Genomic DNA, 144,179 nt, shown 5'->3' on the forward strand with positions numbered 1-144,179 from the left:
GAGAATCACTGGCAGTATTTGTACAGCTGCTCCAATCTAGTGCACTTGCGTCTTGTCAAGGACTTTTATGCCTACATGGAGGTAGTCCATGATGCTAATGACTGTCTCACTCTTCAGACCATTGTCAGAGGTGTGACTATCAAGATAGATGCTACCCTCATTAGCACTTTTATTAGTGTCCCTCTGGCTCCTTATGAGGGAGTTCCCTATCCAAATTCCGTGGATCCCCCTTCCATGGAAGATACAGTTCTTTGATCCTCATCAACATAATAGGCATCGGAACCCACAGAGCATCAAGATTGGTACATTCAACTCTCCTCATAGACTACTTGCCAAGATTGTTTTGCAGAATCTATGGCCACTAGTCAGACGTAGTCAGCTTGTTCTCAAAAGAGCCAGATTCTTATATGCTCTCATTCAGAGTATACCCTTCTGCCTCTGTAAGTACATTGTGCTTACTATGCTCGAGATGAAAGATGACCATCAGGTGGGTCTCCCTTTTGGTTGCTTAGTCACGAGGATTTGTCAGCAGCTTGTCCCGAATATTCCCGCTTTAGAGTCGATGACAAAACCAGAAGATTCATTCGGCAAGCACACAGTTATGAAGTCTAATGCACAACACATGTGGATCCATAGGAAGCAGAGTCTTTTCCACCAGCTCCTCCGGCCCAGTTCGATCCCTCTGCTGCTTCTTCCTCACAAGCTACTCCTCCTCTTGCTGTTGAGGAGATGTTTTCCAGAATTATGGACCAATTGCAGACTCTCCAACAACAATATATGAATCTTGATGCCAGAGTGGAGCAAGTCAACTTCAATGTCGAGCAATGTCTACGACGATTGGAGCCGAATGATGATGAGTCAGATTGAGTGCTTTGACCACTCATTTTATCAGTTGTTTATGTTGGTTAAACTTCTGTTTCTTTGGACTACTGTTGAGACATTTTACTTTTATTCTTGTTATTTTGAATATTAGTATTTTTAAACTCTGTGTTTTTTTTTAATACTTTGTTTACCCTTTGTCCTTTTGAGACAAAAAGGGAGAGTATTGGACCGGTTTTTGTATTTTTTACCAATCAAGTGATTTTTGTCCTAGAATGGCCAAAGGGAGAGTTTGTTAGTTGTTTGGTTACATTCTGTTGACAAAATCATTACCATATTAGGATACTACTGAAATAGGAACGCTGTAATTCAGAAATTTTTTCAGAGATATTCAAAATATTTTCTCCAATATGGAAAGGGCCTAATTTGACAAGTTTAGTATCACAAGTATCAAGAAAGGCAATTTCCAGATGTCAAGGAACCAAGGCGATTTCCATTGTGATCCTCCGGACGGCCAGAGGAAGCGTCCGGACGCCCACTAGTGTTCGAAGAAGTGTCCGAACATCTCAGCAGACATCAATCATAAAGAGCACATGTTCTCATAGATGTCTGGACAGCCCAACAGACACCTAGACTCAAGAGATCATGTTTGATGAGGAGTCCGAACAACAAATTGAAGGCTGCGAATGGTGAAGACAGCATGCAACGTCTGAACGCTAGGGCTATGCCGACACGCTATTGAATACTTCTGAAGAAAAGCATGTATTTTGAAGTCAGTTGCTACTTGATGTCCAGACATCCTTTGTCCTAGTCCGGATGCCACCTAGTGAAATCCGTATCAGTGTTGATTTAGGGTTTCTGAAGTCTATTTAAAGGGGTTTTTAGGCTATTGTTTTGTAAGAATTCAGTATTGAATTCCAGTGTACTAAGAGAGGGTGTTTAGGTAGAGATTGTAATTTGTTAGCTCTCTTAGAGTTTTTATTTGTGTGATTTGATCAACCATTAAAGTCTAGTTTAGGGAGGAGCCCTAAGTTAAAGGAGTTCATTGAAGAACCCTTCAAATAGGAGGTCTGGTTGGGAGACGCTCACGTATAAGTACATGTTAGAGTTTAAGGTACAACTACTGCATTAGGGGTACATAAGTACGACTGCTTTGTAATTAACTATTTCTTCTGTTAGTAGATTTCCTGGGTTTGGCTACTCCAGAGTGGTTTTTCTCTTGGATAAGAGTTTTCACTTCGTCACCAAAATATCTGTCTCATTTATTTTTTCGCATTTATATTTTGGTGAATTGTTGATCACACACACACACACACACACACACTTAAATTAAGAGTCAGTTTATATTTTTCAGATTTCATCTGATAGCCATAAACAATTTGCTAAAGAGCTCCATTTCAATGGATTCCTTGCAATATTTTATGAATGAGAAGCAAAAGGCAACACATGAATCATGAATATATAATATATAACAGCTAAAACCTCCCCTAACCCCCCCCCAAAACCAAAAAAAAAAAAAAAAAGAAAAGAAAAGAAAAGAAGAAGAAGAAGAAGAAGAAAATCTTCGAATAAGATGGGATTGGTTTTTGTAAGATAAATGACCACACAGCTGCTCAAGGAAAAAAAAGAAATGCATCCACATGACTCATGGACTAGTAACACAAAAAGTAACTCATTGATGAAGTTAGAATTAAGGGAGGCACTGTAACTCATTGGGTCATAAGCAACTCTTTACAATTCGTTTGGTTTGCGAAATAGCCCTCAGAATAAAATGGCTATTCCTTTAGAATATACATTACTTTTTTTGGTAGCACATAATTCCAAAGAATAATTATTCTAATGGGAATAAATATTCCCTTACGAAGAAGAATATCTATTCCTCTCAAAAGTAGAGGAATAGCTATTTCTTTAGGAATAAACTATGTTTACTCCCCCCCTCCCCCCCCCCAAAACAAAAAAAAGCCGCATTATATTTTTCGCCTCGAAACATAATACTAAGACGAAACATGGGTCTTCAACAATTTCATCTAAAGAAGGTGGGTTCGGTCTTGGAGAGATCAAATATGAAGTCATCATTGTCAAAGGGTTATCGAGCCTACAGTTGATGAAGTTGCCATTAGAGCGGTAATTTCTATCCTCAATGGGTATGTTGGCCGGGGAGTAAAGGACGTAAATTTTTGGGAAATACTTCGAGAGAAAGGCAATCCTTGTTTGGTGAGAAGAATGGTTCATTTGGGTTTGCGATTTTAAAATGTGTGATTTGAAAACACAATTTTTAAAAGCACAGCTAAACGTTTGATAAAATCACAGTTTAATTTTTTTAAAAATCATGTGTTTTTTTAAAAAGCAGACTTTCACCTGCGATTTGAAAACGCTGAAAAATCTCCCTTGTAGGTGGCGTGGCTTGCGTAACCAAGCCCTATAGTGGGGTGGCTCCTGTGCTGGGGTTCGCGAGGCCAATCCAAACAGCAGGAATGGCTCGTGTGGCAGTCACTCCCAATAGATGAGGTGGGTGGCATGGCTAACCTCCAGTAATGGGTGGCCAACCACAGTAGCAGAGGTGGAACCACCCTATCAATATCTGTAGGAAGTATTGCCCCAATAGTAGGTAGGGGTGTACAATCGGTTGCGGTTATTTTCTTATAACCGCAACCAGAGTATCCGATTATTCATATTTAAATAACCACAACTGCAATCGATCTACCAGTAGACGGGTTGCAGGTATTACTATTCGCCAGTTATCCAGTTATTAAAAATCGGTTATTATCTGGGTAACTGGTTTTCATAGATTGTTAATTTTTTATTTTATTATTATTTTTTTTAATCCAATATCCAACCATTCAATATTCAATGCTAAATAGTAAATACTATTGGACATGCATAATTTCATTTACTATTCACAATTTATTCATCTCAATGAGCTCACAATTAAGTCCATAGATTAAATAAAATGATTGCAATGAAAATCAAAAGAACAAACAACATTACAAATTTAAAATCAATTTAAAACCAGTTTCTTCTATTAGGAAATAAAAAATATTACAAATCCAAAATAAAAATATATAAAAAAAATCATTCTAAATGGATGGCTGGCCATGGGCCACCAATTCCCATTTTTGTGATAATAGGATTTTTATGTTCTTTTTCTGCGAATCAAATTCGTTTTTTGAACTTTTGCATTTGAATCCATATTCTATTTTTCACTACGAGTGAAACTTGTTTAGGATCAATATAAGAGTTCATTCATTTTTTGGTTGACGTTGCTTGTATGGGCGTTGGGGCATTCATTCATTCGATAGGGATTTTTTTTTTTTTTTTTTTTTTTTTTTTTTTTTTTATATATATATATATATATATATAAACCGGTTACCCAGTTATTAATCGGTTTTTTAAAACCCTATAATCGCTAATCGCAACCCTAATACTCGATTATCCGGTTACAAGTATTTCTAGTTATCCGATCGTTGGTGGTTAACACCTGTCCATTTGTGCACTCCTAACTGGAGGGTGGATGGTTGAGCCATCCTTACACTCTTTCATTATGTGAGCTTTTTTTATAATATGGTTGACATGATGACATGATTTTTTAATACAGTTAGCCCAATTTCATTGTTTTGTTTTGTTTGAGGGCCATAGGTGACATGATTACATGTTTTTTTTGATATACATGGTCATTGGTTTTAGACATAGAATATGCCAACTGGTACTTCAACTGAAGTGTCAAAAATAAAAAAATCAGATTCTTATTTGTTTCAAGGCAAAATCTATGGAGTATTGAACAATTTCCCAATTCTTATTTCAACATCCTCTATTTTCTTTTCTTTTTCTCTTTTTTTTTTTTTTTATTTTTTTTTTATTTTTATTTTTTTTATTTATATATATATATATATATATATATATATATATATATATATATTTTTTTTTAGATAACATACTCAATTTTTTTTTTTTTTTTTTTGAAATGTTCACATAAAAGAAAAAAATAAATTTAAACTAATGACCTCCTAGTCGTAATCCTTGAGCTATCCCTCCCCCAAGAATTAACATCCTCAAAATTAAATAGCGCAAAATATTCCAAATCGATTCGGAGACGCACCATTCTCGTATTACCGAAGAATAAAGAGCCCCACAAAGTTAATTGGAAGACGGAACCGATCCCTGACAATGACATCCGACATAGTTGATGTCAAGTGACGCTGATTCAGCCGAATCCCATGTTCTTTTCTGTTCCCTAGAGTTTCTAAGCACAAGTCGTCTTTACTGTTTACAGTCAATCGGAGCAGCTTTCACGCATAAATATGAGTAGTCCCACGTCGCGCCTCCGAAGTCTCAATGAAGCTTTGAAAAGGAACTGACTTTTGGGATTAGAGGAAGAATTATAAGTAGAAGTAGAAAAGAAGGATCGGATGGTGATGGGGGTGTCTGTGGAATCAAGTGAGCTGTGGGAGGGGGTGCTGGAGCTGACCAAGACGGCGCAGGACAACAACAGCGACGCGCTTTTCTGGGCGGTGCAGCTAAGCGCCAGCCTGAGCGCGGCCGGGGTGGGCCTGCCCTCGGTGGAGCTGGCCCATCTCCTGGTCTCGCACATCTGCTTCGGAAATCACGTGCCCATCACGTGGAAGTTCCTCGACAAGGCCCTGGCCGTCAAGATCGCCCCTCCCATGCTCGTCCTCTCCCTCCTCTCCATCAGGTCCTCTTTTAATAAACTTTTTCTACTACTGATTTTTTTTCTTCTTCTTATTCTTAGAATGTATTTATTGGGTTTCATATGCTTGAACTGTATGGACAGGTGAAGCTACTTGGGATTTTTCGTAGTGAATTTTTTTAAGGTGTTTGAGTAGGTGACTTCGCATGAATTATGTTTCAGTATATATTGTTTTTGTTTTGAAGGATTTTTTCTTTGTTTTTTTCTTTGTATGGTTTATCTTTGATTGTCATTCTTATCATTGTCAATTTTTTTTTTTTTTGGGTGTCTTAGTTAGACGATCTTTAGCATATGATTGTCTTTGGTTTAGTATACCATCCGGTGATTGGTAGGCATTCAATATCATTTGTGACTTTGTGGGAGGAAGTTTGCTGAAGTGCAACTTTTTGCATCCATTAAGGGTTGGTTTTTTTTTTTTTTTTTTTTTTTTTTTTTTTTTTTTTTTTCTGTTGTCACATTGTATGTCGAACACTTTGAACCGGGTCCTTATTTTTTGCCCTAGAAACATTTCTGTTCACTCATTTGGCTATGTGCACTCTTCCACTGATTGAATTATCCGCTGCTTTTCATGTCTGCGACAGGGTCATTCCAAATCGGCAAAACCAGCCTGGAGCATATAGACTATATATGGAACTCCTCAAGCGACATGCATTTTCATTTGCATCTCCAATCTATGGTCCAAATTATCAAAAGTGAGACTCAACTTTTTCTTATTTTGTTGTAGAAAGATGGGTTTATGGTCTCTTTGTCAGTGTTACATTCAAGATTTACTATCAGTGGACCTATGATACATTGCAATCTCTAAGGATAATTAAGTTGGCTTAAAAGCTAAACAAAGAAAACTCGAACACTTCACAATACAAGAGTGCCAAATGAGAAAGATCTTAGTGATTTGTCCTTGTGTTATTAGATTTTGCACTTTTAATTCCTTAGTATGCCAATTAGTTGGCTTGCCTTATGCAGCAGCAGCCGTTTTCTAATGTCAATTGGCATTCTACTAATACAAGTTTTTGATGTAAAAATACCCATCTCAACCTAATATTTAATTATGATATCAGTTATTAAATGTCCCAGAAAGTCTTTTCAGGAAGGCATGCTCAGAATTCTCGGATTTAAGGCATCAATTACCCTACTAACTTCAAATGTAACATTGTGTCGAGGGCTGCTGAATTTTTATTTTTTTCTATTTTTTTTTGCTTTCAGTCCACTTGACAAATTTAGAGGCCAACTCAAAGTGGATCATGATTTTGGGCCAAAGTTTTATTAAAAGAGAGCTCACAAGAAAGAAAAACCCTTTGTTGTACTGATGAAATACTCTGTCTTTGGCTTTCATTTCCCCATACCTAAAGAAAAACTCGAATTCTTATCTTGACCTCTCTGTTAAGTGGTCTTTTTTTTTTTTTTTTTTTTTTTTTTTTTTTTTTTACCACAAGGACTACTTATCAATTTTTTATTTTTTATTTTTTTATGTTAGATACCTTTCTTCTGTAGATTAAATAACTACTGAAATACATTTTGGATGAAATTACAGGATCATGAAATCCATTGATGATGTTCTTCATCTTTCCCAGATATATGGCCTTCAAGTGTGTGAGCCTGGGGTGCTTCTTGTTGAATTTGTCTTTTCAGTTGTATGGCAGTTACTTGATGCATCTTTAGATGATGAAGGGTTGCTGGAACATACCCCAGAAAAGAAGTCTAGATGGCCAACCAGGTCACAAGATATGGATATAGAAGGTCATGATAGCTTTAGTGAGAAGAGAGCAGATCACAATGAAGGGCTGCAGAAAGTAAATACTGCAATGGCTATTGAGATAATTGGAGAGCTTTTGCTAAACAAAGTGACTTCAAGGATTCTATACTTGGCACGTCAAAACATGTAAGAACATATATTCATAAGTGAGAACTGAAAAACAAGCAGATCATTGAGTGGCTTGTCATTTTCAACCCAAATAATACCAAACATCACTGCAGCAATGTGATTAAATAATCTCTGAGTGTCCAATTAGAATTTTGAGAAATTTAATGAATAGAAGGTACTTGAGACATAAATCTTTTCTCCTTGTAGGCCATCACATTGGGGAGGTTTCATTCAGCGAATGCAACTGCTTGCAGCAAATTCAGCGGTCTTGCGGAATTCAAAACACATAACTCCAGAGACCCTTCTGCAGTTGACATCTGACACTCGTAAAGTTCTGTCTCGAGAATGCAAAACAATGTCAGGGAAAGAGTTTCATGCTGTCATGGCTTCTGGGTCTCTGATATCATCTGCTAATCAATTGCATGGGATTGGTTGGTCTGCACTTTGGCTCCCTATTGATCTGTTTCTGGAAGATGCTATGGATGGATCACAAGTGGCAGCAACTAGTGCTGTTGAAATTCTTACTGGTAGAAGTCACTTTTAGTGTTGTAATGCTTAAGTCATTGATTTACCTGGAGTGAATGAGACTTCAGTTCTTCGAAGCAGTGTCATTGAACAAGAATTACTGTTGCAGGTTTAGTAAAGGCTCTGCAGGCTGTTAATGGTACCGCATGGCACAATACATTCTTAGGTTTATGGATTGCAGCTCTACGACTGGTGCAAAGGGTAGGAATTAATTTGTTAGGAAGTACTGTTTACCTTTAACCATTGATTTATTCTATTTTGTTGGAAATAAAACTCTTAAGAATAGATAGACATCTCAAACTAATCAAGTTGCTGCGGGGTGTTGATGCTCTCCATATGGCTTGTATTTGTGTTGCAGAAATTGGAAAAAATAAAACCTGACCATTATCCTACTTTTAGCTGTTGTAAAACATTCGTTAAAACTTGCCCAGGTATTAGAAAATCTCTTTGGTTTTGACTGTAATCCTTATGAAGGAATCAAGGCCTCTAATCTTGGTCTGAAATCTAAATCGTCTAATATATATTGTATGACAAATGCTTGAAATAGGGATAGGGAATGAGATAGAATGCCTGCTTTTATGTATTGAACAAAGGAAATATTGAGAAATGATAACTTTGGCAGTCTGTAAAGAAGTTGCATGAAACACTAATTAAGCTTTAACTTTCTTCTCATCTCCTTCTTTGGCATTTAATTCTTCTTCATTTCCCACCCAGTAGGACACACCTATGATAGTTAGGCATGATGAACACTTGAAGATGAGTATTCAAACCTTTTTTAAATATTTTTTTTTTTGATAAGTAATTGCAATTTATAAAAAAACGCGTAGAGGGGCGCAACCCTTATACACGGGAAGGATACAAGAGAACCCCTAAAAGGGACGAATTTTTTTTTAAAATATTTAGGAGAGATGTCATTATTCACAATGTCTTTATCCACCATAAAGAAGTGCACACTTATCAAGTACATGTTTTCTTTAAGGAATATACATGTGCTGAATGTTTGTGTGATTCTTTCTCTATCTTGCCACCTGACACTCATACATATATAAAATGTTCAGGAAGGAACATGTATAAACTCGATCCCCTGTCTAGACTAGAATGCAGTTGGATCTCAGGAAGCATCATTCTAAAGATCCCCCTATGTTCTATATAACTTCTGTTTCTAGATATTGACATTGATCTGCCTTCATCTTTCTTCTTTTTAGGAGAGGGATCTCTGTGAGGGTCCTGTGCCTCGCCTAGATACTTGCATGTGCATGTTATTGTCTATTACAACACTTACAGTTGCTAATTTTATTGAGGAAGAGGAAAGTGAACTGATTGATGAAACCGAACACAGCCCTACCAATCAAAGCAAAGAAAAACCTGGAAGGCGTCGCAAGGATTTAGTTACCAGCTTGCAGTTAATAGGTGATTATGAGGGGTTGTTGACAGTACCTCAGGCTGTTAGTTTGGTAGCTAATCAGGCTGCTGCCAAAGCAATAATGTACGTTTCAGGCCTTCCAGTTGGTAATGGGTACTACGAATCTGTGAGCATGAATGACATGCCAATGAACTGTTGTAAGTAATTATTACTTTCTGCATCAGTACTTCATTTTGTGAAGGATTTTAGTTTGGTATGCAAAAGATAGGTGTAAATTCAATAAATATTCCTGGATGCACCTGATCTTGATTATTTATCTATATATATAAATATTCCTCGATGGGCCTGTCTCTGCATTTGTTTTGTTGCAAATCAACCTGATTTTTGATTCTGAATTCTTCCCTGGAGGTTCCCTCATATATAAGTTTCATAAACAAAAGATCAGGTTGATTATGCTGAGTTGCATTACTTTGGTTGGACCTTACCAATGATTGTTTCTCATGTTCTGTTTTGTCTTGCAGCTGGAAACATGCGGCATCTGATTGTTGAGGCTTGTATTGCCAGGAATCTACTGGACACATCGGCATATCTCTGGCCAGGTTATGTCAATGTTGCACGGAGCAACCAAGTTCCTCATAGTGTTCCTGCGCAAGCGTCTGGTTGGTCATCATTGATGAAGGGGTCCCCTCTAACTCCATCATTGATAAATGCTTTGGTTGCCACCCCAGCTTCTAGGTATAATATCAGTTGTGTCTCTTATTTCTTTTCGTTTTTCCATTTTGAGACTTGGGGAGGCTTTGAGAAAAGTAGGCTCAGATGTAGCATTTCTTCTTTTGCCGCCTTAAAAAGTATTACCACACAAAAGAGCCGCCATGGTGGTTAAAATCAATCTCCAAGTCCAAAGCCTGCCCTTCTTAGAGAGAAGTCTTCACAGTCACACTTATCAAAAAAAAAAAAAGTCTTCAGTCACCGCAGTATTGACCGCATATGCAATCAGTCTAAAAAAATTCTGTGCCTTTTCCCCTGTTTTTGTTTATTTCTGTTGTGGATAATTCCTGTGTCGTGTACAGTATCTTCTACATAGCTGGTGCCACTGGACACAGGAGTAGGTTTGTAGACTATAGTCATCTAGAAATCCAATGTGAGACTTAGTGACCATGCAAGTTCATCATGAGCTGATCGCATTTGGTTGTGACTAAGGTTTTCACCACACACCTCCTAACCTATAAAAAAAAAAAAATAGCTAGTTACATGATTTGTTGATTGGCGTGAGTTTTTAAGCAAGTTTGAAGAGAGGGCTAGAGGCTGTACTGTAATTGTTGTAATTGTTTGACTGCTTGACAATGTTTTTGAAGGACTTGAAAATTTGACTGCTATATTTGTTTCACAACCCACAAGTTTCGTATATACTAACTAGGTCGTCTGTTTTTTGTTTTATTAAACAATAGGTTTCATAAACGATGACGTTTTCAGTAAACACAGTGTTTAATAAAACGAATGTTATTAAATGTAGTGTTTAATAGGCATGTAACTGTGCAGCGTCAAATACACTCGTCTAACACTGTAACACTAAAGGCTCGGCGAGACCTGGCAACGTTATCGTTTTGGATTCTAGAAAACGCTCCCAAACTCATGTCAGTGTTAGGAAACTCGTTGCCAGTAATGTTAGGAAGTGCCGGTAACCCTAACCGACATCAGTAATGTTAGGAAACTCGTTTTCGGATTGTATTATCGGCCATGGGTAGTTCGGCGTCAATACATTGACCAGTGCTGGTGTGCTCAGCCTGTTGAGCCTGAGAGATAGCTGGTAATGTTGATGGCCCTGAGTGAGTGAGGGTGGGAAACCATGACAACCGGGAAAACTGTACCTGGGCCAAAGGAATTTTTTGGCCAGCCAAGGGGGGGTTTGCCCCTCTTGCATTCTGCTGGCTCCACCCCTGCCATAACCATTACACATACATTCATGTGCATGTGTCTTTTTTTTTTTTTTATAAGTAATAATGCAATTTTATTGAAAAAGCGTAAGACACTCCTATGTACATAGGTAGTATATAATAAAGCTCTTACAAAACCTAGAACCCAAAAACAGCAAAACGACCTATCAAACCCTCCTTGCCAGAAAGCAGTCACAACACCTAAAACCCACGTGAAACCCAAATCCCAAAAAACAGTTGAAGCTCCTGTCAAACACCCAAACCTGCCTCGAAGCACCTTGCTGGAGACATCAGAGAGGCGTGTGCGTAGTGGAAAGGTCTCAAGCACCGTAAATCTAACTCCCAAGCTTTAGAAACTCCCTCGGCCACGTGCACCGGAGTGGCGCCACGCGGCCACTTGCAGCTGCGCCAACGGCGGGGTAGAGCCGGAATACGATGAAGAGTTCCCTGGTGAGGCACATGCACGGGGAGGAGGTCCCAAACACCATAGATCTACATCCCAAGATGCAAAATAACCAATCAGCCACGCACATCAGCGCGGCGGCCATCCACGGAATTGACGTCGACGGTTAAGACTGGAACAAGCCGGTGATGCCTTGGGTGGGGCCCGTGTGCGCAAAAGATGACCCAACCACCGTAGATCTACTCCCAAGGTGTAGAGAAACCCAAAACTAGAAGACCAAAAAGAAGAAGAAAAAAACACTAGAGGACCTAGACTGGATGGGAACTGGATGAGAATGAGGGAGGGAGGAGAGCCTCTCCTTCCTCCTCACTAGATGTTATCAGAGAAGAGACCTAAGGGTTTTTTTGTTGAGAGGGAGACGAGAGAGAGGGGTGATTAAAGTTTACTTATGCATGTGTGTCTTAAGAGTATATGTATATACATATATATGCTGAAGATGGTAACTGTCTAGTTAACTATTATAATTCCTGACTGTAACCTGGTCTTCAGTTGCCCCCTTCTTTTTCCTGAAGCTAGGTCTATCAGATGCTCTTTTTTGTAAATTTACCCAGTGGTAATACAACTGAATTTAAGCTCATGGATTTGATGTAAGCTTAGCAGAACTCGAGAAAATATATGAGATTGCAGTCAATGGTTCTGACGACGAGAAGATATCTGCTGCTACCATTCTCTGTGGGGCATCTCTGGTTCGTGGTTGGAATGTACAGGTAATGTAGTAAAGGCCACAGCGTATGTGTCACTTACTAGTTTTGTGCAAGAGCAGATTACTTATCTTCTTTATTGCTTCAGAGGGTTTTCTCCCCCTTTTCCCCAGCCTATCTCCATTTATTTTAATTCGTTATAATTTCAATTGTTTGCAGGAGCACACCATTTTTTTTATTATGAGATTGCTATTGCCTCCGGTCCCTGCAGATTACTCTGGGAGTGATAGCCATTTGATCAGCTGTGCTTCATTTTTGAATGTCCTTCTTGTTGCAATATCAGCTGTGGACTGTGTTCAGATTTTCTCCTTACATGGCTTGGTGGGTTGCTCTTTAAAATTGTCTACTAACTAAGATATGCGTGTGGAGATTGCATTTGAATTAGTTACTGGAACGGTGTTTGGGAGGAGGCAAGATTCCTTCTTCTGCCCCTGCATGCATGCACACAAAATGAGTGAATATACTTAAACTTAATTGAAACAAAAAGAAAGGATAGCATAGGTGGACCATACAAAGAAATTAATAACTCCAGTTCTTTCATGTTCTCCATGAACTGATATTGTTTGCCATTCATTGCCAGGTTCCATTGCTTGCAGGTGCATTGATGCCCATCTGTGAGGTTTTTGGGTCTTGCATACCCAATGTGTCATGGGCTCTCACAACAGGGGAGGAACTCTCTTGTCATGCAGTGTTCTGCAATGCATTTACACTTCTGCTGAAGTTATGGAGGTTTGATCAGCCACCTGTTGAGCATGTGATGGGAGATGCACCACCAATTGCTTCCCAGCTAAGTCCTGAATACCTCTTATTGGTTCGGAACTCACAATTATCATCCTTTGGAACATTACCTAGGGATCCGATGAAAAGCAGAAGACATTCCAGATTGTTAAGTTCTTCTAGAGAACCTATATTTATGGATTCCTTTCCAAAATTAAAACTCTGGTACCGGCAGCATCAACAATGTATGGCTTCCATCCTCTCTGGTCTTGCACCTGGGACCCCTGTTCATAAGATTGTTGATACACTCCTCGATTTGATGTTCCGAAAAATAAATAGAGGTGGTCAGCCTTTAACTCAAACTTCAGGAAGCAGTAATTCGTCGGGATCTGGGGCTCAAGATGCCTATATTCGACTCAAAGTGCCTGCATGGGATATCCTGGAGGCAACTCCCTTTGTGCTTGACGCTGCTCTTACGGCCTGTGCCCATGGAAGACTCTCTCCCCGTGAACTTGCTACAGGTTTATCCAGTTTTCTTAGAATCTCTAAAATTCAGATTTTATTAATCTTCATGCTTTAAAGGTTATCCATCATAAGAACAAGAATTTTAAAGTAAACAGGCAAAGCACTGACCCTGGATGTGTGAGCAAGTTGATTTTATTATCACAATTTCTTTTTCCTTGGAATTTTTAGTATACATTTATCTACAGAAGTCTGGTCACACTCTTGACAAAATTTGTGGTGAATTTGCTAAAGTTGATGTTTCTGTATATCTTTGCGGTTCAATAAAAAATTTATGATCCCCCCTTTCCCTTAGAAAAAAAAAAGCATGGCCCTTCCCAAAAATAGAAAAGGACTTTTGGGAATGACCGAACTATTGACTTCCTAGTTGTGTCTTTTCTTTGAACTTTTATAAAAAGGTTATGTTCTGTTGTTAGATTGTTAATTGAATTCCTCAAGACTACACACTCTTCATCTCAGGAGTCAAAGATCTTGCTGATTTTCTTCCGGCAACTTTGGCTACCATTCTAAGCTACTTTTCCGCTGAAGTAACACGAGGCATATGGAAGCCAGCTTTTATGAATGGAACTGATTGGCCAAGCCCTGCTGCAAACTTATCCATTGTTGAGCAACAGATTAAGAAAATCTTAGCTGCCACTGGTGTTGATGTCCCAAGCCTTGCCGTAGGTAATTCCTTGTATTCTCTGGATAATGGATTATCATTATTGGTTGTTGAATGTGTTATTTAACAAATAAAAAATCTCAATTCAATCTGCCTCCACTGAAAAAATATACTATCCTAAGTGACTTTTCAGCAAAAGTTGGGACACTGGACTCTGAACCAAATTATATATCATGTATCGTGTAAATCTGTGTTTATATGGAAAACACTTCATCGAAGATTAATAGATTATTGTAATGTAAGTAAACCCTATAATTATTGATGCAGAATGATCTTCTCATGGTGATGATGCAGGAAAATGGAATTCTCTGAGCTTGCATGTAATTTTAACTTGTGTTGGACTAGAAACTTCGGGTTTGACAAATCAATCTGTTGACATTAGAGCTCAACTGTTTTCTTTGCAGGTGGGAGCTCTCCAGCTACGCTTCCTTTACCACTAGCTGCCCTAGTAAGCCTCACAATTACTTATAAATTTGATAAAGCCACCGAACGCTTCCTCCACATGATTGGCCCAGCCTTGAATTCCCTTGCTTCTGGTTGCCCCTGGCCATGCATGCCCATCATAGCCTCTTTGTGGGCCCAGAAGATAAAGCGTTGGAGCGATTTCTTTGTGTTCTCAGCTTCGCATACTGTTTTCCACCATAACAGTGATGCTGTGGTCCAGCTTCTTAAAACCTGCTTCACATCCACTCTTGGGCTAAGTTCTTCCCACATTTACAGCAATGGTGGTGTGGGTGCCCTCCTTGGCCATGGCTCTGGCCCCCAATTCTCTGGTGGGATGACTCCAGTAGCCCCTGGAATTCTTTACTTAAGAGTGCATCGGTCTATCAGAGACGTTATGTTCATGACAGAAGAAATTGTCTCTCTGCTAATGCTTTCTGTTAGAGATATTGCAAGTAGTGGGTTGCCTAAAGATAAAGTGGAGAAATTGAAGAAGACCAAGTATGGTTTGAGATACGGGCAGGTTTCCCTTGCTGCAGCAATGATGCGTGTCAAGCTTGCTGCTTCACTTGGGGCTTCATTGGTTTGGATATCTGGTGGATCAGGTTTGATTCAATCTTTGATCAGAGAAACCCTACCTTCTTGGTTTCTGTCGGTCCATGTGTTAGGGCAGGAAGTTGGAGAATCTGGGGGTATGATTTCTATGCTGGGGGGTTATGCTCTTGCATACTTTGTGCTGCTTTGTGGGGCATTTGCTTGGGGAGTTGACTCGGTATCACCAGCATCGAAACGACGGCCAAAGATTCTTGGGGCCCACTTAGAATTTCTTGCAAGCGCACTAGATGGAAAAATATCTCTTGGTTGTGATTGTGCCACTTGGCAGGCATATGTATCAGGGTTTGTGAGCTTGATGGTGGGTTGCACACCAATGTGGGTGCTGGAGGTGGATGTGGATGTCTTGAAGAGGCTGAGTAAAGGATTAAGGCAGTGGAACGAGGAGGAATTGGCTCTGGCGCTGCTGGGACTTGGAGGGGTTGGTGCAATGGGTGCAGCAGCTGAATTGATTATTGAAAGAGAGTTTTAACCTAACCGTGCCATAAGCATGTCCAAAAAATGCCTGATTGATGTTGTGTGTTTTTGTATCTTTAACACTATAATAGGTAGACAGGCCTCGACGCATGTTCATTAGAATAAATCTAATTAGAACTATAGAGCTTTCTGTACAATCATAGCTCTGTGTAAATCATCTCAAACAGGTAGTAAAGAAGAATAGAGATTTCCTCCTCTACATTGGTTTGAAGAATTTTCATGCTTATTTTGATTATCTTCTCCCGGCAGGTAGGATGGCTCTTATTAAAGCTGTACACGGATCTCTATAAGTTGATCGGCTTTGCTTCGATGAGTAATTAACAGACAGTAACCATTTTAATAGTTTTGAGATGAAAATACAAGTATCTTTTTTAGACAGATGAAACGAAAATATAAGAAAAGCATTCATTTTCTAGTGAACTAACTATATATATAGGCTAGTTTGTTCTCGTGACCAAGGAACTAAAGTTCAAGGCGGTATGTCTCGATCCGTGTAAGCATTAAAAAGGCTGCCTTTGGGACTCATTTATCCTTTCTTTTGGACTTACTGTTGTAATCGAGTGGAGTGGTAAATGTTTAAGTCTTTTCGTTTAATTTTGTTTTGATTCGGGAATCTTGTTCCGAATCCTAAAAGACTCGGGATCCGATCACCATATTTATAGAGATAATATCAAATATGATCTTTTTTTAGGAACGGACTCTACATACAAATACTTGACCGAGGAATTCGGAGATCAAGCCTCTATAAATAGCCTATTCTAATAAGGTAACGAGAACTTTTGGGCTCTCTACGAAAACTCTTTCTCTTCTTGTCATTATCTTCTAATCGATAATTAATTTAGGCATCGGAGCTTCTCCCTCCGACCCGCTTTGACAAGCTTTTTTTTTTTTTTAATCTAATTTGTTACTCTTTTGCAAGGTCAAATCGATCTTATGTTCATCCAACTGAGAAACTATTCTAACCGTAATAAATCATATAATTTTTTTTTTTTAATGTCCTATTTATATTATATCTTATAACCTTATATAGAATTTTAAACAAACTAATCTTGAATGTATATACACACACACATTAATTATACACACATACACACACCTATAACAATATTTACAATTACAAATATTCAAGTTATATCTATCACATTAAAAAGAGAATGCATTTTTATTTATTATTTTAAAATACTTAAGATGTTCTTATTATAAAGTTAAAAATAATACTATAAAAAATAACTAAAAATAAAGTTATATGAGTTTATACGAGCTTATGCGAGTCAAACTGAGTTTATACAAGTTTGGCTCGTTTTAATAGATGAGCTTAAATTTATGTTTAAGCTTGATTCGTTTAATAAACAAATAGAACTGAAATAAAGTTTATACGAGTCGACTTGAACTGTTTATAAATAATTCGGTTCATTTACGCCCTATTTGAATTCCACTCGAGGATATCTAGAATAATTTATTGTTTACACATGTAGAAAAATGCTTTCTTCTGTAGTATGGACCGTGAGACATTTGTTTGTTATTAAATATGACTTGAGAGATGATCAAAATAATTTATGGTGAAATTCTTAAAATCTTAATTTTTTTTTTCTCATTAGAACATTATATTTTGTCATCTCAGTATATAACTCATTAAATAAATATTAAGGATCTATAGCAATAAATACTGAGATAGTAAACAAAAATTATTTAATTAATAAAAAAAATTTTAATTTTAAGAATTTTACCGTGAAATTTTCCAGAAAAATCAATGGGATCCAAATCTGCTGAGAGTCGCCCAAAGTGAGTAGCAAAACGCTGTCGTTTTATGGCCCAAGTACCTGCTAAAATGCTTCATTATTTAAATATAGATATCCTATTAGTTCTCTCTGGATATCTCCGAAGAAATGGAGGCAAAGGTGTTGGAGCTAATGTGCTTACCTCCACCGCCATTATCAACTCACTCTGCTGTCCTCGCAAGGCTTCCAGTACTTCCATACCCGTCTCTTTTCAAGCCCAAATACTCAACCCACTCAGGTTAGTACTCACCGCCACGAACACCTTTTGGCTTTTGCTCCTTAAAAGTTCAGATTTTGCTAATTATACAAGATATATATTTTTTTAATCTTTTTCTGTTGTGTGGATTTGGTAATCAGTTCTGAGGAGGAGCGCGAGTATGGATGAGCCGCTCATGGATGGGCTTCCCAAGGAGTATTATGATGATGTATGTAGCCGTTGATATTGAGCTATGACATGGTTTGCACCTTTGCTTAGTTGGGTGTTTCTCATTTTCTTGCTTTGCTATGTTATTGATAATTTTTCATTGTCTATTTTCGGATATACATTACTTTCGGAGGATTCAGCTGAAACTTGAAAGGGTGTTCAAATTTATCGGCACTAAATAATTAATTCCTAATATTTTTGAACATTGTTATAGTGTACGGTCAAATGGTTAATTGCAGTCCCTATGTATAAATTTGCTAAAGGAATTTATTATAATGGGCCCTATTGGTTTGTTTTTGAGTAGACAACTAAATGGCCACAGATTGTGGTCAACTTAAGAGTCCTGACTACAAGCAAAGATGTGGGTTGGATTACATTGATATCACAAACTGAGCAAGTTACTCCGGATTCATTTGCACTTCACTAAGCAATGTTAAAGAATTTAGTAGGTCTGACAGTGATAATTTTATTTTTAAAATTTATGTTTGCTAAAATACATCATGCTCGGCAATCCAACAACTAAGAAAAATATCACAATAGCTTAAGTTGAGACCATTCTCTTGGTCAATTTAGAAGTGCCTTCCATAACAACCTTAACATAATGCCTTTGCAGCTTAGAAATTGAGTAATCTGAGTTTATAAAAATGTTTATGCAATTACAAATGACATGCAAGTTAAAAGGTGAATCTCTTTTCACGGTCACCCTCTTATGAGTTAAGACAATTTGATACTGAATATAATTCAATTTTTGTATGTCCTTCAAACTCAAGCTTGATGTATCCGATAGTATAGCAGCAACTACTTAGAAGTAAATCAACTAGATCATATCATTTTGTTACTCTTATCATCATATTGTTTAGTCCAATGTTAAGCTTCCTTTCTCTTGATATATTTTGTTCAATTATGAGTAATCCTCAATTTAGGATCATCTGGCCTTGCTTTATAAACTGCATGGATCCTGATTTATGAGTATTTGAATACATTGTTCATTCTGTATATAACAATTTGTAGCCTGAATATAAAACTTAGATTGAAATTTTTGTTATGGTGAGGTCATTGTAATATGTGTAATGTGCACTATTTGGAGTTGGCATTAACCTTCTCGGTGTTAGGAATGGCAAGCCAAGCAGCGTGAAAAGACAAAGGAGTTGCATCGAAGACGTCAAGCTGAAGAGGAAGAAGAGGAAAGAAAGGTCGAGGAGTATCGTGAAATTGGCATGCGCTTGAAGGGGTATCCAGAAGAAGATGTCAAAAAAGCACGGAGACTGGTTTCGAGCTTCATCCTAGCTGCTGAAGAAGTGGAAGAGGTAATCAGAAATTACAATAGCAAAAGCCGTTACCTCATGGATGGCTTTAATCTGTCAAGAGATTTAGGCTTTACAAGTTGATATAAATCCTTCTGTAAAGGAAAAGCCCTTTCTTTTTTCTTTTTTTGGCTGCTTTCTTTTCATTATGAAGAAAAATTTTATGCCTTCTAATTAAAGACACCCATTTCATTGCTGTCCATCCTAATACATCCTTTGTATTGATCGAGTTTCTTGTATGCAGAAAATTGAGGAAGCTGCAGAGAAAGGAGAACTCACTGAACTTGTTCTAATGGTCATATGGAACCGCCGTGATCTTGCTCGACGTGATGTAAGTTGGTCTTTTATTGTCTAATTGTCTTTAATATTTCCTTGATATCTTTTCTTCGAATGCAGTGCTGTTGTAGTTTAATTATCTCCAGACATTCTTAATTTGTGGAGTGACTTTTTATTGTTCACTGTGAGTGTTTGCCATCACTGTTAATTTTCAAATTTGATGGCTGGAGTTATAACATTTCTCTTTATCTGTAGGAGTAGTTATTGCTTTCCAGCATCAGTTTCATAAGTCTCAAAGATTTCTAAATAAAACTGCATTTTTGTGAAGGTTTGACTTTTAGACAATTTTGAAGAAAAAGATTAGTAACATTGATTAGACCTTGAATTTCTATTCATCTGAGAAAAAAGACCTGGAATTTCCAAATCACAATTATGTTCCATAATCCTCATGATGGGAGAGCAAATAAGTGAGAAGTGCTATAGAAGACAGAATAGTAGTCTGGTCTTTTAAAATATAGAAGGTGGTGACATCAGCTATTTCTTATGAGCAAGCCGTCCATATTAAGGGTTCTGATGACCGAAGTTACTCTGTATTGCATTAAATATATGACTGTTTTAAGAAAGAGGGAGTTAAATGTCTTCTTCTAGGAGTTTCTCTCACTTGCAAAAGAACAAGGTATCAAGCAAGTAGAAAAACAAAAGACTATTGAACCTTCAGTGTGAATATTGATATCCAACAAAATCTCTGTAATCATATATGTCTAACAAACAAAATAACTCAAGACAACTTAATTTGTATTTTTGCTTTAAAGCAAAAACTTGGGAACTCCTTTGTTCTTTTCAGTAAGAAAAATGCTACACTTCCAAAAATGTCTCCCAAATTTGCTCATCAAATGATGTTTCACAACCTATGAAATGATGACACATTTCCCAAACTAAGAAATTACATAGGATTGTGACAAATCATTTGGGGACCAAATTTGAGAGAATTTTTGGGAAGTGTAGCATTTCTCTTTCTTATATTGATTCAAAAATTTATCTCATTTTTTCCAGGAAGAAAAGGATGCTATAAGAAGTCTTGATCTGTTATACAGAAGGGTTGAGGTATGCATTATTCTTCATATATAAGTGCTTCCAGGCCTAAAGTTGTGAGTTTCAATATGCAAAGGGCTTTGGACCTTCCTAAACTTCTCAACAACTTGAGAAAATAATTCTACTTCTGCACAATTTTTAGCTGTAATTAAGCTTTTAAAAATTCTAAAAAGCAATTCTTGTTGTAAACTTCCTTAAAAATTTTCTTCTGAACTTTCTAATGCTGAATTTTAAAACCTTGATAATGTCTCTCCTAATAATGCTTCCAAGTATTTTGTATCATCTGAATCTCAAAACATGTTTTCCTCATCTTTCATACTCTCCATGTTCTTCATTCTTTATTCTCATGGCATCCAACATGCAACTGGGAATGTTTGCCTTCATTTTAAAGATATTTTGTCTCTTAAAAAAAGGTAGTTTACTGCATTGCTTAATCTGGTTATGTATGAATTGGTCTTGGTTTAAATAGTAACCTTATTTGTTTGGCTTTTTCTGCAAGATTTTTGTTATACTACTTGGGATTAGTTTGTAGGACTGGCTTGAAATTTGAGATTCTTGAAGTTGAAACCAAATGTTGAACTTCATTAAATGTTGTTTGAAATCATGCTGATTTGAAGTTGAAACCCGTACAGAATTATTCCAGCCTAGCACATATTGTACCATAATTATTCCTTTAGGCCCTTCCTTTTCATTCTGTAGTTTTCTTTCATCCTTACCTTTCTTGGGGGAAAATGAATCACAAGATCTATTCTTCACTTCATATAGACTGAGATTTTGAAAAGGGAGGCTACTCCTGCCATGAGACTGCTCAACGATCTTTTGATTATGCATGATGGGTTTGATGATGAAGGCTGGCTGAAAGAATGCAAAAAACACATGATTGATAGCTTTCCAAGAGAAGATCCATTTAGCATTCTTGTTCCTGCAGGACTTGACATTGATAAGGTAAACTGCAAAAATGAAAATTTTATGGCTCAAGGTTTTAGCTGAATTACATGATAGACAGAACTAGCAAGTATGTTCCTTTTGGAACTCAAGGATCTGTTTTTACATCTTACAATTAGCTGTTCTGTTTTTTTGTTTTTTGGTCCTGAATGTCTGGATCTTAGGTTTAATTCTCTCTATGATGCCTTTTGTTTTAGCTGATACCAAAGAAATCTTTCTTTAAAGGTATACACAAAGAAATTTCTCTCTTTAAATGTGTATGTTGCGAAATCAGGAGTGGCATCAGTGCCTCTTAAGTCAGAGCCAGAACCATCTCTCCATGGAGGGACAAATGCATCAACTATTTCTTTCATGAAAGCATAGGTTGAGATATTATAGGAGTTGGTATTGATTGTCAATAACATGTAGAAAATTCCTAGACAGCTAGAAAAATTGGGGGAAAAAACGAATTTCTCTTCCATTAGGGAGAAAGAAAAACACAGTTCTCCCGACTTCCAAGATAGTAGAATAGTTTCTAACGGGAGATTATTTCCTGTTTCAGGATAAAATTAACCATCCTGGGATTGCTTCATTAAAGTCTAGAGCAGATTATATATGTCAACAAAATTGAATTTGACCACTATATTGTAATGATCAAATTACACTATGTTATATTTAACTTCATAACAGCTGCCTTTTTTTTTGGACAGCATCGAGGGCCATTTCGACCTCCACTTGAGGCTGATGATACACTTTTAAGGGTAGACTTTGTTAGAGAGGTTGATGCATTGCTACAAGAGGTAAAGTCTGAACAAAGTGAAGCACAGAATGCACAAGGGCTTGATCCTGAATCTGTTGCAAGTAGGTTGAAGCAACAGGAGAAACAAAAAACCATTCGCCAAGTAGAAGCTCTGCTAGACCTGGCTATAAATTTGAAATGGTAGCCATCCATACTATGTCCCTTCTGTGGCCAATTCCCCTTGTAGGAGAGAGGCTGGGGTTTTTTGGAATCCCAATTTTGCCATTTGGTTCACCTCTAGTTGGTTCTATGATAAAGACTTTCGACCAAATTAGTTTGATGAAGCATTTGTATCTATATTTTGAACTTTCTACTCCTATTAAGGTTAATATGTAAAAAAGTATGTTTTGCGCACTATTTTGAATTGGAGATGCTCAATTTGGTGCATAACATTCAAAATACATAGATGCTCAATTTGGTGCATATATAGACATAACATTCAAAATGAAAACATACAACTGAACTGCTTCCATAATTGTTATTTTAACATTAACTTAGTACTTCTAGTTCTACTATAACCACTAACACAAAATACTAAAAGCAAAATGATAACGCACAATGCAGCCTTTAACATCTTTCAATTATTTTGACCCGACCCAAACTCTTGCTGTAGTTTATTGTAATGTTTCTTGCATTTTTTTTTTCCAATCATTGCATTAACTTTGTCATTTTGACCCAACTCTAAATCTCGCCGCAGTTTGTCGTAATGTTCCTTGCATTTTTTTTTCAATGAATGCATGGGCTCTGTCATTATTAGCAATCATTTTCTCCTCCATTTCTTTCAGATATTTCGCTAAACCCTTCTCATAAGGTGACATTTCTTTATCAGCCCATACAAAAAAAATCACAATCACCGGCCTTCTGCATGGAAATGACAAAAATGTCATAAACTACTAACGACAAAATATAACACGAAGGTAATTTATGAAATTACCTTGAAGTTAATACATCCGTACTACTTTTTATCGGGATTGGTTGAGGTCTAGGTCCCCAGGAGTACCTTACTCGTGAAGGAACTCCACATTTACAAAACAGAGGATCACTTGATAAGTCGCTAGTTGTAGACATATTTACGCGTGCCTTCTTGAACCCCTTCCTGCCAAGAGAAATTCATCTGCAACATTACTAGAGTAAATGAAAGCATTCATTTAGTTATGCAAAAGAAACATACAACATTAAAACATACAAATGAAAGCACTCATTCAGCTTCTTAATTTTACAAAAGAAACATACAAAACCGACATGTTAAGGTCAGCTCGAAGCATCATATAAATATAAAAATCAAGAACAAATCAAGAACTGGCTAATAAAGAATTCCCCTTTTATTTTACCTAGTCGAAATAGCTTGTAAGATTGATCAAGAAAAAAAGTGGGCAAAATATCATTGGGCAATGTTAGACTAATACGCAAAAGAAAAAAGTTAAATTTTTAGGATGATATTTGTCTTTTTATGGACCCCACTGAAAGTACCAATGCCATTTCGTATGCATCTTAATTCATTTGCCATTTTTTAGGCCGCATTGTTATCCTTTATCTTTTAAGTTTAGCTCAAAGAACCCAGAGAAATTCTATGAAAAAGAGTGTTTACAATCGAACTCTGAATCCCCTATATTTAATTGCAGCTTTGGCATTCTCCCATTCTATTGCTAACTCATTCACTCCCTAGTTCTATCTCTCACCACTCTATTTCTCTTCCCTTTCACCAAAGCCAAAAATAAAACTCCAAGTAACTCACCTTCCTTTAAACAGCCATCTAAGATTTTCAATCAACAGACCCATAAACACAACAATTAGCCTCTATAAAGAAAACCAATTCAATACCCCAAACACCGAATCACAACTTACCTCATAATTTTTCTCAAATCAAGTCCATTAGCCTTAGCTACTAAAGCCACATAACACAAGGATAACAATTGCAATTTACAATCTTCCCTAATAAACCCAATAAGCATTCGACCATTATAATAATTCCAACCTCTTAACACAAATATCACTTCTCTATACAAAAATCAATGAACCTAAACTCAAAACCTCCACAAAACTAAATCCAAGGAACCCATAATTAAATCGCAAGCTTAAGATACTAAAAACATAAACATCCCCAATCAATTGTTCACTCAAAAACCCAAGAGAACCTCAATCCTATAAAACCCATTCTAAATTATTACAAAACACGTCCAAAACAAAACCCCAATTCAATAACTCAACCCAAAACTCAAACAATCAAATCAATCTTTTAATTTTAATCGGCCATACCCAATTCACAAGTCTGAGATGTATCAAACATAAACCGATCAAAACACAATGAACCCATCTGGTTATCCCCAACCGAAGCCCCCAAAAATCAATAGTCAAATGAAAACCTGAAATCAATTTTCATAATCTGTTCACATACAAGAGACCCAATAATCAAGTTCTAGTTTTAACTAGTATAACGAAAACATAGAGAAAAACTAGAGATTTACCTCTCAACAACTCATGACCGAAACCCCTCTTGGCTTCACCATCTTCTTCTTCTTCTTCTTCTTCTTTCAATCTATGTGTCTCTCTCTCAGATCAGCTCTTTCTCACCCTTTCCCTCTACGGTTTCTCTCTCCCTCTTGCCTCACTTCTCTTCTCTCTTTTTTTTTTTTTATTTTTTTTTTTAGAATGTGGTTTTGTGTTCTAGCGTCAGGTGTGTTTTGAAAGCCAAAAAGCCAGAAATCAAGCATTGTCTCAACCCAAAATCAGCCTCCCATTTCATTGGCCAAATCCCATACCCATCCTCCAACAGATTGCGGAAACAACACAAATTCAAGTCGTAATCAAACCTGGGTTGAGGCGGCAGAGGCAGTGGTGAACATGTTGGGCAGTGCTGTGCTGCGCGGACGTTGGTGAGAGATCCGGAAAAGAGATACGAGAGCTGTTTGTGAATTTTCTGATGTTTGAAAAAATGAAGCTTTAACTTTTGTTTTGTTTGAATTTTTCATGTTGTTGTACTGTACTATAGGGTAAAGGGCCGAAAGGAGGGAGTGGAGGGGGTAAAATAGGAAATCAACACGGGTAGTGATTGGCAGGGGACGTTTTTACCGTCCCCTGCCTTCCACTTTTAATTAAAAAGCAATTTTTTTTATTCAAAAAGCCGGTTGGGGGACGGTAAAACGTCCGCCAACCATCACTACCCAATCAACACATGTTGGCTTCTTCAAGAAGCCAGAAATTTCGGTCTTCTTTCAAACCCGTACTGACAGGCATATGGGGAAAAAGGGGGGGGGGGGGGGGGGGGGGGGGGGGGAAGGGGGTGAGGGGAGGGGGAAGGGATTTGTCTATATTGCTCTCAATGGAACTATCGTTCAACAAAACTAAAAGAGTACATGTAAACGACTCCAAGCTTCATATTTAAGAACTCAGTGCTGATATGTCATAACCTCTCTTAATGAAGCTTATTTCGGTGAAACAAAACATGGATCGTAATTTCCTCATCCATTCTAGTAAAGTTTGTCAAATTTACCAATTGGTTGACCAAGATATTCAATCTTATGGGAATTATTTTCTCCATGTTGTGATGCAGTGAACTCAAGCAAGGGTTATTTCTACATTGAGTCACATGTAGGTTCTGCATCGAGAATTGTTACTGCTGCATAGAATATAACCTTTTTCCATATGGTATATAGGTTCTGCACAACCAAAAGTTAAAATGTTAAGGAAATCTATTTTTGCACATAATGAACCATCGGGTGTGAACAAGTGTTGGAAGCGTGTTCACTGGGGAGAGTTCTTTACCCCAATTCATGTCCATAATCGCTTGAAGCAGTTTAAAAACTTAGTTTTTTTATGTTGTAATTTTGAACATACAAGTGAAGGAAGACAAAAATATTTGTGACATCCTTTGCTTAAAATAAAATAAGTACATACAAGTGGTATCAGAAGTCTACGGTCCTCTAATGGCGGATGGAACCAGAGTTTCACAATTGGCGGAGTCGGTGAAGGCAACCCAGGAGCAGTTGAAGTCTACTCAATGCCAGTTTCAAGATGTTCATGAGGCTACATTGGAGTTGCGAAAGGAGCTTCAGAATTCTTAGTCTCAGTTGGAATTACAGTTGGAAGCTCGGTTTGCAGAGGATTTACAGCTGTAGTTCAAATCATTTGAGGAAGAAATCAAGAAAATGGTAAAGTTTAAATCCCCTGTCGTTTATGATAATGAAATGAGTAGAAATAATGATGATTCGTAAATTCTCTGATTGTTCGGGTAGTGGGAGTAAGAATGCCCAACCCCGTCAATTACGATTGGACCTTCCCACTTTTGATGGTGATAATCCATCCAATTGGGTGTACAAGGCCAATCAGTATTTTGAGTATTATCAAGTCCTTGAGAATCGTAAAATTAAAGTGGCTTCCTTTTATTTACAAAGAGATGCTTTGATTTGGTTTCAAGATGGTGAAGATAATGGTCTCTTTCCTTATTGGGAAGTGTTTGTTAGAGAGTTACAAACTCGTTTTGGTCCATCAGCCTATGATGATCCAATGGAGGCTACGATGAGACTTAAGCAATCTACAACTGTCACAGCTTATAAGACTCAGTTTGAGTCTTTGTCTAACCGTTTGAAAGGGGGAGTCTCTTATCAGAATAAAATCAGTTGTTTTTTAAGTGGGTTGAAGGATGAGATTAGGTTGCTTATTCGTATGTTGAATCCTGACAGCCTTAATACAACCTTTACCTTGGCCAAAATTTAAGAAGAATTCATGAATTCTACTAGGAAACCCTATAAGAGTGCAGAAAATTCTTATGGGTATAGTAAATAGGCGGATTTGGGTAATTCTATTGGCTCTAGCCCACTATTGGCAGGTTAGAATAGTTTTCCTAATTCTGTCCAGCCTAAGTCTTTGCCTACTCAAAGAATCGCTAGGGCCCAGATGAAGGAAAGGAGGGAGAAAAGGGTTATGCTATTATTGTGATGAAAAATATAGCCAATCCAATGTTTGTAAAATCCCTAGAATTTTCTTAATTCAAGGTATGGAGTGGAAATCGGATGAACTGAACATGACAGATGATTCTGTTTGTATTGAGGAAGAATGTATAAAGGATTTAGGAGAACACTTACCATAAATTTCCTTGCATACAATTTCTGGTACTCCAACTCCTCACACCATGAGAGTGGTAGGCTTCATCCGTGGTCAAATGGTGGTCATTCTTATCGACTCTGGCAGCACCCACAACTTCTTGGATCTGTCGGTGGTCAAGAAAACTCAGCTGCCTATCTTGTCACACACTAGAATGACAACTAAAGTGGCTAATGGGGATACAATTCAAAGTGATGGACAGTGCAGTGATGTGTCTTTGAAGGTCCAGGGGGTCCTCTTAACTACATAATTTTATATTTTTTTTCCTTAGGAGGCTGTGATGTGGTGTTGGAGGTACAATGGCTTCGGACGTTAGGCCCAATCATTTGAGATTTTTTGTATTTGACCATGAGGTTTACTCTTTTTGGGAAACTTATAATTTTAAAAGGGTTGAATTCAGCTGGTCTCACAGTGGAAGATAACCCTAATTTCTTTAAAACTGCTATTGCTTCAGCTAAGGGGTTAGTGTTGTAATTGTTACCTCAGTTTCAAGCAATGTCTTCAATTGTTATACATGAGGATTTGCAAGCCTTAAATTGCAGAATTTAATATGGTTTTTGAAGAACCAAAGGGGTTACCACCTCAGAGGTCTCATGACCACCAGATTTTTCTTAAGGAGGGTACTAAGCCTATTTGTGTCGGGCCATATCGCTACCCCTATTATCAGAAAACTGAAATTGAGAAGATTGTGAAAGAATTACTGCAATGAGGAGTTATTCAAAATAGCCAAAGTCCTTTTTCTTCCCCAGTTTTATTGGTGAGAAAAGCGGACGATAGTTGGTGAATGTACATGGACTATAGGTCTTTAAATCAGGAAACAATCAAAGACAAGTTTCCTGTACTAGTGATTAACGAGTTATTGGATGAGTTATTTAGAGCTAAGGTGTTCTCTAAGCTGGACTTAAGGTCCGGTTACCATCAAATCAGGGTCAAGATTGAAGATATCCTGAAGACGGCTTTTAGGACACACAAGGGTCATTATGAATTCCTTGTGATGCCTTTTGGCCTTACAAACACTCCAACTTTCCAAGGATTGATGAACTCGGTTTTTAGGCCATTTTTAAGAAGATTTGTTTTGGTCTTTTTTGATGACATCTTGGTTTATAGCCAAGATATGAAGACTCATTTGTTGCATTTGAGAGAAGTGTTGCAGACACTAAAACAACATCAATTATATGCTAAGCAATCCAAGTGTAGGTTTGGAGTTGCTGAAATTGATTACCTTGGGTATTTAATCTCAAAAAAGGGTGTGAGAGCTGATCCTACGAAGATTCAAGCAATGATTAAATGGTCTATTCCTTCGACCATTAAATCTTTGAGGGGATTTCTGGGTTTAACAGGATATTACCGCAAGTTTATTCGCGGTTATGAGATGATAGCAGCCCCTTTAACCCACCTGTTGAAGAAGAATTCATTTCAGTGGTCTACACAAGCTACTGAAGCTTTTACTTAACTTAAACAGGCTGTGACCAATCCGCCAGTATTGAGATTGCCGAATTTTATACTTCCATTTGTCATCGAATGTGATGCAACTGGCACAGGGTTGGGAGCAGTTCTAATGCAGTAAGGGCAGCCTACAGCTAAGGGCAGGGCTCTTTTTTACTTTACTTATGAAAATGAGCTTCTATCATTGATTTCAGCAGTGCAGAGGTGGCGACCCTATTTAGTTGGGCAGGTTTTTAAAGTCAAAACTAATCATCAGTCTTTAAAATTCTTGCTAGAATAGAAGGTGGGCATAGTGTCTCAATAGCGCTGGATTACAAAGCTGCTGGGATATGATTTTACAATTGAGTATAAGAAAGGGGCAAAAAATAAAGTGGCTGATGCCCTTTTTAGGCAGTTTGAAGATTTACTTGAGGATGCCCATTTGAGGTTGTCTTTAATCTCATTTCCTACTCCTACTTGGGTAGAGGAATTGAAGTCCAGTTATATGTCTAATCCTTCTACCAAGGAGCTGTTAATTAAATTACAGCAGGGGCAGGGTTGCCCTAAAGGGTATACCCTTTAGCAGGGACTTATCTTGCACAAGGGCAGATTGCTTATTGTCAAGAATTCTAATTTCAAAGTCCAAGTCTTACAGTACATTCACTCGAATCCCATTGCAGGCCATTTGGGTTATCATAAGACTGTATAGAGGGCCAAATCAGATTTTTTCTGAAAGGGAATGAGGAAGGATATCAAATAGTTGGTTCGGGAGTGCACAGTAAGCCAGGCAAATAAGAGTGAACTTATTCACCCTCTAGGGTTGTTGCACCCTTTACCTGTGCCATTACAGATATGGAATGACATTTCCATGGACTTTATTGAAGGTCTGCCGACTTCAAAAGGGTTTAATGTGTGTTGTGAGTTTTAAAGAGTACTCGGAAGTGCACGAATCGTTTGCAATATAGCGTTTTGCAAGAGTGAGGTCGATCCCACAGGGAATTGTATTGCAAAAATTAATTTCTATTCAAACTAATCCTATTTTAACCTAGTTCCAAATTTAGGGATTTTTAACAAAAGAAAACATAAACAAAATTAATGAAAATAAAGGGGTCTAGGGTTTTGGAATCCACACTCACCAAATCATAGCAACCTATTCTCATGCTCATAACACATATTTGAAGTTTTCACATGCAAAACTTAGGTATGCTCTACTTTGATTCAAAAGTTGTTTAAATCATTCGATGAATCCATACTTGCACAAATCACAAAAGATATCTAGTTTTGATTAAATCATTAAATGTATCCATGGAATGAAACACAACGAATATCCAACATTTTGATAAATGAAAACCTAAGCCATCAATTTAATGAAACTATATCAAATCATCACTTGTATCCGGAAATCACAAGAGATATCCAACAATAATCGAAGTAGAACAATGAGAAATCAAAACCTATAAACTCAAATAGCATAAACAAGCATGGAAACTCAGTTTCTCTTCAATGGTGAGGTTTCATCCTCACCCCTAGACGAAATTTCAGCTACACATAACTAATGAAAGCATAAATAAACAACAATAATCCATTAAAATGAAAGAAACTTACAAAGGATTGAAGTTCTAGGTCAAAATCAAACCCAAAACCCTAAACTACAGTGAGAACGGCACCTAGGGCGCTTCCAAGCGAGCTTTTTTTTTTTTTTTTTTTTTTTTTTTTTTTTTTTTTCTAAAAATAAGAAAAGAATGGTATTTATAGAGTTAGCTAGGATTTCTGAAATTCCAGCTCCGCATAAATTCGATCGATCGATTTTATAATCGATCGATCGTCTTTAGGCAATTTTCGATCGATCGACTTGAGATTCGATCGATCGATCGACTTCCCAGCAATTCTGAATTTCCAGCTTTTTATGTATTTTCACTTGAAAATTACCATTTTTCTCTTAATGTCTTGCAAAAACGCAAAAACACCAAAACTAACCAAAACATCAGAAAATAATAAAGCTAAAGGTTTAACTAATGTAAATTAAGGGGTCTAAATATACACTTTTTGGCACTCATCAATGTGATTATGGTAGTCGTTGATAGACTTACCAAATATGGGCTCATTTCCCTTTCACACCCTTATACAACTTCTGTTGTGGCCCATTTGTTTTTTTACTAATGTTCTGAGGTTGCATGGGCTACCTAAGACTATTGTTTCGGATAGAGACCCCATCTTTACTAGTTCTTTCTAGCAAGAACTTTTTAGGCTGCAAGGAATTACTCTAGCCTATAGCTCAGCTTATCATCCTCAATCGGATGGCCAGTCAGAGGCTTTAAATAAGTGCTTGGAAGGGTACTTAAGGTGCTATGGAGGTTGTAAGCCTAGGGAGTAGAGTTTTTGGCTTCCCTTAGCTGAGTGGTGGTATAATACCAACCATCATGCTTCAACTAGGATGACTCCTTTTGAAGCACTTTATGGGATTCCTCCTCCTACATTGATGTCCTATGTTCCAAGTCTTGCTCACAATTGAAAAATAAATATTTGACTTCTAAATACCAAATGTGTGTTCGTGTGCAACAAAATATTTTAAATGCGGAAAATAAAAGAGACAGGATATTTGTTGACGAAGTAGAAACTCCATGAAGAGAAAAACCACTCTGGGGCAGCCAAACCCAGGAAAACCACTGTTCAAAGACAAAGCAAATTACAAATTACAAAGTACTCGTACTCACAAAACCTATTGCAGTAGTCATACCTTTAACTATAACACGAAACCCATCGTGAACGCTTCCCAACCAAGTCTCCTACTTGAAGGGGTCTTTGATAGAATCCTTTACCTTAGGGCCGACTCCTAAGATAGACTTCACACGAACAAAGAGCACACACCGGCAACGGCTAGAGAGCTAGCGGATATTCAATTTTCCCTAAACACCTTCTTTAAGCACTATGAAATTCTATACTAAATTCTTACAAATAACAAGCCTAGAGCCATCTATTTATAGGCTTACACAAAATCAGACCCTGGCGAGTTGGCGTCCTGACAAAAGTTAGCCTCGTCCGAACGGTCTTCTGCGACCACCTTTCCATAATAGCGCAATTCTTCCCATAATAGGACCACGTCCGGACAGCTTGGCCAAGCGTCTGGACGGTCTTCAAATCCAGAATATTCTGGAACACTGGGTAGTGTCCGGACGTGTTGCCGCGTCGTCCGAACGTCTTGCATAAACTTCCCAAACAGTGTCAACTAAAATCTAACTCTATGTAGAACTTGGAGTAGCTTGACCTTGCGTCCGGACGATATTGCTTTGACGTCCAGATGTCTTCAACACCGAAGCTTCTAGACACTGTAGGGCGTCCGGACGCCTTCAAAGGCCTGTCCGAACGATTGCACAGGAACCAGTTGATCTGACTTGGAAATTGCATGGAATCTTCATGAACATCTTCTAGAAACTTGTGACTAGTAACATGGCTTGAAACGACCATTGCTCATATAACTTGAAGACTCTGAATAAAATAGATAAACCTATTTAAAATGCAACCGTTACATAAAGTGTTTTTGTGAACCAGAATGTTGCTAACATAAAATACTAACAACAATAATGCAGTTAATGACCACTTACAGAACATAAATTAGTTAATCAATACTTTACGAGATACTTTGCATTTGGCTCAGAACTGAATGAAAACACAGGCAAATAAGTACAGAACTGAAAGAGAGTTTCAAATAGGGGACTGGTTTTACCTGCGCCTTTAGCCCTATAGGCAGAAAACTGTGGCTATGCGGAAGAACATTAAGTTGTCTCCAAGATTCTTTGGTCCTTTCAAGATTTTGCAGCGTATTGGTTGGACTTTCCCTTTGAAGCTCGGATACACCCAGTCTTTCACGTTTCTTGCTTGAAATAGAAAGTGGGTCAGCATATCAATCCTCTTTCTACTCTTCCCCCAGTTGATGCAAATGGGGAGATTCAACTAGAGCCGGAACAAATTGTAGAGCACCGGGTTGTCAAGAAGCATGGCCGATCTTTCATGGAGGTGTTGATTAAGTGGCGAGGGGCTCCTTTGGAGGAAAATACTTGGGAAGGCTACTGGAAACTTTGTGAGTTATATCCCCACCTTGTGGGCAAGGTGATGTGAAGGGGAGGGGATTGTAATGGGGGAGCTTTGGATGACAAATGAAGAGGAAGGCATTCGAAAGTTCAAGGAAGAAAGACCTAGAGATCTACGGAAGTGTGTCTTGTCATCTGGCGAGTGTTGGGCTCGAGATGAGCTGGATGAAACATGTTGGGTTTGAACTGCCATTGACGGTTGATGAGTTTATTGTAATTCTATCATTCTTTCAGTTGTAAGCGTGTAGGCTACTCTGTTAGTAGTTTGGGCCAAGTTGTAAGAGTTAGTTCTGGGTTGTTCGATTGGGTTGTTAGCGGTTGAGAATGCAAGCCACTATATAAACCAAGCCCAGGAGTTCTTCTAGGCAATACTGATGAATATTGTAAACAGTTCTTGAGTTTAAGCTTTCTCTAATAAAGCGTGGAGGTCTTGGAACCGTTGAAGGTCCAGCTTGCCTTTCTTCTTCCATTTCTACTCTCTTCCATAATTCTATCATTTCTTTACATTTAGCATTACAGAATATAAACAGAAAATATAAGTACATTACAATATTCTTACTGAGAAATATTGATGAATTTACACAGGGTTTTCTGCAGCTATTGCCTATTAAAGGACATTCTGATCTGATGCGCTTAAGCTTATTATCACATTATTCTATATTAACAGGGTTTAACTTCTAGTTTGCATTTTCGAAGGGGAAGATTTCAGTCACTTATTAGGCTGCTAGCTTCAAATAGAGCACAACTGTGAGACTTCATCTCATAAACAGCCAATCCTGCCATCTGCTCAAGAACGGGTTCACCATTGGTTGAGAAAAACCCTGGGAATGGGAGAGCCGTGTCAACCAATCTGCACCATGACATCCCGTCTGGAGGTTGGGGTAGAATAACATTCTCTGAACGATCAGCTGCATTGAAAGCAATAAATAAATCACCCCTTAGATGTGAAGATTCAGAGCTCAAGGGGCTCTCCACTTTGTCAGCCTTCAATGTCATGGCCAGGAATTTGCAGGATGGGTCTTCCCATCTAGGTGGAGACTGCTCATTTCCATGCCAGTCAATATTTTCTTCTTTCCAGAAGCTTCTCTTCTGAAGTAGGTCACCTCTCCTCATTCTAAATGAACTCAAAAATGAGACGAATTGCGTGGTTTGAATGGCAAAACCCGTCCTTAGAGCATTCCAATCAAACGGCTGTCTGTCGGTATATGAAGGGGAACCGCCAGAAGTTTGGCCACATTCATCTCCCATGTTAAGAACAGGAACACCCACTGAAACAAACAATACAAAGAGAAAATTTCGGATTTGTTTAAGCCGTCTTTGAAGGACAGCGGTGTTACTCGTAGGTCCTTCTTCCCCGCAATTCCAACTTAACTGTGAAGCTAATGTATCATTACTGAAGCTGACTAAGTCCACAAGAGAGAGTCCAAAATTTCTGGCAACAAAATTGAAAGAGAATGATGGGCCTCGGCCATCTGAAAAGATGTCTCCACTCCCACAAAGCCGTGTCGCAAGGTCACTAAGAAGACCCTCACCCCTCCAAAAGTTTCTCACATCATTACAAAATTTTGTATTCATTTCTGCCCATCTCTTCCAATGAGGAAAACGAGTTTCATTGGGTAGCATGTCATGTGGATCCCAGCAATCTGCAATGATCTTAGTCTTTGAGAGTAGTGGGTCAAAAGTTATTGCTTCAACCAGAGGAGGTCGAGACAAGTACTCTCCATGAAACCCTCTCAACAGAGATGAAGCATTTATGAAACAAAATCCATCGACATGAAACTCAGTCACCCAATGTCGAAGACTATCCAAAATCATTTGTTGCACGATAGGATAATTACAACTCAAAGAATTTGTTGCTCCCAAATCTGCAACTCCATTCACACGATAATAGGACAAATCATCAATTCCTTGCAGTGTTCCTTCAGCAGCAGTATGAGTGAAAACAACTTCCAACAAAACCTCTATCCCATTGGCATGCAATTTTTTCACCATCTCTTTCATTGAGTTGATAGCAGATACAGATCCACCAGAAGGCCCATATAGGTTCATGGGCGAAAAGAAATGACAAGGAAAATATGGTCCCTTTTGATCATCGAATGAGAAAATTGGCTCCAGTAAAATGGCATTCAAGCCAAGATCTTTAAAATGCTGCAACTTCTCTGTCAAACCAGAGAAGGTCCCTGCTACATCGGTAGGTAGCTGACTAGACTCGTGCTGAGTAAAGTGTCTCACATTCAACCGATAAATCACTAGCTTTTCCATTGGCAAGTCAGGATGAACATCATCACCCCAGTCAAAAGCAGGTTCCTTGCATAATCTTCCAAGATACTTCAGAGGCAACTTAGATCCATCACTACTAGGAATAGAATTCCCAATGATCTTAGCATATGGATCCAGAAGAATTTTCCCTGCGTCAAATTTATCTTTGTTTCTCTGAAGAAGGGGCCCTTTGCATCGATAACCATAGCTCACAAACGTCCACGCACTTTCAAATGAGGCATGCCAGACATCACCTGATCGATTGATGTATGGATCTAGATCAAGCTCTAAAGTGGGTTTATTGGCTGTTGTGTCATCATACAAACATAAAACCACACTTTCTGCATTTCTTGTAAAAATTGCAAAGTTCATGGAACCATCAGGTGAAAAGGTGAGACCCAAAGGAGAAGGATAACCTCTGTTAAAACCAACTGGCACACAAAAGTTCGTCTTTCTATGACTTCTAATTTCAATTTCTGAGCTACTCGGATCAGAATCTAATGAAGGTTTTAATAGAAATGAAAGATAGAAGGGAAATTGTTTTGCTTCAAACTCCAACTCAAGTACAAACCTGCCAGAAGCTGTATGCTTGAATGGGGTTTCACTGGCGGTGGTTCTACTATCTGGCGCTGAACTTCGAACATCCAGAGGCATGAAAGATGATGAATCAGCTCTATACATACCCCAACTCAATACCAGTCTATCATAACTGCTATGTAGTTGCAAGGATGGAAGTTCAATATACACGGCATATTTGACGTTTTTCTTTCTAACAGAAACTTTCACCTGACCACCAACTTCTGTCCAAAATACGTAAGTTGATGCCTTTTCCAGATCTTCAGCTTCAGTAATTGTAGTGACTTTCTCTTCAGTTTCCTCAATAAGAACTCGTGATGTAGCATAAACTTTTGAATCAAGACGCTGGTAAGAAGTTTTTACGACAGTCTGGGCAATTTCTCCACAAACAAGCTTTCTCTCCAAATTCATTTTTTCGAAGCCATATCTGATTTGGTTTCTACATATATAATGACAGGCTGGTGACAGTTTAGAAGATTCACTGGTTCCACACTTTAGACAGCGGGCCCTAATTGTAGGTGATGGTGGAAGAGTTGCCATCTATTGTCCCAAATGCATATAATCCCAAAACAGAACAGGATAAGATGTTCACAAGTGACGAGGAGACTGTCCTCCTAAATTTGAAACATTTTTCTGTTCAAAATAGTAAGAAATTAGTTTATTATAGTGGCCAACTTCCACAATAGCATGTTATAGCAACAAACACACTAAAGAAATCATGTTTGACTTGAATGACTTAAACTGCAGAACCAAACTTAATCAATATCGTTGGAGAAAAAGAGCCTGACTAGAAAGCCTAAATTAAATGCACTTCACATATAGTTAAAGCGAAACACAAGTTGGTAGAATAGTATCAATTGATCACCAAGATCATTAGAATCGTTTCCAAAATATGTACAGACAAGATATTGATTTTCCTAAGATGTAATTATGCAAAATAATCATTCACAACAATTTATAGACTCATTTTAACTCCTAACATAAAAACACAAAATAATCATTTTAAATTCCACGTAAAATGAAATTAACTGATTCAATGTCCACAAGATGTCCTAACACCATCAGAAACTGATGAGAAAAAACATTTCATTTTACCAAGAATTGGGCCATCATCAGATTTCTGAGGCTAGACAAGTATAGAGAGTACAAAAGAATCCAAACTAAAATATAATGCACGAAAAATTAAATTGAACCATCCCGGCATAGCTTCAACCAAACAAAAGAAAAATAAAATCTGAATACGTGTAATTGAACTAAAATCTCACTTCAAGAACTTAAGGAAGGATCCATGGAAATCAAATAGCTGAAGTAACTTCCCAAGATATGATAATTTGAATTCTGTAGAAAAAATAGGAAGAGAAAAAAAAGAGGCAACCATTGAGAATGACCAAAGGATGTTTGACTGATTATAAATAGAAAATATGATAATACAATCTTTAACGAGTTCATCAACATCCAAGAAAAAAAAGAGAAGCTCGTAAACACTAAAATTGAACTATACCCAATTGAAATATGAAAAAAAATAAATCAGATAAAAGCTAGAGCACAGAACAAATACTTCAAATCGTCAAAACAATGATACCCAGAAGCCCAAAACCAAAACTTTAGCACAAACAAAGTGAGAGTGGCAATGAAACTTACACCATCGGGTTTTCTCAGCCGAAATTTTTCATTGGATAATAGGGGGAGAGAGGGAGAGAGAGAGAGAGAGAAAGAGAGAGAGAATAAAAGTTGAGAGGAAGACAAATAATGCAGGGACAGATTGTGATGTCACCGCAGTACCGCACAACGCAGCTAAGCTGATAGATATGGAAGAACATGGAAGTGCCACTGTTCGTTAATCGTACTTCGCTTTACTTATGAGAAACCACAGATTGCTCAATCCTCACCGTTAGATCTTGAGACTTTGAGAAGGAACAATTTTTCTTTTGGTTCGATTATCGGAGTTCCTGTTTAATAGATACACTTTATTCCCATGGGGTCACATTTTTAGAAATTTTTACATTTATTATTGTTATATAAATATACTATATTCATTGAGCTTTTGATTGTCTTCGAGGGGCAGCTCAATCGGTTGAGAACTGGCCACGCCTAATGAAGCAGATGTTACTAGTTCGAATTCTCTCTCTCCTTCTTGTGTGGATATGAAAAAAAAAAAAAAATGCTTTTGATCATTCATGATTAAAATATAATTTATCCTTTTTCTTTAATAATTCATACTTACAATAACTTTACTATAATGCTTATATTAAGGTGATGATGTTGTCTAGATTTTGTTTGCTATTTATGATGCAAATAAAAGTGTGTCAATTTTGACATATGATGTTTAAATGCCCAAAAGAAAGAGAATGTAATCCTCATTTAAATGACGCTTCAGTGGCAAGTATTGCTTGTTTTTGATATTTTTGAGAATTGTTTTCTTCCCCTCCCCCCCCCCCCCCCCCCCCCCCTTTCTTTGGGTGGGGGAGGGTTTGTTTTTTGTCGGAAACTAATATGTGAAAGGAAATTGATAGTCCTCTTGCATGGTTTATTCTGGTGAACTTGATTGATGTCACATGAAGATTGGACTCCCATCAATTGTTTCTCAAGAAACGCAATGGTAAGTGACATTGATCAAAGATCCCAGGATCAAATATTTAGTAGACTTGTAGTTAGGGGGTGGTAATTCATGTTTGTCGAATTCAAATCATGTTGAAGCATATGTTTAAGATCATATATGTTAATTATAATTCGACCCATTTAATTAAACGGGCCATACCTTTAACCCTAACTCACTAATTTCATATTGGGTTTGTGTTAAGTTTGCGGGTCGTGTAAAAAATTGTTAACTCTAAATGTCTCGTCTCGTGACATGAGTATAAGACTATATATGTTAACTCTAATCTGACCTATTTAATTAAACGGGTTAGATCTCTTAACCCTAACCCTCTAATTTCATGTTCAGTAGGCGGGTTGTGTAAAAACTTACCCGCCCTGCTTCTAGCTTCGAATATTCCCAAATTTTAATTAAAAAAAGAAAAAGAAAAAAGAGAAGGAAATGTAATCTCATCACTTTATGAGCATCCATGAGGGAAGAATATTAGAATCATTGTGCATCTACATGAGTCAACATGACTTGTAGGAAAACAAAGAATCAACATTGGGAGTGGAATGACTACATGAAATCCTTCCTATCATCTCAAAACACCAGCTTCAGGACTGACATCAGAACCATGTTTACTACCATGCTGAGAATTCCTCTTTGTAGGAACAAGTGGATTGTTCTCTTCCTCATCGACGGCTACTAGTCTGTCCAACTCATCGCCCTTGAAGACTGGGTGTATGTAAGCATCCTGAAGATAGGCTTTCAGGTTCAGGTTTGGTTCAGTTGCCCGTTCAAGTGTATCCTTCACCATTGCATCCTGTCATCAAATGTCATATAAAATCTTTTAAAAGAATTATGACCAAGGAAAAACAATAACAAGAGTCGGCTTCCTGTCCATTGTTCCCCAGTAGCTCATAATATGGTGGTTGGCTGTTTTAACTTGTTTATCAGCTTCACTTTAGGGAAGCTTTCTAAGGACACCATTGGCAACCCCCATCTGGTGTATTAGGCTAAATGGCATTCAAAAGAAATCGGGAAAATTGCTAAATTGGTTCCTAGTAGTTGTTGTTTGACCTTATAACAAATAAATCTATGTGATTTCAAAATGAACTTGTAAATCCTTGTATAGTATGCCTTTGAAACAAAATGATCCCTCTATATGAATTCCGGTCATTTTTCCGACATAATATTTATGAAATTACAAATTAAAAAAAAAAGAAAAAAAAGGAAAAAAAAGAATAAAAATTGGTTTGGGGTTGGGATGGTTGGCCACCCGCAGAGGTCTATTCTGAGGGTGGTCTAACCTCGCTAAAAAGCCATTTGGGGTGGTTCAGCCACCCTCTCTGGTCAATTTTAGAAGTGACCAAACCATCCCCCATAATCATCTAGGGCGGCCACCTTAGAGGCTAGTTTTAAGGGTGATAGAACCACCCCAAAGGCTTTTGGGGGTGGTTTAGCCATACCTTCTCATCGATTATAGGGATGTGTGAAACTACTCTCATGGATATAGGGGTGGTTCAGACACCACATCGGTTGGTTCGGGGTGGCCGACCACCTTCAGAACCAAACCATAACTTAGGGTTGTTCGGCGCCCCCCATCGATCGATTTTAAGAGTGGTTGAACCACTTCCATACCAAACTGGCCGAATCACCCTCAAAAGGCTCTTAGAGGTTGTTGACCACCACCAGAACTGGCTAGAGAGGGTGGCCGGCCACCCCAAAGGGCCTATGGGGGTGGATCGGTCACCCCTAAACCAATTTTTATATATATATATATATATTTTTTTTTTTCATAAAGACCTCGTCATAAAAATAACTGAAATTTGAATATTGGGATCATTTTTTTACGGAAGCACACCACATGGATTTACAAGTTCATTTTGAAACCACATGGATTTATTTGTTATAAGGTCTGTCTACATGGACGAATTTAGCAATTTTCCCTAAGAAATATAACGAGTTTGGAACTCAGGCTACTCCTATTTAGTCTTGAATTGAAATACGAAGAATGTGATATGTGAATATAGGTGCTCCTATGTAGAATGTTGAGTTTTATGTCCATGTCTCTTGATGTTTAAGTTTTTTTGAGTTGGGTTAATTTGTGACGGTTATACCAAGTGAGATTGTCTAAGAAGCTGTATAGCATAAATACTCTTGTGCTTAAGAATTTGTGTTTTATGTCAGTAGTGTATGGAGTCTTTTAAGGGTAGGAGGTCGAACCATGTGGCAATCTTCCATATGTACTCGGTGTTATCAAATGAAGTGGAGAAGTTTGGAATCAAAACCAGTTAGTAGGAGGATTGGGCTTTCCCTCAATGCAAGTATATTTTCCATAACAGGTCCTAACAAGAAAAGGCATATAAGAAAATTCCTGCTTTGATCTTAGTCTCCATTTTAATCAAAATCAGAAGTAAGGATTGTCCTTTATGCAAAGACAATAACTCAAAGAAACCAGAATGAAGCTGCTCCACAACCGCAGGATATGTCAGTGATATCGTCAAAAACTCAAAAAAGGTTTATTTTTGCCATACTCTTATGATTTCACTATTCTCATAAAGATGAAGACAAATGCTCAATGCAACTCAGGCCATTATAACATAATTTTTGCAAAATACATAACATATAAAACAGTCATACTTAAATGTGTTTGCACTAACCTGTAATGGAAATTTTACAAAAGCAGATTCGAAACGTCCCTTGCAGAATTTATGAAACCAGATTGTCATAATTGGTTGTGCAATGAGCCATGGTGTTGTTGATTTATCAGCACCTGTCGCACTTAACAATCCCATATGGATAATTTGAGCTATAATCAAGCCAATAAGTATGCGAAGATGCACATCTGGCCAAAATGCTGCCCCACTTTCATATTTCTGGTCATACACATTGATAATCTTGCAGAAAGGACAAAAAAAAAGAAAAAAAAAGGCCATGAGACCATTGGATAATGAGGTTTCCACAATCTGAAAATTGAAGGGTAAAAATTATGAATACTAAAGTAAATTCATGGCATTGAACAAAGCTCAACCTTCTGACTGTAATTTAAGTGGTGATAACACAGGAAATTTACGTCCTTGAATTTTTACGAACAAAACATTAGATGTCCTAAAAGAACAGGCATATTACATGATACCCGTAGTAGTATAAGGAAAATAGCTGGAGAACAAATTCCATCATAATTTCAGGCATGAAGGTGGTGAAGACGAGTTGAGGCTTAGTAGGAACATGTTACAGCTAAGTTGTCAGCTATGTGTATCACAGAGTTATAGGTGCACCTATCATTCCACCCACACATAGGGAGCCACAGCATTTTCTATAAAAGTAGTGATAAAACTCATAATAGAAAAAAGCATTATTCTATTAGGTAGTGTCATTGGTGAAAAGATGACTAAACTAATAGAAATTTATGTTATAGCTCGTGCCAGCAAGAGATGCATGTCAGTAGCCAGGGGTTAAGTGAAACCAACATAAATTCTTGACAGTGAACTATTCACATTAGCTATCAATACACATTCATTTGATTCATTATCTCTTTGCATTTCTCCACAGACCACCTCCTACTTATGTCTTTATACACACATGTTAAAACATTTGATGATAGCCAATTATAGTCATTGATGTACCTGATGACGGAAGACCATAAAGGAAAAAGCAAAGAAGGCAACTATGAAAGGAAGAAGTACGGGTGTGACTACTGAATACACAAGCCCCAGCAAGAAATAAAACTGTATCCGAGGTTCAGATGTAGCAAAGTCCAAGCAACCAGGATCCATTGCCTGCTCCCTATCTTGATCAGTCTTAACCAAGAATGTGTTCTTTATGTGGAACATAACTAATGGAACCAATCTGAGGATCTCTGCAGCAATTCCAGACCAGCCATCAACCATTATATATGTGATGAAGAACGTTGCTTTCATTGGGATGGACATACCAATGGTTTTGGGGAAACTGCAAGAGCAGCAGAATCTTCGACCTTAGATTCTCTAGGAGTCCAGTAGGAAAATATGTAATGATATGGAATAAGACAAGAAACACCAGAAAGAAGCCCAGCGCTTCAAAATGCAAGTATAATGTACTAGTATTCTAAGTTAAAATTTTGTTGTAATTAACCCATCATATCATAAATATCTCCAGAGATTAATATTGTGAAGGCAAACATTCTCTGCAGTTTACACAGAAAAAAAAAGAAGTAAAGATTTCAAAAAACATAGATATAAAATCTCAGCGCAAATAAATCATCTTAAAGTTACTAGTCTTGAATTTAGAACCATGGAAAAGTACATTGATAACTTCATATATAACCTTGAATTTAAGCATATGAGTTCAAGGTACAGAAAGATTAGTTTCTCTGAAAAAGTTGCACATGGAGACTGAGGTTTGAGGAACTTCTTTACAAAAAATGTTGATCTCAGCTATGCTCCATTCAGATTTTGTGTACCCAATTTTTTTTTTTTTTTAATATTCTCTGTTTTACTGTTAAGCTAACTGGAAAGAGTAACATATACTTGATATTAGACCATCTTTACAAGGGAGCAACATACTCTCCTGTGGGTGCCTCAATAAACTGCTTAAGCTGCTGAAGCGCTGTTCCAGCAATAACGCTTCCAAGAAACACATTAACAAGTATGAATAGATGAAATTTTGAAGCTGATCTCTTCTCCAAGGATGAGAGCGATATAAAACCTTCTATTTTGGACATAGTCATAAGAATTGTTGGAAGTAATATAAGAAATATCTTTAATGCAATGCCGGGGAGAAATCCTTGGATAAAAGACTTGACAACATCCCTGCAACAAAGATTTCAAACATTTGAAGCTTTAGCTTATTTTCAATACCCACCATCTGAAAGTTTGAAATGGCTTTTCCACTTAATAATAACGTGATAAGAGGAAGGTAAAAGACACTGTACATTTTTTGAAATAATTCAGCGTACAACTAAGGATAAACAGTATAGACATTGCAATCACTAGATTATATGCACTTTCTCCTTGTTAATTTTCTGCTTCATTCTTATTCTTATATTAAGGAAGCCAGTTCAAACAAGTGCCAGGGCATGAATTTGCCAACACTGTTAACTTTGCAGCTGCGGTATACTTCCTAATATTAATATAATTCTAATATTATGACTCTTTAGCTTGGTAAACTAACAATGTTTAATGATACAACTCAGAGAAAATACCACCATAAAAGCTACTAGGTTCAGATTGCAGTATAGCATCTAAATACCTTGCTTCAGTTAATTCAAGAATAAAATCGATTTGACATACTGAAATAATGGATTAAATAGTAGAATAAAAAGGCACTTACTTTTCTATTAGTGGCTTCAAGAAAGGAAGAACCTTCTCAATGCCGTCAATGTTGGCCAGAGATTGAACAAACGCCATTGGTATCATGTAGAAAAAAGTAAGGAAAAATAGAGCTACAGCCATGAGCAATCTTCGAATAGTGAGTTCGACATATGGAATTGCAAGATTGTCCCAATAGACATCACGTGGCTCTGGAGCCCATTCGGTCAACCATATTGTAGGGTTACTTGATTGCTGAGTTTGAGCACAGACTGCTGCTCCCCATCGGGTTTTGAATGAAACGAATGCTGCAGGAACTATAGCCTCGGAATCACTAATTACCCTATCTCTTTCTGCATCTTCCTGGATGAAGTAACGTTATTAAACATCTAGAGTAGACAAAAGAAGACACTATTACCAATTAGTTTCTTGCTTTAAAAAGAAAAAAAAAAAATTGAGAGGCATTATTATGAGCAATGCATTGGCTTAAATCCACGATAATATAATACTTAATCATAGAACATGCTATAATATCACTATATCTGAATAAAATGTCCGGGGTATTAAGAAGGCATTATATAACCTGAGGAAGTCTTACTCTTCCATTAAAGAAAAACTAAAAACTTAAACCTGCATTAACAGGGACAGTATTCCAACATTCTTAACCCCCTATCCCTCCCCCCCACCATAACAAAGAAGAGAAATAAAGTAGTTGCAAACTAATAAGCACCTAATTTTCATTACAGACAGAACAGTTTATAATAAGGGTAAATGTATGATAAATCCCTGAGTCAACACACGATTTGAAATCACTCCCTTACTTTTTAAAAATCAACTTTCACTCCTTAAGTTTTTCGCAGAATTAAAATAACTCATTCCATGACTTTTCCTTCGAAATTTTTGACATTCGTTAGTGCCACGTCACCTTAAAATAATATATTTTTAGTGTTTTATTAATTAAAATAAAACACAATGGAGCAATTAAAAAAGAAAAGAAAAGAAGAGTCAATGCGCTTGACAAGATCTCCTTCTTTAATAGCAGTATCACTAAGACAAGATCCCAGGTTTCATTCTTTTGAAGAGCATCGCTGTTTTTCTAGCATAGCTCCTTTTCAATTCTCATCAGATTTGGCTATATAGTAAGAAAAGAGTTAGCTGCCCGTGGAAGATTTTTATATGAGGGTTCAGATCAATGTTTGTGGTTGGCCTTCTAGAAGCTTCAGAGACAGAAGCGACTAGTCGCTTCCCGAATGCCTCTTTGCTTTAGTATAGTCTAGTATTTCCAATGCCTCCTAAACATTGCAATCCATAGGACACATGAACTGCCTATAGTCCTATCAAATCATTAGAATTGTTCTCATAAACTGGTAAGGAATGTGGGATCAGATAGCATCACTATTTTTTATTGGTGCTGGTTCTACCAAGCAATTTCTGGCCGTCACCAGAACTGCTTAGTGAAGGTGATCTTTTATCACAATTTCAAGATAGATGAGTTCGACACAACTAATCTGAAACCTAAACTATTTGGGATCGGCTACTTTTTTTTATTCCCAAGTTGAACTGTAAGTTGTTGTTTATTGGTGGAATCATAAATCTATTAATCAAATCATGTCAGCTCAGGTTCTGTCTTCTAGTTCTCAATCGGTGCTACCACCGACTTCCTATCATCAAATAATTTCTAATCATGTCCTTTCTGGTCTAGCCCCAATCTAGCATGAAACCATAATTAAAATCAAAAGGGTCCATGTTATATAGTAGGATCACCACAAATGGCGTTAAAAACTCTTACATGTTTTCTTCTTCCACCAAACTACTAAGACAACTGTTTAGTCCATGTTGTCATATCCCATCTTTTATTTTATAATGATAAACATACTTGCTGAATTTCAAACAAATATGAATAAAGGCTGGACTGTTTACCACCAACACAGAAAAAGCAGCAGACAGTTAACCATGTAAAACCCACCGCATAACAGAGAATGAGATGGCAAACTGAAGGACCTACTTGGAACTGCAACCTCCTTTGCTATATGCTTGCAGACATGGCCATAGTAACAATAATAATTTAATTATGAAGAATAAAGTAATGATAGCAAAGTCAGAAGCTTAAAGAAATAGTGCACTGAATGATAGAATCTTAAAATGGGAAAATAGAAAAAGGATCTAGAAAGATGACACTGAAACACGTGCTAGCAAAAAATCAAGACTTACTTCTTCATTCAACCTCCCAATCTCAGCAGTGTAGTAGTCAATTGCATCTACTCTACTCCCCCAAAGTCCCCAAAAGCCTGTCTATATGTAATGGAATATGAGATGAAATCAAGAGTTCTCAATCACGATGAAATATTAGATAATTTTCATTTGGGTAAATTACACTTTGCTGCCCGAAACTGCCACCGCAATTGCATTAACACCTCTAAATTACAGCTCGGACCTATAAACTATCAAAATATTTGGCATTCTTGTATCAAATTTGGCCGTTATTTTGGATGTAAAAGTCACATCTAACTAGCATGTACACCCAAGACATTTCAGAGTGACTAATTTGCCCCTATTCTATAAGGAAACACAGTTTAAATAATAGTGATAAAAAAAGGCATGACCACGCAAAATAGGGTGGAGGCCGCGAGGCCACTTCCATCTGAACATCCCATAAATTTTTTTTTTTTTTTTTTTTTTTTTTTTTTTTTTTTTTTCACACAAAATGAAGGCAAATTAGTCACTCTGAAATGTGTCAGATGCACATGCTAGTCGCGTATGACATCTTCCATCTAAAATAACAACCAAATTTGACACATGGGACAACATGAAATATTTTGGTATTTTATAGGTCTGAGTTGTCGTAGTTTAAAGGTGTTAAGTACAATTGGGGCGGTAGTTTAGGGGGACAAAGTGTAATTTACCCTTTTCATTTATACAAGTAAAATGGAGGTCTCAATTAGAAAGCCATATAGATTCTGCACGAAAACAAGTAAACCATGTGGAGAAAAGTACCTTTGTAGTTGGCTTCTTCAAAAGATTTCTCTCATATTTATTTTGGTAATAGACAAGCCAGTTTTGAAAGCTCTTCTTCTTTGCAACCAATTTTGCAAGCTTAACTGCATTGTATACAACCTACAAAACTTAAAAGACATGATGCTTCATGAGCAGACTATATGCTACTTCCTTCATCAGTCAAAACTATGATAATTAACAGAACTTGGTAAAGTTACACACTTGATGTGTCAGATAATGATCAGGATGATTTACACAAAAGAAATGTTCAATGTGCTCACTGACTGGTTCATCTGGATCTGGGGGAACATTTCTCACAAGAACCTGCAAATGGACTTAAGAGTCAATATTATAAAATGCTGGCTAAAATCAAAATCATAAATAAGAAAATGCTAATGGGAAAAACAAATGGATAACCATACTTGTATGCATTTTGCTTCGGACATATTTAGTTAGTTGCAAGAATATTTCCTCCAGAAGTGCAATTTTTATGCAATAAGCAACTTAAAACAACATTGGGTTAAAGAAAATACCAGTAAGAAAATCAAAGAAACATAGCTCTACGCTGAGACAGCAGACTAATAAACTCTATATATTTTACAACCTAAAACAAATGTAGGAGCATCTTTGTCACCAATAAAAAACTTGGTGGTCAGCTGCAATAGTAATGACACTCAGACAGTAATACTAAAGTTGATGGTAGAAATTGCAATAGAAAAAGAAGAAATTAAGATTGCATGACATAGTTGCAAAATGTATGGTCTAACATAACTAAATCAAGGGCGACATCCTTCTAGCAATGAGCGAATTTGTGTGCTTGCATATGAGAGAGAGAGAGAGAGAGAGAGAGTTACATGAGTGTCTGTAAGAATTACGTGAAATTAAAATTTTTGAATGAACTGTTGAATTAAAATCAGAAAAAATAAGATAAAAATCTTTGGCCACATATATGGAGTAATATGCCAAACTTGCAGAAAATGAGATCTGGAACTAGAAAAATAATGGAATTTTTTTCTCTTTAAGTATTTAGTAGCATAATTAGTAGTCATTTGAGATTATGGGAAATTTGGTAAGATTCACTGAATAGTTTTAAGAAAGTAGTAATATCCAAATTGAAAGAGAGACAAAAAGATACAGCAAAGTAGAAAAAACCCACTGCTTTGCAGATGTTAAATAGCATGGCATTAGTTGATATGACTTCATTGTTCACAAGTGGCCGCGAAACTCTTTGTTAAAATGTTTATGACCTATAAACTTCTAAGTTTCTGAAATAGATCAACATGAATAAGTCCCATGATAGCAGGGGTGGAACTAGAATGTTATGTGGTGGGGGGCAAAACTAAAAAAAAAAAAAAAAAAAAAGACTTTGAGGGGTAAAAAATTAATTTGGAGGATCTATTGTTGAAAAGAAAGACGGAAAAATGGGAGAGGAAAGACGAGAAAATTATTCCCGATGATTGCTTCGTATACTTACACGAGTTTAAATAGAAAATTTTACAACCTATGATGGAAAATACACTTGCTACGTATTACAATAATAGGGATCAAATAAACGCATATCGTAACTTTCCTTCCCTTCCTCAACACGTTTTCTTATTCAGCACTTCTCTTCCTCAATACATAATTTTCCTTTCTCAGCTGTAAGTTTTCTTCTTCAACACTCCCTCTTAAGCTAAGGAAAAGACGTCTCGCATGCTCAGCTTGCATAATGTTGAATGAAGAATGCTATTGGGCACTCATTTTTGTCAAAATATCCGCAAAAATATCCGCAAGTGATTCCCTGGTCTTCACAGAAGGTGTACAAATCAATCATGCATGTGGTTTTTCCTTGGTAAGTGTCTATCAATTGCAATGTGTTTAAATAGATCATGTTGAATGGGATTATGAGCAAATATTAATGGCAGCCTTATTGTCGCAATATAATCTCATTGAATCCTTGTAATCATATCTGAGTTCTTTCAACAGAATCTTCAACCATAATAATCAAGTATCTCGTTGGCCATGGCTCGAAATTCAGCTTCCGCACTAGATCTAGGAACCACTAATTGTTTCTTGCTATGTTAGGTAACTAGATTTCCTTCCACAAAAGTGCAATATCCTAAAGTAGATCTTCGATCTATGATTGACTCTGCCCAATCACCATCTGTATAAGCTTCTATTTTCATATGATCATGTTTGGCAAACAACAACCCTGTACTCGGTGAAGACTTCAAATATCGAAGTATTTGGTAAGCCACTTCCATATGAGATTTCCGGGGTGAGTACATAAACTGGCTCACTATACTGAATACATAGGCAATATCTGAATGAGTGTGAGACAAATATATTAATCTACCAACTAATCTTTGATACCTACCTTTATCAACTAGAGAACTTTCATGACTCTCCCCTAACTTCTTGTTTTCCTCTACTAGGTTGTTAACTGCCATGCATCCAAGCATCCATGTTTCCTTGAGTAGATCAAGTACATATTTTCGTCAAGAGACGAATATCCCATGTCTTGATCTAGCTACTTCGATGCCAAGAAAACATTTAAGACTTAAGTCATTGATTTCAAATTCATGGGCGAGATATTTTCTTAACTTTTGTATTTCTTCAGTATCATTCCCGGTCAAAATTATGTCATCCACATACACAATTAAGGCAGTTACCTTCCCTTGTAAAGACCGTTTGATCAGCTTGGCTCTGGTTGTAGTTACACTTTTGCATAACTTGAGTAAATCTTTCAAACTACGCCCTAGGAGATTGCTTTAATCCATTTAGTGCCTTTTTCAATTTACACACTTCACCATTCACTGAAGACTCATGAAGTCCAGGAGGAATCTCCATGTATACCTCTTCCTCTAGGTCTCCATGAAGGAATGTGTTCTTTACATCAAATTGTTGGAATGACCAATCTAAGTTTGCTGCCAATGAAAGCAATATCTTGATAGGTTTCATCTTTGTCACTAGAGCAAATGTCCCCTCATAGTCTATCCCATAAATCTGTGTGAAGCATCTTGCAACCAATCTAGCCTTGTATCTTTCGACTAAACCATCAGCTTTATTTTTTTTTACTGTAAACACCCATTTGCATCTTACCGCCTTCTTTCCTTCAAGTAACTCAACTAGGTCCCATGTCTTATTTTTCTAAGAAGCTTTCATCTCTTCCTGCATTGCTTCCTTCCACTTTGGGTCCCCAAGTGCCTCTTGGACACTTTGGGGAATAAACACAAATGACAATTTTGAAAGAAAAACACGATAGGGTAATGAAAGATTATTATAAGGCACAAAATTGGATATGGAGTGTTGAGTACAAGATCTGATTCCTTTACGTTGGGCAATCGAAATATCAATATCATAAACTGTAGGTATAAATGTGTCCAAACAACGTAGGTAGATAATCTATCATTTTGGGTAAAGGATCTACTGATGATTTCTCTCTTCCACATGTCTCCCCTTAAAGAGAAATCTCAGGAGAAGAAAAATAGGGTTGGGACTATAAAAAAGTGACATCCATAGAAACAAAACGTTTTCGCTTAGGAGGATGATAACACCGATAGCCCTTTTGAGTTGGTGAATACCCTAAGAATATACACTTAAGACCTCTAGGATCCAATTTACCAAGGGAGGAAATAGGAAGATGGATAAAGCAAACACAACCAAAAACTCGGGGAGGAACAACAAAGAATGATAAAGACAAGGACAAAAACAAAACGTCAATGAGTGTCTTAAATTTCAGGACACGTGATGGCATTCGATTAATGAGATATGCCACAATAAGTTATACATCACCCTAGTAGAACTTAGGAACATGCATGGAAGTCAATAATGTTTGGTTTACCTTTAAGAGACGACTTTTCTTTTGCTCAACAACACCATTCTGTTGTGGGATAGGAGCGCTGTTAGCAGAATTGACAGCTGGATATGTGTTGGCCTGGTCTATTAAGGCAGCATATATCTTCTACCTTATTTAGTCTAGCTATATATAGAAGAGTATATTGTATATAGGCATATATTTGATAGGCGTTTATTCTTACCTTGATAGTTCGATGTAATGGCTGATTTTTAGCCTCGTAATTAGCTCCATAGTTTCTATATAAAGTGAGCAACTCTCACAAGGAGAGAGATTCAGAACAAAACCCTTTTTGACATGGTATCAGAGCCCTAGATTATTTTTCGTGGTTTTCTCTAGGCTTGGGTGAGTTCTTGGTTTTTTGGTAATTTTTTTTTAGGTTTGCTTGGTGGCTGTCGGGTGGAGTATCTCTAGTTGTGACAAATTCTTGGTTTTTCATTGCTTGGTGGCTGTTGGGTGGAGTATTTCTGGTTGTGACGATTTCTTGGTGGCTGTAGACAGATTCTGGAGGGGAATTTCCGGTGAATCAGGTTTATTCTTTCTGATTATAATTTTGTCGCAATTCTGCTTTGGGTGTGTGGCTGTCGAAATTTTCTTTTGAATCTGTCGCAATTCTTGTTCCTGTGACTATAATTTTTTGTCGCAATTCTGGTTTGGGTGTGTAACTATTGGCAATTCTAGTTTGGGTGTGTGACTATCGATATTTTTTTCTAGTGTTGTTGGGCTGTCGCACTTCTCGTTCTAGTAACTGTTGTGATTTCTTTGCTCTATCAATTTTTATTTTTATTTTTTTTGGTGGTTATTATGTCAGGAGAAAATTCTTTTGTTCGCTTTAATGGCAAGAACTACGCCAGTTGGGAATTCCAGTTCAGGATGTTTGTGAAAGGGAAGGAGTTATGGGGTCATTTGGGTGGGTCTTCTAAGGCTGCAATTGATCCCAAGGAACTTAGTTCATGGGAAGGCAGGGATGCCAAAATTGATTCCTGGCTACTCAGCTTAGTTGAACCTCATATGGTCAACAATCTTCGTGGGTTCACTACTGTTAAGACGATGTGGGATTACCTTCGGCGAATTTATTATCAAGATAATTCTGCCAAAAAGTTTCAATTGGAGTTAGACATCGAAAACTATTGCTAGGGGAAACTCTCTATTGAGCAATTTTATTTTGGTTTTCTTAATTTATGGAGTGATTATTCTGGGTTGGTGCATTCTCAGGTTCCCAAAGAAGCTTTAGCAGCACTACAAGCAGTTCACTCTGAGAGCCAGCGGGATCAATTCTTGATGAAGCTCCGACCCTGTTTGAAAGTGCAAAAGTTGGACTAATCAATCGCACACCGGTCCCATCTTTGGAGGTTTGCTTGGGTAAACTCTTGTGTGAAGAACAGCGTCTCGCCTCACAACTTAGCCTTGCTCAAGACGGTGGTGGTTCTGAGATGGTTAATGTGGCCTACGCTGCTCAAGGTAGAGGACGATCTAGATCTCCGCCACAGTGTTATAGTTGCAAGGAAATTGGGCACATTGCAGCAAGAAGTTTTGCAATTATTACAAAAAGGAGGGTCATATCATTAAGGATTGTTGTGTACACCCTCAGAATCGATCCACTCCTGCTTTTCATATTGTTGTTCAGTCCACTTTTGTGCCTACATCTTCCGCTCAGCATGTTGTTCCGGGTTCTTCTTCCAACATTACTCTCGAGCAGGTTCAACAGATGATTATTTTCGCCCTTTCTGCTTTTAGTCTCCAAGGTAAGAAACATCTCCTTCTCCTTGGTTAATTGACTCTGTGGCTTCCAATCACATGACTGGCAGTCCGGCAGCTTTACATGATGTTCATAAGTATGATGGTGAGCAGATTCAGATCGCCGATGGCAGTACTCTTCCTATTATTGTGGTTGGAAATCTGGGGTCTTCCTTGACTAATGTTTTCGTATCTCTTGATTTATCTGTCAATCTATTTCTGTTGGACAATTAGTAGGAGAAAATTGTTCTCTTCATTTTGATCGTTCTAGTTGTCGTGTGCAAGATCAAGCGTCGGGACAGGAGATAGCGAAGGGGCCTAAAGTGGGACGTCTTTTTCCTCTTCAGTTTTCATTCCTTGTTCAATTTATGTTGGTTGTTCTGCTATTGCTAATAATAATAGCCATTTTAGGCATAAGAAATTGGGTCATCCCAACTCTGTAATTTTGATCCATCTTATGAAACATGGTTATTTGAGTAATACAAATGAGTTTTCTTCCTTGTCTTTTGATTGTGCTCCTTGTAAACTTGGAAAAAGCAAATCTTTACCTTTTTCCTTTGTAGGGTAGTCGTGCTTCTACATGTTTTGAAATTATTCATTCTAATGTTTGGGTTATGAGTCCTGTTCTTTCTCATGCTCAATATAGGTATTTTGTGACATTTATTGACAATTACAGTCGTTTTACATGGGTCTATTTTCTTCGTTCTAAAGCTAATGTGTTTTCAACCTTCTAAACTTTTGTTGCCTATGTAGAAATCCAATTTTCTACTCGTGTTAAGATCTTATGCTCAGATTCTAGGGGAGAATACATGTCTCATGCTTTTCAATCTTTTCTCCAATAGAAGGGTATTCTCTCTCAACGTTCGTGCCCTTACACCCCTCAACAGAATGGTGTCACTAAGCGTAAGAATATACGTCTTTTAGATGTTGTTCGTACATTGATGCTTGAATCTTCCATCCCTCCTAGATTTTGGGTAGAAGCATTATCTACGGTTGTATATTTGATTAATTGTCTTCCTTCTCCTACCTTGCATCTTGATTCTCCATATTCTCGTTTATTTGGTGTTCCTCCTGATTATAATTCTCTGCATGTTTTTGGTTGCAATTGTTTTGTTCACTTACCTCCCATTGAACGTCACAAACTTGCTGCTCAATCTGTTCAGTGTGCTTTTCTTGGCTATAGTAACTCTCATAAAGGGTTTGTGTGTTATGATTCGGATGCTAACAAGCTTCTTATTTCTTGCAATGTGATTTTTTTTTTTTATAAAAATCAATATTTCTTTCCGTCTCGTACTAATCCTGTTTCTTCCTCTATTTCGCTTCCTCCTTTTGATGATGTGTCTAATACTCCTCGTTTTAAGCCAGGTATTGTATATCAGCGACGTCGCCCACTGCCTCTTCCTTCCTCTAAACCGCCACTTGATCCTGTCTTGCATGAGCCCCGCCGGTCTACTAGGGTTTCCCGGCCCCCGGATTGGTATGGTTTTTCTTTTTCCGCTCTTCAGGCTACTCTTGATACTACTTCTGTGCCTAAGTCTTATTCTCAAGCTTCTACTCAAGAGTGTTGGTGCCAAGCTATGCAAGACGAACTTCAAGATCGTTAGGACAATCACACTTGGGACATCGTCCATTGTCCTGCTGGAGTTAAGCTTATTGGGTGCAAATGGGTCTACACTATCAAGCTACGTGCTGATGGCTCTATTGAAAGACATAAAGCTCATCTGATGGCACTCGGGAATTGGCTGGAGTATGGGCTTGATTATGAGGAAACATTCGCTCCTATGGCCAAAATGACTACTGTCCGCACTGTTATGGCCATTGCTATTTCGAAAGGATGGTCGCTTCGCCAGATGGATGTGAGGAATGCATTTTTACATGGTGATCTGAGGGAAGAAATATTTATGTCTCCTCCTAGCTTGTTTCCTTCATCTTTTGTTAAGGTTTGTCGCTTGAAGTGGTCTCTGTATGGTTTGAAGCAGGCACCGCGAGCATGGGAAGTTTCGTACTACTCTACTGGATTTCACTTTTACTTAGAGTCAGTATGACTCATCTCTCTTCTTTCGCAAGACAGCCCTTGGGATCGTTATACTTTTTGTGTATGTCGATGATATTGTGATTACTGGATTTGATCTCCTATTAATTGAGCAGCTCCAACAGCGCCTCAAATCTCCGTTTCATATGAAAGATCTTGGTCCATTGCAGTATTTTCTTGGACTTGAGGTTCAACATTGTTCGAAAGGCAAGCTCTTACATCAGCATAAGTATACTCAAGAACTGCTTTCTTTAGCAAGCCTTTAAGATGGTAATTCGGTTCTTACACCTATGGAGGTCAATTTGAAGCTACATCAGGCGGGTGGTGATACCTTATCTGATCCTTCGATGTATCAGCAGCTGGTGGGCAGTTTGAATTATTTGACCATTACTCGACCTGATATCTCATTTGTCATCCAGCAGGTCAATCAGTTTATACAGGCTCTGTGCCAAACACATTTTGCCGCTATTCGTTGTCTTCTTCGATATCTCAAAGGGACATCTGGTCGCGGCTTGTTTTTTCCTTCAGGGACTTCTTAATAGTTGGAGGGTTTTAGTGATGGCGGCTGGGTTGGTTGTGTGGATACTTGTCATTCTGTTACGGGTTGGTGTATGTTTCTTGGCAATGCTCTCATTTCTTGGAAGAGTAAGAAGTAGGCTCGTGTCTCGAAGTCAACCACCGAGTTTGAATATCGGTCTATGTCGTCTGCTTGTTCTGAAATTGTATGGCTTCAAGGGTTGTTAGGCGAACTTAGTGTTCCGCATCTTACTCCTACTCCTCTTCATGTTGATAATAGCAGTGCTATTCAGATTGTTGTGAATCCCGTTTTTCATGAGCGCACCAAACATATTGAAGTAGATTGTCATTCCATTCGTAAAGCTTTTGCGATTACTCTTCCATACATTTCCACTAAATACCAAACCGCTGATGTCTTCACCAAGGCTCTCTCTTGTCTTGACCATCAGTTCCTGATTGACAAATTGACGCTTCTCGATCACCAAACATCAATTTCAGGGGGATGTTAGCAGAATTGACAGCTGGATATGTGTTGGCCTAGTCTATTAAGGCCGCATATATATTCTACCTTATTTAGTCTAGCTATATATATAAGAGTATATTGTACATAGGCATATATTTGATAGGAGTATATTCTTACCTTGATAGTCTGATGTAATGACTAATTTTCAGCCTTGTAATTAGCCCGACCGTTTCTATATAAAGTGAGCAACTCTCACAAGGAGAGATTCAGAACAAAACCCTTTTTGACAAGCACAAGTTGTTTGATGTATGATATTGTTCTCCCTAAGGTATGATTGTAGGTCACTAGAACAATATTCTCCTTCATTATTTGAACGAAGAATCTTAATGGAGGTATTGAAATGAGTGCGAATCATTTTATGGAATGTCTGAAACATGAGGAAACATCACCTTTATCCTTCAACAAGTACACCCAAGTAGTGTAAGAATAATCATCAATAAAAATAACAAACCAACGAAAACTGAAAGGGAAACAACAAGTGATGGACCCCATACACCAGAATGAACAATAGCAAATGATTCAGTACTTATATTACAATGAGCAGGAAAGGACACACGATGGTGTTTTGCCAGTTTACAAGTATCACATTGAAACTGGGAAACATTATTCTATGAAAACAAAGAAGGAAAAAGATGTAACAAAGTGAAAGAATGATGCCCCAGTCTATGATGCCAAAGCCAAATTATTGCCATGAAGTCATAAGTTTGTGTAATGTGGTAAGCATGTTTAAGCTAGCCAAGTTGCTTGACTAACAAGTCCACAAAGTAAAGACCATCCTTCAGGCTACCACTGCCAATTATCTTCCCCATGACTAGTTCATGGAAGAAATAGTAATGTGAATAAAAAATTACTCGACAATTCAAATCGTTGTAATTCGAACAATGGAGAGGAAATTATTTGCAAGATTAGGCACATGTAAAATAGAGGAAAGAGACATAGATGTAGTTACAAGGATTGCTTTGCCAAACACAGATGATAGGGATCTATCAGCAATTTTAACTTTTTCTTTGCCTGAACAAAGATGATATGAAGAAAAAAGAGATGATAAACCAGTCATATGGTCAGATGCCCCTGAATCAATTATCCAGGGGGCATCAGAATTGTCTATATTCCCAGTGGAAGTTACATTTATAGATGAAGCTAAATTACGGCCTCGTTTAATAACCCCCCTCCCCTCCCATCCCCTAGGGGGAAATTTTTTTGTTGAATGAAAGTAAAAAGTGATTGATGTAATATAAAGTAGAAAGAATTTATATGGAAAAGTGGAAAAATTTTGTATTGTAGTGGATTTTTTTATTTAAATAATAATAAAAAATTGTTGATGTGATATAAAAAGTAAAAAATGTTAAAAATGTTTTGAAGTTGATGTATTTTGGAAGATGTGAAAATAAGGGGAGGGGGTTATTAAACGGGGCCTACATGAATGTGCAAAAGAGGAGGATGCAATAGTAGGTGGTTCCGGTTGGGATGTCAGCCAATGGAGGGTTTCCAGTTCTTCCTTGCTAAGAGACCCACTGTCAGAAGTAAGAGAGCTTGAAGTAGGAGTTTGATCAATAGTTGAAGAATGATTAGCCCAATGCCAAGTACTTCCACCAACACAACCTTGTCTACCCCAAGTAAGGCGACCATGGAATTGCCAACAAGTTTCGTGAATATGGCAGTAATCACAAAACAGCTTGTCCTTCTCATCCTGAACAACATCAATTGTTTTCCACTATCATGACTGTTGGAATCACCTTTTCCCATGCGATGAGATGTGGTCACAACGGCTAGTCGTTCTTGGGAAGAAGAGTGGTGCATGCTACCTCTACGACCTTCCTCGTTCTGAACATAGGCAAATTCCTCTCGAAGAGATAGAAGAGGCTCATTTCCCAATATCTGAACTCAAACCTGATCATATTCAAAATTCAACCCTGCTAGAAATTCATAGATATGAACTTCTTCAACCATTTTCTAAATTTTCATAGCATCGGTGGCACGTGCAATCTAGAAGTTCTAGTAGTGATCTAGTTCCTGCCATAGTGCACAAAGTCGATGAAAATAGGTTGTGACAGACCACTCTCCTTAAGTCATTCCATGAATCCGACGTTTCAATTCGTAAATTTGTGCTACATTTCCCATTTTGGAATAAGTTTGGGCCACTACATCCCAAATTTCTTTAGCTGTACGGAGAAACAAGTATCCCTGACTGAGTTGTATTAAATGCAACAACCATGACATAATGGTATAATTTTCTACTTCCAATTTGTCATAAGTTGGGTCGTCTAACTTTGGTTCTTGAATTTTTCCATTCAAGTGTACCATTTTTCCTCTGCTCTTAATATACAAAAAAACAGATTGTGACCAAGCGAGGTAGTCGAGCCCATCCAATTTCACAATAGTGATCTGGAGAGTTGGATTTTCACTATGGGAGGTCCCCTAACTCTTTACCATTTTCTTGTGAATTTCTCCAGTCTAATTTGTCTCCGACATTTTTAAATTAGACATCCAAACAAAAAATTGCTCCACTACACAACTAGGCTCAACAAATTATTAAGTTAAACTATACAACACATAACAAGTAATCAAAAATAGACGCGAAAAATTGTCTTATTCCCAATGATATGCTTCATACACTTACTAGAGTTTAAATAGAAAATTCTACAACCAATTATGGAAAATACACTTATTACGTATTACAGCATTAGGAATCAAATAAACGCATAGGTGGAGGCGGAGGCCTTTGGTGGATGGAATCTCCGTTGATTCTATTTTGGAGTCTGAGGACAGTTGGTTGGAGAGAGCTTTTGAGGAGGAGGTTAGGAAGGTAGTGTCAGCTATGGTTGGAGATAAGGCGCCGAGTCTTGATTTCTTTTCTATGGCTTTCTCGTGTTGGGATGTTTTGAGGGTGGATATTATGGAGGTGCTTAGGGACTTTCATGATGGAGGCGTTTTTGAAAAGCGCCTCAATGCTTCGTTCATTCGCTTATTCCAAAAATTCCAGGTGCTATTGCTCTCAAAGATTTTCAGCCTATTAGTCTTGTTGGAGGAATTTACAAAATCATTGTTACGGTCTTAGCAAATAGATTGAAGATAGTTATGGAGAAGATAATTTCCAAATCTCAAAGCGCTTTTATCAAGGGGAGGCAAATTCTTGATCCGATCCTTATTGCCAATGAATGTCTTGATAGTAGATTAAGATCTAGGGAGCCTTGCGTCATTTATAAAATGGATCTAGAAAAAGCTTATGATGATGTAAATTGGGAGTTTCATTTGTATATGCTGAGGAGGTGTGGCTTTGGGGGAAAATGGTGCTCGTGGATAGCTCATTGTATCTCCTCTATGTGATTCTCAGTGTTGGTAAATGGCTCTCCTAATGATATTGTCAGTGGCTTTCGTGGGTTGAGACAAGGGGATCCTCTCTCACCCTTGTTGTTTGTTTTTGTGATGGAGGCTTTGAGTCAAATGATCTCTGCTGAGGTCAGTGGGGGTATGCTAGAAGGCTTCAAAGTTGGCAATGCTAATTTCTCTCATTTGCTATTTGCCGATGATACTTTGATTTTTTAAAATGTTCGTCTTTCTCAGTTGCGCTATCTTCGGTGTCTCTTTCTTCTGTTTGAAGCTGCTTTGGGCTTGATGGTTAATTTGGCTAAGCCAGATTTAATTCCTGTGGGGGCTGCAGATCAAGTGGAAAGTTTAACCGGAATCTTAGGGTGTGGGGTTGCCACTCTGCCGGTTAAGTATCTAGGTCTTCTGTTGGGGGCTTCCTATAAGTCTATTCATATATGGGATGGTTTTATCGAGAAGATTGAACAACGGTTGGCCAGCTTGAAAAGGTTTTACCTTTCCAAGGGAGGTAGAATCACCCTTATCAAGAGTACGCTCGCTAACTTACCCACGTATTTTTTTTGTCTCTATTTCCTCTCCTAGCACGTGTAGGTGCTCGCATTGAGAAGCTGCAACAAGACTTTTTATGAGGAGGGAATGGTGAAGAATTCAAATATCACTTGGTGAGTTGGTCCAAGGTTTGTACCCCAATTGCAAAGGGATGGCTAGGTATCAGGAACTTGTTGATGTTCAATCGAGCTTAGTTAAGTAAATGGTTGTGGCGTTATGGGATTGAGAGAGAAGCTAGATGGAGAATTGTGGTGGACTCCAAGTTTGGCAGTTTATGAGGAGATTGGTGCTCCTTTGAGCCTACAGGTGCCTTTGGGGTTGGGTTGAACGAACATCAGGAAAGGGTGGGAGATATCCTTAGGCTTTTCTAGATTTGAGTTGGGGGATGGGGCTATGACCAAATTTTGGCATGATCTGTGGTGTGGCAATACAGTTCTTTAGGAAGCCTTTCCTGTTTTTTTTTGGTATTGCTCGTGTGAAGGATGCCTCTATTGCGGATAATTTGGAGCGCTTGGGTGGTTCCAATCAGTGGAGCGTAAGCTTTTCTAGAGAAGCGCATGACTAGGAAGTGGATGTCTTTGCTTCATTTTTTCAGGTGTTGCACTCTGTCAGTGTAACAAGAGGTAGTGAAGATAGGTTGTGGTGGGTCTCTTCCAAAAAAGGTTTGTTTAAGGTCGGGTCTTTCTTTAGCTCTCTGGCTTGCTTTGTTGGGAGTCGATTTCCATAGAAGTGTGTGTGGCGAATTCAGGCTCCTACGAAGGCAGCTTTTTTTGCGCGGTCGGCGACCCTAGGCAAGATCCTTACTTTGGATAATCTCAAGAAGAGGCATGTTATTTTGGTGGATAGATGTTGCATATGCAAGCGAAATGAAGAATTAGTGGATCACCTTCTTCTTCATTGCGATGTGGCTTACGCTCTGTGGAGTGCTCTCTTTACTTGCTTTGGTATGTCTTAGGTTCTACGTGGGAGAGTTATTGACTTCTTTACCTGTTGGTGGACGTCTGGTAGGCCGAGGAGTATTGCGATTTGAAAGATGGTGCTGACATGCATTTTTTTGTGTTTGGAAGGAAATAAATGATAGGTGTTTCGAGGATTTGGAAAGGTTCTTGGAGGATATTTTAGCTTCATTTTTTCGTACTTTGTATCTTTAGACGGTGGCTTTTGTGTCCCCTTTGTCGCTTAGTTTTGACGATTTTCTTGTTCGTTTTTCGCTTTCTAGTTAGGTACATTCTCCTGTATACTTCTGGTGTACTTAGAGGCACTTGACGCTTTTAATAAGATTAGTTTATTACTTATAAAAAAAATAAAATAAAATAAATAATTAAGTTAAAAAAAAAAAAAAAAAAAAAAAAAAAAAAAAAAACCCATATTGTAACTTCCTTTTCCTTCCTCAACACATTTTCTTCCTCATCACTTCTCTTCTTCAATACGTAATTTTCCTTTCTCAGCCGTATGTTTTCTTCTTCAACATCTATCTCATAAATTGGGGGGGCCCTATACGTGGTTCCGCCCAAGCATGATAGGATAAAGTTTGAACTTGTGTTAAAATTTTGGCATTTCCAAGTATCTATCCATTCCAAAGAGGCTACAATATCTCTTCTATTTTTATGAATATGGCATTTCAATATATTTAAGCAATTCAATTTATCTAGTTCAAGTACTACAAGAATTTGACTTTGCCACATACACAATATGTATACAAGCCATGAAGAAACAACAAACCATAATGTAGGGAAAGTTTGTTGAAACTTACAGTGAATTGATCAGGATGACGATTTTGAGATGCCAAAAATTCCAACCTCATAGTAGCTATTATCTTGTATTCCTTGTAAAGAACATAGCATGTCCAAAATGAGAAGACATACGACATTAGCAGATGTGCCCAAAACCTGGAAAAAATAACATAAGATTCATTTGTGGAAAGTATGAACCAACACGTTCAAATTGGACTTCTTATAACAACATAGGAACATATTCGTCATTGAGAGTCAATGAGACAAACCCATACACCATAACTTTACTAAACGGACAGAATGCAGGACTAAAAAAAATTTGGATGAATAGCTATTATTATTTTTGCCTACCATTAGTGAGACATCAACACTCAAGCAGCTTCCTCCAGGGTACTAAAATTCAACATGGAAACTTAAATTTTGAACAGCTCTATGATCTTCAATCTCTGGTTAAGTTTTTCCACCAGTATAATAAGCAAGGTAGGTCAATAGACTGGCCATGGGTCAAGTGATACTATCTCAACCTTTGTAGAAAATAGCAGTCCAGAGCATGGTGAGTCCATTCAAGTTAGTGTTCATGGTGAAAACAAGATACAAACACTTTCATTCAACTTAACCATAATGAAATTATCATTTTGACCCTTCATGCTTAAAGAAAAATTATGACAATAAAGTATCCAAAACAAAAACAAATAAAAATTTACAGAAAAAGAATTTGAGAATTGTCATTCAGATTTAAAATGAGAAAAAAAAAATTAGGGAAAAGTACATTTACCACCCTCTAACTACCAAGCAATTTGCATTTAGAAAAAAAAATACAAAAAAACAAAAACAAAAAACAAAAAATCAGAAAAAAAAAAATGACAATTCAGAAAAATAAAAAGACAAATTCGGGAAAATTGATTTTTTTTTCTTTCATTTTTTTTCGTTTTTTTCTAATTCATTTATTAAGGATATTTTTGTCATTTTTTTTGTGCAAAAGGGGGACATTGCACAAATTGAAAGTTCATGGAGACATTGCAAATTGCTTGATAGTAGAAGGGGTAAATGTACTTTTCCCAAAATATTATAATCCCATGAGAAAAGGGGAAAAAAACACAACTGATCATTTAAATTATATGTATACATGCATGTCCAAGCATATCATTTCTCACCTTTTCGATCCTGTAGGAACATTGGATATTGAAAGCTTGTCGATATTGCTAAATGTAAGATTTTTAAACTGCTTTAATTCTAATGTCTTCCCAGTCCAGTTGACAGGTACCAAAACCACAAGAGCAAGTATGGTAATGGGGATAAATATTTTCAAACTGCAAAAACAAGTGTCTTCAAATTAATCGATCCATCAGGACTAAAGAAGAAGATCAATATGTAACAATGCAACCTATGTCCACTTCAAATTACTTAACCCATCAAGATTTTTTTTTTTAAAAAGAAAAAAAAAAAAAAAAAAAAAACAGACACACACACACACACACACACCAGAAACAAAGTCAGCTACTAATAGTTGATAGAGTGTTGTGTTAATTTATGTATCTCTCTATCTGTACCAGTTCCCAAAACACTTTGAAATCTTAATTATGTCTCAAATGTGGAAGCTAAGTGATAACATAATTTGGTTCTTAAGTATAATTTGTGTACTCGCTAGGATTAGGATCCCATGCACAGTGGAAAATCCATACAAGAAAATTCACTGGAAATATAACCCACAAACTCACCCAAGAAGGTAAATCCTAATATATACAGCAGAATCAAGCCCCGCGTGATCAATAAGCTCAGGTTCTGGCATCCTCAATGCGGCAGGCATCCAATTCAAAAACCTTATGTATGTTCTGAAATCCAAGTTAACAAATCTGCTTAATGGCCCATAGCGTATTGGGCTGCCTCTTATCCCCTTGAGGTACCATTTTGGGAAGTAAACTCTATCATTAATCGGTTGCAGCCGCAGCATTGCAAAAGCCACAAGAAATGCAACTGCAGACAAACTATTAATAGCAGCTGATACAGAGATATCTTCAAGGGTGGCCATTTGTTTCCTTGAAAATTATTGATCTGCTAGATTCAGAAAATATAAACAAAGGAGGAACACCTCAGTTTCTGACAACCAGGCGGCTATAATTGTGACATATATGCTACCATATACCATGCATTTGATTTTCCCTTGTAAAATTTTACTCCTCCTCAATGAGTGAGTTTAACCTGTGATAGAAAGTGTTATTATGTAAAAGTTGCTATCCTCCAGGGTATGTTACTTAAAAGACTGGCTAAATGGGAAGGAATTAGAATTTTTCACTAAATTTATGTCTTATGTCAACTTGATATTCAAATATAAAAAATTTCTAACCTTCTCATGACATAATACGCATTTCAGTGAATCCATTATACACATGCCATAATATTTTAAAGCTTACTTTGCCCACAAACTACAATCAATAACTCCAGCTTATGCTCAACATACGCCACACCATACAATGAAGGAAAAAAAAAACAGAAGAAAAAGGTGCCACATTATACAAATCAAGGAATTCTCTTTCTTTCTTTTGACTAGAACGGAAGTGACACAAATTACAATCAATAGTTAGTGAAAATAAACTGTCTTTGTCCGTCCATTTCTTTTAAACAACCAGGTCAATATTAGAAATGTTACACCAGAGAAGCAGAACTTTTGTTAATAAGGCCATCCTTCTTACATATACAACATGGTACAGAATTTTACCACTGATTCTTCAACTCCTGAAACCACAATTATGGGAGAAAGCATAATAATTTGAATCATACTATACTTGATTGTAAGCATCATCTGAGCATAAACCAAATCCTCTAGAAAAACATTCTCAATTTCCCATTTCTCAAACTTGTAAAAATTTATCTTTTAACACAAAAAGAATATATATATATATTATAAGCACACGGTTGGAAAAGATTATCAGAATCAATGTCGCCCGTTCCTCTTAATTCTAAACAATTCTCAACCGAACCAAGACAAAGAAAACATATGGAATCAGGCATATGCATTCAATGAAACTAACTTGATATAAAAACACGTTTTTCCCCTATAGTTTTCCCGAGAAAGAAAACTACAAACTCTGATCCCAATGTTTTATATGGACCTCGTTTCCTGAACTTGTGAAACTCCCAACTTAGACAGAAACACTCTCTATTGGTATAAGCAGGCTTATCTTCTTGTGCTTTTTAGGTCCCAAAAGAACCCCAGAATCATATTTTCTTTCGTTTTCTCACATTTTCCGGGGTACCAAACGGAAAATAACGAATGTGAAAACAGAGGAAATGGAGGAAATACCTGGCAATGTCGCTACTTTCAAATTCCGTGAAAGAGAAATCGGGGGAATTCGATATTGATTCGATGTAGAAATGGAAATTATGATTCCTTTTGGGGATCAAGAATTAGGGAATGTGAGAGACACAGAGCTGTTACATGGCGGCAACAAGCGTGGAGGCGTGGTTGGCGTTGTTGCACTGGCGCTATTTTTTTTTTTGCCATCTGTTGCACTAGCTCTGCGTATAACGTTATCGTTAATTCGTTAAGGTGCATATCTTAACAAAACATATTTTGAATCTTACTCAATTACCAAATTGCCCCTTACTAATTTGTTTCTATCATTTATAACAATGGGTAAATTTGGTAACACCTTAAAAATTTTAACTTGAACCAAAATAAAAAATTAAAAAAAAAAAAGAAGAGAAAAAGAAAAGATAAATGTATCATAAATCCCTCAATAAACGCGTGATTTGAAATCACTTCTTCACTTTTTAAAAATAAACTTTCACTCCTTAACTTTTTCGTAGATTTGAAATGGGCTTCTCCATGTGTTTTCCGTTCAATTTCTCAACGTTTGTTAAGCCGAGTCACCGTTTAGCCACATAGGCATTGACACATGAGTTAAAATGACACCATTTAGGCTACAAATTATGTAACGACCGTCCCCAACGACACTATATTATCCGCTTTTCGCTCTCCTGAACCAAATTTCTCAAGAGGCCACCCATCCTGGTGCTACTCTCGCATAAGAATTCTTAATTGTGGAGTTTCAATAGGTTCATGGTCATCACGGTTTTTAAACTCATTGTTCCAAGAAAGTTGCAAATATACATATAAGCATAATCTCATTCTCATACCCAGGTGATGTGGAAGGTCACAATCATCCCTTCTCGAGACCCGGCATCCTCGCTGGCAAGCCTCATGGGATCACCTCATTCTTGGCGTCCCAACGAGTGCCCATTGGCGACCTTCATGGGCGTGTACACGCTCCCTTCATTTTAGGCTAGGCAATGGCTCTGATACCATTTAGTCTCAAACCTCGATTAATGTTAGTGCCCATCTTCAAAATGTCTACTCACTGGGCAGCCAACACGGTCAAAGCCTACGGGTTTTCATTCGGTGCCTGTTTCCCCACAATTTCACCATTGTTGTTTCCACCATTCTCATTCTCATTCTCATGTTTGTTAGCTTGGGTGCGTGTCTGGGGTGCCATTTCTACAATCAATGTTATAAACAATATGATTAGTTAAAATATAATCCCCTATCATCTAAGAGTAAACCAAAAGACGGATTCTACTAGGCCGAAATGTGGCTTCTCATTATCCCACTAAGTCTAATCTAAAGCTCTAGCTTCTAAGAGTATATAGAACCTTATAAAGTTGGCTCTCATACCAAAATTGCAACGCCCTCAGCCCACTAGAAGTAGGTTTGTCAGCTTGTTATCTCAAAGGCGCAAAGTACTATAATGTTACTAGAGTGAAAAATATATGACTTCTAATTAACCGTGTGTATGTGCACAATGTGTAACAAAGTATTGTAAATGCAGAATTTAAATGACACAAATATTTTGTTAACGAAGTGAAAACTCAGTTCAGAGAAAAATCACTTCGGGGCAGCCAAACCCAGGATATCCACTATCAGAAGACAAAGCTAGTACATAGACAGTAACACTCATGATGTGTGTTTTAATGAGTACTCGAAAGCGCACGAATCGTTTGCAATATAGTGTGTGCAAGTGCGAGGTCGAATCCACAGGGAAATGGCCAAATGTTGGTGTCTTGTTTAACCAACCTCATTTTAACCTAGTTCCAAAGGTTTGAGGATTGATTCAAGAGCAAAAGACTAAATAAAAGAGATGGAATGAAATATACAAATTAAAAGGAACTAAGGCTAAGGAATCTACCAAACCAAATCCAACAACTCACACTCTTGGTTTCCACTTGAACACCCAAAGAACATTAAGCTTAGGGTGTCATTCAAGTTTCTCAACCACATACTCTAGAACCATTAAATGAATCCAATTCAAAGATAAATCACAAAGAGTACCTATTTGAAATCAAATCATCCAATGTATCCATTCAATGAACAAATCACAATGGATATCATCATTCAAACCAATAAAACAATGTATCCATCGGTTGAAACACATTAAATGTCCTATATCTACCAACAACCACATTCATTGCAAAAGATAAATCATTTAAATGAATGGAACTTGAATAACAAATATGATATATCATCAAATGTGCGAGTATTATAACAAGAGTGTGAGTGTCATCAATGGAAAAGTTTCATCCTCAACCTTAGTTGAGGTTACTAGGCTTCCATGACTAAGAACACCACAAGAAAATGAAGAACAACCATGGAAATAAAAGGAAAGCTTTACAAAAAGAAAGTGTCTAAGAACAAAAGCTACTGGAATACACTACAAAATGCACGAAATCAAAACCTATCTACTGTTCTCTGAACTCTTTCAACAAGGAGGTATGGCTATGGCTTTTATAGAGGGAAATTAGGGCTAGAAACCCATGTAAAATGACTCCTCTAACCCCCTCTAGGGTTCCTCTCTTGCTAGAGACAACCAAGGTCATGCAACCAGCGTGTTCTGCTGCGAAAATCAGAGGGAGAACTGCTTTTTGTCATGGAGAAGCTCCTAATTGGATGTTCTGGCGCGCTTCTGCAAAAGTAAGTTCTGAAAAATTTCGATCGATCAACTTCGGGCAAAATTTGATCGATCGACTTTTAAGTTCGATCGATCGAGTTCTTCAGAACTTTCGAATTTTCCAAGCAATTCCACATGAATTTTGCCATTCCTCACTTATTAACCTACAAAACATAAAACACAAAAACTAACCAAAGCATCAGAAAATAACAAGGCTAAAGGTCTAACTTATGTAAATCAAGGGGTCCAAATAGACAATATTTGGCACTCATCAACTCACATACCCGATCCAGCGATCGTATCCAGCACTCTGACACGTAACCCAACGTGAACGCCTCCCAACCAATTCTCCTACTTGAAGGGGTCTTCTATAGATTCTTTTACCTTAGGGCTCCTCCCTAAGATAGACTTCAATTGTAGCACAGCAACAGTGCACAACGGCAACGGCTTGAGAGCATGCGGATCAGCACAACAACTCCTAAAATATACTCTCTAAGTTCTAAAGAATTCAATACCGAATTCTGTAAATAATACATGCCTAGAGGCCTCTATTTATAGGCTACAGAAGACCTGAATCGACTTTGATTCGGTTTTCTCTAGGCAGCGTTTGGACGCAAGCTGAAGTCATCCGAACGGTTAGTTGTGCAACCGACTTTTCAAAAAGCGTTGATTTTCTTTCTTGAATGAGGCCGCATCCAAATAGTGTTGCCCTAGTGTCCGGACGGTTGCATTTCAGCTGCACGCAATTTACATAACAAGGACTAGCGTTCGGACGGTGTTGCCCTGACGTCCGAACGGTTGCAATTGAAAAAATAAATGACTTCTAATTTACCGTATGTGTGCATAATGTGTAACAAAATATTTTAAATGCAGAATTTAAAAGACACAAATATTTTGTTAACGAAGTGAAAACTCAATGAAGAGAAAAACCACTCCGAGGTAGCCAAACCCAGGAAATCCACTATTAGAAGACAAAGCTAGTACATAGACAGTAACACTCACATACCTATATGCAACGATCGTATCTAGCACTCTGACACGTAAGCTAATGTGAACGCATCCCAACCAAGTCTCCTACTTGAAAGGGTCTTCTATGGATTCTTTTACCTTAGGGTTCCTCCCTAAGATAGATTTCAATGATGAGCACAACAACGGCTTAAAAGCAAACTAATCAACACAATAACTACAAAATTATACTCTCTAAGCTCTAAGGAATTCAATACCGAATTCTTCCAAATTACATGCCTAGAGGCCTCTATTTATAGGCTACAAAAGACCTAAATCGAGTCTGGAACGATTTTTTCTAGGCGGTGTCCGGGCGGTAGCTGAGAGCGTTTGGATGGACAACTGTGCAACCGGCTTTTCAAAAGCGCTGATATTCTTTTCTGAATAGGGCCGCGTCAGGACGGTTGCACTTTTGCTTACACGCAATTTCCATTATAAGGACTAGCGTCCAGACGGTGTAGACCTTTCGTCCAAACGGTTGCAGCTGTCTTCCCACGTCGTCCTGACGGATGCACTTGAACGCTGGATTCTTCTAAAACTCTGAAGAGCATGCGGACGTGTTGTTGAGATGTCCGGACGGATGCAAGCTTGAACAGTAGACACTGATGGGCGTCCGGACGCATGATTGGGTCGTCTGAACGGACGCTTGGGATCCGATTTCTTCTGACTTGGAAACTGCACAAAATCTTCTTTGAACTTTGAGAAGCACATTTCTGAAATGAAGACTGAAATAAACGGTATCCCTGAATATGTAGAACATTACATACAAGTGATTATGTCAAATAGAATGCAGCCAATCACAAACTAACACAGAACAAATACTATAAATAGTAATAAATGCATGACAAAAATGTCATCAATTTTAAAATTTCATTAAATGTATAAATGTTTGGTAAAAAATAAAAATACATAAACAACATTCCTTATTAAATAAATCATAACCTTGAAATTTTGACAATGCACTTATTTAAAATAAAATAATATGCAAATCAAATGGACTCAATGATTAACCTTGCCCCCATTCCAGCTTCTTAGCTCGGCCTGCTTATCACCTGAAAATAAAAAGTAAAACTGAAATAAAAAAAAAAGTTTAGTCAGTAAATCCATATCAGAGGTGGGAAGTGAAGTTTTCCCTATAAATTTATATGTTTAAAACTAATTCTCAAAATAGTGCTTATGTACATTGTTACCCTCACGTACTAGGGTTTCACAGTCCTTGTGACCATGGCAAGACAGTTGTAATGTCCAAGATGGTAATTAAGTATTTAAAATGTGAATTAGACTAATTAATTAAGAAAATAGAAGAAAACACCTTGAAAACATTTAGAAAATGTTCAAAATTGAATTTCTGGGTCCAGACAGGCAGGAATCCGTGTCCGGACCAGTTGATTAGAAAGTCGTTATCGACTTTCTACCTGTTGTGTCCAGACAAGCACAACACTATGTCCAAACATAGCTTGCAGAATGTTCATTTCCATGACTCTTAAGGCGCTTGTCTGGACAGGCCACTTTCGTGTCTGGACAAGCCTCTATTAAAAACGCTAAATGGCGATTTTCAAGCCATTTTTATGAATCTCTCTCACTCTCTCATGCTTTTTCTTAGGGTTTTTTTTTTTACCTAAAACCCTAGATTCTTGAAGATCTAAGCCTCCAATCTCAAATCTGACTTCGAAAATGTAATCTACGAAGCGAGATCTACGTTTTCACAATTCAATTTAAGGTAAAATCCAAAATTCCTAATCTCTCTAGTTTTGGGTTCAATCTTGAGAGATTGACTTGATCTTCCATTTTTCTTTAGGCTTTGTCTATTTTGGAGCTTCCTAAGTGATCTCCAAGAGTTCGGTCTTGTTTGGTGAAGATTTAGGTTAAGGGTCCCAAAACCCTAACTTTCGGTTTAGTGTTTAAATTGTAGTTTTAAATACCTAACCCTAAGATTATCTTATGGGTTAGTAATGTTTGTTATTGGATTGTCAAATGGAGCTCTAGAAATTCTATGGGTTTTCCATGGGTATAGCCCTTGAGTAATTCAAGAACTATTTAGTAGTTTAGAGTTAGAAATGCTAATATGTTGTACAATGTGTTGATACAGTGATACATTGCAAGGCGTTGGTTAGGAATTCACCATTAAGCCTAAAACCAAGTAGCCAAAGTGAGTATTCTACTCACTGAGAAAAGTTATTATATTTGGATATGTTATAGTAATGCTAAATGATATGTTGTTTTAATTCAAGCCGACAATACTTTATATGATATGTGTTTTAATGTGTTCTTTGATCCTTTCAAATATATTGAGATATGATGATGATGTTTACGTGTTTTAAGGTATGAGTATGAAAGTATGAATTGAAGTGTGTTTTGTTGAGTTTTAAAGTATAAAATGAGATTGAGACAAGATTTCTGTGATTTATGATGAGAAATGACTTGATAAAATGTTTATGATTTATGAAAGAGATATGTGTTGAAAGCATGAACATGAAAGTAAATGTCAGATGATTTTAGCATGATAGCATGATCATGAAACAAAATCATTGATGTTGAACGTAAGACCAGGGTTGAAAGATATCTTGGCAAAGCATGTGTTAGACCACTAGGTATGTTAGTTTGTAATTGGCTGCATTCTGTTGGATAAAATCATTTCTATGTAATATTGCTACTTGTTCAGGGATGCTATTTACATTCAAAGTCTACACTTCAGTTATGTGCTTCAAGAAGATTCTGTGTGGAATTCAAGACAGTGAAATCAGATCCCTTGCATTCATCCGGATGACGTGGTTATTCCGTCCGAACGCTCATCAGTCAACCAACATCTGTCCGGACAATGTGGTTATTCCGTCCGAACTCCCATCAGTGTCCAAAAGCTTCGACTTGTTCAAGGTTGCATCCGTTCGAACGTCTCAGCAACATGTCCGGACACCATTTAGTGTTCGACAAGTAAAATGATTTCCTTCGCAGACAAAGATATGGGAAGACAGCTGTAACCGTTCGGACAACAAGTCTACACCGTCCGGACACTATCTTTGATAAGGCAAGAAGTGGAGAAGATTTGCAAGCGTTCAGACAACAAGTCTACACCGTCCGGACGCTAGTCCTTATAATGGAAATTGCGTGCAATAAAATGCAACCGTCCGGACGCTAGGGTAACACCGTCTGGACGCGGCCCTATTTAGGAAAGAATATCAGTGCTTTTGAAAAACCGGTTGCATAGTTGTCCATTCGGACGCTCTCAGCTACTGTCCGGACGCCGCCTAGAGAAAATCGTTCCAGACTCGATTTAGGTCTTCTGTAGCCTATAAATAGATGACTCTAGGCATGTAATTTGGAAGAATTCAGTATTGAATTCCTTAGAGCTTAGAGAGTATAATTTTGGAGTTATTGCGCTGATTAGTTTGCTCTCAAGTTGTTGTCGTAGTGCTATTGTTGTGCTCATCATTGAAGTCTATCTTAGGGAGGTGCCCTAAGGTAAAGGAATCCGTAGAAGACCTCTTCAAGTAGGAGACTTGGTTGGGAGGTGTTCACGTAGGGTTTCGTGTCAGAGTGCTAGATACGATCGCTGCATATGGGTATGTGAGTGTTACTGTCTATATACTAGCTTTGTCTTCTAATAGTGGATTTCCTGGGTTTGGCTACCCTAGAGTGGTTTTCTCTTCATTAAGTTTCCATTTCGTTAACAAAATATTTGTGTTTTTTAAATTCCACATTTAAAATATTTTGTTACACATTGTGTGCACACACACGGTAAATTAGAAGTCATTCATTTTTTTCAATTGGTATCAAAGCAGGTACACTCCATTTAAAGGATTTAATTCCTGAGTGTGATCCTAATCTTTTGTGACTTCTATTTTTTTTTATTACACCTTTAATCATGAGTTCTTCTCAGTTATCTAAAGAGAATTCTGATATTAATCTCTTTAAGGTTTTTGATAAATTGAAGCATATTAAAAATTCTAAAGTTTCTCATAAAGAGCCTAAAAAGCTGAAGCAAGAAAAAGAGTCTTTGATTGTTCAGTTATCTGAATCACATATTTTGATTGACTTTTTGAAATCCTAAGAATACCATGTTGCTTAATACTATTGATTCTCTTGAGAAAAAATTGGAAAAATTCTCTAGTGATAATTTGAAAAGTATGTTTTGTATTCATACAGATATTTCTAACAAACCTGATTTAATTATTGATGATTTGAGTGCTTCTACTTCACATGCTTTTGATTCTGAATCAAATTCTATTGTTATTAAGCTTGTGATAGTAGATGCAGCTTGTTTAGAAAATTCTTATGGAAATAATCATGTGATGCCAAAGTCCAAGGAATCAGGAACATAAGGTAAGTTTGTTCCTACTTGTCATAATTGTCAGAAGATTGGTCATATTAGACCAAATTGTTATTTGTTGAAATCCCACAGGCCTTGGATTAAGCAGGATGCTCTGAGGAAAGGTAAAGTTGAAAATTCCTCCTCATCTAAATATGTCCCTCCGTATAGGAGACATAAAAAAGGTCAGGGCAATATTGTTTGTGAGAATGCTAACCTTAAATCTGCAGAGACTGTCAAAAAGCATTCCAACAAAAGAAGCCTGCCCACCTGTCATCACCGCGGCATCACTGGTCACATCCGATCCAAGTGTCCACAACTCCAGGCTCACAAGACGAAGGCTCAGAGGAAGCTGCCAACAAAAGCTACATCAAGCACTCTACCTTCGGTCTCACATCGGGCTCCACGGCATTAGTAGCAACAATAGCGGTTTGTTTCGGCTAATCCAAGGTGTAAACTAAGGAAGAACACACCAAGGAACTACAAGAAAGAGCCGCAAAAGCCCAATAGCAATCATGCCTATGAGGGGTTGCTGAGCTTGATGCAAAGTGAAAAATTAAAATGACTTCTAAAAGTAAAGTGTGTGCAACAAGTGTCAACAAAAATTAAAGCACAACGGAAAGTAAATGACACAGAGATTTTTGTTGACGAAGTGGAAACTCAGTTAAGAGAAAAACCACTCTGGGGCAGCCAAACCCAGGAATTCTACTATTCAGAAGACAAAGCTAGATACAAGACAGTAACACTCACATGTACCGATGCAGTGGTCGTACCTTGATCTCTGACGTGTAACCCAACACGAACGCTTCCCAACCAGGTTCACCTACCTGAAGGGGTCTTCAATGGAACTCCTTACCTTAGAGCCAACCTCTAAGATAGACTTCGTTTTACAGCACAGCACACTTGAAAAACGGCTTCAGAGGAAATATCACGTCTATGAGCTCTAATGGAATTCACACCAAATTCTTGCAGCTCTAAGTGCCCAGGGGCCCCTATTTATAGGCTGGGGGTCAGAATGGGCGTCAGGCAAAATATGCCTGGGAGTCGTCCGGACGGTGAACCATGGCCGTCCAAACGAACAACTGTGCGACAGGATTTTTCAAAATTTTCGCGGAGAAATGTTTCCTGTATAAGAACATCGTCCGGACGGGATGGCTCGATCGTCCAGACGGACGCACGTCCGCTGCAAGTAATTTCCATAACAGGCTTCGCGCGTCCGAACCATGGGGCAGGAGCGTCCGGACGGCTAAACTTCAACACGCAATTTCCATATCTGATGCGCGTGCGTCCGGACCATGAGGGGGAGACGTCAGGACGGTTGAAGTCGAATCCACAGTTACCATATACGATGCACCAGCGTCTAGACCATAGCTGTCAGATGTTCGGACTGTTCGTTTTGAACCGCGATTCTTGCCTTACGGAGAAACGCGTCCGGACGGGATACCACATCATCCGGACGGTTGATTGATCTTTCCTTTCTTGAAACTTGGAAAGAATCAGTGAACCGTTCGAGACTTGATAGGCGTCCGGACGTGCTGCTGAAATGTCCGGACAGAGCAAGCTGGCACAGAAGCTTCTCGATACGATGTAGGTGTCCGGACGGAAGAATCACTTCGTCCGGACAGATGATGCTTGTCTGTCTGATGTCCGGACAGAATGACACGTCGTCCGGACGGATGGAACAGTAGACATATGGGCGTCCGGACGGGATGACACATCGTCCAGACGGCTGACAGGGAACTTGAAATTCTTTTGACTCGCAGGCAGAATCTTCTGACATCACTTTGAAAGTGGAATCCTTGTTTACCGCATCATTACACATAAGGAATTTTGTCCAAACACAGAATAAGGCCAAAATACTAACACAAAGTTTGCTAAGGAGAATGGACAGCATGAACAATACCCGCAAACCTCCTCCACGGGTTAAGCAGGTATGAGTTGGAAAGGATGAGAACATTCTCCCCTTGAGGGGGAGTGGACTCACCTAGTAAAGGTCCAGTCTCACCATGCCTAGGATTTTGAGTCCTAAATCCTAGTGCATGCTAGGTGTGTTTGCATTGCATTATTTATCATGTCATATCTTTTCCATGCATTGCATTCTGATTGAAGAATCATATTTTCTATCCCCATATTTTCTCTTGGCTGTTTGAAAAAATATCTACAAGTACTTTTTGAGGATGACAGAGAAAGCATGTCATTGCTTTTCTGTTTAGGTAATTCCAAACCTCTCTTTATGAGGATAGGTTTGCTTTTACCTCACATGCTAGAATAAGATTTTATCTTTTTCCCTGATAGCATGTTTGTTGTTGTTTTTCTGTTATTTTTTTCGACAAAAAATAAAAATAAATAGAAATTGGGGGAGAAGATGCAGGTTTTTTATCTTCCTTTTGATAGTTTTTCAAATATCATATGTATTTTTGTCTGATATCTCAGTTCGTTGTGCATTAATTGAATTTGCTCATAAATGATTGAGGGTTTATGCTGATATCTGCTTCTTAATGATAGATAATTGATTTTCTCATACGAAGAAAAATTGTGCACTATCCAAAGCTCCCCTAAGGTACATATATATTTTTTTTTCTCTGTGATTTTGAGCTTTTGAAAATTCTGATATAAGAGATTTTTTTTTTCTAAGATGGTCAAATTGACCAACTCGCTAGTTAAACCTAGAACCTATAAATTCTGACACTCTCTTTAGGTTGCAGCACAAGCAATAAAGGAAAGCATTATAAAAATAGAAAATATGGATTCAAAAAGATCCACTGCTATATATGCTATAAAAAGTCTTGAGCTTATCCTTATAGAAACAGTCAGTGACCAAATCATTGTAGAAATAAACGTTCACTAATGGATTAAGTAAAAGAAACAAAAGTGCTGCTACTTAGGGAGAGTGTATCAGATGAGGGTGGCTAGGCCCTAGTAAGATAAGTTTGACTTTTGACTGATCTAACATTGAATTTCTCCCTTATTTAGAAAATTCAGTTGTTTATTAATCATATCAGCAAACATCATACCTTATTGGGAAAGCTTTCACACACACACACACACAGAGCATGAGTTAAGTCATTTATTTAAAATTTCTTTCTGTAGGGAAATTTGTGCTCATTAAATACTTGACTCTCAATTATATCTCTGCATATTTTTGAAATGTTATCTGAATGCTATATCAGTTGATTATACATGCGTATTCTGAAGCTGACTTTAGGAAAAATAATTTTTCTGCAAATTTTCCTTCAGTTTCTGTTTTTTAATGTGAAGCGTCTGAATGGTCTCCTCTTGAGTCCAGACAGGTGCAGCTCAGACGGTCGGACGTTAGGTAACACGTTCGGACATGTGCGGTTCTGCCGTATGCTTATGTGGTAGCTTGCGTCCGGACGAGTTAGTGATGCCTTCGGACGGTTACCCTACAGGTTTAAGAATTGCTTTCTTCCCTAGCTACTGCATCTCCCTTTTCTTTCTCCCGATTTTTCTTGAGATTTTGGTGCGTTTTACTTGCTTTTTCTCATATCTTCTCACGAGTTCTCGACTTATTTTGTACTCTTGTGCACTTTATCTCCTTTCCAGGTATTTTGCTTCATCTTTTGCATTATTTTCGGTTTTATTTAACTATTAATCTTTTTAATATTTTGGAATATATTTTAAGATAAATGTTGGATATTCTTGAGTGTTTTCTCTGCTATTGTGATTGGAATATTTGTTATATCATTTATTTGGACTGTGTTGGGATATTATTGCATATCTGTTTATTTTGGGAAGTCCATTTTTCTGCCGTTATAATGTCAAAATTTTGGGGACTAATAGAAACTAATTTCATTGGTGTTTTTTTTTTTTTTTTTTTGGCAAAATGGTTGAATTTTCTTTTGTAGAATCATGTTTGCTGGCAATTCACAACATAGAGTTTGCCAAAGGACAGAGGAAGGCAGTGCTACTTCTAAAGCTAGAATAGCAAACATGCCAATTATTCCAGACAGGAATGTTGTTGGGGCTGATGTTTTAGTAGCACCCTTTGATGTTATTAATGACATTATTCAGACCTATCACTGGGGGTACCTCTACAATTGTGCCTGTATTGTGCTCACCAGGTTGGTTAGAGAATTCTATACTCATTTGGAGGTTGTGCAGGATGAGGATTGTGGCATTGTCCTTCAGTCTGTAGAGGGGCATGTGCTTCAGATTGATCCACAGGTCATCAGCAGGATTATTGGTGTACCAGTGCTTCATATTTCTGCCAGCCCATTTAATGAGGTTGTGAAGGCTCCCACTTTGGAGGATCTTAGGGAGTTCTTTCATGCTGTTCCATAGAGCGAGGAGCGAGCTACAAATATTAGAATCGGTGCTTTTTCTCCCCCACACTGCCTGCTCACAAAGATTGTCCAGCACAATCTCTGGCCTACTGTTCGTAGGAGTGATCTGATTCAAAAGAGGGCTCAATTTTTATATGCCATTATTATGAGGTTGCCCTTTTGCCTGTGCAAGCATATCCTCAATATTATGCTGATGGCCCCAGATGAGAATACTACAAGACTTCTATTCGCATGCTTGATCACGCAGACTATCCTTCAATCTGGGATAGACATCTCTAGAGAGCCCAAGATGAAAATACAAGACCCCCTCGACAATTAGACCCTGATGAAGTCAAATGCCCAGCTAAGGCATGGACGTCAAGATGAAGCTCCTCAGCCTCCTTATACTCATGTTGAGATGCCTATTGTAACACCATCTTTACAGACTGCTTCTCCGCCTCCACAATCTGGTGCAGTTTTGGCTCAGATTCTAGCTTCTCTAGAGTCACTTCAGGGAGGTATGAGTTTGATGTAGTGGGTGGTTCACTCTATTAACCTTCGTGTGGAGCAGTGCCAGCTGGATATCCAGGAGTGTCTCCAGCACCATCATCCGGCTTGTGATGATGAGGATCATCCAACCCTTGCTGAGGAGGATTGATTATTTTGTTTGGTGTTTTGTTTGGCATTTTTGAGACATTTTTTTTATTATGTTTTGGATTATTTTAATATTTTTATAACTCTGGATTAATTTACTCTGTTTACCCTTGTCTTTTCGAAACATTAAGGGGGAGTAATTTTTATGTTGGTTTTTATATGCTCTATTTTACCCTTTGTCCTTTTGAGACAAAAAGGGGGAGTATTTTTTTATTTGGACTGTGATTGTATTTTTAAATCGGTCAAGTGATTTTTGTCCCAGAATGGCAAAAATGGGAGTTTGTAAGTTTGTAATTGGCTGCATTCTGTTGGACAAAATCACTTCTATGTAATCTTGCTACTTCTTCAGAGATTTTGTTTAAATTCAAAGTCTACACTTCAATTATGTGCTTCAAGAAGACTCTGTGCGAAATTCAAGATAGTGAAATCGAATCCCTTGCATACGTCCAGATGACGTGGTTATTCCGTCCCGATGCTCATCAGTCAAGCAACATTCGTCCAGACGACTTGGTTAACCCATCCGAACTCCCATCAGTGTCCAGAAGCTTCGAACTGTTCAAGGTTGCATCCATTCGGACGTCTCAGCAACACGTCCGGACACTATTCGGTGTTCGACAAGTAAAAGGATTTCCTTCGTAGACACATGAAAAACCGAAATTGACTTCTAAAAATAAAGTGTGTGCATAAGTGTCAACAAAAATTAGAGCACAGCGGAAAGTAAATGACACAGATTTTTGTTGACGAAGTGGAAACTCAGTTAAGAGAAAAACCACTCTGGGGCAGCCAAACCCAGGAATTCCACTATTCAGAAGACAAAGCTAGATACAAGATAGTAACACTCACATGTACCGATGCTGTGGTCGTACCTTGATCTCTGACGTGTAACCCAACATGAACGCTTCCCAACCAGGTTCTCCTACCTGAAGGGGTCTTCAATGGAACTCCTTACCTTAGAGCCGACCTCTAAGATAGACTTCGGTTTATAGCACAACACACTTGTAAAATGGCTTCAGAGGGATTGATGACTTCTCTGAGCTCTCATGAAATTCACACCGAATTCTTGCAGTTCTCAATGCCCAGGGCCCTCTATTTATAGGCTGGGGGCTCAAATGAGTGTCAGGCAAAAATATAGCTGGACGCCGTCCAGACGGTGGACATGGGCCGTCCGGACGGACAACTGTGCGACAAGATTTTTCGAAAATTTCGCGGGGAATCTTTCCTGTTTAAGAGCTTCGTCCGGACGGGATGGCACATCGTCCGGACTGTCGCATGTCCGCTGCAAGTAATTTCCTTATAAGGCTTTAGAGTGTCCGGACCATGGGGGATGAGCGTCCGGACGGCTATTCTTCAACACGCAATTTCCATATCTGCAATGCGCGCGTCCGAACCATGATAGCCAGTCGTCCGGACGGTTGAAGTCGAATCGGAAATTTCCTTCTTTGATGCACACGCATCCGGACCACAGCTATCAGACGTCCGGACGGTGATATTTGAATTGCGATTCTTGCCTTAAGGAGACGCGCGTCCGGATGGGATACCACATCGTCCGGACGGTTGATTGATCTTCCCTTTCTTGGAACTTGGAAATAAATCAGAAGCTGATTGAGTACTGAGAGGCGTCCGGACGTCCTGCTGAAATGTCCTGACGGATGCAAGCTGGCACAGAAACTTCTCGATACAGTATGCGGTCCGGACGGAATGAACACTTCGTCCGGACGGATGATGCTGATCTGTCTTGGCGGTCCGGACGGTAGAACACATCGTCCGAACGTATGGAACAGTGGACAGATGGGCGTTCGGGCGGGATGGCTCGATCGTCCGGACAGCTGACAGGGAACTTGAATTTCTTCTGACTTGCAAGCAGAATCGTCTGACATCACTCTGAATAGTGGAATCCCTGTTTACAGCATCTTTACACTTAAGTGATTTTGTCCAAACATAGAATGAGGCCAAAATACTAACAACACAGATATGGGAAGACAGCTGCAACCTTCCGGACGCTATCCTTGATAAAGCAAGATGTGGAGAAGATTTGCAACTGTTTGGATGACAGGTCTACACCGTCCGGACGCCAGTCCTTATTATGGAAATTGCATGCAGCAGAAGTGCATCCATCTGGACGCTAGGGCAACACCGTCTGAATGCAGCCTTATTCTATAAAGAATATCAGTACTTTTGGAAAGCCGGCTGCACAACTGTTCGTCCGGACGTGGCCCTATTCAGGAAAGAATATTAGTACTTTTGGAAAGCCAGTTGCACAATTGTTCATCCGGACACTCTCAGCTACCGTCCGAACGCCACCTAGAGAAAATCATTCGAAACTTGATAAGAATGTAAAATGTCGTATTTTTTCCCTTAATATTTAATCTCTTATACTTATTTAATGCCTAAATGTACTCATTATTCTTATATTTTGATTTAGGATACAAATTGAGGCATTAAATGCAAAACAAAGCAAATTGGGCGATTTTGGACAGTTTCAATATCAATTCGTAATCTGGTCATAACTCTCTCATAAAATCTCCGATTGAGATGATTCAAGATGCTGTGGAACACCAAGAAAAAGATCTACAACCTTTATGTTTTGCGTTTTGAGAGATACCGGATGAATCAAGGTCGAAATCGGGCTTGAAGTTGACGTTCTGATGCGGTTTAATTGCGGAAGTTTTCAGATATGGAAATTTCTTTACTTTGAGACTTTTCATAATCATCCAATCAATTCCAGCCAATCCAAGCAATAAATACAAAGTCAAGCAAAAGGAAGAAAAGGAAGGAAAAGATGTGTAGAGGATCAAGAAAATAAAGAAGAGATTTGTGGGGACCACGTGGAAGAAGACAACATGAAAGGAGCATCTCTTTCCATGACAAAGGAAATTGATTTTCTCTCCATACTTGGCTGATTTGTGGGGACTTAAACAAAGAAAGAATCGAGAAAGCATATGGCAACAAAAGTCCCCATTGAAAACATCACCTTCCTAGTTATCCTAGCCTTTATTTTATGTTTAATATTTTCCTTAATTAGTAGATTTGTGTATTGTTATTTTAGGATAGTATTTACAATATCTTTCTTTAGGAGATTTCCTAGGTTTCTAGCATATGGGATGAAACATGTATAAAAGGGGGGAACCATTACACACACCACACACCTTCTAACACACATCATCTATCTTCCATCTTCTCCCCTCTTCTCTAACTTCCTTGAGTTTTAGTCATGGCCCTGCGTGGCTAAACTTTCATAATTGGTCGAAGGAAACAGAAGCCTCGGAATCAATAAAACTGTGAGATCTAATTTGTTTTTATTGTTCGATTTATGCTTTGAGTATCAGATGTTCTTCTATACTTATTTTCATGATTGTCTCGTTTAATTGCTAGGAGTACTACTAGTTTATTATTCGTTGCAATCTATTGCTAGGTTGGATATCAAATCCGTAATTGTTTGATCCCTCCAATCTGTGAAGCAACTAAGATTTAATGATTTGCTGCTTCTCAGTGATTATTAAATCTTAGGAAGAACATCCGACGAAATTAAATGCAACCGCTTGTGCTTGTGTTGTTTCGCTTCATCGATCTCTCTAATTCTTAAGGCTGCTACTAGATTAAACCTATAGCGCTTGTCTTAGGTTGTTTAGTAGTTAGGGTTAATTAGAGCGCTTGTCTACTAATTAACTACGACTAAGGAGAGATAGGAAAATAGTTCCAACGGTGAATATTCAAGCATGAATTGATATATATTTGCATCGATGATCAGTTGCCAGATTCCGATGGTGGAAGTTGACTTAGACCAATGTTTCTTTACTTGATTAATATTTTAATTTGAATTGTTTCTTAGTTATTTTTCTTAAAATTATTTTTATACTCAAACCCCCCCCCCCATCCTTGTTCACGTAGCATAAAACTCGGCTAATTACTCTCCGTGGGATCGACCCTTACTTCCACTGCTATATATATATTTTCACAAGTAAGGTTTTATTTTTGGGTGCCTGCGACAGCACACCAAAACTCGATTTAGGTATTATGTAGCCTATAAATAGAGGCCTCTAGGCATGTAATTTGGAAGAATTTGATATTGAATTCCTTCGAGCTTAGAGAGCATAATTTAGGAGTTATTGTGCTGATTAGTTTGCTCTCAAGCTGTTACCGTAATGCTGTTGCTGTGCTCATCATTGAAGTTTATCATAAGGAGGAGCCCTAAGGTAAAGGAATCCATAGAAGACTCTTTCAAGTAGGAGACTTGGTTGGGAGACATTCATGTTGGGTTACATGTCAGAGTGCTAGATACGATCGCTGCATATGGGTATGTGAGTGTTACTGTCTCTGTACTAGCTTTGTCTTCTGATAGTGGATTTCCTGGGTTTGGCTACCCCGGAGTGGTATTTCTCTTCATTGAGTTTTCACCTCGTTAATAAAATATTTGTGTCTTTTAAATTTTGCATTTACAATATTTTGTTACACATTGTGCATTAGAAGTCATTTATTTTTTCAAGGTATAAAGCCTCGGGGCATTAGATCAAGTGTAAGACCACCATGTATAAGGCCCCAGGGCATCAGAAAGAGCAAGTGTAAGACCACTAGGTATAAAGCCTTGGGGCATCAGAAACAGAAACCAACAAGAACGGATGATGAGCATGCATAGCACGATGATAGTGTGACATGATTTATGTTATAAAGCATTTTCATGACTAGATGTATCAGTATGCCTATGAGTTTAAATGGAACAGAACATATGTATACAATTACAGCTAGATTGCATTGATGATTTAAATGTGTTTTCATGTTAGACGTTTCGATACGCTTATGAAATTGAATGGAGCAGAGCATACATATATGGTTACGGCTAGACTGCATATGATGTTTTAAAGGCTCAAAGCTTAATTGTGTTAAGATACTTGTATTTCCCAAAGGTTTGGAAATCCTTGTATCTCTGTATAACTAGGTATGATGCCATTTGTTTTCATATGTATATGGTTACAGCTAGACTGCATATGATATTTTAAAGGCTCTAAGCTTAATTGTGCCTAGATACTTGTATTTCCCAAAGGTTTGGAAATGCTCGTATCTCTGTATAGCTAGATACGAGTATAGCTGAGTTACCTAGTATGTATAAAAAGATAATATGTGTAGATCTGCTTATATATATGTACTTCCAAGCGGGAGACTGGAACACGTATATATTTTCATAGTTGCGTAGTATGATTTGAATTGTTTATGAAATATTTGTGTTTACGTTACCAGCTACGAAATGTTTTAAAAAGGAAGGATTTTATAAATGATAGCTGGTATTGTAAACGCATGATGAAAGAAAGAAAACTTATTGAGTATTATACTACTGAGTTGGTGAACCCACACTTTCACCTATGCGGACGTGGCTAACACCACGACCGTGTAGATGCTGTTCTTTTAGTTACAGGTACAATTGATATAGATGATGAACCAGTCGCACTGTATTTGGGGTACTATGGCTGAAGCACATCGCGACGGTTATATTTCACAAACTCGAGAGTAGTCCATGTTTTGTAGATTTTGCTTATGGCTTGTGACACATATTTTTTGGTAAAGCCATTCTTTTGTTGTGTAATTAACATTTTGATTAAGCGTTATACATATAGATAATGTAATGGCTCTTTTGTTGTAACTAACATTTGATGGTTTAATGAAATTTATGTTTTCCGCTGTATAGATGTCATACTCTGATATACTACGTACATATTATAGGGTATGTACAATATGTTGGCTTTGTAACTAATCGTCATGCCACTATGCAATTCCATTTTGTAAAAAAAAAATAAAAAATGGTCATCACAACTGTGACCGCACACTTGCTCGTCAGCTGATCCATCAATGTGCACTTAGTGTGACTGTTGATGGAATACCACCTTCTGACAAAGCCTCTTCCAGTGGTTGTGCCTCCATCCCAGCGTCAGTATTGAGTCATGTTTTCTATGAATTCTCTTGGGCCAAAATAATCTCCTCCACACACGTGTCCTTGTCTCATATGATTTTTTTTCATTCTTTTTGATTCTCTTGGTACATCTTAGGGAAACATGTAGGAGGGTTTTATATTTATGCACTTCTCTTATTCATCACTTTCCAAAAGTAGTGACTTCTCAACTCGGGAACTTTGCAAAATACTAAATTACTATATTTATAAAGCATTTCATAGCTAAGAACTTTCTCAAAACAAATCTATGTTCTCAAGCATACAATTTTTCATAAAAAACTTTTCATTTCAAAAACTCTTTAGTATCCTTTTATGCTAGCAAGATAAATTTACAATACATAAATACAACAATTACTCACAAATACGTATATTTGGTGCTAAAAATAATGGATGAAATAACATGACACGAAACAACCTTAGAAGGCGTAGAGGATCTACTTACCTCTTGACTGCAGCTAAAAATTGTCCTTTAACAGCTAGCTAGTCTCCTAAATGAAGGTTTAAACATATTGCTACCCTCATACCTGCAACTAGGAAAACATACTAATGCAACTATGAGTTAGGCTTGCTAGTCAATTGAGAATGGACTCATTGAAGTATTTTTTTTTATTTGGTCCATTACTGCATTAAAATTCTAGAATATAAGTTATTATATATTAATATTATTAAAACTTGTGTCTGAAATCACGAAACACCCATATTAAAATTTGGGAACAAAACAGTACATATACTACACTTTTAGACATGTCTGGGCATGCACGGTGTAAAAAAAATAGTCCCTAAAATATGTGTATATCATTTCTAAAGTTGGCATACAAATGTCCCACACATATGCGATGGTCAGCATTTGGTATCACTGCCTCAAAACTTGGAACCAACCCCTTGGCACAAAAGAACAAAAACGAAAGACAAGAAAATATTTTGACTACAAACATAAGATAGGGTACACAAGTGGAAATGTGTGGAAAAACCAACTTCAATATTCAAACTAAGGAAAACAACATACATTTTGCCCGTCAGATGTGAATGTCCACCCATTAGAACCATTTGGACCAAGGTCAACACTAGAGTCTCTAGAAACTAGTACCAATTGTCCTTCGTTTTAGCCTCAACAACAATAATTGTGATGGGATAAATGTTGTCATTTGGCTCTCTTCCAACAGCCACTAAAAGGGTCCCTTTAGAAAATAGCCATCAACTCCTATCATAGGCCTACAAGCCTGTCTAAAACCTTCATTACATGCTGCTAAAGACATATACAATCTTTGAAAAGTTGGAGGGACCTCTGCACTTGGCCTCTCAACCTTCATCAGCATACAACTCCCTCTATTTGTTTGTCTCAATGTTGCACAATAATCCCAAAGTTGATTGTACTGTTCTCTTAGCTTGCCTTCTATCTAAAATTTAGCTTTTACCTTAGCCCTGTATAGTTGTCTGGTACTAACATCCACATTCCATTTCTTTTTAACATCCTCATAGGGAGCTGCCAATGGATAGTTTGGTTGTGTCCTAAATTTGTGGATCATTCTATCTGCAATCCAACTAGATGTTACAATTGAAGACTTGTATTTTCTTGTATATTGGTGATTAGGGTTCAGTGACTTAAGCATGAAAGTTAGCTCACCTGGTACCAATGCACCATAAAATCTCTAGGGACAACCATCACTCTTAATCCTACAAACAAACTCCAATCACCTTATCCCCAACATTTTAATGAATTGAACATCCTTCCTTCTATTAGATTGTATTCTTTCACAGCTTGTCTGAACTAATTCACAGAACTAAATGTCGTGCCAACAACTAATTTCGGGTCTTCCCTGTCCACATCATTAAACTCTGAAATCTTAATAACACACCTAGGCTTACTACCCACCTCATTCTCCTCATCACCATCTTCCTCATCATTAGCCTCTTCATCACTATCCTCCTCATCACTAGCCTCCTCATCACCTCCATCACCATATGTGTTAGTGTCACCTCCACAATTGGATGTACCATCCTTTGGTTCACCGCCCATCATCCCATGTATCGTCATCACTGTTCATCAATGACTGCCAATATGGGTCATTTATAACAGCCCTCATTCTTTTCTCATCATCACTAACCTCATCACCACCCCCCACAACCTCACTAATATTTGTACCTACTTCATCAACATCATGTGCAAATGAAACCGTGTACAACACCACAAGTTTATGCCCTAGAAAGCATTTAGCAATTCTGACGACATCATCATTAGATGTTATAAGCACCCACCCATCATCCAATTCTTTTTTAGGTTGACGTGAGTAAATCAGGTCACCTTGTTGGTATCCAAATTTCTTAACTATGGTTTCAAATTAAAAAAATAAAATAAAAAAAAATGAAAGATTGTCTCGATCATATGGCTCATCATACAACCCTATGTCCCCACCAACATATGTGCACTTGTATCGCCTTTCAAACCTACCGCCAAAATGAACCCTAAAAATGACATCATCCCTTCCCTTCGTGTAAGTGTATTGTTGGACCCTATACATAAAATAGGGATATTGTGCATGAGTGTAACAAATAGGATGTGAAGATATTACTATTAATGATAGGAGACTTTACCAATTGAACATAGGGCCACCCCCTCTGCTTGGGGTGACTGTGCAATCCACCCCCTTTGTTGAGGGTCACCGCGTGAGCCACCCTCACCTAGGGGTGGCAAACCCCCACAACCCCTTCCATTCTTTTTTGTTAATTATTTTTTTATAAAAATAAAAAAATTATTTTTTAAGTGACATGACAAAATTGGTTGTATGGCATTAACCCGTTTAATACCACATAAGCAACTTCAGAATGTTTTGGAAATAAGGAGTGAAAGGAAAAATGGGAAAAACTTAAGTAATTATAAATCGAATATAGAAATATAGAGAGCAAATTGAACTCTCGTGATCATTGAGGGAGTAAATTTATATTTTCCCTAATTTTTATAGGATCGTTCAATTTCTTTACTCCAATCTTAAAAGGTAGATATTTAGTCTGTCTAACATAAATCGTGTTTTCTATCAAGATTATAGAACCTTTTTTTATTTTTTTATTTTTTAATGGTATGTACATAGTCCTAAGTAATGTCATTACTTACAATCAGAAGTGGAGTCATGATTTTTTTATTTTTTTTTAATTTTTTATTTAGGAGACTTGATATTTTAAGGGTTTGAAGATGAGGACTTGTTATAAGGGTTTGTGATGAGCCATGAACTTATTCATACCCTCTTTGAAACTCTATTTCTATCTTTTTCCCTGTTCCCCACAAAACATTTAGGGTTGTATTATAATTTTTTTTCTTCTTCAGAGTTTTTAATATATTAAATTCGTTTGATTTTGGGAGGCCAAAACAATTTTATCAAACATTATTTCTATATTAAATTTCTCATACTTTTAATAGATATGAGGTTTTTTTTTTTTTTTTTTTTTTTTTTTTTTTTTTTTTTTTTTTTTTTTTTTTTTCATTTCCAATACATCTGCAACCAAAGGACATTAAGACTAGTTTTTTTTGGTAAATGTATCATAAATTCTTGAGCAAACGTACGATTTGAAATTACTCGCCCACTTTTTAAAAATAAACTTTCGATACTTAACTTTTTTGTGGATTTGAAAGGTACCCCTCCGTTTGTTTTCTGTCAAATTTCTCAACGTCCGTCAAGCCGAGTCACCATTTAGCCACATAGGCATTGACACATCAGTTAAAACGGAACCATTTAGGCCCAATCGTGCGAAATAAGGGATTTATGATTCTTGAGGCTTGCAAACTTCAATTATTGGCGAAGGAGAGGTGGAAGGGAGGAGATCTTCATTGGGAAGCCAAAAAAGGTTGGGTATCAATAAATTATCTTTATCGTACTTTCATTTAGGGTTTTTTGCTTTAAGTTCTTCAATGTTACTGTTTAGGGTTTACAATCACCGTCACGGTCATCTTCAATATCGTCAGCGAGAGGTGATGTGAATGTGGATGCACCGATGGGCAATTGTAGCCTTCAATCTCCATTAAGAACTTCTTGGATGAGGGCCAATCCTAGGAGGCGCTTCTTTAGGTGTACAATGTATGAAGCCCAAAGGGTAAATGAACTACACCCGATATGTTTGATGAAATGCCCAAATTAGTGTTGTTAACCCATTTATAACTATCTTTCTTTCTTTCTTTTTCTTTTTGTTAGACTGTTGTGAAATGTCGTTTTTTTCATTGGTATGATAAAGAGACATGTCCCCGCAGAAATGAATTATTGTCTCCATTGCATAACGAATTGAAGTGCCTGAAAGATGAGGTGATATAACTTAGAGCATGAAAGAGGCATCCTACTCATCTGTTGGTGTTTTTGTTAGTTGTAATTATTCCTTTGGTAGGACTATGGTTGATGGGGCGTAAGAGCTGTAAGGCCCTGCATTGACATCGTCAGTTGTAGTGTATTTGGAGTATGGGACCATCATTGATGGATGACTTAAGTTATGAATTATTCTAGTGTATGTTTGTAACAGATTATGGACGACCATTATATAATTTGGTACTCCCATTTTGATTGACTTTTGCAATGGAATTAGTGATTTCTAAACATACATAATCTTTCTTTATTTATGCATTTTACTCTACATTTAGTTTAATAGTTTCCATTATATTCGTTGGTTCAATGGAATGAATAACATTTACAAAATAACATAATCACATTATTTTCTAATCAATAGCTACTTGAAGAAATCCTCCTAAAGCTAGGTAATGTATCACATTGACTTCAAAAATAGTGTACACTAAATATTACTAAAACCAACAAACCTTGAACCTACTAGCTACTGTAATGTCAATGTGCACTAAAACAAGCATCCGCTTGCTTATAAATATTATTATTATTATTATTATTATTATTTTATTTCTGAATTGAGTCCAAAGACACTTTGAATGGAGTAGTTTCCAGCCTATCTTCATCTTGAAAGATGTTCATACAATGTGCATAATAGCATTGCTTCATGCAATGTGTAGTATCATTCTCCACAAAAACAATACTAAATCTGTATTAGAAGCAAGTAACTCACAAAATATTGCTTGTTCCACCAACTTAATACATCTATCATCCCAAATAGTAACATTTGTTAGTTTTTGTGTTGGCTGCATTCTGTTGGACAAAATCACTTCTATGTAATGTTGCTGATTTCACAGGGATGCCGTATCAATTCAGACTCTTCAAATATTCAGAATTTATTTCTCTGATATGGGAAGGGCCTCATTATGACAAGATCAGTGTCACAAGCATCAAGAAGGAATGCCTAGACTCCAAGAAGACTTTGCAAAGTCTGCAGCTCATTAAAAGTCGGATCCCGAGTTTATCGCCTAGTGAAACGTCTGGACACTTATTAGTCAGTAACATAGACAATGATGCTTTTAATTAGGGTTCAATTAGTTTTCAGAAGTCTTCTTCAGAGATGTTTCTTGAAGATTCTGTGCGAATTTCAAGATAGTGTAGTCAGATCCCTTGCATCCGTCTGGACGACGTTGTATTCCCTCTGGACACTCATCAGTCAAGCAACAACTGTCCGGACGGCGTGATATACCGTCTGAAAGTCCAACTGTCTAAAGCATCATCTGTTCGGACGACGAGAACTTTCCATCTGGACCTTCCTCTGTGTCGAGAAGCTTTGAACTGCTCCAACTTGTATCCGTCCGGACGTTTCAGCAGTACGTCTGGATGACACTCAGTGTTCGACCAGCTATAGGATTTCTTTCCAAAATACAGATATGGGAAGATCGCTGCAACCGTCCAGACGCGCTCATCCATAAGGCAAGTATCGCATTCAAAATTCAGACGTTCGGACGCAGTCTTCATGGTCCGGATGTACGAGCCACTTATATGGAAATTGCGTGCATCTGATCAACCGTCTGAACGACAATTCTCTTGGTCTGGACACGCGAACCCTTAATATGGAAATTGCATGCAGCTGAAGTGCGACCGTCCGGATGACAGGGCAACATCGTCCGGACGCTGCTCAAAACGGGAAAGAGTTTTAGCGAAATTTTGGAAAGCCGATTGCACAGTTGTCCATCTGGACGCCTTATGTCTACCGTCCGGACGGCATCTAGGTTTATCAAGCCAAACAGTCATTTGAACCTACAGCTTATAAATAGAGGCCCCTAGGCTTGAGAACTGCAAGAATTCGGTATTGAATTCCTGAGTGCTTAGAGAGTTACTTTAGAGAGTTATTGTGCTAAGTTAGTCTCTCTTAAGCTGTTGATATATGTCCTGTTGCTGCGCTAATTTGAAGTCTATCTTAGGGGTTGGCCCTAAGGTAAAGGATTCCATTGAAGACCCCTTCAGGTAGGATACCTGGTTGGGAGGTGTTCGTGTTGGGTTACACGTTAGAGTTCAAGGTACGACCACTGCATAAGGGTATGTGAGTACTACTGCTTTGTAACTAGCTTTGTCTTCTGAATAGTGGATATCTTGAGTTTGGTTGCCCCGGAGTGGTTTTTCTCTTAACTGAGTTTCCACTTCGTCAACAAAATATATGTCTCCTTAAATTCCGCATTTTGATATTTTGTTGCACACTATTGCACACACTTGATAAATTAGAAGTCCAATAATTTTCATTTGGTATCAAAGCGGGTACACTTTATTAAGGATTTATTTCCTGAGTGTGATCCTCATCTCTTGTGACTTCTATGTTTTTTATTACAACTTTTATCATGGATTTCTCTCAGTTATCTGAAGAAAATTATGATATTGAGCTCTCTAAAGTTTTTGTTAAATTGGATAAATAGTTTCTACAAAAGAGCTTGTTAGGTTTTGATTGGCTACATTATGGTTGACAAAATCACTTGTATGTATAGATGCTTTTATCAGGGATTCCACTATTCAGAGTGATGTCAGAAGATTATGCATTGCTTTCAAGTCAGAAGATTTCGGTTCCTTGTTAGCTGTCCGGACGATGTATCATCCTTTCCGGACACCCATCTGTCCACTGTTCCATTCGTTTGGACGACGTGCCATACCGTCCAGATGCCCAAACAGACCAAGCATCATCCGTCCGGACGACGTGGACTTCCGTCCAGACCCTCCACTGTATCGAGAAGCTTCTGTTCCAGCTTGCATCCATCTAGACGTCCCAACAGCCCGTCCGGACGCCTCTCAGTATTCGATCAAGCTTCAGATTCTTTCCAAGTTCATTTATGGGAAGATTGATGCAACCGTCCAGATGACGTGGATTCCCGTCCAGACGCGATTCTCCTTAAGGCAAGAATTTCAATTCAAATTCAACCGTCAGGACTCCAGTCTGGCATCGTCCGGACGCGAGTGCGTCTGATATGGAAATTACGGATTTGACTTCAACCGTCCTGACTCCTGCCTTTCATGGTCCGGACGCGCGCACAATAAATATGGAAATTGCGTGTTGAAGATCAACTGTCTGGACGGCCATCCCACTTGGTCCGGACGCGCTAAAGCCTTATATGGAAATTACTTGCAGCGGACATGCGACCGTCCAGACGACAGTGTCTCACCGTCCGGACTCGGCTCTCAAACAGGAAAGATTTTCAGTGAAAATCTCAGAAATTCTGGTCGCACAGTTGTTCGTCCGGACGGCTCAGGTTCACCGTCCGGACGGCGTCCGTACATATTACTGCAGTCGCCCATTTGAACCCTCAGCCTATAAATAGAGGCCCCTGGGCATTGAGAACTGCAAGAATTCGGTATTGAATTCCTTCAGAGCTTAGAGAGTTATTTTGTAAGATTATTGGAGCTGATCTGTCTCTCAAGCCATTGCAAGTGTGCTGTTGCTGCGCTACAACTGAAGTCTATCTTAGGAGACGACCCTAAGATAAAGGATTCCATTGAAGACCCCTTCAGGTATGAGACCTGGTTGGGAAGCATTCGTGTTGGGTTACACGTTAGAGAGCAAGGTACGACCACTGCATCAGGGGTATGTGAGTGTTACTGCTTTGTATCTAGCTTTGTCTTCTGAATAGTGGATATCCTGGGTTTGGCTGCCCCGGAGTGGTTTTTCTCTTAATTGAGTTTCCACTTTATCAACAAAAATCTTTGTGTCTTTTATTTTCCGCATTGTTATTTTTGTTGTACACTATTGCACACACTTGCCTTTTTATTTAGTAGTCAATTTTCAATTGGTATCAGAGCTTGGTACACTCTGAGAAGATTAATTTCTTGAGTGTTAGTTTTTACTTCTATTTATTATAATGTCTCAAACTCTTAATTTTGTTCCTGTCTTTGATGGTACGAACTATGGCTATTGGAAGGCACGTATGCATTTCTTTCTGAAATCTATTGTCTGTTGGAGTATTTTTGAAACTAGTTGGACCAAACTAGAGGATGCAGCACTCGAACTAGTCCCTCAGAAAAACACACGTCTTTCAAATGATAAAGCCCTCCATGCTTTGTGCCAAGCACTTTCTCCTTCAGAATTCGCAAAAATTTCAAATTGCGAATCAGCCAAAGAAGCATGGCAAATTTTGGAAACAACATATGAAGGCATAAAACTTGTAAAATCGGCCAAACTTCAAATGATGATTTCAAAATTTGATGAGATTAAGATGTTGGAGGATGAGACATTTGGAGAGTTTTACTCCAAGATGAGTGATTTGAGAAACTCCATGGTGAGTCTTGAGAAGCCTATCTCGGATGTAAAACTCATCCGAAAAATTCTGAGATCTTTGCCTGAGCGTTTTAGGATCAAGGTGACCACCATTGAAGAAAGCAAGGATTTAGAAGAAATGAAGATTGAAGAGTTGGTGGGATCTCTTCAAACGTATGAGCTATCTTTTCCCCCGGTCAAGAAGTTGAAGACCATTGCCCTGAAAGCTTCCAAGAAAAAGGTAGAAGCTTCATCTGAAGATGACTTTGAGGAGGAAGAAAAAGTTGTGGCTATGTTAGCCATGAATTTCAGAAGACTTATGAGAGATGACCAATTCAAAAAGAATTTTTCTGAAAAAGTGAAGAAAGCTCCCAGAGAAGATGAACCAGAGGAAGAAGAAAAGAAGGATCCCAGAGGGCCCAGATGTTTTGAATGCTCAGGTTTTGGGCATATCCGAGCCGATTGCGGGAATCTTAAGAAGGGCAAGGGGAAGGCATACAATGTGACTCTCAGTGATCAGTCAAAAGAAGAAGCTCTAGAGTCTGAAACATTTCTGGCCGTTGTTGCCCCACATGCTAAAAAGGAAGACTCTTACTATTCGGAGCACAGTGATAATGGGGAAGAGCTTAAGGAGGCCTACAAGACACTCTATATAGAGTATGAGAAGCTGAGGGAAGGTCGCAAGTAGCACCTCTATGATCTGAACAGTTTGCAGACTAAGAAGAGTTCATTGCTGCTCAGAATACAAGAGCTCGAGGAGAAGCTGCTAGAGACTCAGCTCCAGTTAGAACAAGTAATGAGAAGCTGACTCGTATGCTGTCTATCCAGAAGAGTCTAACTGACAAGACTGGTCTCGGGTATGCAGCTCCCTCTACTTCAAAGACTATATTTATGAAACCTACAGTCCCAGAGCTTCCTCCCACTGTTGAAGATAAAGGGAACGACAAGGTCAACGATGATGTTCCAGGCACTCAGAAGCCTCATTCCATCAGAAGACCTCTCATATGCCATCACTGCGGCCTAAGTGGGCATGTTCGTCCTCAATGCTCTCTCCTAAAAGCTCAGAAAGCCAAGGTCAAGAAAGAAGTGCCCCAACAGGCTGATCATGGCATTAGACCTGCGGCCCAGTTCCAGACTCCATGGTATCAGGCCCCATACCATCAAGCACCAAGATATCAAGCTCTTTGGTCTCATGAACCACGATACCAGGCATCCCAGCATCAGCGGCCTCAGCAACGATTTGTACCTGCCAATCACAGTGGCAACTCCAAGAACAAATCCAAGCAATTTAGAAGGCCTTAGAAGGTGAAAGAAGAGCAGTATCTCAGTGAGCCACCTATCTGGATGTAGAGTATGATGGAGTGGATGATGAAGTCCTGCTAGCAACCACCTACAGGAAGGCAGGCTAAGGTTAAGAAGGACAGTCACCCCATGAGGGGGAACAGATGCACCTAGTAGGATCGGGTGTTCATGCCTAGGATTTGGTTCCTAATCCTACGGCATCAGGTTTGATTGCTTATCTTACTTGTTATATCTTGTATGCAATCTAGGAACTAGTTGTGTTTTGCCCTTTATTTCTTTTAAGAGAATTTTGCAGGTACTTTGTGGGGAAGATGGAAAAAGCAGGTCAAGCGACTGCCTTTCTGTATTGGCATCATCAGGTTTGATCTTACCTTGCATATGATGTTTTTCCATATTGCATTTTTTTTAATAATAATAAAAAAGAAAAATTTGGGGAGAATTTGCAGGATTTTTTTTCTTTTCTCTTGGCATAACAGATAATTGCATGTATTTTCTCCTGATATCTCAATTCTTTGGGTATTAATTTACTTTGCTTAGATATTATTGAGAGTCTCTGACTATAATTTGCCAAGTGTTTTCCTGTATATGCAAAAGTAGGATAGCTTATTTTCTCATGCGATGAAAAATGTGCACTATCCATGACTCCCCTAAAAGGTACATCTTTCCTTCTCTGACTTTGTGTTTTTAGAAATTTTGGATAAGAGAAGAGGTCTTTGATAAGATGGCTAAAAATTGACCACATGCTAGTTGAACCTAGAACCTAAAAACTCTGGCATTCCCTCTAGATTGCAGCATCATAAGAATCAAGCAGTAAATCATATGAATTCTGTGCTTTAATTATTCACTGCTTATGTGCTGAATTTAATTTATGCCTTGCCCTCTACGTGCAAGTAAAACATTTACTTTGTCCTTCATGGTACAAGTAAAACAATTAGGTGTTGCATCTCAGGGGAGTGTATCATATGAGGGTGGCTAGGCCCTAGTAAATTATAAGGTTTGACTTTTGACTAATCTTGCATTGATTTTCTCTCGTCTGGGAAATCTAGTTGCTCTTTGTCATAACTATGATAGTCATACCTTGCGGGTTAAGTCTTCACACACACACACACACGCATTGCATGAGTTGAGTTGTCTATTTGAATTTTCTATGTCCAGGAAAATATTTGTGCTGATTAAAATCTCAACTCTCTTTTATATCTCTGCTTAGTTTTGAGATGCTCTCTGATTGTGTTATTAGTAGATTATTCATGCGTGTTCTGAAACTGACTTGAGAAAATTTGATTTCTGCAAATTTTTCTTTAGTTTTCTGTTTTTCAGTGTGGAGTGTCCAGACGGTCTCTCTTAACGTCCGGACGGGTGGAGCTTAGTCGTCCGGACGGGATATGGTTACGTTCGGACTCGCGCGGCAACCAACGGCCAGACGGTAAGGATAAATCGTCCGGACGCGCGCGACCTGTCCGCTGGATTCTAATGCAGCGCTCATCCGAATGACATTATTGCACCGTTTGGACGGGGACCCCACAGAATCTATGAAGACCTGGTTGCCGCATGATCTCTCTACCCCACCACTAGAATCTCTCTTTGTCTTCTTGTGAGTATTTTTTTTTAGCTTTTTGCTTGCTCCTTCTTGTCTTGTTGTGTTCTCCTATCACATTTTAGGTATTTTTCTAGTCTTTTTTCTTTTCAGTTTTTTTTTAACTGTTAGAAATTTAATATATTTTAGGAATGTTTTTGAGAGTATGAGATGCATATTTCTGCCGTGTTGAGACTATTTTCAGGGATGTTATTTTTGGGACTAAATTGTGATAATCTCTGTCTTTATTTTTACTGTTGTTATTCTACCCAATTTTTGTTGAGATCTAACAAGTATATTTTTGGATTATTCTTGGCAAAATCTTGTTGGTCTCTTTTTGCAGAATCATGTCTGCAATCAGTTCCCAGCGTAGGGTCCACCAGAGGACAGAGGAAGAGAGAAACATCCTACAGACCAAAATCATGGACCGCACAGTCATTGCGGAGCGCAATGTGGTTCGCTCTGACATTATGGTGCCTTTGCTGGATAGTATTTATGAGACTATTCAAACTTACCACTGGGGATACCTCTACACCTGTGCCTGCGTTGTTCTCACCAGGTTGGTCAGACTCTTCTATGCCAACCTGGAGGTGGCGCAGGATGATGATCGTGGGATGGTATTGCAGTCCACTGTCAACGGGCACATCATCACTGTTGATCCCCAGATCATCAGTCACTTCATAGGCATTCCAGTCCTTGATCTGCTCGGCAATCCTTATAATGAGGTGGTGCTTCCTCCCTCTATGGACGATCTCCGAGAGTTCTTCCATGCAGTTCCACGGGGAGAAGAGCGTGCTACCACCATCCGGATCAGCGCACTGTCTCCTGCTCAACCCTTGCTGGCCAGGATAGTGTAGCACAACCTATGGCCAGTTGTCAGGAGCAGTAACCTGATTCTAAAGAAGGCTCAGTTCGTTTATGCCATCCACCTCCACTTGCCTTTCTGCCTGTGCAAGCATATTATGAGCGTCATGCTGGAGGCTCGTGATAAGGGTAATACCAGTCTCCCTTTTGGCTGCTTGCTCACTCAGATCATTCTTCAGTCAGGCATCAACATAACTAGATAACCGAAGATGAAGATTCAGTAGCCCATCAGCAAGCAGACTTTGATGAAGTCTAATGCATAGCTGCGGAGAGATGACTTCGATGATGAGGTGCCCATTCCTCTTGCCATGCCAGTCGGCTTTCCAGATATGGCTTCATCCTCTCAGACAGTTCCGCCTTCAAAGCTGGAGATCAATTTTTCACAGATCATGGAGGCCTTGGTTGCTATTCAGGGAGGCATGAGTACCATGCAGCAGTCCATCACTTCTATACAGCAGGAGGTGCATTCCATCAACAAGCGTGTAGAGCGGAACCAGCTGGACCTCAAGGAGTGCCTCAAGTACCATCATCTTGGCAGTAGTGATGATGAGGAGGATGCACCCATGGCAGCGGATGATTGAGTTTCTCCGGTCGTAATTTGTTTTTGGTAGCTATCTTTTCAGTTTTTGTGACATTTGTGTTATATTTAGTTACTTTTGTAAAACTGTTACTCTGTTTCCCGGGACCTTCTGATACCGTTAGGGGGAGTAATTTTTATTACAGTTGTGTGTTTTATTACTCTGTTTTACCCTTTGCCCCTTTGTGACAAAAAGGGAGAGTAATTTTTATTTGGACCGGGAATGTATTTCCAAACCGGTCAAGTGGTTTTTGTCCCAGAATGGCCAAATGGGGAGTTTGTTAGGTTTTGATTGGCTACATTTTGGTTGACAAAATCACTTGTATGTATAGATACTTTTATCAGGGATTCCACTATTCAGAATGATGTCATAAGATTATGCACTGCTTACAAGTCAGAAGATTTTGGTTCCCTGTCAGTTGTCCGGACAACGTGTCATCCCGTCCGGACGCTCATTTGTCCACTGTTTCATCCGTCCGGACGACGTGCCATACCGTCTGGACGCCCAGACAGGCCAAGCATCATCCATCCGGATGATGTGGACTTCCGTCCGGACCCTCCACTGTATCGAGAAGCTTCTGTCCAGCTTGCATCCGTCCAGACGCCTCTCAGTATTCGATCAAGCTTCAGATTCTTTCCAAGTTCATTTATGGGAAGATAGAAGCAACTGTCCGGACGACGTGGATTCCTGTCCGGACGCGATTCTCCTTAAGGCAAGAATCGCAATTCAAATTGAACCGTCCGGACTCTAGTCTGTCATCGTCCGGACGCGCGTGCATCCGATATGGAAATTTTAGATTCGACTTCAACCATTCGGACGCCTGCCTTTTATGGTCCAGACGCACGCACAGTAAATACAGAAATTGTGTGTTGAAGATCAGCCGTTCGGACGACCATCCCACTTGGTCCGGACGCGTTAAAGCCTTATATGGAAATTACTTGCAGCGGAAATGCGACTGTCCGGACGACAGTGTCTCACCGTCCAGACGCGGCTCTCAAACAGGAAAGATTTTCAGCAAAAATCTGAAAAATTTTGATCGCACAGTTGTCCGTCCGGACGGCTCAGGTTCACCGTCAGGACGACGTCTGTACATATTACTACAGTCGCCCATTTGAACCCTTGGCCTATAAATAGAGGCCCCTAGGCATTGAGAACTGCAAGAATTCGGTATTGAATTCCTTTAGAGCTTAAAGAGTTATTTTGTAAGATTATTGGAGCTGATCTGTCTCTCAAGCCATTGCAAGTATGCTGTTGCTGCGCTACAACTGAAGTTTATCTTAGAGGACGACCCTAAGATAAAGGATTCCATTGAAGACCCCTTCAGGTAGGAGACCTGGTTGGGAAGCATTCGTGTTGGGTTACACGTTAGAGAGCAAGGTACGACCACTGCATCAGGGGTATGTGAGTGTTATTGCTTTGTATCTAGCTTTGTCTTCTGAATAGGGGATATCCTGGGTTTGGCTGCCCCGTAGTGGTTTTTCTCTTAATTGAGTTTCCACTTCGTCAACAAAATCTTTGTGTCTTTTATTTTCCGCATTGTTATTTTTGTTGTACACTATTGCACACAGTTGCCTTTTTATTTAGAAGTCAATTTTCAATTGGTATCAGAGCTTGGTACACTCTGAGAAGATTAATTTGGTACACTCTGTTTACCCATTGTCCCTTTGAGACAAAAAGAGGGAGTATATGTTAGTTTTGTGCCGGGAATGTATTTTTAACCTGGTCAAGTGATTTTTGTCTCAGAATGGCCAAATAGGGAGTTTGTTAGTTTTTGTGTTGGCTGCATTTTGTTGGACAAAATCACTTCTATGTAATGTTGCTGATTTCACAGGGATGCCGTATTAGTTCAGAGTCTTCAAATATTCAGAGTTTATTTCTCTGATACGGAAAGGGCCTCATTATGACAAGATCAATGTCACGAGCATCAAGAAGGAATGCCTGGACTCCAAGAAGGCTCTGCAAAGTCAAAGCTCAACAAAAGTCGGATCCCGAGTTTATCTTCCGAACGGCCTAGTGAAACGCATGTACACTTATTTGTCAGTAACATAAACAATGATGCTTTTAATCAGGGTTCAATCAGTTTTTAGAAGTCTTCTTCAGAGATCCCTTTCATCCGTCTGGATGACGTGGTATTCAATCCAGACGTTCATCAGTCAAGCAACATCCGTCCGGACAACGTGATATACCGTATAGACGTCCAACTGTCAAAAGTAGCATCCATCCAGACGACGAGAACTTTTTGTCTGGACCTTCCACTATGTCGAGAAGCTTCAAACTGCTCCAGCTTGTATCTGTCTGGACGTTTCAGCAACAAGTCCGGATGACATTCAGTGTTCGACCAGCTCTGGGATTTCTTTCCAAAACACAGATATAGGAAGATCGCTGCAATCGTCCAGACGATGTGGATTCCCGTCCAGACGCGCTCATCCATAAGGCAAGTATTGCATTCAAAATTCAGACGTTTGAACGCCAGTCTTCATGGTCCGGACGCGTGAGCTACTTATATGGAAATTGCGTGCATCTGATCAACTGTCCGGGCGACCATTCTCTTGGCTAGGACGTGCGAAGCCTTAATATGGAAATTGCGTGCAGCTGAAGTGCAACCGTCCGGATGACAGGGCAACACCGTCCGGACGCGGCTCAAAACAGGAAAGAATTTCAGCGAAATTTTGGAAAGCCGATCGCATAGTTGTCCGTCCAGATGCCTTATGTCTACCATCTGGAAGACGTCTAGGTTTATCAAGCCAGACACTCATTTGAACCTGCAGCCCATAAATAGAGGTCCCTAGGCTTGAGAACTGCAAGAATTTAGTATTGAATTCCTGAGTTCTTAGAGAGTTACTGTCCTGAGTTAGTCTCTCTTAAGTTGTTGTTGTGTGTGCTGTTGCTGGGCTAATTTGAAGTCTATCTTAGGGGTTGGCCCTAAGGTAAAGGATTCCATTGAAGACCCCTTCAGGTAGGAGACCTCTTTGGGAGGCTTTCGTGTTGGGTTACACGTTAGAGTTCAAGGTACGACCACTGCATAAGGGTATGTGAGTACTACTGCTTTGTAACTAGCTTTGTCTTCTGAATAGTGAATATCCTGGGTTTGGCTGCCCCGGAGTGGTTTTTCTCTTAACTGAGTACCACTTCTTCAATAAATATCTGTCTCCTTAAATTCCGCATTTTGATATTTTGTTGTACACTATTGCACACACTAATAAAGTCCAATAATTTTCAACATTCACCTTAATACAACAAATAAATGCCAACTAGTAACAATCACCAAATATAGCCTATACAACTATTGTTCCTTCACCACAAGTAGTAACTGTCACCAAAACATAGCAAAATACCACTAAGAAAATTCATTGCTTCTTAAGTTAGCAAAATACAACCATCAACCAGATTGTTTAGAACATTGCAAAAAATGATTCACCAACATTGGATGAACAACACAAAACAACAACACCAAAAATGCATCCAAAATGTAAAAACAACAATAAACTATTGAGTAGCCCTTGTGTAGACCATGCTTCTTCGAACATGGTATGCACATGTTAGGATGACACAACTTTAGGTTAGGATCCCTACAACATAGTAAGGAGTAAAAACTTTGTCAAAATTAAATTTGGTAAGTAAACAGTAAATAATACAACAATATAACTATTTTATACTTACATTTGAAGAAGTTCCAGAACTCTTCCTTTTCTTTGGGTTCCACCTCTTTTAGTTTGAGTTTTCAGGTAGATGACAACCTTTGTAATTGTGACCCTGACCCTCACAGTTCCCACTTGTAACCACATACCCATTATGACTTATCTTGTAGGGGTTAGTAGGCTCATCAGCTGCCCTTCTCATAGTTTTTTTTTTTGGATGCCCAAGCTGAACTCTCACAATTGGAGGCAAAATTTCATCACAAGCATTAGCATTTAGCCACTCTTTAGGCCATGGCATGGCATGTACTTATCCATCATGTAATACCCATCTAAATATTGCCCAGACTTTTGTTTATGCATGAATATTGCAGCATAAGCATGTGCACAAGAGATACCATTGATCTACCATCTCCCACATGTGTATGTATCTTGGGATTGTCCCTTCATCATGAGACCCATCCAAACATAACAAATCTTCATTGTCAGCATACTTTGACCCATCTTCACTAACACAGTCTGCATGGTCCTCAACACCTACAAACTTCTACCACCAATTATCCAAATAGTTCTTCTTAAGTGGAACATTATTGGTAAACAAATCTTCATCTTCTTCATCAGTTACATTGAAATCATTGTAATTCTTCTTCATCAACTAAATTTGGCCTATCTTGACCACCACCTATCCTCATAGACTCTCGACCACCCCTAACACCCCTACTACCATACCTAACACCTCTCTAGTAGTGGCAGTGACCATTCTTTTCTACCATCATCCCTATCATGCCCTTTTTCAAGTGGCACAAAAGCACTAGCCCCCATTTTCTTCCTTCTAACAGTGGCAGTGGCATTAGCGTTGGACCCCACATCAACCCCTTTTTTTTCCTCACAGCCTTCTGTTTTGTAACATTTTTTGTGCAAAATCCTTTGGCTATGCACAATTTCTTGTGGCAACCTTTGCCCCTTCAATATCACTTGAACCTCTACTAGACTTACAAATGCTAGATGATTTACAAACCCTATTTGAATTAACAACACTTGGCACCTCATTCCTAAGACTCATACAAGTATCAACATTAGGTATGTCATCTCCATGTCCCACAACACCCTCAACAATAGGTATTTCATCCCTATGTCCCACATTACCCTCAACATTTTGTGTGTCATCCCCATGTCCATTGTTATCATCATCATCATCATCATTTAGTCTATTTGGATGTAGACCAGGAGATGGCAACAAGGGTACTTCAACAATCACTTCTGTCACACCACTACTTATATGTGGTAAACTTCAAAGATGTTCAATAAATCGGCAATGTCAAAATCATTTGTCAATGGCTTCCCTACTTCCTTCATATCATTGTCATCCATCTTATAGCAGTATGTTAAATCATTCACATACCCAAGATCCCTAACAATGTCCTCAGCTACCACCCACGCCGACAAGAAATCCACATCATATGCTCTTACGAAATGCCTATGCCCCTAACATACATAAATGGATTGTGTTGGACAGTTCCACCACTGCGAAGAGTCACATCGACCAACATATCTGTAATGACATATATATGCTTAATAACAAAATTTTCTGCTATTGGAATCATAATAGAAGACAATATATTCACTTGACAATAACTAAGGTTTGCATGAAAGGTTTACTATACGTTGCATGTGTTCAATAACATGTACCAACATAACATGATAAAATGCACACAAACCCGAATACCACATTCTCAGGAGGATCACAAACTCATTGGTATGTCCAAAAAGGGAAAATAACACGACATGACCCACATGTTCACATTTTACTTTATTCTCATAAATTCACTTAACTACCCCTAAAGATAAACACATAATCATAATTTATTGTTCTCAAAATCCGTTTTCCAAGTCATCTCAACACCCACATATAACCCACAAAAAAATCATAACTTTGCTACTAGACAAAATAGGTTACCGAAATCCACATATACTATTCGCAACAATACACATCCACATTGAAATGGCGTACTACCAGAAAAAAAAAACCCTAACAAAATTAACATATACTATTCAGAACAACCCACAATAACAAACTTGAGACTAATAATTAGATAAAATATTTCCTAAGATAACAACAACATTTCATAATTTTGGGAAAATAACAACAGATAATTTGGGAAAAGAAGATATTACCTTGAAATTGAGTGTAACGATCCACAACGGGGGTACTTGCAACATGGACGATTAACTTGGTTCTTGGTGTATGAGAAGATTTTCCACATCAAGGGCAGGGACGTTGGTGAGTGGAAAAGTCCTTGGTGTTTCCAGGTTGTTCTATAATTCGTCCTCTATTTTGAGGTAAAATTCTAAGTGCCACTTGGCTTATTTCACGTGATTGAGGCTGACATGCAATGACAAAAACTTGGAAAATAATTAGGGTAATTACTTTTTTCCCACATGAACTACCACCCATTGTCAATATACCCCTATGAACTAACACTCTCATCACCTGACCGCATCAAACTACCATTTACTTACCAAAACCCTGCTTCTGCCAGTTAACTTCGTTAATTTAGACAATCAACCCATCACGTGTGCTTCACATGGCGTTTTACCATTTTTTTTCTCTCACTTTTGCCCTCAATTTGAAATGTTAAACAAAGCTTATACCTTCCAATTATGAGTTCCAACATTTGAAAATATCTTCAACAGTTGAATGATGCTTATACCCTTATCTAAGCAACAAAGTACCTAAATTGACCCTTGTCTTTCCTATTGAAAGACTGAACTACCTCGGTAAAAGGGAATATGCTGATGCGATTCCCTTAGTAAATGCAATCGTTAATCCAAAAGTTAAAGTTAAACATGCACTTTTCATCTTCTAGAAGATGAAACCCTAGATCGGGTCTGCTACCAACTCACGCTTGAAGGACGATACTTGCACAATAGTTTGAAGGTCTCGCACTTGTAGTATTACCCCTTGCTCTCAAGATTCATGTCGTTGTAAGTATTGTTTAATTTTGTTGTTTTAATGAAGAACAAACTTTTTCTTGTCGGAGGGAAAGCAACATTTCAATGATTAATGAAATATACTACAACTCTTGTTACAAAGCTGTGTCACCTTTAGTTTTTTTTTTTTTTTTTTTTTGCGAAGTACCATCTTGATGTGTATAGAACTGTGATTTATTTTTTTGTTGGTTTTTTTATCTGAAGTGGTCTCGCATGGTCTTTGTTTTCTTGTTTGTTGGTGGTCTACAAAATTAGTCATATTTCTTTATTGCTTTGTCTTTATTTGTATTTCCCTTCTATGTCTATTTCTTTATTTGAAGTGGTCCCAAATGATAGTGTATTTTTTATTTTATTTTTTGTATCTGTTGTCCACCCGTCTGGTTTCTCGAAGCATACTATCAGAGATGTTTACATAAATACTCCTTGTGATCATGGGCTAGTAGCATTATAAAATTAACATTTTACAAGTGAAAATATGAGTTCACAATTTAGTAATAACAAACCCAAACAAAATGTGTGTGATGTGAGCCCTATTTTCTTATGTTTAAAATCTCTCTTTCTCTCTCTCTCTCTCTCTCTCTCTCGAAGAGAAAGAACAAAACCGAAAATCGAGCCTCGATTTCAATATATAGAAGAACGAAAAATCAAACCCCCCAAAAGCTCCCTTTAATTACTCATTTTATCACATCTAAACATAGCACAAAAGAATGCAAAATGCAACAATATGACAGGAGAGAGGCACACCCATTTTGAACCATCCTCCTCCTCCTGCCCCCCCCCCCCCCCCCTCTCTCTCTCCCTGCTGGGCAAAACGTATAACACGAGTTGCATTCCCTTCGTTCATGTGAAGAAGAAGGAGGGCACGACCCCCTCTCTTTATAAAAAAGATATGGGGACCAACTTGGTCCCAAGTTTGAAGGTTATATTCTACTTTTTTTAAAAAAGAAAAAAAAAAAAAAAAAAAGACAAAATGTGAAAGGCGCTGACACCCTTCAAGTCAAGTTGAAAAAATTGCCTTGGGAGGGGGGGGCTGACAGCCCAAGTTTTCATTTTTTTAATCCAAAGCTTCGTAAGGAAGCGTTGGTATTCCAATCCGTATTTTTTAAAACAAAAGCAAACTTTTAAATTTACAATTTCACTCATAAACTCTATATAGTTTCATTCTCTAACTAACCTACTAACTTTAAATAAACTATCAAACAATTTATTTAATCTTAACCAAAATTCATTAATCCAAACATTACGAATGCTAAACATTACTCTAATTCTATTATTCTAATTTTTATTATTTACTATTTGTCATACTTTAAACATTGGACATTACATAAATCTCTTGTCAGGTAAAACCTGACCAACCCGACTCCGCCCGAACTGATTTCGCTTGAAAGTATGGATTTTGTACTTTCAGCATCAGTAATGGTATGTTTTTTCAAAATTCTGACTAGGTCAGGCCTGAATTCGATACTAAATTTTGCAATTCTCGATTTTCGATTTCACCTAAAAAAAAAAAAAAGAACAATTCATATAAATTCAACTTTTCTCTCGGAATTGAAACCCAAACCTAATCTCTTTTCATTTGCTTCACTCTGAGACGACACCTTTTGTTGGTACAGTTTCCGGTATGGTGACATGTCGCCTGGTGATTCGTTGCCTCCCTCTATCGGACTACCACGAAACCTGCAAAATAACAAACGACTAGTCGAGGGTGCCGACTACGCCCACTCAGATGCCTAAGTCAGTTCAAATCAATTTTCTGGAGAGTATCCGTAATCTCAAAAGTTTAGAGAATCTGTGTGTTTTCATACCTGGCGTAACAGTCTTATTTATAGGCTTATGGTTACGCTCCAGACCTACTGGGACTCTTGAAACCCAATTGGACTAGGAGTTTGAGTCCTAGTGGGCTTGAATCTTGACCTTATCTTCAGGAGATTTGAATAAACAGTAGAGTCTGGATTGGATAGCACTCTTCTTCTTCAATCCTTATTCTATACCATTACAGCCTTATCCCACTAATTATGGGATAAAGATTAGCCTCTAGGCTTCCGGGATATAGGCCTTGTCCTATTGCGCAGCGTTCTAGCTTCAGGGATGGACTCCTGCCAGTGCTCTGTTAACATTTAATCACTTATTAGTCGAGTTTAAGAAGATACCTTCGAGACAGTTGTAGTGTGCTTTGACCTATCCTTCGAGACATAAATATTCGAGACATGTTCACTTCGATCATACAAGGAGATCTCGAGATATTTCACCGAGGTGTAAATATCCGAGATATGTTCGCTCCGATCATACAAGGAGATCTCGAGATATTTCGCCGAGGTGTAAATATCCGAGATATGTTCGCTCCAATCATTCAAGGAGATCTTGGGATATTTCGCACAGTTGCTGAGTTCGGTAGGTCCGAGGTGTTATCATACCGAGGTAATCTTTCTATACAGAGTAACAATGAATGTCTGAGATGTAGCACCGAGGTGACTCAAGGTCAGGATCCACGTGTCCTCGGGGTTGATTTTATCCCCAACAGTTACCCCCCTAATTCTCTAATTTCAAGAATAAATTGAAATTAAGGGAATTATTTGTTGCCTGCGAACCTGTACCCCGCTATTACTTTTGTCATAAATGCCGCGCCTTTTTGAAAGTTTGAACGTTTGAACTTTACCGCTTCTTTTTCTCATAATGACGGAAGCTCTAACGCCGCCATTCCTTTATAATCATGACGCGATATTCTCGAGGTTGCGTCTCTGTTAGTACATTTAATTTCTGGATCTGAAACGTACGCCCCTTCAGATTTTAGGGATACTGAAATGATGGCGCCTCTTGATATCTTGGACGCGTGGGGGATATTTAATGTTTTGACTATTTTCACTATTCATCCTCTTTCATACTTTCGTACTCTTTCATTATCCACCATTGTCTCCATTTTCTTGAATTTTTCCCTTCTCTGAAAATTCTACTCCTCCTTTCTCTCTCTGAAATGGCTCCCAAGAAAGCCACTTCGAATATTCCCCATACCTCTCGGGTTCGAACTAGAAAGTCTGGCGGCCACGTAGACCTTTCTCCCCTGTAGAGCAGGGTGGAAACCACCCTCTTTGAAAGGCATGAGGGTGCACTACGGCTGAACTACGACATTTCTTCGATGGTGAGGATGTTTTATCAGACCCCTGGGGCTCGACTTATTGATGGCGGCGACATTACTTTATTCGAAAGGATGTTTCAGGCTGGACTTCGGCTACCTTTCCCGGAGATTGCTCGGGACTTCGTCCTCTTTCTAATCGTTGCTCCTAGTCAGATCATGCCCAACGCCTGGAGATATCTATTTGCTTCATACATCCTCTAGAGGCTAGTATTGAAGAAGGAGATGAAGATTCTTCAATTCTTGAACATTTATAGGCCGAGGCAGACTTTAGAAGGAATGATCGAATTGTCTGTCTGTCACCCCCCTATATTCATCAAACTTAAGAGTGGGTTGGCAAACAACAAGTTCTAGGAGCAACAGTTCTTTTGAGTATCTAGGGAATGGGAATGCCCCGAAGGTACTATTTTACCCGAGAACCGTAGGATGTCTCGGACCTAGCAATTATTGCGGCCTAACCGAAGTTAACCCCCTTTAATTAGCATATCCAACTGGGAAGATGTCATGAAGATAAGCGACTGGTCGGCAGTTAGGGTTAAAGCCGAGAAGTTTGAGGAAGTTGAATTTGACAACCTTGTGACCGAGGAGAATTTGAGGCAATTACTTGGATACAATATTCCGAGGGACAAGAAGAAGATCACCAAAAGAGGAGCTGCCAAAAAAAGAAGTGATGCACCTCCATCTCATAGGCCTGTCACCAAGAAGAGACCTTCTGACAGAGCTGAAGAAATTCCCGAGGATGTTCCTTTGAGGAAAAAGAGGAACATTCCTCTGGCCGCCTCAGGTGCGAAGAGAACTTCTCCGAGGGTATCCATGGCTAGAACCAACACTGAATAGGGATCAGCGAGCTTTCGGGGTTTTGTTCCGGAAGTCTCCCCAACCCGAAGAGCTGGCTCTTTGCCCCATTTTACCCTAAGAGATGAGTTTGGCTCCGAGGCGTAGTATCGGGGCTCAGATATTCCTCTTGAGGAAACCAACGCCGGTGCCTCCACAACAACAAGTCTGGTGCCAGAGAGATCAAAAGGGGAGGGCGAACCGATACCTGAGGCCTGTACCATGCAAGCCATGCGTCGGGTGAAGTACTCGGAGAGGAAAAAGAATTTGGTGCCCGAGATCGCCTGGCCAAAATAATTTTAGAGGCTGAGCTTATGTGGGGTAGGCCGGTCATAAGGCCTTACCTGAGGGGGTAAGTGCCAGGAAGTTCTCAGCAAGCGGGGGTTTAGAATACGCCGGTTGCTGATCTTGGAGTAGGGGGTACGGATCAGTCCGAAGCGAGCCAACATCTCAGAGTGCCTGAAGGATCTAGAGTCAATACTGAGGCCACTACTCCGAGGCAGATCTGCATCCCGAAGTTTCTGATAGAAATAGATCCCATACCGAGGCTAGCACTTCTGAATTAAGGCCTAATGAGTCTGAGGCAGACCCGAATACGGAAGCAACTCCTTCTGCGGGCCCTAACTCTTCTTCTAGACTTACAGCGGCCTTTGAAGTCTTAGGCAAAGGCCTTCTTGGTCATTCGATGGAGGCCATAAAAAACCTAATCCCCGAAGGGTTCTTGGGAAATGCAGGGGCTTCCTCCCCCGAGAAAATTGCCCAAGGCATTCTTATCTCCCATTACCAAGTGAGTTTCCGAAAACAAACTTTTGTTTTAACCAATTTTTAGCACTTTATTCTAAATTTGCCTACCTTCTTCTTTATAGCTTCTGGTGAAGATGACAGCCCTATGGCAAAGATATGAAAATCGTCAAGTAGTGCAGCCTACTGCTCCAGCTCCTGAAGTGCAAGCTTGACTCTCGGGCCTAGAGAAGGAAGTAGCAACTTTGAAAGCTCTCCTTCAATCCAGGGATGAAGAGCTTGCTTCCCGGGACTTGATTATATCTGAGGAGCGCTCCGCTAAAGCTCGTTTAGAAAAGGAAGTGTTTGAGGCAAATGAGCAATATACTCGCTCTGTTGCGAGTCTTTCTGCTGAACTTGACCGCGCAGATCAACTAGCCTCACGCCTGCGGGCCGTGCAAAATGAATGCTCCGAAGCGTGCAAGAATGCTGAAAATGCTGAAGCCGAAAAGGAGAAGCTGAAGGCCGAGGTTGAAAGGCTCGAGGCCGAAAGAGACAAAGCTGTCAAGGCACAAAACCGTTCGGAGAGTCTTTTGATCAGACTTAGAGCTAGATATGACGAGGGCCAAACGAAACTGAAGCACTATCTGAAGTAGCTAAGCTATGTGCCATTTCTTCGAGACCAGAGCTGGGCTCGGGGATTCAAATGGGGGTTTGAAAACTTTCGAACTTTGGTGAAGAACCTTCAGTATAAGTTCGACCCCGAAACTGTTGGGCCGCATTTAGTAGGATTTCCGGACAAAGCAGTCCAAGAAATGGATGACTTTGGTAAAGAATTCATTCCTGATGTTCCGAGTTGGGGTGCCGACACACCGGATCCCCGAGAGGACCCTCTTGAAGAAGCTGCGGACTAAGGGTTGTTTCCCGGGCTTGAATTTTTCTTTTCTTTCGTTTTGAAATCTTTGTAACCTGTAAAAGATTTTATGTATCACTGAATTGAAATCTTGACCTTTCAATTTCCTTATCTCTGAATTTAGATGATCCATATTCATAGCATCAGAAAATCCCCGACTGAGGGGTTTCTTGTCTTGGTATCCTTTCTATAATCCCTTCGGGTTGTCCGAGGAAAGGATTCGGGCGGATTCTTTCCTGAATGTCCTTATCCCTTCGGAAACCCCCAACCGAGGGGTTTCTTCCCTTTGTATCCTTTCCATGACCCTTTCTGGTTGTCCGAGGAAAGGATTCGGGCGGATTCTTATCGGGATATCCTTAACCTTATCCCTTCGGAAACCCCCAACCGAGGGGTTTCTTCCCTTTGCATCCTTTCCATGACCCTTTCAGGTTGTCCGAGGAAACGATTCAGGAGGATTCTTTTTCTGGATATCCTTAGCCTTATCCCTTCGAAAACCCCCAACCAAGGGGTTTCTTCCCTTTGTATCCTTTCCCTGACCCTTTTGGGTTATCCGAGGAAAAGATTCGGGGGGATTCTAATCCTCATCCCTTTGGAAACCCCCAACCGAGGAGTTTCTTCCCTTTGCATCCCTTCCATGACCCTTTTGGATTATCCTAGGAAAGGATTCGGGCGGATTCTTCCCTAAGCATCCCCACCATAACCCTTTCGAGTTGTTTGAGGTTGGGAATCCGGTGGATGTTGATGTAGCTTGATCATCTTTGGAGAAGTTTGATGAAGAAGTGCTTTTACTCTGTTCCGGAGTGCTGCTTCCTTCTTAGCAGAGATCAATCAATTCGTGGGGACTGCCAGTTCTTCCTTTCTCTCGGTTTTGGACTGACTGAGGAGTTTCTTGCTTTGATATCCTTACCATAACCTGTTCGGGTCATCCGAGGAAAGGAATTGGGCGAATTCTTAACTTTTATCCCTTTAGTAACCCCCAACCGAGGGGCTTCTTCCCTTTGCATCCTTTCCATGACCCTTTCGGGTTGTCCGAGGAAAGGATGCAGGCGGATTCTTATCTGGGTATCCCCACCATAACTCTTTCGAGTCGTTCGAGGGGGGAAGTTGGGTTATTTCTTAGACTTCCACAATTTTTGAAACAAATTGGAAAGAGATCTTCTTTATTGATTATAAAATTTGTGGAGAAAAAAAAAAGAATTACATATAATATTTCTTCAAGTGCTCGGCGTTCCATGATCTTGGGAGTATCTTCCCTGTCTCGGTCATCAGACGATAAGCTCCTTTCTGATGGCATCCTACTACCTTATAGGGACCTTCCCATTTGGTGCCATTTTGCCTTCCGTTGGATCTTTTGTCATTAAGCTCACTTTCCTGAGTACCCAATCTCCGAGCTGAAACTTTTTAGGGACCACCAATTTATTGAAGTACCGAGCTGTTCGATTCTGATATGCTGCCTATGTAACTTGAGCGTCGTCTCTTTTTTCCTGTTAAAGATCTAGATGTAACTTGGCTTTTTCGTCATTGAGCCCGGGATTGTAGTAAGCTACACGAAAACTCGGGTATCCCATTTCGGTTGGTATCACAGCCTCGGTCCCGTAGGTGAGTGAAAATGGCGTCTTGTCTGTTGGAGTTCTTCTTGTGGTTCGGTACGACCAGAGCACCTATGGAACATATTCAACCCATGCTCATTTCTTCTTTTCGAGCTTTTTCTTCAATGTCCTTACCAGGGTCTTGTTTGTTGCCTCTACTTGCCCGTTCGCCTTTGGATATAGTACCGAGGCATAATAGTTTTGGATACGAAGCTTTGAACACCACCTCCGGAATGGTTCACAGTCAAACTGCTTCCCATTGTCTGTGACAAAAGCATGAGGGATTCTGAACCGACATACCACTGACTTCCAAAGGAAACTTGTGATGTTCGTTGTAGTTATGGCTGCTAACGCTTCTGCTTCTGCCCATTTAGTAAAATAGTCTACAGCTACAACTAAGGACTTCCGACCCCCTTTCCCTACAGGCATTGGGCCGACAATATCTTTCCCCCATTTCGCAAATGGCCATGGAGAAGTGAGGGGAGTAAGCTTCTCGGGACTTGTCTTCATAATTCTTGAGAACTTCTGGCATTTGTCACAATGCTTTACAAGAAGAGCTGAATCCTTACTAATCGTAGGCCAATAATAACCTGCTCGGATGGTCTTTTGTGCCAGCATCCTTCCTCCTGAATGATTTCCGCACACACCTTCATGGATTTCCTTAAGAACATAATCCGCCTCGGTCTTAGAGAGGCATTTGAGCAGGGGTTCGGAGTATCCCCTTTTATATAGTACTTCTCCGAGGAGGTAAAACCGTGTTGCTTGAATCTTTACCTTCCGAGCCGTAACTTTGTCTTCGGGTAACAACCCGTTTCTCAGAAACTGAATAATCTCTGTAGCCCATTCTAGTTCGTTCGGCGTTGTATCTGCTTCCATGACATTAGTCTTCGGGGTTATCGACGGCTCGGTCAAAACAATAATCTGTCGTCTTGACGCTTCAATCTTTTCATCTGTTCCTGATGCAATCTTCGAGAATTCATCTCCTCGGATATTTTCCTCTTGAGGTATCTTTGTGATAACAACCCTTTCAAAATAAGATTGGAATTGGCGCACCTAATCCAGATATCTGGCCATTCGATCTTCTTATGCTTCAAATTGTCCTTGCTACTTGGCCCACCACTACTCGAGAATTACTTTGGATTTCAACATTAGTTGCTCCCATCTCTTGGGATAATGCCAAACCTGCTATTACGGCTTCATATTCTGCTTCATTATTCGTTGTGACAAAGTCCAGTTTTATAGCAAAACTGAACTCTTGACCTTCGGGATTCCTGAGGAGGACACCTACCCCGCTTCTGCCCCGTGCCGAGGAACCATCCACATACATGACCCAGGTTAATTCTTTCGGAAGTTCTTCCGCTTCGGGGGTGTTGCAAAATTCTACTAAGAAATCTGCCAGAACCTGCCCCTTGATAGTTGTCCGAGGATCAAACTCGATATCGAATTGTCTGAGTTCCACTGCCTAGTTGACTAACCTTCCCGAGAGGTTAGGCTTTTGCAGAACCTTCTTCATCAGTATCCGTGAAGACTCGAATAGCAGGAGCCTGAAAGTATGGCCTTAATCTCCTGGCCGAGACAATCAAAGCGAACGCCAACTTTTCGATCCGAGGATATCTTTCCTCTGCTCCGTGAACTGCCTTACTTGTAAAGTAGACTGGTTTTTGAATCCCTGTATCTTCTCTAACTAAAGCCGAGCTTACTGCTGAGGGGAATACTTCCAAATAGAGATAGAGTATTTCCCCTTCAGTAGGGCGGCTCAACAATGGAGGGTTCGTTAAGTATTCCTTCAACTTTCCGAAAGCCACCTCACATTCCTCACTCCACGTAAACGCTTTTCTCAAAATTTTAAAGAAGGGAAGGCACTTATCTGTTGACCGTAAAATGAATCGATTCAAGGCCACAATTCTTCCTGTCAACCGTTGGAGTTGTTTCGTTGTTCTCGGTGCCTCCATCTCAAGGACTGCCTTGACCTTTTCTGGATTCGCTTCGATACCCCTCTGTGGTACCATGAACCCTAAAAATTTTCCTGAAGAAATTCCGAAGGCACACTTCATAGGGTTAAGCCTCATCTTATACTTTCTCAAAGTCTGGAAAGTTTCTCGAAGGTCTTCTATGTGTTTGGCTGCCTGGATACTTTTAACTAGCATGTCATCTACGTACACCTCAACGTTTCTGCCAATTTGACTCCGAAACATCCTGTTCACCAGTCGCTGATAAGTGGCTCCCGCGTTCTTCAAACTGAAAGGCATCATCGTATAACAATAGAGTCATCGGTCTGTGATGAAAGCTATTTTTTCTTGATCTGCTTCTTCCATGTAGATCTGGTTGTATCCCGAGAAAGCGTCCATGAAGCTTAGGAGCTCATGCCCGGACGTCGAATCTACCAACAGATCAATCCGAGGCAAAGGAAAACAATCTTTCAGGAATGCCTTATTGAAGTCAGTGAAATCTACGCACATCCTCCACTTGCCATTAGACTTCTTTACCAGTACCACATTGGCCAGCCATTCGAGGTAATCCACCTCCCGAATAAATCCGGCTTTTAACAACTTCTCTACCTCTTCTGCAACAGCTTGATTTCGTTCAGCAGCAAAAGTTCTTCTTCTCTGTTTCACTGACTGATGATTTGGGTCCACATTCAGCTTATAGACAATGACCGAGGGATCAATCTCTGGCATATCTTCATGGCTTAGGCGAATACATCACTATTGCGCCTCAAGAATGCCACCAGATCTTCCTCCACGAGTTTGGGGAGTTGTGAGCCTATACGAACTTTCTTTCCCGGATCACCTATTTTGAACTCATCCAAGCCTTCCACAGGCTCCCCCAACGGTGATTGCTATTTCTCGTCCTCTTTGGCTTTCTCACCCAAATTGTGTTGCCTCGGGGTACTTTTTAGGGACAAGTTGTAACAACGTCTAGCCTCCTTCTGGTCTCCCTTAACCACTCCAACTCCTTCTTCTGTCGGGAGCTTCATACTGAGATATGGTGTTGAAGTCACAGCTTTTAAGTCGTTGAGAGCTGTCCTTTCGATAATGGTGTTATAGGCTGTCCTTTCGATGATGACCTTTTGCCTCGGATAAGTCCCTGCCATCATAGGGAGATCAATCGAATCGAGAGGCAGCACCTTCTCTCCAGCAAATCCCAATAAGTGGCATGGGACCGATACCACTTTCTCCTGTGGGACTCCCATGTAGTCAAAGGCTGACTTAAACAGAATATCGGTCGAGCTCTCTGTGTCAACAAGGATCCGTCGAATCTGATAATTCGCTATTGTTAGAGTGGCCACAAGGGCGTCTATGTGCGGAAGTGAAACTCCAGCATAATCATCATCTGAAAACCCTACCACCATAGGGTTACATTTTCGAGACTTGGGGGGCTTTTGGACCGAATACACTTCAAAATCATCTAGCTACCTGGCATAAGCCTTCCGAGCCGAATTGGACTCTTCTCCACCTCCAAATCCTCCCGAGATAGTATGAATGATGGGAAGGTTGCCTTGCTGCTCCAGCCGAGCTCTACTCTTGCTTCTTTCCCTTCTTTCGTCCTCTCGAGGCTGAGGTGCTGGTTCTCTGCTTCTACCTCTTCTCTCTTCCCGCCTCGGTTGATAGTTTCTCCTTTCATTCGGATCTTCTTCTCTTCTAGGTCTCGGATATTGGTCACGCTCCTGCTGGTTTCTCTCATTAACGAGAAATCGGACTAACTTCCCATTTTCGATGAACTTCTCAATCAATTGTCTCAGTGATACACACTGCTCAGTCAGGTGACCATATGAATCATGGAAGGCACAGTATGTGTGAGCCAAGCGTGGAGGCAGATTTCTTGAGATGGGCCTCGGCCTCTGGTAGTTTGGATCTTTTTTGAGTTCCATAAGCACATCGGTAAGAGAGGCATTTAATGGAGTCCACTTGTAATCTCCAAAATTCTTCTTTGCCTTCTTGCACTCCCCGGGACTTGCATCTTGTTTGGCCTTGGGATTCTTCTTTTTCTTGGGTTTCTCGGTGGAAGGCTGCTGTTGCTGCTGAGAATGATCGAGAAGGGCTCGGAGCGTTTCCTCCTAATTAATGTACCTGTCCATCTTTACCATAAAGGTATGGAGATCCTTCGGGGGTTTCAACGCCAGGTCAACCATCAGTGGTCCATCTTTCTTCAGTCCTTGGAAAATTGCACCATAAATGAAATCATCTGGCGTGCTTTCCGTCCCCAACTTCTCCTGGTTGAACCTCCATAAATAATCCTTCAAAGATTCGTTTGGCCCTTGTCGTACGGAGAGTAGATACCCTCAGGGTTTCCTCTTGATCCTTCCGGACACAAACTGGGCTACGAACCTCCTACCAAGGGTATCAAAATTATCAATTGACCTCAGGGGAAGGTTTTTGAGCCAGTCTCGGGCCTTTTCGGACAGGGTGAGGGGAAAAGCCCGGCACGCCACAACGTCGAGTGTCTTATGTAAGGACACGTGAGATCGGAAATTATCCAAATGCTCCACTGGGTCTTCACTACCTGAAAAAATAGAGATATCGGGTACCTTAAACCTTCCGGGCAGGTCGAAGTTGGATACTTCTTTGGTAAATATAGACTCCTTATGTTGGAAGAGGTTATCCACGAGAGACTCTTTACCATCGCGCTTCTGATCCAAATTTCTTGACAGTGCATCATACTTTGCGTTCAAGTCCAGGACCATCTGCTACAGCCTTCTTTCAGCATCCATTGGTGGGGATGGAACCGGGTTAATAGGCTCCACACGGTCCTCGGTCCGTGGCTCGCCTCTGTCCCCTGACCCTTCCAGGTTTCCATTAGGATTTGTTCCTTCAACCGCATTGTGATTCAATGGTGGTGGAGTCTGAGCAGCTATCAGTAAGGCATTCTGAGCCAGCAAGTCCTCCACATTCTTCTGCGCCTGAACCAACTGTTGGCTCAGCTAGGTTATTCTGGCCTCTGGACCGGCAGACTCTGCTTCTCCGCGGGCATCATCTCGACCTAGATTAGGGCATCGCGCTTCTTCTTGGATTTCGTCTTGAACCGGGTTAGAACGTCGTGTAGTCACCATCACAGATTTATTTTTCGTAAGAACAATTCTTTGTTCCCACAAACAGCGCCAAACTGTTGGTACAATTTTCGGTATGGTGACGTGTCTCCTGGTGATTTGTTGCCTCCCTCTATCGGACTACCACGAAACCTACAAAATAACAAACGACTAGTCGGGGGTGCCAACTACGCCCACTCCGATGCCTAAGTCAGTTCAAATCAATTTTTTGGAGAGTATCCGTAATCTCAAAAGTTAAGAGAATCTGTGTGTTTTCATACCTGCGTAACAGTCTTATTTATAGCCTTATGGTTACGCTACAGACCTACTAGGACTCTTGAAACCCAATTGGACTAGGAGTTTGAGTCCCAGAGGGCTTGAATCTCGACCTTATCTTCAGGAGATTTGAATAAACAGTAGAGTCCGGATTGGATAACACTCTGCTTCTTCAATCCTTGTTCTATACCATTACGGTCTTATCCCACTAATTATGGGATAAAGATTAGCCTCTAGGCTTCCGGGATATGGGCCTTGTCCTATTGCGCAGCGTTCTAGCTTCAGGGATGGACTCATGCCAGTGCTCTGTTAACATTTAATCACTTATTAGTCGGTTTAAGAAGATACCTCCGAGACGGTTGTAGTGTGCTTCGACCAATCCTCCGAGACATAAATATCCGAGACATGTTCGATCCGATCATACAAGGAGATCTCCGGATATTTCGTCGAGGTGTAAATATCTGAGATATGTTCTCCGATCATACAAGGAGATCTCGGGATATTTCGCAGAGGTGTAAATATCCGAGATATGTTCGCTCCGATCATTCAAGGAGATCTTGGGATATTTCGTACAGTTGCTGAGTTCCGGATATTTCATACAGTTGCTGAGTTCTATACAGAATGACGATGAATGTCCGAGATGTAACACCGAGGTGACTCAAAGTCAGGATCCACGTGTCCTCGGGTTGATTTTATCCCCAACACCTTTTTTTCTCTAAAATTTTCTTCAACCCTCTTCAACCTCCACACTCCACTTGACCTGAGTCACTTAATCACCACTTTGGCTTGTTGTCGAGCCGCCCAGGTTTCTCTCTCTCTCTCTCACATAAAAGGTAATATAGCATAAATTTATGTATACATAATTTTCGTTGCAGGTGGCTCCATGGCTCTTCACATAGTTGTCAATGTAATACCCCGTATTTTAAGAGATTGAGTAAAATATCTTAAAATACGATTTAAGGCCTAATAATAGGAATAACATACATATGAATATTTGTGGAATAAATATTCATCAAGATAGGTATAACTATTTAAGAGATTAAATATTTATTAGAAATAGGTGTATAAGTGTATAAGAGTTAAAATGGATTAGAATTAAACTAAGTCTAATTCGATCAATCGATTATAGAATCGATCGAGCGATTGTTTAATGTCTTAAAATTGATCATGCAATTAAGGAATTGAACCCTTATTAGAAGCCGAAATCGATCGATCGATTAAATAATCAATCGAGCAATTTAGTTATATAGGTGCTGAAACGGGTGAAAATTTGGCTAAGTATAATAGATCGATCGATTATTTTATAGTGTAAATAGTAGATCGATCGACCTACTGTTCAATTAGATCGATCGATTATTTCATAGTGTAAAAATGCGATCGATCGACTTTCTGCAGAAACATATTCATGCACCGAATCTCCGAAAATCTGATATTTAATACCAAATCTTCCCAAGTCTTCTCCCCAGCCATTAGATGTGATTGTTTTGGAGCAATCTTGGCCATCCATTTCACTATAAAAGGAACCCAATCCTTTCCTTTGATCACACATCTCATTTCTCTCCCAAAACTCTCTCTAATCTCTCTCAAATTCTGACTCTCTCTCTCGGTCTGTCCAGCAGAAGAAAGGTAGAAGAAGATCAGAAGAAGCATCAAGGAAGCTCTCTTTCTCGTGGGTAATCTCTCTAGTTCTTTTTCTCTCCCTCTCTCTTCTCTCTCTCGGTTACTTGCAGTAAAGAAGAAGAAGATACAAAAGGAAGAAGGAAGAAGAAAGAAAAAAAAAAAAAAAAAAAAAAAAAAAAAAAAAAAAAAAAAAAAGAGAAAAGGAATAAAAGAAGGAAAATGATATTTAGCTTTAAATAAAGTATTATTTTAATATTTTGGTGATTTTATAGCTTTTATTATTTTAAATTATTTTAAGCATTATTAACACTAATGCCTTTATGCTGCCCAGATTTTAAAGGAATAAAAAAATGTTATTATTCTGAAACATAAAGCTCATTATTTATATTTAGTAAGTTGTTATGTTTATTTGATATAAAAATAAATATATATATATGATTTTTAATGTTAAAGCTTTTATAATGCTATTTTAACTAACATGGGTATTCTGGTTATTATTTATAAATGCTATTATAATACCCGCATGAAATATGTGGCATTATAATTAATCAATTTTATATGTCGGGGTTATGCTCAAGCGAAAATAGGAAATTATATTAAGGTTTAAAGGTTAGAAATGAGAATAGAGTTAAAGGTATTTTTAGTGAATTATATTAATTTATTATTGTTTGTATTAAATTATATTGCAGAGAATATTTATTTGTAAACACTTTTCTTGAAGCTAGAAGAATTACTGTGAGTATTTCTTACTCACTGAGGATGATACGTGTGGTTTAGTCTTTAATGACTAGTGATTGCTGTTTTTATTTAATTGTATGCATATGGTCTGACATTTGATATGTTTATCATGTTTTGGTTGGAATTATGCATATGATGTGGTTTACATGATTATATTGTGGTAAAGTTATGAGTTATGAGTTTTGAATAGGTTAATAAAAAGACCGGAGGTTTAGGTACCAAGGCGTCAGTGATTGAGGAGACCAACGGATGAACTGAGGTTTACAAACCAAGGCGTCAAGCAATTGACTAGACCAGCGGGTAAACCAAAGTTTAGGTACCAAGGCATCAATTCACTGATAAGACCGACGGATAAACCAAAGGTTTAAGGAATGAAGATAATAAGCTGGCGGGTACAAGGCCCACAGAGGGAGCACAAGGCTCCATAAAGATGATAAGCTAGCGGGCACAAGGCTCCGTAGTAGACTGGCGGGCACGAGGCTCACAGTCGGGGCATTAGGCCCTCAGAACCAATAAGCAAGTATATGACTTAAGTAAATAAAGAGTTAAAGCAGATAAATGAATGTTATTGAATGTATGTGGATAACTGTCATCATTTGATTGCATTGCATATGGTTAAATAAATCAGTGTATCACTGTGGTTGAGGACCATTGACTCACTCGACCGCAGCATGAGATTGTGGTGTTAACCACGATCACATGCGAGTTTTGCAGGTATAAAGGAAGCAGGTTAAGGAGGAGGATTTTAGCATATAATCATTATTTGGAGAAAACAGTAGTCATGAATTTATTAAGTGCCGCATGTGGAACATATGTTATTATTTTGGATGTAATTATTATGTCAAAACAAAAGGTTATTATTTTATATAATGAGGTTAATTAGTCAGCTCTGATGTGTCATCGTTAAAGAAAAATTATATTCCGCTGCTAATTTATAACTCTGATGAGTTAGTAATGTCACGTGGAAATCGAAAAATTTTCACTTACGCTTTTTGTAAAAGCGGGGCGTTACAGTCAACGAAGTCCTTAAAGGCCTCCTTCTTGTTCGTCGTATCTAGATATCCCTCTTGCTCTTGGATCTCCCATTGGTCAAAATTTCAAAATGGAAAATGAAGTCAATATATCTCTCCAACTTTTGGACAAGACACTAGTTTGAGCTGCATCTTTTGCATTATGGAGAAAGAGGATGTAATGAATGATGTGATCCATGGATTCTGAAAATTAAATATTGACTTCTAACAACCAAGTGTGTGTGTTTGTGTGCAGCAAAATATCTTAAATGCGGAATATAAAGAAGACAAGATATTTGTTACGAAGTGAAAAATCTGTGAAGAGAAAAACCACTCCAATGCAGCCAAACCCAAATATCCACTATACTGAAAACAAAGCTAGTAACAAGACAATCGTACTCACATACCTTTATGCAGTAGTAATACCTTTAACTATGACACAAAGCCCATCGTGAACGATTCCCAACCAAGTCTCATACTTTAAAGGGTCTTCAATGGATTCCTTTACCTTAGGGCTGATTTCTAAGATAGACTTCACACAAACTGTTGAGTACACACCGGCAACGGCTACAGAGCTAGTGGATCTTCGATTCTCCCTAAACACCCTCTCAAAGCACTATGGAATTCGATACAGAATTCATACAATTTACAAGCCTAGAGCCCTCTATTTATAGGCTTAAAGAAAACCTAAATCTGCTGAAAATCGGACTCTGCTGTCGAGCGTCCGGATGAAAGATTGCTACGTCCGGACTGTCTTCTGCGATTGCCTTTCAGAAACAGCGCAATTCTATCCTTATCAGGTCCACGTCCGGATGGCTTGGCAGAGCGTCCGAACAATCTTTGCTATAACTTCTTTCTGAGTTCGAACGGAACACTGGAATATTCTGAAATGCTGGACAGCGTCCGGACGTGTTGCCACGTCGTCCAGACGACTTGCAGAGACTTCCCTAATAGTGTTGACTTCTGAAATCCAACTCAGTGTAGAATAATGATTGACCTAGCGTCTGGACGGTGTTACTCTATCGTCTAGACGTCTTCAACATAATCTGCTAGACACTGCAGGGCGTCCAGACGCCTTCAAATGCTCATCCAGACAGTTGCACAGGAACCGGTTGATTTGGCTTGGATTTTGCAAGAAATTTTCATTGACATCTTCTAGAAGCTTGTGATCAGTCACATGTTTTGAAATGAACGTTGTCTGAATAATTGAAGACTTTGAATAAGAACCGATCATCCTATTAATATGCAACATTACATAAAGTGTTTTTGTCATCTAGAATGTAGCCAATATAAAATACTAATAGATTCAACTCTTTGGTCCAGGATATTTAATAAAACCCAACCAAAGCAATTCACTCCAATAACCACATTTACATAAATACCCTTTGTAATGACTCAACGAAAAGCGCTAGCCACATCTGTGCTATCACCCCAAAAGGACTAGTCGATTTGAAGCTTTCCCTAGAATCAATTATAAAGCCTAGTTTCACCTAGTAACTAGGTAATGTGGGACTTAGCACTCATCTATCTCTTATAAATCACTCACTCTATGTGAGCTATTCATCTCTTCCCAATATGGGACCAGGGTGTTACAAACTCCCCCTCTTAAACCCCTGATGCCCCCGTCAAGGCCACGTCATGCAGTGCTCTAGTACCACATGACCTGGCATTAATAGGTGGCTCTGATACCATTTGTAACGACTCAAGGAAAAGTGCTAGCCACATCTGCTCTATCAACCCAAAAGGACTAGTTGATTTGAAGTTTTCCCTAGAATCACTTATAAAGCCCAGTTTCACCTAGTAACTAGGCAATGTGGGACTTAGCACTCATCTATTTCTTATAAATCACTCACTCTATATGAGTTATTCATCTCTTCCTAATATGGGACTGGGGTGTTACACCCTTCACCTACACACGTTGCCTTTTGAGCACGCGATTTGCCAATTTTTATAAATTGCACGAGTAGTGATTTCATTCTTGTGATTTAAAAAGTAAATGAATTTAGTTAAAATATCTGACCCAAGCACCAATCCTTAGTATGCTAGTTATGCTCTCAAATCTCTCCTAAACACTTTCCTAGTCGCTTTCTAGCCGACGACACTAACAGTTAGGGGCGGAGCTACCAAGGGGCTTGGGGGGCCCTGCCCTCCCCCCACCCCAAAGCCCTAAGGTTTCCCAAAAAAAAAATGGTAAAAAAAAAATTAAAATTTTATCCATAATTTTTTATTTTTTTAGTTTTGCCCCCCAAATTATTATTATTTTTTTTTCATTTGGCCCCCACAAATTCCAAATGCTGGTTCCACCCCTGCTAACAATCATATTTCCGATCTATTTGTCTCTCTAAAAATTTTACTACAAAAAATCCAATCGAATAACCTCATTAAGATTTGGCTCACACTCTCTCTCTCTCTCTCTCTCTCTGTCACTCAGTTTCCAGTCCAAGCTTGTAGGTTTCGGCTGCTGGTATATGAGAGATTAGGAAGACTTCGAAGAATGAGAATAGGATTTATATTGGGATATTGAAGATGGTAGTTGCTAATTTTTCATTTTTCGGTCTGGATAACCAGGTAACTAGGTAACCGCTAGTTATTACAAACCCGGTTAATTGGCTATCCGATCATTGGAGCCGGTTGGCAATCTTGGCCGACCGTTTACCCCAAAGCCGGTTACCAGTTTTAGCCAATAACCAAGAATAGGCTCCGGTTTTCACCCCTAATATATTCGCATCCGTTTTTTTGCACTAAGAGGGTTATTTTCATGTTACTTTTCATAAAGCTCCATTCAAAGCAACACAGTAGTGTTCCTTTGTCTATGCAAAAGATGGATTTTCATCAATTTCTATCCATATTGCATTAAGATCATGCTATATTAATTATCATTTATGGGAGTATAACATTGTTGTCTAACATGGATTCTAGAAAACTGTTGTTGCCCAACTATTTTTGTCTTTGACCCCCAAAAGTTTTGGTGTCAAAAAATTTTAGAGGATATAAATCAAAAGAGTAATGCTAGAAATCACATTTTTATCCCAAAAAATATTTTACAATACTGAGGTTATAATCTCAATCTACCTTTGGATTTTAATAAGAATTTATCTAAGGGTTGGTAGAGACTGCCACATCAACATTGTCGGATAAAAATATAGTTTCTAGCATTACTCAAATCGAAATGTTAATTATAACTATCCATCTTAAATGACAAATTTTTCTTCCAATTTAGGTTCAAGAAATTTTCTCCATTTCAATCTATTAAACTGACATGCATTCAGACTACATGTGATTCTCAAATGCATTTTTTAAAATGCATGTGAGTTTTGAACACACGCCAATTTAATAAACTGGTTTAGGAAAAAAAAAAAAATCCTCTAACCTCGTTTAAAGGAGTACTTATTCCATCCTAAATGATTAAGTAATTTATACAACAATTAATACCCTAATTTAAAAATAATTTGTAATGTTCATTTTACCAATATAGTCAACGTTGAAATACATCGTTCACCCTAATACCATACTTATTTAATAATCTATTAATTTTAATATTTATTTAGATAATGGGATAGTTATTACATATTCTTCTTAAATTAAGTTGTTGATTATTAGAAGGGGGCTTAGCCAAGTTCTTATTGTTCAGCAATGGAATATTCCCATGATATAGTTGCTCAATCATTTTTTTCACTCCTTTCTTGAGTCGAGGATATCGGAAATAACCTTTATACAACCGACAATTCTGACCCTAAACATGCATCGAAATAAAACAACACACAACAGTTGATAATATAGCACAATATTAATTACCACAATTCTAAATAAACAAGCCAACAAAAATAAAGCTGCATAACAAAGACTTTTGTTGATGAATATTAACGTATAGCAAACTTCTAGTGTGCCAAAACTATTTAAGAGTTCTAGTGAATCTATTGATAGACCATTCGGTTGATAAGGATGAGTAGATAAGTTTATCATGAAGAGTTCTAGTTGTAATTAGAATCCTATCTAGGTTTTGTATCAAAATAGTGTTATCTATCTAGCTATATCCGAACTTGAGATAAGAATTATCTTGTAAACAAGTCCATCTTGTAACCTCCATATATACATCAATACACGCTTACTTAGATGAGCAAGAGGGAAACTGATTTTATCGGCAAACTATTGTGAGTTGTTATATGGTATAAGAGCCATTCATAGACTAACGTCTTCTCCTTTTTTTATTTATTTATTTTTTTCTATCCATCAATCCATGAAATAGCTTCATCCGCTACTTCATCCCCAACTCAGTCCGTGAAACAGCCCTCTTCCAATGTTATCTTCACCGTTCCAAACATGAACCATAACTTGAATATCAAACTCTCCAACAATAACTTCACCAGTTGGAGAACTCAGATTCTGGCTTATATCAATGGCCAAGATGCGTATGGTTTTCTGGATGGCACTTCTTAACCTCCAGCTCAGACCATCTCGAACACTATCACTGTTGCTGGTGCACCTGCAACCATGGCAAATTCAGAGTTCCTTGCCTGGTGTCAATAGGACCAGATGATTCTAAGCATGTTGATCTCCACGCTCACAGAGCCTTCCGTCGTCCATGCCGTAGGCTGTGCTACTTCCCACAATCTCTGGAAAACATTAGTCACCATGTTTGCTTCTCAAGTAAGATCCGAGCTATGTAGATCCACTACCAACTTGCCACGACCAAGAAAGGTAGTTCTTCAATTACTGAATATTTTTAGTTTATTAAAACCATAAGTGACAACCTTGCTGCTGCCAGACAGCATCTGAATGATTTTGAAAGTGTATCCTACCTTCTTGCTGGCCTCGGATTAGAGTATGATCCATTTGTTACCTATGTAACAACTCGGTTGGATCCCCTTTCCTTATAATTATATGGTCATCTTCTTGCCCACGAGATGAGGATTGAACATCAACTTTCCTCCATTGAGCCAACATTGCCAACGACTCATTTTTCTGCTCGGGCTCCCATGCCTCGTGGTCTTGGATATCGTGGCCGTGGCTGCAATAATTATCGTGGCAGAGGATCTCCTTCAGGTGGTCGTGGCTGAGGCACCTACTTCCAACAAGATCTAGCACTAGCACCTCTCGCCTTATCTACCCACTCTGTGAAAAGATTGGACATGCTACTCCTAGGTGTTATCAACATCCTGATCTGGCTCTAGCTACACCAAATCCTCAAACGTATTGCTCTTCTACTTCGCTGCCCTCTGAGGAAAATTGGTGCCCAGATACTGGTGACACGCATCATATCACCAATGATCTCCAAAATCTGAACCAGTCTTCTGAGGAATACACTGGCCAAGATCAGATTCACATAGGGAATGGTACAGTTTGTCTATTAAACATTCTAGTTCTACATCCCTTTCATTCTCTCGTCACAAATTCTTGCTCAAACAATTCCTTCATTTTCCTCTAATATGCAAAAATCTCCTTTAATACGTCAATTTGCTCTTGATAATTCGGTTTTCTTTGAGTTTTACCCTTTTCACTTTGTTATCAAGGACTACAAGATCGGGGCTCAAATCCACCAAGGCCAACTTAAGAATGGCCTCTATCAACTCTTTCCTTTGCATGTGCATTCATCCATGTTGTGAATTTTAATTGTACTCGCAAGTGCACGAATCATTTGCAATTAATGGATTGCAAGTGTGAGTACAATTAAAATTCACAAGTTTTTGGCCCTGTTACCGGGGATCGAACCCAGGTCACTCGTGTGAATCTTTTTACTCACACGTTGGATTAAAGAGACTTCATCTATTTGAATTATTTATCACAAGCACATTAGCATTGGTTCTGTGAGGTATGAGATTTGAATTGAGGAATGTATGTCTTGAGATTTGTGTTTTTGAAAACAAAATTTGTGACTAAATTAATCAAATCCTAACCTAGTTCCAAAAAAAGTTTGATTTTGGTGAATAAAAGAAAACATCAATAAAATAAAATAAAATAAAACAAAAGAAAATATACTAAGGTTTTGGAATCCTCAATCACCGAATCATAACAACATACTCTATATTCATCAATATTAATCCAAAGTTTCACATTAAAATCCTAGATATGTTTTACTATGTTTCAAATATTTAATCAAAATCATCCCATGTATCCATTCTTTACACAAATTACAAAAGAAATCCAATTTAAATCAAATCATCAAGTGTATCTGTAAATCATAACAAAATATCCAATTTAAATCAAAACATCAATTGTATCCGTAGAATAAATCGCAATGGATATCCAATTGTTTTATAAATAAAAACCAAGCAATCAATTATGTGAAATTATCTCAAATTATCAAATGTATCTTTGAATCACAAAAGATATCAAGAATCATTCCACACATTGAAAAAAAGTAAAACATTGGAAAAATTAAACTAAATAAAATCGGATAATAAAGACTTATATAGAAGTATTGTTGTTCTTTATCGATGAGGCTTCATCCTCAACCTTAGTTAAGAAATTAGCTACACTTCATTATGAAAATAAAACCTACACCTAAAGAAAAATCAAACTAAAAAGAAAATATTTATGGTCTCTAGCTCCCCACCTTTTTCTTAAGGCTTAGTAGTCTATTTATAGGAAGCAAGCAAACCCTAGAAGCCCTAGAGATCTTAGAAAAATCGCACTTCAATCTCCTAGTCAAATTAGGAAGCAATTCTAGTACAAATCGGAATAGGATTCGTCCAGATTTGCATTCTTATATTGAGGAACACTTTTGGCATAGCAGAAGTCCGAATTAGGAAAATCATATTTCACAATAATTTATAGTATTTTGAGTTAGCTTTCTAAAAATACTAGTTTCACCTTAATTTGATACTTGAACGGAAAGTTATGGCTAAAATACTATGATATGTGCAGAATCTGAAATTTAATCCAATCCGATTTTGACTCCAATTAGAGAAATTCTAATTTAATCTTTTCATTGATTTGGTTAAACATAACCACATCATCTAGGTCTTCTCAAAGTTTGCTTACTTCCAAGCTTTGCATTTTTCACCTTAAAGCTGCTGTTTTCCTTTAGCAACTTACAAAACACTAAAAACACAAATTTAATACAAAACATTAGATTAAGACAGAGCTAAAGAATTAACTAATGTAAAATTAAGGGGTTTAAATATACAATATTCAGCACTCATCAATCCAAACCTCAAGCACTCGTTGGTGAGAAGACTACATCACATTATTGGCACAAACGATTGGGACATCTAGCACTTCGGATTGTCAACCTTGTTCTATCCAAGTTTCAACTTCCAGTTTCCAATCATAAGGCACTACAACCCTGCACTGCCTACCCTCTGGCCAAAGGTCATTAGTTGCCATTTTCAATTTCAACTATAAGTCTTTGTAATCTATTAGAACTACTTTATTCAAATGTTTGGGGTCCTTCCTCAACTCTTTCTATAAATGGCAATCGCTGTTATGTTTCTTTTGTGGATGCATTCACTCGGTTTACTTGGGTTTATCCTATTCAATCCAAATCTGATGTTATGTCTGCATTTATCAAGTTTCAAACCATGATTGAACGATTACTCAATACCAAAATTAATTGTGTACAAACTGATTAGGGTGGCGAGTACCACAACCTCAATAAATATTTTCAATCCATTGGTATTATTCATCGTATTTCCTGCTCCCACAAACATCAACAACAAGGGTGCATTGAAATGAAACATCATCATCTCATTGACACAACCTTAACCCTACTAGCTGATAGTTATCTTCTCAAGACTTTTTGGGATGAAGCTTCCCTTACTTCCTGTTATTTGATAAATAGGTTGCCCACTTCTGTGTTGAAGAATATCTCTTCTTTTGAAAAACTTTTCTCTCGGGCTCCTGATTATAATTTCCTAAAAGTGTTTGGATGTGCTTGCTTTCCTAACCTTAGACCTTACAATTCACATAAATTCTCTCTCAAATCCAAACAATGTTTCTTCTTAGGTTATAGCTCACACCATAAAGACTATAAATGTTATCATCATGAATCCAGTCGCATGTTTATCTCTCATGATGTGGTTTTCCATGAAACTGTTTTTCCATTTTGTAAAAACCCATTACAGTCAGCCCTATCACCTCCAAATCTTCCTACTTACAACACTTTCTCTCTTCCAATAAATAATGCAAGTGTCTCGGGTTCCACTCCTCCAAACACCTTACCTTTACCTATTAATTCAGCATCTCTCACTCTCCTACTAGCTCTTCTTCAATTCAGAGCCAAATGTTACTCCTGTCCAAACTCTGGACTCGGCTCCTCCTAGACTACACCCTATGCGAACAAGATCTCAGAATAATGTCCAACAGATAAGGAAACTCACAGATGGCACAATAAGTTATCCTCTCCTGCGGGCATTACTCTCAGAATCTACACTTTTAGAACCTAGTTGCTTCTCTAATGCTATCAAACTCAGTGAACGACGCAATGCCATGCAAGTTGAGTTCAATGCCTTACTCAAGAACCAAATATGGTCCCTTGTTCCTCCAATGGCAGCCAAGAATGTTGTAGGCTGCAAATTGGTTTTTAAACTCAAAAGCAAGGCTGATGGATCTATAGAACGCCACAAGGCATGGCTGATTGCTAAGGGATTTCACCAACATGCGAGTCTAGACTATGGTGAGACCTTAAATCCTGTGGTAAAACCTACTACAATATGCACTGTTTTGTCAATTGTATACTCTGCAAGCTGGTCAATCAAGCAAATCAACATTCAAAATGCATTTCTACATGGTATCTTAACTGAAGATGTCTATCTGACACAACCACCAGGCTTCATTCACCCAAATCATCCTTAATACATTTGCAAATTGCATAAGGAAATTTACGGTCTCAAACAGGCACCACGGGCCTGATTTTCTCACCTCAGTGCATAGCTACTCAAGCTTGGTTTCATTGGTGCCAAAGCTGATTCCTCCTTGTTCATCTATCGCACAGCAGAAGTAACTATGTATTTACTTATATATGTTGATGATATTATCATTGTTTCTTCACTTCCTACTACCATTGATGAACTATTACAGCTTCTATGCACTGATTTTGTGGTTAAAGACTTGGGAGATCTTCACTACTTCCTTGGAGTTGAAGTCCTACCCATGAAGGATGGTCTCTTGCTCTCTCAACAGCGATATATTAGAGACATATTACACAAAACCAACATGAAAGATGCAAAACCAGTCACATCTCCCATGTCTTATCCTCAGTTTTGTCAGAATTCACAGGTGTACCTATGGAAGACCCATCTCTATACCACAGCACAGTTGCCTCCCCCCAATACTTGTCACTTACTCGTCCAAATTTGGAGTTAGTTGTCAATCGTGTTTGCCAATTCATGCATAGACCAACAAACTACATTGGCAAGCAATCAAAAGGATCCTTTAGTATCTCAAGCATACAATCACTCACAAGTTGCTCCTTCAGAAAACTACTTCAACATCTCTTCAAGCATTTTTAGATACAGATTGGGCAGGATGCCCTAATGGCCGACGCTCTATAGGAGCTTATTGTGTTTTCCTTGGCTCCAATTTAATCTCTTGGAGTTCTAGAAAACAGTTGGAAAAATCTTCTAATTTATCCGTGTGTGTGTGTGCAACGTGTAACAAAATATCAAAAGTGCAGAATTTAAATGAGCAGATATTTTACTAACGAAGTGGAAACTCAATTAAGAGAAAAATCACTCCGAGGCAGCCAAACCCAAGATATCCACTATTCAGAAGACAAAGCTAGTAACAAAGCAGTAACACTCACATACCCTATGCAGCGATCATACCTTGTACTCTGACACGTAACCCAACATGAACGCCTCCTAACCAAGTCACCTACTTGAAGGGGTCTTCAATGGATTCCTTTACCTTAGGGCTCCTCCCTAAGTAGATTTCACACGAACAAGTCACACACTTGACAACGCTTAAAGAGCTAGCAGATTTTCACAATTTTTACCTAAACACCCTATCTAGGTACAGAAGAATTCAATACTGAATTCATGATTATTACATGCCTAGAGAGCTCTATTTATAGGGTTTAGAAGACCTTTTACAATTCTAATTCGAAGCTCTCTAGGCCGTGTCTGAAAGGAATCTGAGGGCATTCGGATGGTTGCTAGCTGTTTCCGTGTCTGAAAAGGAATTTCAAAATTTCTCGAACTTTGGCGAGCATTCGGACGTGTTGCCATGACATTCAGACAGATGCAACCTTGAACTGTTTGAAGCTTCTAAACACTTATGGGAGTCCGAATGGTATTGCCACATTGTCCGGATGGATGTTGCTGACTAATGAGCGTCCGGATGCTTTACTGGGCCGTTCGGACGAAAACAAAGGACTTTTCTGAGTTGGAATCTGCATAGAATCTTCCTGGAATTTCTGAAATAGCCTTCCTTAAACTTGTGATATTGCAACTTGTCATAATAAGGCTCTTTCCATATCATAGAAATAAAATCTGAATATCTGAAGACTCTAAAATATGCGGCATCCTTGTGAAAGCAGAAACAATACATAATAGTGATTTTGTCAATAGAATGCAGCCAAAATGCAACCAATCATAAACTAACAAACTCTCCATTTGGCCATTTTGGGACAAAAATCACTTGACTGGTTAAAAACATAATCCCGGTCTAAAACTAACATACTCTCCATTTTTTCTCAAAAGGATAAATGGTAAAATAGAGTATGAAAACCACAATTATAAAATACTCCCCCTTGATGCCTCAACAGGACAAAGGTAAACAGAGTATATAAAATTTTAGATAGAAAGTTCTAAAATCCAAAAATAACTGGGATAAAGAGAAGTGTCTGCAAGTAGCCCAAATAATCAAAAGTTTGTAAAACAACTAATAGAGGGAGGAACGAAAATCCTCAAAGCGCCAAATCCTGTTGATCCACTAAACCAAGTGACGGAGAGAAATCCGTTCATTAATCTAGATTTGTGCTACTTCGGCTTCTAGCCCCTAAAGCCGGGAACCATAGACTGAAAAACCTTCAGTCTCTTGATTTTACAAAGCCTGAAACTGGTTATCCGTAGATTGACATCCTCTTAGCAACTGGTTTGCAAGATAAAAGAGGAGATTCACCATTGAACCTTCAACTAATGTAGATCTGAAGAAAGATGCTGCGGAAGGCTTTGCATGAGCTGGATGAAAAAGCTCATCTTAAATCCTGAGACCTTTGGAAATGTTGAACATATGACCTCAAACAACAGTCTGTTTTCCAAAGGATCCATCTGTCGGACACTGTGTTGGGAGCCGTTGGATGACATATTCCTGAAAAGATTTAACATAAATCTATCTAAAAATAAGACCACAAACAAATATTAGTTCCTATTAGTTCCAAAAAGAATGTGGTATTATAATAACTCTCAATTGGATGCCCAAGAATTACAAAAGCAAATATCGCAATCCAAATGACCCAGATATATCAATATCAACCCAACACACAGACAGAAAAGGATTTTCATGCACAAAATGTCAAGAAAAGATTCCAATCAACAAATATTTCAATATTCTAAAAAGCACAAAAACTTAAAAGAACAAAGAAAGACATAGCAAATACCATAGAATGAGAAGAGATGTGCAAAGAATGCCAAAATCTAGGGAGAAATTCGCAAGAAAAGCACACAACATAACATGATAAATCAATAAAAATGTAGTGATGTGTGGCTGGCTTTGAAAGGAAGCGGCCAAAAAATACCTGTAGGGATCGCGTCCGGATGTGTTACACACTCATCCAGATGGTCCACTGCCAGATTAGCAATTGGTAGGACCACACGTGTCCAAACGTGTCACTTAACCATCCAGACGTTTGAGCAGCACATGTTCGGACACAAGAGTAGGTCCGTCCGAACGCTTCATACTGAAAATATGAAACTAGAGGAAAATTTACAGAAAAATAATATTTTCCCTAAAAATAGCTTTAGAACAGGCATGTATAATCAACTAATAAAGTAGTCAAATAGCACTTCAAAAATATGCAAAGACATAATTGAGAGTTAAGTATTCAATAAGCACAAATTTCCTTGCAGATAGAAATTTTAAATAGATTACTCAACTCATGAAATGCGTGTGTGTGTATGTGTGTGTGTGTGTGTGAAAGCTTTCTCAATAAGGTATGATGGTTGCTGATATGATTTAAAGCAACGGAATTTTCTAAACAAGAGAGAAATATTCAATCAAAGATCAGTCAAAAGTTAAACCTTATTTTACTAGGGTCTAACCCCTCTCATCTGATACACTCCCCATAAGATGCAGCATTTTTTCTTTTATTCAGTCCTTTAATGACCATCTATTTCCGCAATGATTTGGTTACTGACTATTTCTATAGGGACAAGTACAAGAACAGATTGTACAGCACAATAAGCAGTGGATCTTTATATTTATCCATATTTACTGAAATTGAAATGCTTTTTATCACTTGGTGTTGCAACCTAGAAAGAATGCCTGAATTTATGGGTTCTAGTTTCAACTAGCGAGTTGGTCAATTTGACCATCTTAGCAAAAAAAAACAAAAAACAAAAGCTCCCTCTTATCAAAATTTCCAAAAGCTAAAAATCAGAGAGAACAAAATAATGTACCTTAAGGGAACTTTGGATAGTGCACAATTTTTCATCGCATTAAAAAGCAACTATCTAGCATTAAGATGCATAGGAAAACTTAGCAGATATCAGACATAAACTCTTAATTATATATAAGCATATTTAATCAATGCACAATGAACTGAGATATCAGGCAAAAACACATGCAATATCTGAAAAGCTATCCAAAAAAAAAAAATTTGCATCTTCTCCCCCAATTTTTTTTTCTTTTTTTTTTTGTGTAAAAAAAATAGATAGAAAAAAAAAACATGCTAGATGAAAATAAATGCACAAACACCTCCTAGCATGTATAGTAAGAGCAAACCTGACCTTAAAGAGAAAGGTTTGGAAATACCAAGATAGAAAGCAGCAGCCTAATGTGCTTTTCCTGTCATCCCCAAATAGTACCTGCAGAAGTTTCTCAAGACAACAAGAGAAAACATGGAGATAGAAAAATATGGTTCCTTAAACAAAATGCAAGGCATGAATAAGATATGACATAATAAACTATGCAATACAAACATACTTGACATGCACTAGGATTTAGGAACCAAAATCATAGGCATGGTGAGACTTCACCTTTACTAGGTGAGTCCACTCCCCCTCAAGGGGTGAATGGTCTCATCATTCTTAACCCATACCTGCTTGACCCATGGAGGTGGTTTACGGGTCTTGTCCATGTTGGCTATTTTCATTTGCATACCTTTCATTGGGCTCTACAACCCCTCCTAGCTATGGTTGCTATTGGGCTTCCACGGCTTTCTCTTGTAGCGCCTTGATTTGTTCTTCTTTGGTTTAACATTTTGATTGGCAAGAACAAGCTTTTGCTGATGCCGTGGAGCCTGATGTATCGTCGGAGGTAGAGTGCCTGATGCATGCAGCTCTTATTAGTAGCTCCCATTGAACCTTCGACTCCAGAGCCTAGAGCTGTGGACATTTGGGTCGAATGTGACCGGTGATGCCGCAATGATGCTAGATGGGCATGCTTCTTTTGTTTGAATGCTTCTTGACAGTCTCTACAGATTTTGGGTTAGCATTCTTATGAATAAAACTATCTTTAACTCTTATATGTCTCCTATGTGGAGGGACATTTTTGGATGAGTAAGATTTTTCAACTTTACCTTTCCTCGGAGCATCCTGCTTAATCCAAGATCTGTGGGTTTTTAACAAAAAGCAATTTGGTCTAATATGACCAACCTTCCCACAATTATGACAAGTAGGTACAAACTTACCATGAGTTTGTGTTCCTGTATCTTTGGATTTCGGCTTCACACAATTATTTAAACAAGAATTTTTAGAATTATCGAAACAAGCAGTATCTGCTATCACAGGCATAATAACAATAGAATCTAGGGGTAATTACCATTTCCCCCCATGAACTACCAACTTTTGCGCAAAGCCTCCACAAACTACCAACTCGACCAAAATAGAGCATTCGACTACCAAAGACGACCCTTTTCCCCCCTTCCGTCAGTCAAAGGGGTTAAAACAAACGGTCAACGGGTCACGTGACCATCACAGGCCGTTTTACCCTCATTTTCTTCCTCTTTTCCCCCCATGAACTACCACCATCTTCCAACATGCCCCCATGTAAAACAGCACATGACCCGTTGACTGTTTCTTTTAACCCCTCTAACTGACGGAAGGGGGGAAAATGGTTGTCTTTGGTAGTTGAATGCTCTATGTTGGTCAAGTTGGTAGTTCATGGGGGCATCGCGCATTTTTTGGTAGTTCATGGGGGGAAAAGGTAATTACCCCTAGAATCTAATTCAGAATCAGAAGCATGTGAAGTAGAAGTACTTAAATAATCAACAATTAAGTCAGGCTTGTTAGAAATATTTGAATGAATACGAAGCATGCTCTTTAAATTATCACTAGAAAATTTTTTCAAGAAATCTTCAAATTCGTTTAATTTATTCTCAAGTGTATCAATAGTGGTAAAAATCATAGTATTCTCAGATTTCAAAGAGTCAATCAAAGCATGTGATTCAGACAATTTAATAATTAATGACTCTTTTTCTTACTTAACCTTTTTGAGCTCTTTATTGGAATTTTTTAAAATTTTACTTAATTTAAGAAAATTCTCAATGAGCTCATTATTAGAAATCTCTTCAGATAACATAAAAGAATTCATGATAAAAGAAGTCAAAAATATGGATCACACTCAAGAATTTAATCTACATAGAGTATACCAAGCTCTAATACCAATTGAAAAATAAAAAGAAATCTAATTTAACCATGTGTGTGTGTGTGCAACGTGTAACAAAATATCAAAAGTGCAGAATTTAAATGAGATAGATATTTTGTTAACGAAGTGGAAATTCAATTAAGAGAAAAACCACTCCAAAGCAGCCAAACCCAGGATATCCACTATTCAGAAGACAAAGCTAATAACAAAGTAGTAACACTCACATACCCTATGCAGCGATCGTACCTTGCACTATGACACGTAACCCAACGTGAACGCCCCCCAACCAAGTCACCTACTCGAAGGGGTATTCAATGGATTCTTTTACCTTAGGGTTCCTCCCTAAGATAGACTTCACACGAACAAGTCACACTTGACAACCCTTAGAGAGCTAGCAAATCTTCACAATTTCTACCTAAACACCCTCTCTAAGCCCAGAAGAATTCAATACTGAATTCATGATTATTACATGCCTAAAGACCTCTATTTATAGGCCTTAGAAGACCTTTTACAATTTTGATTCAGAGTTCTCTGGGCCGCGTTCTGACGGAGTCTAAGGGCTTCCGGACAGTTGCTAGCTGTTTCCGTGTTTGAAAAGGAATTTTGAAATTTCTTAAACTCTGGGAAGCGTCCAGACGTGTTGCCATGATGTCTGAACGGATGCAACCTTGAGCTGTTCAAAGCTTCTAGACACTGATGGGAGTCCAAACAGTATTGCCACGTCATTCGAACAGATGTTACTGACTGATGAACGTCCGGACGCTTTATTGGGCCGTTCGGATGGAAACAATGGATCCGACTTTTCTGAGTTGGAATCTATACAGAATCTTCCTGAAATTTCTAAAATACCCTTGTTAAAGCTTGTGACACTGTAACTTGTCATAATAAAGCCCTTTCCATATCAGAGAAATAAACTCTGAATATCTAAAGACTCTGAAATATACGGCATCCCTGTGAAAGTAGCAACAATACATAATAGTGATTTTGACAACATAATGCAGCCAATCATAAACTAACACAGCCCATAGTTTCCTGGTCATTCACAGAAGCGGAATACAAGTCCATCACAAAAACTGCAGCAGAATTACTTTGGATCCAATATCTTTTGCGGGATCTTGGACTGAAGCTTCTCTCTCCACCAAAATTGTGGTGTGACAATATTAGTGCCACATACTTGTCCATCAATCCCGTTTACCATGCACGGACCAAGCATGCGGAAATTGATTTCCACTTTGTTCAAGAACTAGTTGCTGCTAAGTCATTCCAAGTTCTGACCAACTAGCAGATGTGCTGATCAAGCCTTTAGTCACCAAAATATTTCACCTTCTCTCCTTCAAGCTCAACATCCGTTCACCCTCGCTGAACTTATGGGAGGCTACTAACATACAGCACACTTCTAGTGTGCCTAAACTACTTAAGAGTCTTAGTGAATCTATTGATAGACCATCCGGTTGATAAGGATGAGTGGATAAGTTTATCATGAAGTGTAATTAGAATCCTATCTAGGTTTTGTATCAGATTAGTGTTATCTATCTAGCTATACCCGAATTAGAGATAAGAATTATCTTGTAAACAAGTCTATCTTGTAACCTCCATATATACATCAGTACACGCTTACTTAGACGAGCAAGAGAGATAATGTGGTCATTTTCAAACTCAATAATAATACCACTCACAATAACACGAATCACTATAGGATAGTGTCTATATTGAGGGTGTCGATCCACAGGGATTGTACTAGTTGTATCTATTAAGCTTCAATAAAATCAATTATAATTTATCCCGAGAAAATGATGTTTTGTGATTTTTGATTTATAAATTAACAACTAAAATTAAATGCTTGAAAATAAATTAGAGTTGAACTAAATGAGATAGAAAATAGAGATTTAATTTCACCACTAACCTTGTACCAATGGCTATCATATTAACATGGGACATTCATTCTAGGCATGATATTACTTGTGTGTGTTTGTCAGACACACAACATAGTGTCAAGAAAATACCATCATCAACAAATAAGTGTAATCCATCTTTGTTAAACATGGACTATCAAATTCATTAACTTCGTTACACACAAACAATGATTAAGTGTAGCTCATCTTAGGATTAATACAAATCACCTACCTAAATTACACTAATCTAAAGTGTAGCATGACTTGTCTATCCTAAGCATGAACTATTAAAACCTCTTGTTGCATGTTCAAATAATATCATTGCATAACCATTACATTTATCATCTTTTGAACAATAAATATAATTTGAGTACAATCAAAATAAAAAGCCTTCTCACAGACAAGATAAACATTTCATCATGATTGCATTAAAAATTAAAACCAATTACTAAAATGCAATTCTCATAGTTATACAATCATCAATGCCCAAAATAAAAATCGTAAAGAAAAACACAATTAAGCCATTGATACTTGGATAGGGTTTATCAAAACCCTAGGGAAAGTTTTAGCCACGCATGGAGGTCCTTGGATCACTTGGAGTTGATGAGCCTTCCTTCCACAAGTGTTTGCTGTAAAATCTTCAATAAAAATCACCACTAAACTCTCCTCACGTCTACTGTGCTTGTTCTCTAGAAAAATAAAAAGCTAACCTAAAACTAACACTACTCCTAAAACTAAATACTGACTATCTAAGTTATGAGAGGAGGCAAATGGATGTAATCCTCTTCCTTTTATACAAGTTGGACGTTACTTCGAGTTGAGGAAAGAATCAAAGCTTTGATTATTTTGTGATGCCCAACAAAGGGACCCATGCCACTTTCATGCTGCCCAAGAAAAACAAAACCCATGCCTCTGATTATGTCATGAAAAGGAAAGCCCCTCCTTCAATCATTCAGCACCGCCCAAGGAGAATCACGTGCATCTACAAATATTCCTAACTTTTTTTTCATTTTTTTAGAACTGCTGTTGCAGCTTTGCAGTGCGATCCCATATGGTTGGTCTGATATTCCTTCCTCCTTTCAAGCTCGATTTTTGTTAGCCTTTGTGTCCTTTTTGCTTCACTCACCTGAAGATGTTAAAAACACTAAAACAAGGAAAAAATGTTAAATTACAATGAGGCTAAGGGTTAACAATAGCAAATTAAGGGGTTTGAATGTGCAACATTCAAGACCTATCATACCCCCAAACTTAAATATTGCTAGTCCTTTAGTAATACAAAACTGAAAATACAATAAAACAAAAAGAAATACCTACACTAATTCCTCTTTCGTGGGAAAGACGATTGCATTTAGCGTATGCAACAAGTCTTTTAAACCCCTAGGCATCCCTAGTGGACTAGTAAAGTCTCGTGAGGGTTTAACAAAAGTGATGCCAACAAACACTTTGTCAAAAAATCTTTACAAAGAATGCAATGTCATAGAAACCATGGTTCTTATTCATGAGCAAGTTTAAAATTATGAACTCCATCTTCAAAATTCTAGAGAAAGCCAGAATCAATACACTTATAAATAAATAGTTGAAATACCACACATTCCCTTGGTGTTAAGTGAACTAACACATAACCTTGAGGTTTTCAATGTAATTCCTATATACATGATTCAATGCTCAAATTCTATTGGAATTCCCATTGGATAGAACATCCAAGGCAATAAACAATTACAGACTAAAGACTCTTTTTTTTTTTCTTTTTTTTTTTTTTTTATTTCATGCGAACTGTGCAATGTCTAGCTCCTTAAGCTTTCTAATTAACTCATATAACGAGCTTTAGACCAATGACTCCCAATCCAGATGGCTTTAAGACATTAAGAACTCAAGTCAAAAAGTTTACGAAGCTAAATTAGCCCTTAACACTACATTAACCATCCCAAACTTCTTGTCTTTTGACGCGAACACTCACTGCTTCATGAGGCAAGAAGCCCGGTTACTCAACAAAAGGATTAGAACAGTTACTACACTGACATGTTTTTTTTTTTTTTTTTGGGACAAGATAAACTATACACAGATGCCAAGGTATTCACCCAACACGTCAACCAATTGAAATCTAAGAAATCAAAAACAAGCATATTTGGTTTCACATTTCATGCCTCATAACTATATGCTAGTGTGCTTTGTGCTCAGTGCAAGGTGAAACATGTGATATCATCACTATTCAAAAATAAGTAATCAATTCAGCTAGGGCTGGCAAAACGGGTACCCGACACGACCCGTTAGACCTGCGACCCGTTTAAGCTAGACCCAAACACGACCCGTTTACATAAACGGGCCGGGGCTCTAGACACGACGCGACACAGCAATTTCACGGGTCACCCGACACAACCCGTTTGAACATTCAAAGCTAAGGGCAAGCGATTATCTCAAAACCAAACAATCAGCACCTCAAATTTCAATTAAATGTTTCACTTTCAGCAGTCAAAACAAAATTAAATCGACAACAAATGATTCAGATTGCAAAATCCATCAGAGACTTCACCTGCTTCTTGTAGATATTGAAGTAGATGTTGAAGACAATGAAGAGGACCAAGAGGTACCACTGTACTGAGCCCAAAAAATGCCCTGAGCTCCAGCCTCCAAGTCTCCAACGTCTTGATGAACAAGCTGCTGAGCCTCTGACCTCCAAGCTCTTCGTGTTGCAATCGAACTCAGGCGCGGGAACCAAAGATCAGGGCCTGAGCTTGAACAAGTTCGACGAGGACAGAGACCACGACCGGCGAGGAGAGTTAGCAGAGATGGACACATTGGGGAGACGGTGGTCCGTGGGGCTTCGAGGACGATGAAGAAGACAACGCAGCAGAGAGACGGGGAGAGGAAGAAGAAGAAAAGAGGAGGGGGGCAGCGTTGAAGCTTGAAGGAAAAAGAAAAGATGTTAGGGTTTTTTTTTTGTGTTTTTACTGTTCAGCTAATAATAATAAATCAATAAATTAAAAATTATATATATATATATATATATATATATATATATATATAAAATAAATAAATAAATAAAAAACCATAATCGTGTCTGGCAGGACACCCGTGACAAGACCCACCAAGCCAAGATAAACGGGTCGACCCGTTTATGACCCAAAGCCGTTTAAGGTAAACCCAAACCCGCTAATTTCGTGTCGTGTTCGTGTCGGATTACCGGGTCGTGTCAAAATTGCCAGCCCTAAATTCAGCTTTCCTAGTCAAGTGATCATGTGTTCATAAGTTTAAACTCACCAATGAATGCAAATCACAGTAAAATTGCTATTCTCAGGCATTTTTTTTATCATTTTTTTTAATCAAAACAAAGCATATAAACAAAAGGAAAACAAAATGACATTCCTTATCCCTAAACTTGAATTACACATTTTCCTCAATGTGTGGATAGAGATACAATACCGGGAGAAAAGGAAAAGATGGGGCGTAACGAACTCCCCCAAACTTGGATGTAAGCACATCTGTCCTGAAAAAACAAAACACTACTCCAACCGTGTATGGAAATACGCATCATGAAATGCATGAAAGGAATGTCAATAAATAAAAACAACTAAAGAAAATAAAGAAAATGAATTGAATGTAAACAAACACAAACAACTGGATGGGTTGCCTCCCACCAAGTGCTAAGTTTAACGTCTTCAGCCAGACCATTCAAAACTGACTTCCAAAGATTGGATCAATGAATGACAGATGGTGTGCGGCATTGATGATGTGGGGCTGTTCATCCGTGTTCCCAAGAGGTTCTTTGAGACATTGAAGAAATGAAGCTTTGGCTTGATAGTCTATCTCAAAAAGGTCAATGGCAGAGTAAGGCACTTCACTTATCACTTCCTTGCCTTTGGCTCGATTAGGCTTTTCTGTTGGCCCTATTTGTTCTGTCCTCTTTTCCTCTAATTGATTATTGACTATCCCTCCACTCTTAAGATTGGTAATCTCCTATACCTGCTCATGATGAGAATTACTGGAAGCATGCTCATCAATCATGTAGTGTCCTTTAGGGTTAGGCATTGGTTGACTCGAAAGTTTCCCTTCCTCTCTTTGATTGAGTGCATTAGCTAGCTGTCCAATTTGGACTTCTAGCTTGGCGATGGATTGAGAATGAGAATTGAGCAATTGAGTTTGTGACTCAAGTTTGCTAAGAGCGGTCAACACTTTATCTTCAAAATCATTGTTCTTAGGAGGTGGAGGGGCTAATTGCTATTGTTGGTGGGAAGGAAGAGGGTTGGATGGTGGCTGGAAAAACTGATTGTTGGATTGCGGATATGCTTGATTGTGCGGATCATTAAATTGTGGAGCAAAATTTCCCTGAGCTTGAGCTCACCATGCCAAATTAGAATGATTTCTCCATCCCGGGGAATAGGAATTGGAATAAGGATCATTCCCCGGTTTAGAGAAAGTAGCATTCACTTGCTCTGTGGAAAGAACTGAGAATTGCCCATTGGTGGAACAATCTCTCACGTGATGTGCAGTGCTAGAGCAGAATGAACATGGTTCATGCTATGGAAAAATGTTTGAAGAGGAAGTATGGACAAAATCGTTTGCCATTAATTGGTCTATTTTAAGAGATAATGCGTCCACCTTGGCAGTCACATCGAATGGAGTGCTTGCTTCGAAAAGACTTTCAGTCTTTGGGGCTTTGGGAACAAGTGTCCTACTACTAGTAAAAGCATGTTGCATAGTGAAAAATTGAATTGACTTCTAAAAGTAAAGTGTGTGCAACAAGTGTCAACAAAAATTAAAGCATAGCAGAAAGTAAATGACACAGATATTTTTGTTGACGAAGTGGAAACTCAGTTAAGAGAAAAACCACTCCGGGGCAGCCAAACCCAGGAATTCCACTATTCAGAAGACAAAGCTAGATACAAGATAGTAACACTCACATGTACCGATGCAGTGGTCGTACCTTGATCTCTGACGTGTAACCCAACACGAACGCTTCCCAACTAGGTTCACCTACCTGAAGGGGTCTTCAATGGAACTCCTTACCTTAGAGCCGACCTCTAAGATAGACTTCGGTTTACAGCACAGCACACTTGAAAAACAGCTTCAGAGGAGATATCACGTCTATGACCTCTAATGGAATTCACACTGAATTCTTGCAGCTCTAAGTGCCCAAGGGCCCCTATTTATAGGCTGGGGGTCAGAATGGGCGTCAGGCAAAATATGCCTGGGAGCCGTCCAGACAGTGAACCATGGCCGTTCGGACGAACAACTGTGCGACAGGATTTTTTGAAATTCTCGCGGAGAAATCTTTCCTGTATAGGAACATCGTCCAGACAGGATGGCTCGATTGTCCGGACGGACGTACGTCTGCTGCAAGTAATTTCCATAACAAACTTCGAGCGTCCGGACCATGGGACAGGAGCGTCCGGACGGCTAAACTTCAACACGCAATTTCCATATCTGATGCGTGTGCATCCGGACCATGAGGGGGAGACGTCCGGATGGTTGAAGTCGAATCGGCAGTTACCATATACGATGCACCAGCGTCCGGACGGTTCATTTTGAACTGCAATTCTTGCCTTACGGAGATACGCGTCCGGACGGGATACCACATCGTCCAGACGGTTGATTGATCTTCCCTTTCTTGAACTTGGAAAGAATCAGTGAACCGTTTTGAGAACTGATAGGCATCCAGACGTGCTGCTGAAACGTCCGGACGGAGCAAGCTAGCACAAAAGCTTCTCGATACGATGTAGGTGTCCGGACGGAAGAAACACGTCGTTCGGATAGATGATGCTTGTCTGTCTGATGTCTAGACGGAATGACACGTCGTTCGGATAGATGATGCTTGTCTGTCTGATGTCTAGACGGAATGACACGTCGTCCGGACAGATGGAACAGTAGACAGATGGGCGTCCAGACCGGATGACACATTGTCCGAACAGCTGATAGGGAACTTGAAATTAGGCAGAATCTTCTGACATCACTCTGAAAGTGGAATCCCTATTAACCGCATCATTACACATAAGTGATTTTGTCCAAACACAGAATAAGGCCAAAATACTAACAAACTCACCCTTTGGTCATTCTGGGACAAAAATCACTTGACCGGTTTGGAAATACATTCCCGATCCAAAATAAAAATTACTCCCCCTTTTTGTCACAAAGGGACAAAGGGTAAACAGAGTAATAAAACAACCAACTGAAATAAAAATTACTCCCCCTAACGGTCTCAGAAGGACCCGGGAAACAGAGTAATATAAGTTTAACAGTTTATCAAAAACAAAGACGGAACAAAAAAAAAACTGACGAAACCTTCTAAAGAGAGAGAAATCAGAAAAGTTAGGGCCTTCACATGGAAAGTAGCACACGCAGGTATTTCTATTTGAAAAACTAGTCATAGAGCAAGTCAATATTATGAGAGCATGGAGGTGATAGACAAGTATAACCCAGAAAAAAGTTACCCTGCCAAAACAATGAAGATAGCCTGCTCAACTCATGTAAAGTGTGTGTGTGTGAAGACTCTTATCCCTAAAGTTTGCAATTTACAAAAATGACAAGAAACCACCAGATTTTCTAGACAAGAGAGAAAATCAAAGACAGATAAGCCAAAAGTCAAACCTTATAATTTGCTAGGGCCTAGACACCCTCATCTGATACACTCCCCCTAAGATATAGCACATATTCTGTTTTACTTGTACCATATAGGACAAGGTAAAATTTTTACTTGCTTATAGAGGGCAAGGTAAATTAAAGCACATAAGCAATGATTAAAAAAATTTAAAGCACAAAACTGTTTATGAATTACTGCTTGTAACTTATGATACTGCAAACTATAAGGAGTACCAAAATTTATAGGTGCTAGGTTCAACTAGCCTATGGTCAATTTGGCCATCCAAGCAAGAACCTCTTCTCTTATCTAAAAACTCTAGGAGTAAAGAGTCAGAGAACGAAAAAATGCGTACCTCTGGGGAGTCTAGGAAAGTGCACGAGGTCATCACATGAGACAAGCTACTATTAACCAGAATAATGAGCAGGAAACACTTCTGTACATGTCAGACTAATGTTTTCACCCACATGTAAGCATAATATATCAATGCTCAACAAACTAGTAAAACAGAGAGAATACACGAAATAGCTGACATACCTTGTGAAAGACTTAACCTGCTACAAAGACTCCCCCCCCCCCCCCCCCTTTTTTTTTCTTTTTTTTTTTTAATACAACATTATGCTATCAGAGGACAAAGAGTTCATCCTAGCATGGAAACATCATGTCTAGGACATGGCACAAACACCAATGGCTTTCCGAAGAGACTTAAACCTGCTGCCATCTAGAGATTTGGTAAGAATGTCAGCCAATTGATTTTCAGTGGGGATGAATGAGAGTGATACTACCTCAGATTCCACAAGATCACGTAAGAAGTGATGCCTGATGTCGATGTGCTTGGTCCGAGAATGCTGAACGGGGTTCTTGGAAATATTGATAGCATTAGTATTATCACAAGTGATAATCATAGTATCTTGAGAGAATCCGTAGTCCCCTAGCAATGTCTTCATCCACAGTAATTGGGTACAGCAGCTACCCGCAGCAATATACTCAGCCTCAGTAGTGGAGAGAGATATGGAGGCTTGTTTCTTGCTCATCCAAGCTACAAGATTGTTCCCCACATAGAAACATCCTTCTGAGGTGCTCTTTCGATCATCAGTATTTCCAGCCCAATCTGCATCAGAGTATCCTGCAACAACAAGATTTGTTTCTCTAGAATACCAAATGCCATAAGAAAGGGTATCATTTACATACCTGATGATACGCTTTACTGCAATGAGGTGAGATTCCTTAGGATTGGCTTGAAAGTGAGCACAAACTCCTACACTGAAGGCAATGTCTGGTCGGCTGGCTGTAAGATACAGGAGGCTCCCTATCATGCTCCTGTAAAGGGATGGGTCAACTGATTTTCCTGCAAGATCACTGCTAATCTTGACACTGGTGCTCATGGGGGTGCGAGCACGACTCTTTCCATCCAATCCAAACTGTTTGACCAGATCCTTGGCATACTTAGATTGAGAGATGAAGATGCCCTCAGTAGTTTGCTTGACTTGAAGGCCAAGAAAGTAGTTCAGCTCACCAATCATGCTCATTTCAAACTCCTGCTTCATTTCTTCAGAGAACTCATGTGCAAGAGAGTCTAAAGTAGCTCCAAAAATGATGTCATCAACATATATTTGAGCAATCAGTTTATGAGTACCTTGATTTCTGATGAACAAGGTTCGATCAGCTTGCCCTCTTGCAAAACCTTTGCTTAAGAGATAAGTAGTGAGACGCTCATACCATGCTCGAGGTGCCTGCTTAAGCCCATAGAGAGCCTTCTTCAGCTTGTACACATGATGGGGATGATGAGGATCTTGAAAACCCTTCGACTGTTCTACATAGACTTCTTCTTGAAGAACACTGTTCAGAAATGCACTCTTTACATCCATCTGGTATAGCTTGAAATCAAGGTGACAGACAACAAAAAGAAGAATTCGAATGGATTCTAACCTGGCGACAGGGGCAAACGTTTCATCAAAATCTACTCCCTCTATCTGAGTATATCCTTGTGCAACAAGACAGGCCTTATTTCTAACTACAGTACCATGCTCATCAGTTTTATTTTTGAAAATCCACTTGGTTCCTATGATATTCTGTTCTTCAAGACGGGGAACCAAGGTCCAGACATCATTTCTGGTAAACTAATGGAGCTCATCATGCATTGCAGAGACCCATCCTTCATCTTGTAGGGCTTCATCTACTTTCTTGGGTTCTGTCTGAGTAAGATAGCAGCTGTATGAGACTTGATTAGCTACTTCATTGGCAGGCTGAATGACTCTGCTTCTCAATCTGCGCCCTTCATTTAAATTCCCAAGAAGCTGCTGAGGAGGATGATTGTGCCTCACTCGTGATTGCCTAGGAGGATTAGCAGGAATATCCTCATCTTTAGAAGTAATGGGAGTGGAACCCGAAGTGGTAGGAGAGGATTCATCTGGAGATTCTTTTGAAGAGGGCTTAATAATATTAGTTGGAGCTGCTGAAGAATCAACTGAATCAATCTGTTTTTCTT

The 144,179-nt window shown here is 38.7% G+C and overlaps 4 protein-coding genes across 8 annotated transcripts; 2 read left to right on the forward strand and 2 right to left on the reverse strand.

Moving 5' to 3' along the window:
- Positions 1-4,902: 4,902 nt before the first annotated feature.
- On the forward strand, positions 4,903-16,036 carry LOC133851105 (mediator of RNA polymerase II transcription subunit 33B). Of its 2 annotated transcripts, XM_062287416.1 has the most exons (12): positions 4,903-5,509; positions 6,106-6,216; positions 7,056-7,403; positions 7,593-7,912; positions 8,020-8,111; positions 9,116-9,470; positions 9,795-10,008; positions 12,263-12,377; positions 12,531-12,692; positions 12,952-13,609; positions 14,070-14,276; positions 14,676-16,036. In XM_062287416.1, the coding sequence occupies exons 1-12, from the start codon at positions 5,226-5,228 to the stop codon at positions 15,794-15,796; spliced, it is 3,987 nt and encodes a 1,328-aa protein (XP_062143400.1). In that variant the 5' UTR covers positions 4,903-5,225; the 3' UTR covers positions 15,797-16,036. The 2 variants fall into 2 exon arrangements, with proteins under 2 accessions (XP_062143400.1, XP_062143401.1); XM_062287417.1 differs by lacking the exon at positions 4,903-5,509 and having other exon boundaries at positions 7,096-7,403.
- Positions 16,037-17,674: 1,638 nt separating this feature from the next.
- LOC133851919 (protein PALE CRESS, chloroplastic) lies at positions 17,675-22,755 on the forward strand. The gene is made up of 7 exons (XM_062288545.1): positions 17,675-17,817; positions 17,937-18,004; positions 19,116-19,310; positions 19,552-19,638; positions 20,637-20,687; positions 21,441-21,620; positions 22,310-22,755. The coding sequence occupies exons 1-7, from the start codon at positions 17,688-17,690 to the stop codon at positions 22,541-22,543; spliced, it is 945 nt and encodes a 314-aa protein (XP_062144529.1). The 5' UTR covers positions 17,675-17,687; the 3' UTR covers positions 22,544-22,755.
- Positions 22,756-33,534: 10,779 nt separating this feature from the next.
- Positions 33,535-37,673, reverse strand: LOC133851602 (isoamylase 2, chloroplastic). 2 transcript variants are annotated; one of them, XM_062288090.1, is made up of 2 exons: positions 37,488-37,673; positions 33,535-36,479 (listed from the first exon to the last, which is right to left on the reverse strand). In XM_062288090.1, the coding sequence occupies exon 2, from the start codon at positions 36,384-36,386 to the stop codon at positions 33,717-33,719; it is 2,670 nt and encodes an 889-aa protein (XP_062144074.1). In that variant the 5' UTR covers positions 36,387-36,479; positions 37,488-37,673; the 3' UTR covers positions 33,535-33,716. The 2 variants fall into 2 exon arrangements, with proteins under 2 accessions (XP_062144074.1, XP_062144075.1); XM_062288091.1 differs by lacking the exon at positions 37,488-37,673 and adding an exon at positions 37,112-37,171.
- A 1,203-nt stretch (positions 37,674-38,876) lies between these two features.
- LOC133883085 (CSC1-like protein At4g02900) lies at positions 38,877-62,990 on the reverse strand. 3 transcript variants are annotated; one of them, XM_062322285.1, is made up of 11 exons: positions 62,680-62,990; positions 62,116-62,271; positions 60,982-61,117; positions 46,932-47,033; positions 46,710-46,829; positions 45,927-46,007; positions 43,738-44,078; positions 42,972-43,217; positions 42,054-42,378; positions 41,088-41,324; positions 38,877-39,247 (listed from the first exon to the last, which is right to left on the reverse strand). In XM_062322285.1, exons 1-11 carry the CDS (start codon positions 62,988-62,990, stop codon positions 39,020-39,022), a joined length of 2,283 nt encoding a protein of 760 aa, XP_062178269.1. In that variant the 3' UTR covers positions 38,877-39,019. The 3 variants fall into 3 exon arrangements, with proteins under 3 accessions (XP_062178269.1, XP_062178271.1, XP_062178270.1); XM_062322287.1 differs by having other exon boundaries at positions 41,088-41,303; positions 43,738-44,074; positions 45,923-46,007; XM_062322286.1 differs by having other exon boundaries at positions 43,738-44,074; positions 45,923-46,007.
- Positions 62,991-144,179: the final 81,189 nt, after the last annotated feature.

The sequence above is a fragment of the Alnus glutinosa genome, chromosome 12, assembly GCF_958979055.1.
Source record: "Alnus glutinosa chromosome 12, dhAlnGlut1.1, whole genome shotgun sequence".
NCBI classification, from domain to species: domain Eukaryota; kingdom Viridiplantae; phylum Streptophyta; class Magnoliopsida; order Fagales; family Betulaceae; genus Alnus; species Alnus glutinosa.

What these genes read in the sequence shown, in the direction of transcription:
- LOC133851105 (XM_062287416.1), top strand. Translation starts at nt 5,226, where the DNA reads ATGGTGATGGGGGTGTCTGTGGAATCAAGTGAGCTGTGGGAGGGGGTG. An exon ending in TGCTGTTGAAATTCTTACTG is followed by an intron (nt 7,913 to 8,019) that starts GTAGAAGTCACT and finishes TTACTGTTGCAG; the next exon opens with GTTTAGTAAAGGCTCTGCAG. An exon ending in TCCCCGTGAACTTGCTACAG is followed by an intron (nt 13,610 to 14,069) that starts GTTTATCCAGTT and finishes TCTTCATCTCAG; the next exon opens with GAGTCAAAGATCTTGCTGAT.
- LOC133851919 (XM_062288545.1), top strand. Translation starts at nt 17,688, where the DNA reads ATGGAGGCAAAGGTGTTGGAGCTAATGTGCTTACCTCCACCGCCATTA. An exon ending in GTGATCTTGCTCGACGTGAT is followed by an intron (nt 19,639 to 20,636) that starts GTAAGTTGGTCT and finishes CATTTTTTCCAG; the next exon opens with GAAGAAAAGGATGCTATAAG. An exon ending in CAGGACTTGACATTGATAAG is followed by an intron (nt 21,621 to 22,309) that starts GTAAACTGCAAA and finishes TTTTTTGGACAG; the next exon opens with CATCGAGGGCCATTTCGACC.
- LOC133851602 (XM_062288090.1), bottom strand. Translation starts at nt 36,386, where the DNA reads ATGGCAACTCTTCCACCATCACCTACAATTAGGGCCCGCTGTCTAAAG.
- LOC133883085 (XM_062322285.1), bottom strand. Translation starts at nt 62,990, where the DNA reads ATGGCCACCCTTGAAGATATCTCTGTATCAGCTGCTATTAATAGTTTG. An exon ending in GTTCCTACAGGATCGAAAAG is followed by an intron (nt 61,118 to 62,115) that starts GTGAGAAATGAT and finishes TATTTTTTCCAG; the next exon opens with GTTTTGGGCACATCTGCTAA. An exon ending in TGAAGAAGCCAACTACAAAG is followed by an intron (nt 46,008 to 46,709) that starts GTACTTTTCTCC and finishes CATTACATATAG; the next exon opens with ACAGGCTTTTGGGGACTTTG.